The sequence below is a fragment of the Eriocheir sinensis genome, chromosome 2, assembly GCF_024679095.1.
Source record: "Eriocheir sinensis breed Jianghai 21 chromosome 2, ASM2467909v1, whole genome shotgun sequence".
Classification (NCBI taxonomy): domain Eukaryota; kingdom Metazoa; phylum Arthropoda; class Malacostraca; order Decapoda; family Varunidae; genus Eriocheir; species Eriocheir sinensis.
This window is the reverse complement of record NC_066510.1, coordinates 12,301,762-12,445,940: the sequence shown is the minus strand read 5'-3', so window position 1 is coordinate 12,445,940 and position 144,179 is coordinate 12,301,762. Positions and strand designations below refer to the sequence as shown.

The 144,179-nt window shown below is 42.9% G+C and overlaps 6 protein-coding genes and 1 long non-coding RNA gene across 8 annotated transcripts in view; 2 read left to right on the top strand and 5 right to left on the bottom strand.

Annotated features, from left to right (window-relative positions):
• The first annotated feature begins 26,090 nt into the window (after window positions 1-26,090).
• On the top strand, window positions 26,091-49,883 carry LOC126999387 (uncharacterized). 2 transcript variants are annotated; one of them, XR_007753320.1, is made up of 3 exons: window positions 26,091-27,026; window positions 27,227-28,607; window positions 49,746-49,883. XR_007753320.1 is itself a non-coding variant. In XM_050861939.1 (2 exons), exons 1-2 carry the CDS (start codon window positions 26,949-26,951, stop codon window positions 28,196-28,198), a joined length of 1,050 nt encoding a protein of 349 aa, XP_050717896.1. In that variant the 5' UTR covers window positions 26,091-26,948; the 3' UTR covers window positions 28,199-29,090. The 2 variants fall into 2 exon arrangements, 1 of the variants encoding a protein (XP_050717896.1); XM_050861939.1 differs by lacking the exon at window positions 49,746-49,883 and having other exon boundaries at window positions 27,227-29,090.
• Window positions 29,205-32,944, bottom strand: LOC126999397 (uncharacterized). Its single transcript, XM_050861972.1, has 3 exons — window positions 32,357-32,944; window positions 30,278-30,558; window positions 29,205-29,932 (listed from the first exon to the last, which is right to left on the bottom strand). Exons 1-3 carry the CDS (start codon window positions 32,505-32,507, stop codon window positions 29,783-29,785), a joined length of 582 nt encoding a protein of 193 aa, XP_050717929.1. The 5' UTR covers window positions 32,508-32,944; the 3' UTR covers window positions 29,205-29,782.
• LOC126999377 (uncharacterized) lies at window positions 49,781-53,521 on the bottom strand. Its single transcript, XM_050861928.1, has 3 exons — window positions 50,482-53,521; window positions 50,020-50,106; window positions 49,781-49,916 (listed from the first exon to the last, which is right to left on the bottom strand). Exon 1 carries the CDS (start codon window positions 51,839-51,841, stop codon window positions 50,576-50,578), a length of 1,266 nt encoding a protein of 421 aa, XP_050717885.1. The 5' UTR covers window positions 51,842-53,521; the 3' UTR covers window positions 49,781-49,916; window positions 50,020-50,106; window positions 50,482-50,575.
• Window positions 53,522-58,004: 4,483 nt separating this feature from the next.
• Window positions 58,005-85,884, top strand: LOC126999368 (dihydropyrimidine dehydrogenase [NADP(+)]-like). The gene is made up of 21 exons (XM_050861917.1): window positions 58,005-58,250; window positions 71,486-71,596; window positions 74,081-74,251; window positions 74,793-74,954; window positions 75,255-75,345; window positions 77,734-77,960; window positions 78,626-78,776; window positions 78,982-79,151; window positions 80,519-80,729; window positions 81,003-81,187; window positions 81,602-81,699; window positions 81,836-81,953; window positions 82,208-82,372; window positions 82,492-82,644; window positions 82,869-82,989; window positions 83,122-83,241; window positions 83,467-83,609; window positions 83,780-83,959; window positions 84,103-84,324; window positions 84,647-84,804; window positions 85,102-85,884. Exons 1-21 carry the CDS (start codon window positions 58,197-58,199, stop codon window positions 85,208-85,210), a joined length of 3,120 nt encoding a protein of 1,039 aa, XP_050717874.1. The 5' UTR covers window positions 58,005-58,196; the 3' UTR covers window positions 85,211-85,884.
• Window positions 84,967-95,254, bottom strand: LOC126999394 (N-alpha-acetyltransferase 40-like). The gene is made up of 7 exons (XM_050861956.1): window positions 95,031-95,254; window positions 93,425-93,544; window positions 93,064-93,209; window positions 92,669-92,830; window positions 86,406-86,564; window positions 85,890-86,059; window positions 84,967-85,206 (listed from the first exon to the last, which is right to left on the bottom strand). The coding sequence occupies exons 1-6, from the start codon at window positions 95,034-95,036 to the stop codon at window positions 85,951-85,953; spliced, it is 702 nt and encodes a 233-aa protein (XP_050717913.1). The 5' UTR covers window positions 95,037-95,254; the 3' UTR covers window positions 84,967-85,206; window positions 85,890-85,950.
• A 13,857-nt stretch (window positions 95,255-109,111) lies between these two features.
• On the bottom strand, window positions 109,112-126,318 carry LOC126999359 (keratin, type I cytoskeletal 9-like). Its single transcript, XM_050861904.1, has 3 exons — window positions 126,167-126,318; window positions 112,384-112,914; window positions 109,112-112,058 (listed from the first exon to the last, which is right to left on the bottom strand). The coding sequence occupies exons 2-3, from the start codon at window positions 112,907-112,909 to the stop codon at window positions 110,761-110,763; spliced, it is 1,824 nt and encodes a 607-aa protein (XP_050717861.1). The 5' UTR covers window positions 112,910-112,914; window positions 126,167-126,318; the 3' UTR covers window positions 109,112-110,760.
• Window positions 126,319-134,542: 8,224 nt separating this feature from the next.
• LOC126999365 (uncharacterized) overlaps window positions 134,543-144,179 on the bottom strand; it is a 20,977-nt gene continuing 11,340 nt past the window's right edge. The window contains exons 2-3 of the long non-coding RNA XR_007753311.1: window positions 143,524-143,665; window positions 134,543-134,924 (exon numbers count right to left, since the gene is read on the bottom strand). This is a non-coding gene — a long non-coding RNA (uncharacterized LOC126999365). The remainder of the gene's footprint in view (window positions 134,925-143,523; window positions 143,666-144,179) is intronic.

Sequence of the window (144,179 nt, the reverse complement as noted above, 5' to 3'; positions counted from 1 at the left end):
GATTGAGCACGCAGAAATGGATTTAAATTAGGAAAGTATAGATTTAGGAGGGAAATAGGCAGGCATTGGTTTAGTAATAGGGTGGTGGGGGAATGGAATAGACTCAGCAATCACATAGAAAGTGCAGGGACGACAGCTTGTTTTAAAAGTAGACTTGATAGCTACATGGACGAGGATGACAGGTGGTAGTGGGCCTCTGCCAGTCTCCCTATGTTCTTATCTCCATTCCTTTATCCCATTCATTGTCAAACTCTGGAACGGCCCTCTTTTCGCCAGTATTTCTTCTCCTCCTCCTCCTCCTCTTCCTTTTGTTCCTCTTATTCCTTAACCAGCATCTCCAATCGTTCATCCCATTGACTGTCAAACTCTGGAACGGCGTATTTTTCGCCTGTATTTCCTCTCCTCCTCCTTTTCCTTTTTTTTTCCCTTATTCCTTAACCAACATCTCCAGTCGTTCATCTCATTCAGTGGCAAACTTTTGAACTGCCTTTTTTTCGTCTGTACTTCCTCCTCCTGCTCCTCCTCCTTCCTACGACTTAAACGCTTTCAAGAGGAAAGTATCATGACAAATTTGGTTAAGCTTTTTATAACTTTTCCCATTTTCTTTATTTTGTGGGAGAGAAGCCGTTTTGCAGGCCAGTCTCCCTTTTTCCATTTTGTTGCACCCTTGCCTGTGGTGTCCTTTACTGCCAAGAAAAGAATATTTATGGATTTATGTAGTCATGTGTGTGTGTGTGTGTGTGTGTGTGTGTGTGTGTGACAGTATTATATGTTTACCGACGAAACACCGCCACCAGCACGGCAAAAGGTGAGGCAAAATCATCAAACTTTCCCAGCTTGTTTATTAAAAAAGAAAACTCGGTGCATTAAAACTTACGACCGCGATAACTCAACTCAGACAGCGTGTGTGTGTGTGTGTGTGCGTGCGTGCGTGGGGGGTGAGGGGGTGCCTAAGGGTTCTGTGCGTGCGTGTGTGGGAGGTGGGAGGGGTGCCTGGAGGCTCTGTGTCTGTGTGTGTGTGTGTGTGTGTGTGTACGTAGTTGTCTGTTTTGAGTGTTAAGAAAGGAAGAGATTATAGAAGAGAATAATGAAGGAGACACTAAAATATAATAGAAACAATAGAGAAAGAAAACGAGAAGTAAGAAGAATGCCAAACAAAGGTAGTAGAAAAGAAGGAAAAAGGAAGAAAATGAGTAGGTGGGAAAGAAGAGCCTGAGGAAGATAAAGAGAAAAAGGTAAAGAGAGAGGATAACAAGTAAAAGAAGAAAGGGACGAAGGATGAAAAAAGTAAGAGGAAAAATATAAAAACGGACAAAAAATACTAATAAAAGCCTGAAAACAAGAATTGAATTAAAAGCAGAAACCAGTATAAAGAAGAAGAAGACGAAGCAGAAGAAGAAGAAGAAGAAGCAGAAGAAAAAGACGAAGACGACGAAGAAGAAAAAGAAGAAAAAAAAAGAGGAACCAGAAACTTTAAACTTTCTATTAGTCTGTATCACGCGAGGCTAATCTTCAATCTTGAGCCGCTGCGAGCCAAACTAAGCCGCTGTTTTCAGGCCGAGCTAAAACCCTTCCTCGTTGTGTGTGTGTGTATGCGGGTGCGTGTGTGTGTGTCTGTGTGTGTCGCCACCGGAAAGAAGAAACGGATCTCTAGCGGCTTCGAACTCTTCTATTGCGGGAAGGAGCAGACTGGGGACACGGATGATAGGTGTGGGAAGGTTTCTCTTTCAGTGCAAGACAGAATAACGAAGAGAGGAAAGAGAAGGAGGAAATGGAGGAGGACGAGGAGGAAGACGAGTAACGAGGAGAGGAAAGAGAAGGAGGAAGTGGAGGATGACGAGGAGAAAGGAGTGGGACGAGGAGAAAGAAGAGAAGAGGAGGAGGACGAATAATGAAGAGAAGAAGGAGAAGGAGGAAGTAAAGGAGGACGAGGTGGACGAATAACGAAGAGAAGAAAGAGAAAGTGGTAGTGTAGGAAAATGAGAAGACAGAGAAGGAGGAAGTGAAGAGAAAGACGAAAAGGAGGAGGAGGAGGAGGAGAAGATGAAAGTGGGATGTTTAGATGACTCGATAAAACACAATCCCTCACCTCTACCACTTCCCTTGATTATAATGCTGTAGTTGTAGTCGTAGAAGTAGTGGTAGGAGTAGTAGTAGGATCAACAGCAGCAGGAGGAGGAGGAAGAGGAGGAGGAGGAGGAAGAGGAGGAGGAGGAAGACCAATGACATCTCTTCTATAGCTGTACCTTTTGGCCTGAATTTATGGGCCACTTTTTTTTCCCCTTCCACCCTTCCTCCTTTTTTCCCAGTCTCCATTGACGAAGAGAAAAAAATCGAAGGAAAAAACATATCAGGTGGAGGGCAAGAGTACAGACAGTCAGGTGGTCAGAGGCAGAGGAGAAGGAACACAGACACTCAAACAAACAAACACACAAACATGACTCAACTCGCTATCCTCCAAAAAACGTTCCCGTGGCTCGTGTGTCTTGGCAAACGTTCCTGCGGCGACAACGTTTGAAGCGGGGACATGGTCAGGTGTGCCTTCATAACAGCTGCACTTGTTTGTTTACCTTCCTTCAGCCTCTCCGTCCACCAGTGGCTTTGTAGACCCCTCTCGCAGTCCCCTCTTCCCCTCTTTTCGCATTGCATTCCTCTGGTTCCTCTCTCTCTCTCTCTCTCTCTCTCTCTCTCTCTCTCTCTCTCTCTCTCTCTCTCTCTCTCTCTCTCTCTCTCTCTCTCTCTCTCTCTCTCTCTCTCTCTCTCTCTCTCTCTCTCTCTCTCTCTCTCTCTCTCTCCTCCTCCTCTTCCTTTGTGCCACTTTGTTTTCGCGTCGTTCTCCTTCTCCCTACTTCTTTTTTTTTCGTTCCTCTTCCGACTGGACTTCTGTTTCCATTTTTTTTTTTTTGTTTTCTGTGTGGTTTTCTCTCTCTCTCTCTCTCTCTCTCTCTCTCTCTCTCTCTCTCTCTCTCTCTCTCTCTCTCTCTCTCTCTCTCTCTCTCTCTCTCTCTCTCTCTCTCTCTCTCTCTCTCTCTCTCTCTCTCTCTCTCTCTCTCTCTCTCTCTCTCTCTCTCTCTCTCTCTCTCTCTCTCTCTCTCTCTCTCTCTCTCTCTCTCTCTCTCTCTCTCTCTCTCTCTCTCTCTCTCTCTCTCTCTCTCTCTCTCTCTCTCTCTCTCTCTCTCTCTCTCTCTCTCTCTCTCTCTCTCTCTCTCTCTCTCTCATTCTTCTTCCTTTTCGTCATTCATGTTCACGTTGTTCCTTTTGTCTTCTCTCTCTTCTCTCCTCTCCTCTCCTCTCTTCTCTCTTCGTCTTACCCCCTTCTTTCCCTCAGTTCCCCTCCCCTTCTTATTATTTTCTTTCCTCTCTTTCTTACCTTCTGCGCACTTCTCCCTTCCCTTCCCCTTCTTCCTATTTCCTTTTCTTTTTCCTCCCCTCCTCTCTCCCTCCACCCCTCCTTCTGTGTTCTCAAGTTTCTCTATTCCCTCCCTCTTTCTCCCGTGCATCTCTCTTCCCCCTCCCTATTTTTCCTCAATAAATCTTAGGCAACTTTCTTCTTTTTTTTCCCCTCTCTCCCTTTACCAGTTCCCTTGCTTGTGCACTCTCTCCTCTCTCTCTCTCTCTCTCTCTCTCTCTCTCTCTCTCTCTCTCTCTCTCTCTCTCTCTCTCTCTCTCTCTCTCTCTCTCTCTCTCTCTCTCTCTCTCTCTCTCTCTCTCTCTCTCTCTCTCTCTCTCTCTCTCTCTCTCTCTCTCTCTCTCTCTCTCTCTCTCTCTCTCTCTCTCTCTCTCTCTCTCTCTCTCTCTCTCTCTCTCTCTCTTTTTCTCTCTCACTTTCCCTCTCCCTCCGTTTGATTCTCTTCCTTCCTCTCCATCCTTCCTTCTCTTCCTGCCTGCTTCCTTCCTTTCTATTAACTACTCTTCTCATCGCCTCGTTCCTTCTTTCCATTACCAATTTATACTACCTTTTTTTTCTTCTTCATTTCACTCGTCTTTCCTGTTCTTTTCCTCTTACTTCTCCTGCTCCTCTTTCTCTTTCTCCTCCTCCTCCTCCTCCTCCTCCTCCTCCTTCTCTTATTTATCTCACCTAATGCCTCTACCTTTGCACCTCCTCCTTTGTCCCTCTTCAACTGTACTTTCCTTCTCTCTCACCTCCTCCTCCTCCTCCTCCTCCTCCTCCTCCTCCTCGAGACTCGCTAATGGGAATTCCAGAACCACATTCTCCACTTTTCTTGCCACTTACTGTACACGAGTTTCCGAGAGAGAGAGAGAGAGAGAGAGAGAGAGACTCATTGACAGACAGACAGACAGATAGATAGACAGACAAACGGGGAATATTGTGAAAATTGATAAAAAGAAAAAATCATCCAGTCAAAAAAAAAAGTTTATAATGTGAATGTTTTCTTTGTTTGTTTGTTGTTTCCTCTTAACTTTTTTTTCACTTCTCTTAATTCTCCTCCTCCTCCTCCTTTTTCTCTTTTTTTTTCGTTTTCAAATTCATATCTCTTTTAGTTACTTTGGTTTTCTCTGTTAGTGTTTTCTGACATTTTTCGTGTTTTTTTCAGAATCTGCGTTTGATTTTTCCTTTTCTTTATAAATCCTGTCGGTTCCCGTTTCATGTTTTCATAGATAGTTTCATAACATTCCTTTTTCATCATCATTTTTTTACGTAGTTGCTCTGTTTCCCTTTAAATGAGTCTCTCTTAATATCTTTCTTAGTCTCATTTTATTGACACGCCTTATTACCTCCTTTCCTTTCTTCTCCAGTTTCCTCTTTACTGCCTTTACCTTTTCTACGGCTTAATTCCTTCATATCTTCCCTTCACTTAAAATTTCCTTCAGTAGTTTTCTTATTTTCCTAAACTGACTCCTTTTCCTTTATTTGCAGCTTAATTCCGCTTATTCCTCCCTTTAGTTTGGTTACCCCTCAGCGACTTTTTATCTCTCTATTCCTTTTTTATTTCAGTTTTCGTTTTTTGTTTTCTTCATTCCTCTTTTTATATCAGTTTCCCTTCTGTTTTTTTCTTTCTATTCCTTTCTTTATTTCAGTTTTCCTCTTGTTGTTTTCTTTCAATTCTTTTCCTTGTTTCAATTTACCTTTTTTTTGTATTTTTTTCCTTATTCCTCTCTCTGTTTCCCTTCAACGGTTTTCATTTTTTTATTTATTTATTTATTTAATTTCACCTTCTGTGGTTTCTTTTTTATTCCTTTCTTTATTTCACTTCCCTCTCAGTGGTTTTCTTTTTTATTCCTTTCTTTATTTCATTTCTCCTTCAGTGGTTTTCTTTTTTATTCCTTTCTTTATTTCATTTCCCCTTCAGTGGTTTTCTTTTTTATTCCTTTCTTTATTTCATTTCCCCTTCAGTGGTTTTCTTTTTTATTCCTTTCTTTATTTCATTTCCCCTTCAGTGGTTTTCTTTTTTTATTCCTTTCTTTATTTCATTTCTCCTTCAGTGGTTTTCTTTTTTATTCCTTTCTTTATTTCATTTCCCCTTCAGTGGTTTTCTTTTTTTATTCCTTTCTTTTCTTCATTTCCCCTTCAGTGGTTTTCTTTTTTATTCCTTTCTTTATTTCATTTCCCCTTCAGTGGTTTTCTTTTTTATTCCTTTCTTTATTTCATTTCCCCTTCAGTGGTTTTCTTTTTTATTCCTTTCTTTCTTTCATTTCCCCTTCAGTGGTTTTCTTTTTTATTCCTTTCCTTATTTCATTTCCCCTTCAGTGGTTTTCTTTTTTATTCCTTTCTTTATTTCACTTCCCTCTCAGTGGTTTTCTTTTTTTATTCCTTTCTTTTCTTCATTTCCCCTTCAGTGGTTTTCTTTTTTATTCCTTTCTTTCTTTCATTTCCCCTTCAGTGTTTTTCTTTTTTATTCCTTTCTTTATTTCACTTCCCTCTCAGTGGTTTTCTTTTTTTATTCCTTTCTTTTCTTCATTTCCCCCTCAGTGGTTTTCTTTATCTCGCTTTTCGCTGACCATGTTGCCTCTTGTCGCTGATTTCTTGCACCTGACCTGTTGCTGCCTCATGTTCCCTTCCCTCCCTCCCTTCCTCACGCCCTCCCTCCTTCCTTCCCTCTCTTCTTCCATCCCTCCCTCACGCCCTCCCTCTCTCCCTCCATCCCTCCTTCACGCCCTCCCCCCTTCCTTCCCTCTCTCCCTCCATCCCTCCCTCAGGCCCTCCCTCTCTCCCTCCATTCCTCCCTCACGCCTCCCCCCCCCCTCCCTTCTTTCCTCACGAGTCACCTAGCCCCTTTCCTCCCTTCCCTCACCTCCTCTCTCTCCCTTTCGTTCTCTTTCTTCCGTAGTCCTTTTCTGCCTCCATTCGAGCCTCTTTTCTCTCTCTCTCTCTCTCTCTCTCTCTCTCTCTCTCTCTCTCTCTCTCTCTCTCTCTCTCTCTCTCTCTCTCTCTCTCTCTCTCTCTCTCTCTCTCTCGCTCTCTCTCTCTCTCTCTCTCTCTCTCTCTCTCTCTCTCTCTCTCTCTCTCTCTCTCTCTCTCTCTCTCTCTCTCTCTCTCTCTCTCTCTCTCTCACACACACACACACACACAAGCACGCACACGCACGCTCACGGACGCACACGCACACAGGTATACATGAGATTCCAAGTATTAGCATTTATAGTTTGCATTGGAAGTCTGAGCTTGCATATACTTACAGTTTTGGAGGAAAAATAACTATAGCACAGAGAGAGAGAGAGAGAGAGATCGTGGCCTATATACAGAATAATGTTGCCACTTTTCTGCGCGAATTGCATGTCCACCTTGATTAGGAGTGTGACAGGTGTGTGTGTGTGTGTGTGTGTGTGTGTGTGTGTGTGTGTGTGTGTGTGTCGACCCGTGGAGAAAAGAAAGTGGTGAGATGGAAACGGAGAGAGAGAGAGAGAGAGAGAGAGAGAGAGAGAGAGAGAGAGACAGACAGACAGACAGACAGACAGACAGACACAAAACATTCACTCCATGTATCTTTTTTCTTTTCACCGGAAGGAAGGAAAAAAAAATGAGAAAGAATAAAAAAAACTTATATATGAACGGAAGCTTTTTTTTTTACTCGTGTTAAAAAGTGTAAAGAAAAAGAAGAGGAGGAGAAGGAGAAGAGGGCGGCGAGGCGTGATCCAGGAGTCCCTTTGAGCCCATCTTGGGATATACCAGAGTGGGCGAATTCAATTTCCTGTGTTATATAACTTTGATCTGAGCCGCAGACGAGACGCCCCCCTCTCCTCCCACTCCCCCTACCCCACCCCACCACCACTTCCCCCACCACCACCACCACCGCTACTACCCCTGCCGCTACCACTACCATTACCATCGTTTCCTCCAGTACTTGCCTCCGTCTACTTCCTGATTTACAACTTCTGCCTCTGTAACCACCACCGACACCACTGTTACTCCACACTTTCCCTACTTTCCTCCTCCTCCTCCTCCTCCTCCTCCTTCTCCTCCTGCTCCTCCTCCTCCCCCCTACCACCTCTATATATACTACCACTTCCTCCACCTACAATTACATATCTCTAGCTATACCAACTGTTTCCACTACCACCACGACTACTACTACTACTACTACTACTACTACTACTACTACTACTACTACTACTATCTCCATCACATCCCCCATCTCTACCTCCATCACCACTACCTTCATCACCAATAATACTGCATCCACCACTGTCAGTATCATCACCACCACCACCACCACCACCACCACCTTCATCACCCCCACCTCCACTTCTATCACCACCATACCCAATATATCTTTTTTTCCTCTTCACCACCACCACCACCACCACCACCACGAGAAATTTAATTCGTGACAAACTTCAAACGAAAATTAACTTTGTTGGCTTTCGTTAGGTTTTATTTTGAGCGAGCAGTGTTTTACATTCTAGTTTTATTACTTTCAACAAGGTGCTGTGCCATAAAGAAAAAAAATAATAGAGTTACATTCGCCCCGGAATCTGCTTTTTAGAATTGTCTAATTTTTTTCTTCTCCTCTTTTTCTCTTCTTCCTTTCTTCTCCTTTTTTCTCTTCTCTTTCTCTCTCTCTCTCTCTCTTTCTCTTCTCTTCTCTTCTCTCTCTCTTCTCTCTTTTTATCTCTTCTTCTCTCTCTCTCTCTCTCTCTCTCTCTCTCTCTCTCTCTCTCTCTCTCTCTCTCTCTCTCTCTCTCTCTCTCTCTCTCTCTCTCTCTCTCTCTCTCTCTCTCTCTCTCTCTCTCTCTCTCTCTCTCTCTCTCTCTCTCTCTCTCTCTCTCTCTCTCTCTCTCTCTCTCTCTCTCTCTCTCTCTCTCTCTCTCTCTCTCTCACTCAATATATATATATATATATATATATATATATATATATATATATATATATATATATATATATATATATATATATATATATATATATTTATTTATTTATCTATCCATCTTTCTATCTATCTATATCAATCTATCTATCTCTATCTAGCTATCTTCGATCTCGTTTATTTTTCCGCTCCCTTGAACCTCCCCAGCGAGTCCTTCCTTGCATGTGTTTCCATCCCAAAATATTTCGCCCATGCATCTGTTTAGTCTCCCTTTTACCGCGCTGGGACGTGGAAGAAGAGAAAACGGAACCGTATCTTTCAGCTTCACAAAAAAAAAGCCTTGGCTGGAAGACGAGACAGAGGGAAGGGGAGGGAGGAGGACTGGGGAGCTTGGGGAAGGGGGGAGGGAAGCGAAAGGTTATGATTGGCTTCGCAGGTTGAATGGAGGGCAGAAGGAAGAGGAGGAACAAAAAGTAACACAAAGGAAGAACAAACAACAGCAGACCTGATGGTCCTTACGGGGGGGGCTGTTTGCGACAAGCTACACTAACTATCTCATCAAAAGTGGAAGATGAGGGACAGCAAAGGCGAAGATCCCTCCCCCCAGCTAAAGGTGGCAGGAAAGGAAAAGGAAAAACTGCATGAAAATTATGTAGGAAAGAGGAAAGAACTACCATTACTACTACCACTAACCGGGCGATAAAAACGGACAAGGACACCAGTATTCGAAAGAACTTAACGTTATTACGACAATGAGTAAAATCTTAGTTGCTGGTTGGATTCAAAATACTTGTCTAATCTATTCTTGAAGGCCGTAACTGTTGTACTATCAACGATATCACAGGGTAGAGAATTCCAAACATTAACGACTCGATTAAAGAAGAAGTGTTTGGCTTCGTGCGACAAGAATCTTTTACCACTTATCTTCAAATTGTGATTTCTTCTTGTTCTATTTGATCGATCAATTGTAAAGTAATATTCCGCATTAATATTACTGTATCCTTTAAACATTTTAAACACATCTATTAGATCGCCTCGCATTCTTCGTTTTGATTGGCTGAATAAATTTAATTTTGTTCATAAGATATATTTCTCAGTCTAGAAATCATTTTTGTTATTCTCCGTTGAGCCCGTTCTAACTTTTCTACGTCTTTTCTGTAATTGGGAGACCAAAACTGTACACAGTACTCTAGATGGAGTCGAACCAACGAATTATACAGTTTTAATATTACTTTTTTCCGATTTATTATTAAAGACTCGTCCGATGAAGCCAACCAATTTGTTTGCGGTTTTAACTACCTCTGAACAATGCTGACTGGGCTTTAAATCGCTTGCTATAGTGATTCCAAGATCCTTTTCTTTACTTACTGCAGAAAGTTGTTTGCCTTTCATTACGTACTGAACGCGATTGTTATTGTTTCCGATGTGTAACACTTTACATTTGTCAACGTTAAATTTCATTTGTCATTGATTGGCCCAACGTGCAAGACGATCTAGATCTGATTGTAATGCTTCTTCGTCGAGTGTTGTAGTTACCTTACTAGCGATTTTTGTGTCATCCGCAATTTTTATATCATCGTTATCATTAACATAAATTAAGAAGAGCATGGGACCAAGCACTGATCCTTGAAGTACGCTGCTTCTGACATCGAGCCAGTTAGATGAAACACCGTTTAGAACTACTCTCTGTTTCCGCTCAGAGAGCCAGTCCACTAGCCAATTGTGAATGTTACCTGAGATACCGTGCGCCAAAAGTTTACTGAGCAATCGTTTGTGGGGGACCTTATCAAATGCCTTTTGAAATTCCAGATATATGATATCTACTGATCTGCTTTCATCGAACACCTCAAAAATATAATGAAAAAATCAAGTAAGTTAAACACGAACGTTTACTACGGAAACCATGTTGCGAATTATTTATTATATTATTTTCTGCGAAGAATTTCACTATATTTTCGCGAATGATAGTCTGACATCGATTGTTTATCAATGTCAGGCTAATTGGTCGATAGTTTCCTGGATGAGACTTGTTCCCCTTTTTGAAAATTGGTGTTACATTTGCTAGTTTCCAATCCGACGGAACTTTTCCAGCTGTTAAAGATTTATTGAATAAGATAGAGAGCAGTTTACAAATCTGATGTTTGATTTCTTTTAAAATTCTAAGGGTAATTTTGTCTGGACCAGGAGCTTTGCTTACTTTAATCTTTTCAATTGTGCGAAAATTGTCTCTTTCTAAGATGAGCACGCCTTTGATAATCTTTTCGGTCCTTCTAACCTCCGGCGGTTGAGGTGATAAACAATCTTCGTCGGTAAATACGAATGCGAAAAAGTTATTTAGGATTGTAGCTATTTCATTCTCATCGTTCGTGTGGTTATCATTATCATTAGCAAGCGGTCCGGTACTACAATTGGGTGACTTTATTATCTACATAGCTACAAAATTCTTTAGGATTGGATTTACTTGTCCCCGCTATACATTCTTCAAGATTTTTCTTGTTTCGTTTTATTAATTTCTTGGTTTCACGGTGCATTCTGTCCAAGTCTAGTTTGTCAGCCTCACTCTGGGTCGATATGTATCTATTGTATACGCGGTTTTTTTTTTAAGAGAGAGGCTATTTTTAATTTCGTTATTCCACCATTTGCGTTTCTTCTTAAAAGTTGACCGTCTGTTACGATAGGGTACGCATATGCTTATGGCACTGTTCAATATTGTGGTGAAGGCCTCCCACAATTTATTAATATTCGTTTCCATCGAAATTACAGTCCAGTCAGAATTATTTAAAATTGATCGGAGTCTTACGAAATTCGCTCTCTGATAATCTGGCACCTTTTCTTTACTAGCAATTACTTTACTTTCATTCATCTTGATGCTGAATGTGATTATTCGGTGATCGCTAGAACTAAAAACTGGACCAACATTTACTTCGTTAACTAGATCAGCTGTCGTTGAATAGATAAGGTCAGTAGGAGGTGGAGGAGGATGGGAAAGACAGGATGGGATGGAGGATGGGCGAAGGGAGGAGGAGGAAGAAGACAAGAGGAGGATGAATCAGTGAAGACGGAGAGGAGAGAGAAAGGAAAGAAAGGATAAAAATATGTCTGGAAGTGTGTGAGAAAAAGCATTGCCGCCCTCCTTCTTTCCTCCTCCTCTTTCTTTCTTTTCCTCCTCCTCCTCCTCCTCCTCTTTCTTTAATTAAAGGAAGCCCAGTCGGCATTGTTCAGAGGTATTTAAAACCGCAAACAGGTTGGCTTCATCGGACGAGTCTTTAATATTAAATCGGAAAAAGTAATGTTAAAACTATATAATTCGCTGGTTCGACCCCATCTAGAGTACTGTGTACAGTTTTGGTCTCCCTATTACAAAAAAAGACGTAGAAAAATTAGAACGGGTTCAACGGAGAATAACAAAAATGATTCCTAGATTGAGAAATATATCTTATGAACAAAGGCTTCAGGAAGTAAATTTACTCAGCCTATCAAAACGAAGAATGCGAGACAATCTAATAGAAGTGTTTAAAATGTTAAAAGGATTCAGTGATATTAAAGATTACTTTACAATTAATCGATCAAATAGAACAAGAAAAAATAACTATTTCAAGATAAGTGGTAAAAGATTCTTGTCGCACGAAGCCAAACACTTATTCTTCAATCGAGTCGTTAATGTTTGGAATTCTCAACCCTGTGATATCGTTGATAGTACAACAGTTACGGCCTTCAGGAATAGATTAGACAAGTATTTTGAATCCAACCAGCAACTAAGATATTACTCATTGTCGTAATAACGTTAAGTTCTTTCGAATACTGGTGTCTTTGTCCGTTTTTATCGCCCGGTTAGTGGTAGCAGTAATGGTAGTCCTTTCCTCTTTCCTATATAATTTACATGCAGTTTTTCCATGCTGCATGGTTCTTTTTCCTATCCTGCCAGCTTTGGTTGGAGGGATGGGGGGATGGGGAGTCGCCTTCACCTTTGCTGTTCTTCATCTTCCACCTTTGATTAGATAGTTAGTGTAGCTTGTCACAAACAGCCTCGTAAGGACCTGCAGGACTGCTGTTGTTTGTTCTTCATTTGTGTCTCTTTGTGTTCCTCCTCCTCCTTTCTTCCGGACTTTCCTCCATCCCTCCTTCCTTGAACCTTTCACAGCTTCCTTCCTTATCTCCTCTCTGCTTCCTTTCCCTTCCTCTTTTCCACCTAGACAGTTTTCATTATCATTCTCTCGTTCCATCCCTTCCTTCCTTCTTCTTTCCCTTCCTTCCTTTCTTCCCTCCTTCCTTCCTTCCCTCCCCCATTCTCTTTCCCTCGCCGACATCCACGCCCAATCTTCCTCCTCCTCCTCCTCCTCCTCCTCCTCCATCTTCCCCTCACGATTACTGGGCCTTCATGACTTATGCAGAGTCAATTTTCACCAGCTGCCGCCTTCTTCAGCATCGTCTTGCCCTTCCCTTCCCTTCCCTTCCTTTCCCCTCCCCTCCCCTCCCTGCCCTCGCCCATCCCTGCCAGGTCGTCCCCATCCCTGCTTGACTCTGCCATTCCCTGCCCTGCCCTTGCGTCTGGGAGAGGGAGAGAGAGGAAAGGAGGGAGGGAGGAAAAGCCTAGCAATAGTGTGCCAGCATATCACGACGCAAGATCTCGTCACTTGTGCAATATTTTATCTCCTTTAGGATGCTGTGACCTCAACTTTTCCTCTCGGTGACCTCCTCTCCCTCCTCCTCCTCCTATTGCTCCTTCTCCTATTACTACTACTTTTCTAATACTACTGTTACCGCCTACTCCTCCATTCGGCCGGGTCAAACAGTCACGATCTTGACTCCCGGCGCCTCCCGGCGTTGGACATAACGCTCTGCCAGACGTATGTTAAAACCATCGTAAGTTGGTCGCTTTGAATGCCGACCATTGCCGACGTCGAAACGACGTTGTTGAGACGTTGTTGAGATGGACATCCGACGGTCGTAGCTTATTGCCGACGGGTGACAGATGTCGGGGAGGGTGCCAATTGTTTTGAAATTTCCAAAACTGTCGGCGTGTGGCCCGACGTCGGGAGGCGCCGGGAGTCAAGGTCGTGACTGTGTGACCGCGGCCTACCTTCCTCCTCCATCTTTTTTCTCCCACTCTCGCCGCCCCCCATCCTAACAGCATGCCCCACTTCCCCTCTTCTGGTCCCATCAATTTTACTCCATTCATTCATTCATTCCACTTTCTTCTTCCTCCGTGTTCTCTTTTCATCCATTCCTACCCCTCCTCCTCTTCATTCATTCCTTTTTCAGTGTGTTCATCCTCCACTGCAGCCATTTATTCCTCCCTCATCCATTCATTTCTGCTTCCTTGTTCCTAACTCCGCATCCTCACTCCTTACTTCGCTCCTCTTTCTTTCCTTCCTACCCATCCTCCTCACCCATTCCTTTCTCACTGTGTTCACCCTTTACTACACCTCTTCCTCCCTTCCTCATCCATTCATTCAAGCTTCGGTGTTCCTAATTCCGCATCATCATCATCATCCTACCTTCTCTCCCCTTCCTCCCCTTCCTCCCTCCTTCATCCATTCCCGTCGGTAGGTTCCTTCCTATCCCCCGCATTCCTGCAGTCCCATTTCCGCTGCCTCACACTACTCATTCCCACAGGCGCTGTTTCCCATATGGCCCTTGAGTCGTGACACAGAGAGAGACCAACTTAAGAGAGAGAGAGAGAGAGAGAGAGAGAGAGAGAGAGAGAGAGAGAGAGAGAGAGAGAGTGAGCGGCGACCCTCCTTCATAGGTTAGCTTGTCAATATGTTTTCCGTAATAGCGTCTGGAGCGACATTCACGTGCATGCAGCGATTCATCGAAGCCGAGACGCCGCCACTAACGACCCAACTTGCGCCATTCGTCACCAGGCGACGTGATAGAGCGTGTGGCGGCGTTACTCACAGGGTTACTATTATTACTACTACCCTCACTCCCCCCCTGCTTCTTCCTCCTTCCCCTTCTCCTCCTCTTTCCCTTCTTCTCTCCTTCTTCCCCGTGCTACTGCTGGTTCTGCGTCTGGTTCTCCTGTTCCTCTTCCTTTTTCTTCCTTCTCCTGCTTCTGCTTCGTTTTGTTCATATTACATACGTTTTAATCCACAACGTTCTCCTGTTTCTTCTCCTCCTTTGTCGATCCGTTTGTTTACCGTTTACCGTTGATGAAGTTTCAGGCCCCGCTCCACTGCTAGTGCAGCGCTCAGCGAGGGACGTCAACAATTACGATGTTAGCCTCGATAATAATCCACGATGCACTTAATTCAAAACGTCGTAGTGAGTGAGTGAGTGAGTCTTGATTGCTTTCATGAATAGCCTACTGATGTCCTTTTAATAAACTTGGCATCATCATAGTCACTTGGCCGTGTTTAGGTTCGCACTAAATCATTTCCAACTCACTGAACATTTAATTAACACACAATATGTCTTTGAGTATAAACACTAATTAATAGCCATGATCGATTATGCTACTAATTCTCTCAATTTCAGTCTGAAGTACTACACAACACTGGTCATTCGCTGAGTGGTAGATTTCAAGTTTCTTGTACCTCAGACAACTTATGCATTTCTTCTCAGCCATGGCGCACGCCTTTGATTTATAATCGCCAGCGCATTTGAAACATTTTGGGGCTTTTCCATTGGTCTTGGCAGTACAGTTAGCTTCAAGATGGCCATATCTCTGACAATGGTAACATATAATTGCATGCTGTCTGTCTCTCACCGTCTATATTCCCCATTCTAATTTCAACTTGTCATGATTCTTGTAAATCAGCTCGCTCACAGTTGGGTCACACCTCAAAATGTAGTGCATCATACCGCCAGCTGCAGGCTTACTAAAAATCAGCTCAATCTTATTCTCAACACCCTGAATTGTGCGTAAGAACTCGTTGCGGTCCAAGATGGTCTCCTTTATTTTTTCCTTGGTCTCCTCTTTATGCACATTGCTTATCTTGCATGATCTTTGGTTACATCTTTCCAACACTCTTGGTAACAATTTGCTCAACAGACTCAAATTTTTGAGCAGCCTTATCCCTTGTGTTCTCATTATCAAAGTTCATGACAATATTACCTCCATTTGTGAATCTTGAATCAGTTATTTGAATGCCATTCAATGCCTGGGAGACTTCATCCTTCATATCTGTTGCCTTCTCTTCCTGGGTAGAAGCTTTCACGACTAGGAGATTCTCCTTGACTTTCCTGTCTCTCTTCGCCACCTCAGCCCAACTATGATTTGCTTTGTCTGCACGAACCGCGTCAGCAACTGATCCCAGCTCCTCTTGCACCTTCTCAGCCCTTGATTCAACCTCATCTCTAACCACAGATATTTCTATAGATAATTTTTGCTTGAATTCATCCAATTTCTCCACAATTTTGGTAGCCAGAGACGCTTTATGGAGGCATGGGGTGCAAATCCAATTAATTCTAGGTATATTATCCTGCTTAATTCCAGGCAAATAAGCACACTTCACATGACACCATTTAGGACACAAACAGCAATGCCAATGAAATCGTCACAAACGTAGCACAAATCCCTCACGCCCTTGGCCCGGACAGCCATGTCGACAAAGCACTTTCCGCGTGGAGCAAGACGCAACACATCCGATCACGACCACGACCACTCACTCACTCCTCACCATCGTCATCATTCTCATCTTCATCCTTCTTCTCCTCTTCTTCTTCATCTTCTTCCCGGTTCTAATTCATTAATGTTTATAGACACCACCACCAGCACACCATGTGACGGAGACGAACACCGAGGCCACGCGCAACTTTGGTCCACGCCCTTAACTTCACCTTTCCTAGCACCCAACCACCAACAACAACACACCATCACAAGTATACACGTTCACTACCACCACCACCACCACCGCCACAGCAACCATCACCAGTACCTCCTCCTCCCTTAACCTTTTTTCCCCTGCTCCTGTGTTCGCGTCCCACACTCTCTCTCTAGTCCTCAAATCCTTGGTCCAATTTCGCTTCCCAGACCACAATCCCTCTGGACCCGGGTTCACTTCCAGCTTTCCGCCTCCGGTTCCTCTCAAATATAAATCCGCGTAACTTTTGCCCAACTTCGACGACTGAATTTAGCGGTGAGGGTATTAGGCATAGCTGTGTGTGTGTGGGTGGGTGGGTGGGGGTGGGGTAAATTTTTCGGATTATTATCCGTCTCACAATTCATGAAGAGAAATTTTTTGGGGTAGTTTTCGATGCGCAATGAAATAATCTGCTAACTGGTTCTGTCGCAAATCATTAAATCACTAATAAAATGAGACTTTTCAAAGTCTGTTGTGCACCCGTCGCCGCCACAGCAAAATATATCGCAGAGAGGTTAAACTTGTTTACTGTTTCTGTATTTCACTCACTGCTCACAAAGATCACAAGTGAACAAACAAGAAAAAAACCAGGCAAGTTAATTTTTTTCCTGCTGTTTTTAGACCCTTCTTTTCTTGTATTAAATCAACTCTTTTATCACTCATTAATTACTCCATAAATGATCTCACCGTCTCGTATCCCTGGTAGCGTGATCCGGCTTAAGTTGTTATTGGAGACTGGTGTTCGGGGATAAACAAGGGAAAAAGAAAATATACATTTATTTAAAATTAAATGAAAGTAATTGCCTTACGCAATATTCTTTGCTCAGACGATCATAACACTGGCATATTCAGCAATGGATGCAACATATGACAAACGACATGTCTTAAACATAATACTACAATATGTGCTCAGTTGTTGCCAATAATAATAACACTCGTCGTTCCACAAGCAGTGGTTTGTATCTCTCTGCTTACATCACAATCATTATGTACTCTCTTCACAAAATCCTACTACACATTCCTATAGTATAATCTACTACAAGTCACGGAAGCACCAAATACCACCCCCAGTGGTTTTACCTTTGCTTTACATCGCAAACAAATAATCACAATCCTGTCCCACTCACAATCCTACTTCACATCTCCTACATTATAATCTCCAGGACAATACAGTCGGTTTCCCTTAGATTCTCGAATTTCTACTCACGATTAAGATCACAACAGCCATCCTCGGCTGAGTGAGTAGCAGGTCTGCTTGAGGCGAGAACCAAGCTCGGTCTACCTATACCACTGATTTCTAGGCCACATTTTTCTTTGCTTTAGGCGGACTTACATCCTTGACACGCCCTTAATTTTCTACATAACCAATGGCCAATACTTCCTGTCACACCCATCTGCTCGCTCATTATGTTGTATTGTTTTACTTCTCCTGCTATTCGTGAGTCAGTCTTAAGACACTCCCTCAGTGATTTTTCTGTTAAATTATTGGCTCATAACATGTCGCCACGACTGACGTCACGGGTCAGAGTCTTTTTCAATGGTTGTTCACACTTTCTGACCACGCCTACTGGGTATCTGTTTTCTGTATCTGAGTTTGGGTATCTGTTTTCCTTTACCCTCGTTGTTTCCCCTCTTTGGTACTTGAGATGTTTACACTGTTATATATGTCACTTTTTTTGTTAGTGTTTGTCCTGTCAGATGTTTACACAGTTGTATACCTGCCTTTCCTCTCTGGGTATCTGTTTTCCTTTACCCTCGTTGTTTCCCCTCTTTTGTACTTGAGATGTTTACACTTATATATATGTCACCCTTTTTGTTAGTGTTTGTCCTGTCAGATGTTTACACAGTTGTATATCACACTCCTCTGTTTCCTCGTCTTCTGGGTCCTGACACTGTGTATTCCCCCAGCGCGCATGCTTTGTTGGAGAGCAGAGCGACTTATTTCTGCGAGGAGATATTTCTCGCAAAAATATTTCTCGCAAAACATGGCCGCGCAGTGGGCCGCCGCCGCCATGGCATGCCCCATCCTCCGCTGCGTATTTCCGTCGCCCCACACTGCGTTTCGAATATACTTAATTACAGTGGTGGGCACGGTTCCGCTAATCCGTTAATCCCTAATTAGCGAAGCTAACTTTTCCGTTAGCTGATCAGCGTTTTCGCTAGCTTTGGAAACAGTTAGCGGATCAATTAGCTTCCGCTAAGTGTAGTTCTCCTCCACTAACTTGACTCCACTAAAAAATTCATACAGGTTTGTTCTTGTCCGTTGTGCACGGACACAACACCAGTTGAGCTACATGGCGCAATAATTCCAGGGCTTCCACTTTTGGGTAATTTACGCCTTATTAAATCACTAATAAAATGAGACTTTTCAAAGTCTGTTGTGCACCCGTCGCCGCCACAGCAAAATATATCGCAGAGAGGTTAAACTTGTTTACTGTTTCTGTATTTCACTCACTGCTCACAAAGATCACAAGTGAACAAACAAGAAAAAAACCAGGCAAGTTAATTTTTTTCCTGATGTGTATTCCCCCAGCAGGAGGACCGCCCGTAGTCGCCCCGACTACGGGCGGTCCTCCTGCGCGTATGGTACGTCCAATAGCTTTGAAATCTTAATATGTTGTTTGTTACTGTAAAGGTATGTTATTCTGTGAATTTCAACAAATGCGGGTGAAGTTTAGGAGAGACTCAAACAAAGCGTATTTTTCGTTTTTTTCTTTCACAGGCTTTATTTTTCAGTTAATCGGTTTGAAAAAAATACCATAGAAACTTTGTTTACCTATCTACATTTTGTTGGAAGTAACCTTTTGATTTTTTTGTTTTGTCTTCGAGGAAAAAATTACAATCTTTTTTCAATTATTATTTTCTCCTCTCTGTGTCCCGTTTTCTTTTGACATTATTGAAAATCTATTTCCAACAAAAAATTGCCCTTTAGTTGCAGTTTCAACTGATACTTAACAAAAGTCGATCAGACTTTTTACCGATTTGTGAAATTATTTTAAGTTTAAAAAACTAATTTTCGAGATATTGGCTCCTAAAGATTTTTTGTACATTTCATTCCTGTCTTGCCATTTGCATTTATTTGATTGGCATGAAATTTTCACATATCATTGTGTATATCTTGTTGACTTACTGGAGAATGATTAGGCATCTGGGCCCGTGGCACTCCCGCGTAGCGCGAGTGCCGCGGGAGTGCCTTGCTTCTATGCTACTGTCTTGCTTGTTTTCTGAGGTTTGGCCGCTCCATAAGCCCTCTTGATGTTGGTGACTCTTTTTCTGGTTGCTTTGAGCTTGTACATCATTTGTAAGGACGTTTTTTTGGCTGGAGGAGAGAAAAGTACGACATACTCTTCCCATCTGTGCCTCGCTTGGCACTGGCGCGGTGGCACCTCTCTTCCTCCCCTGCCTCTCGGCGCGAAGAAGAGAGGATGACAGATGACAAAATTTACGAAGAAATAAAATAATCTAATGCAATTTTTACGTATATACGAATGATATCGCATATGTTGACATGAGCGTCTTATGACGCGCATGTCCGACTATGACGCAAAAGCCCCCCCAGGGGGGAGGGGTTTTAATTTTACGAAAACAAACCTCACCACATGGTAATTTAGGGTTCCCCGGCCACGCTGAGCGAAAAACATGTATTCGTCCGATTTTAAATATATTCGTCAAAAATACCCCGTAGACGCCCCCCTTGAAATAGTCTAATTGGACAATTATTTGGGAAACTTTTTGATATTTTAGGGAATTTCATCTGCCATTTCCAACTCTTTGAACTCGGTATTTAATAACAAGAATTTGATATTTTCCACCTGACAAGAAATAAACTAAAATTGATAAACTTAGTGTCAGTTATGGAAAAAAAAGTTAAAAAATGCGTAAATTTCCGGTAAATCTTGGGTAAAATATACGGATTTAGGATGAACTGGAGGGTTCTTTCTCTCCTCTTCTTGTTGTTGCTTGTTGGGCTCTTTGTTCAGCTCAGCTGCGACGTTGTCACCGTGTAGTAACGTTCATTATTGTCGCCTTGTTTATCGTTATCGACGTTATGGAAGGTGACCAGAGTGAGGACGTTTTTGTTTTGCCTGAGGATGCAGATACTGTTAGGGAGCCGGCAGCAGCTGTGGGTGAGGCGGAGGACAATCAAGCTGACGGCCAGCAGGAGTCCCAGAAGTTCAAGAACCCGTCATTAAATCAAGAGATATGAGGAACGTCAATGTAATAAGCTTCCGATGCGTCATGTGCCAACCCAAGGAGACAATCTTTAACGGTCACTAGGTCTGTTTTTAAGGCTACTAGAACCAAAATACTAAACCGAAGCTAAATCCATAAAAAAGGTCAGCGGTTAGTGGTCAGCGTTGGCTTCCACTAATTTCTTTTTCAGTTTAGCGGTTTAGCGTAAGCGAAGCTAACTTTTTAGTTAGTGGATTACCATTTAGTGAAGCTAACTTTTCGGTTAGCGTTGCCCACCACTGAATTTAAACTACCCCAACCTAACTTGACGTAACCTAGCTAACGGGGAGGAGCCCTCCTCACCCCCCCCCCTAAAGAAGAGGCCCCTCCCCTCACCTCCCCTTGAGCCCCAGCCCCGAGGCGAAAAGCTATAGCCTATATATATATATATAATATATATATATATATATATATATATATATATATATATATATATATATATATATATATATATATATATATATATATATATATATATATATATATATATATATATATATATATATATATATATATATATATATATATATATATATATATATATATATATATATATATATATATATATATATATATATATATATATATATATATATATATATATATATATATATATATATATATATATATATATATATATATATATATATATATATATATATATATATATATATATATATATATATATATATATATATATATATATATATATATATATATATATATGTGAGGCTCAAAATGCATAAAATAATGACAGCTAACCGATGAGAAGTGTGAGAAGTACCGATGTGAGACAGGGAACAATCCGAAATAATACCAAATTTTGTTCATATTAATTGCTAATGGATTAAGAACACACCCACACAACTACATGTACACACGCACCCACACAACCGCACGCACACACCCACACACCGACAAACACACCCACATACCCCCATCCCTCCCACATTTTATCAGCTTGCATACGTATGTACAACCAATAACACAAATGTGACAAAATCATAGCGCAGAACCTCTAACCTAATTTTTTTCCAGCAGAATTCAAGGTTTATCATGTCGTTTAGCAGAGGCGGCGGTGGGGCGGCGGGGGAGGGGGAGGAGGGGGCAGAGGCGGCGGTGGGGCTGCGGGGGAGGGAAGGAGGGGGCAGAGGCGGCGGTGGGGGGGACAGGCGGAGGCGGCAGGTATGCAATTCACTTGATGTCTCTGTCGCTGCCGCCGGCGCCGCCGCTTCCGCCGCCCACTTCGCCGCTAGATGCCGTTGAGGTGTCGGTAATGGCGCGAGACCGGCAGTCATACCTCACCGTTATTATGACACACAGGTCGATTACCGGCATTGAAAATTACAGCAGCTTCGGCCACTAATGGACTGCCGCGCCGCGAAACGGGAGATGAAACTGAAACACGGATGGATGGAGGGAGGGAATGAGGGAGAGGCAGGGAAAGGAAGGAAAGAAAGGGTGAAACAAGAGAAGAATGGGAGAGAGGAAGTATGAGATGGATGGAGGGATGGAACGATGAGGGAGAAGCAGGGATGGGTAGATGGAGGGAAGGAGGAAAGAGAGGATGAATGAAAGGATAGAGGAAAGGGTGAAAGAGAAGGATGGGAGAGGAGGAAGAATGGAGAGGAAGGATGGGAAAAAGGGAAGGATCGGAAGGAGGGAGGGAGGGAATGAAAGGGTGAGAGAAGAGGATGGGAGAGAAGGAGAATGAAGAGGAAGGATATGAAAGAAGGAATGATGAAGAAAAGGAATGGAAGGATGGGATACAAGAAAAAATGGAGGGAAGAGAGGAAGGATGAATACAATTTGGACAAAAAAAAAGAATGACAAGAGTAGTAGTGGAGGGAAGGAATAATGTCAAAGAATGAAAATGGATGGATGAGAGAGAGAGAGAGAGAGAGAGAGAGAGAGAGAGAGAGAGAGAGAGAGAGAGAGAGAGAGAGAGAGAGAGAGAGAGAGAGAGAGAGAGAGAGAGAGAGAGAGAGAGAGAGAGAGAGAGAGAGAGAGAGAGAGAGAGAGAGAGAGAGAGAGAGAGAGAGAGAGAGAGAGAGAGAGAGAGAGAGAGAGAGAGAGAGAGAGAGAGAGAGAGAGAGAGAGAGAGAGAGAGAGAGAGAGAGAGAGAGAGAGAGAGAGAGAGAGAGAGAGAGAGAGAGAGAGAGAGAGAGAGAGAGAGAGAGAGAGAGAGAGAGAGAGAGAGAGAGAGAGAGAGAGAGAGAGAGAGAGAGAGAGAGAGAGAGAGAGAGAGAGAGAGAGAGAGAGAGAGAGAGAGAGAGAGAGAGAGAGAGACTACATGTTTCACTGCTGGATTGAGAGCGACTGATATTCAAAGCCGAAAGCAACAAAAAAAAAAAAAAAAAATCAATGAATAACTTGAAAAAAAATGTTGAGCTTATAAATAATATCGATAAGGCACACACACACACACACACACACACACACACACACACACACACACACACACACACACACACACACACACACACACACACACACACACACACACACACACACACACACACACACACACACACACACACATTAATTAATAATGAGCTCAATTCAATTAATATGTGGCTTAAACATAATAAGTTAAGGTTAAATATCACTAAAACAAAATACATTATCTTTCAAAACCGATCAGTCACTACTAACATGCCACCTATAACACTTGAAGGAAAAGTACTTGAACGAGTTTCTTATACTAAGTTTTTGGGCGTTTTCATAGATCAAAATATCAATTGGAAATACCAAATTAATTCTGTTGCAAATAAACTATCTAGGATATGTGGCATACTGTATCGAATAAGAAATAGCCTTACACAAGAAGCACTTATCAGTATTTATTATACACTTTGTTACCCGCATCTCATTTATTGTGTATCTGTGTGGGCGTGTACGTGGCCTTCCTTTCTTAAAAATCTTCAGGTTTCTCAAAATAAGATATTTAGGTGTATGTTTTATATGAACAAGTTTGATTCCACACATAACGTATTTTCCACACATAGATTTCTTAATTTTAAAAACATTCATTGTTATTTTCTACTATTATTTATTTATAAAAACCTCGCACTGATGCATGGAACTCATCCTTTTCAAGTTATTAATACATTGCATAATACGCGCAGGAACAATATAAACCTTATCTCTCCACAGTTCAGGACAGTTCTTTTCAGAAATAGTATTTTATGCTCAGGACCTCAAGTTTGGAATTCTTTGCCAGTAGAAATAAAAAATCTCCTTAATAGTAATAATTTCTCTCTATTTAAAAAGTCAGTAAAAACACACTTATTTGCAATCCAAAACAATCACGGTTAAAATTATAATTTATTCCTGAAACATGAACACAAATTTACATTATTAAATCTAATCAGTGAATTGCATAGTACTATTGTCCATATTATTTTTATTATTGTTATTATTATTATTATTATTATTATTGTTATTATTATTATTATTATTATTATTGTTATTATTATTATTGTTGATGCTGTTGTAGTTGTTATTGTAGTTAACATTTTAGATATAACTATTATAACTTCATCTGGTATTATAGTTAATGTTGTTATTTATTGTATATTTGTATTTAGCTTAATGGTTGGGAGCTATCTGCAACCTTTAGAAAGATAGTGCAATGAAATAAATATACAGTCTGTCGGGAAGCTTCGGCTTGACAGGCTAGATTCGTTGCCAGAATTATAATTATATTTATATGTATATATCAATGTGTGTATATTATGGCAATAAACATTACTTACTTACTTACTTACTTACACACACACACACACACACCACACACACACGGTTTGGTATTATTTCGGATTGTTCCTCGTCTCACAGCGCGCGGTACTTCTCACACTTCTCATCGGTTGACAACGGGAACAATCCAGATATTTACCCAATTTTTTTTCCTATTGACAAACCTAGAAAATCCATTCGTTTAGCCTTCCCACTCCATCTTTGTTACTCTACTCAAATCTTTCCTAACGTGTTATTTTCCTGCAATATCCCTTTCCGTCCATTCGTTTAGATTTCCCCTCCTCTCCTGTCCACCTCTTCCAACGCCCCTTGTCCCAACGTTTCTTCAGCCTTTGTCAAGCACGGTACAGCCTCGATAGAACGATTCATGGCGTAGTACCATGGTGTAATCTTTATGTTCGTTATACGTGATTGATTCGTTGACGCTCTGACAGGTGGGATCAAGAAGAGAAAGACCTACGAAGTGATACAAAGCAAAGAAGAAGAAAAAAAGATAACAAAAACGAGAAAAAAGAAAAAGAGGGTATAGGGATAGGTCAGACCTTTCTTTCGGCCACCTCTTTTGATTCTTTTTTATAGGAGCAGCGAGTAGCGGGCTTTTTTTATTATTGTGTCCTTTTTTTGTGTGCCCATGACCTGTCTAATTTGTTATAAAATTAATAAAAAATAAAAAAATAACCTTATAATGAGTGTTCAGTGCTCATGAAATACTGCAAAGGTGGAAAGTAAGGTAAAGTTGAGGACATAGGTCGGTACTTTTAGACGCTTCCCGCCTCTCACATCGACTATTCCCACAGACCGAAAGGGAGATTAATCGGGTTGTCGTGAGTGCTTTTTAGGTTCATGGTACAGAAGAAAGGTCAGAGACTACCACCAGGGTTATAAAACTACCCCTGGAAATGCCCAAAACGCCTACGAAAGCCTTGTCAAATGTGTGCTGCAGCGCCGATGTTTAAGAATAGGGTCCATAGACATATACCTGGAAGTAATCTCCTGCAGAAATTTAAGCCTTAGCGGAACTGATGAAGTGCTTGTTTACTTGCCATATATAAGCTGGAAAGCAGTTCGGGGCATAAATTTTGTCATATGTGTTTCTTTATGGTATATAAGCTAATGCAACAGTATATGTACCAACTGCATGTATTGTTTGATGTGAGCGGCAGTTTTGTAAATATATGTTTGTTTCTTCCTTCACACCTAGCCGTAGTTTGTTCTTTATTTTGACTTTTTCACTCTATTTGTATTTTTGAGTCGGGAAGGGCACCGGGTATATGTTCATTTGTGATTTTAATTTCATGTAATTCAACGTTTTGCTAGAAATGTATGGTATAGAGAGTAAAGAGTATATGTATGTGGGAGGGGAAGGGAAGGAAGAGGAGAGAGGAGGGGACGAGAGGAAAAGAAAAAATGCGAATAAAATGCGGAGGAGGAGCAAAAAGAAGAGATTGAGGACGAAGAATAAGAAAATGCGAATAATCTGGAGAGAGAGAGAGAGAGAGAGAGAGAGAGAGAGAGAGAGAGAGAGAGAGAGAGAGAGAGAGAGAGAGAGAGAGAGAGAGAGACCTTTTTTAACCTCCATTTGTATTTCTAGTTGGGGAAGGCACTGGGTATAATTATGATCACCTGTATTTTTACATTTATACAATTCATCTTTTTTATATAAAGAATTTACGGTATTATGTGACCCGTACTTAAACTGGTCTCCCCTTCAAGCTCTAGTTTTCTCTGAGACAACGGAAGTTTTATGGGTAGCTTAACTATTCTTGATGGTTGCTTTTGGGATATATTATTTTGTAGGATTTCAATTTCTGATGGGGTTTATCCTTACAAATGTCTCATGCATTACCCATTCACGTACATACGAAGCCTGTTTTCTACTTGAACGTTCGGGAAATACATTTAATCATATGTTGTTCAGATTACAATAAGGAAAAGGAAGGAAAATATTAAAATTCCCTGAAGGCACGCCACGCCATCACGCCAGACCAGCCAGGCAGACCACCACTTCTATGGCACGAGACGAGGAGAAAGGAGCAAAATAAGAAGAAAAAAACGTCTTATAGCCTCTATTGCAGGAACGTTTTACGACTATCAAATTATCAGAAAACGTAATTGTGATGTGTTTCCGTGGTGAAGGAAAATACTCAGAAAAATTGTGCGAACAAACAACTGGTGGAGAAGTAACTGAATCTTTGTGAAGTGAAAAATTAATGGCTACTACTACTTACTACTGGAGAGCTGTGAAGAATAAAAAAAAAGGGCAAGCGCATGAACGTGAAATAAGACTTTGTTAAGCAGTGATCCTTAACGAGAATACCTACCTTACCCGGGACCCAGATATAGACACATTTTACTCTTACGACCCTTAAAAAAGCTTCTAGACAGTGTACTAAGAGTTGTGTGTCCAAAAATCTTATCCTGCGTTATCGATTCGTATAGGAGTGACCTGGTGACGTCTCGCGGACACGTACGCCAACAGGCAGACCAAAGAAGACTTGGACGGAGCGTGTGAAGGAGGATCAGACCGCTATCGAGGTTGAGGAGGAGGAAGCACTTGATAGAGATAGCTCGAGGACGGTCATTGGACGTCTTACCTCATAATATAAATAAGGAAATTGACGAAAAACACATGATGATGATGATGACCTAATGATCGAGTAGTCCACTGTGATCCAGTACAGAGGCATGGCACGTACTTAGTAAAATATGTGAATAACTATTAAATGAACACCTCAGGGAAACAATGAAAGACTCCCTCGTGTCTGTATTTCGTAACTAACGCCTGATCTAGAGAAGGAAAAGACAGTGTTGCCAGTCCAGGAAGGAGCCTCGAGGGACTGTGTGTGTGTGTGTGTGTGTGTGTGTGTGTGTGTGTCCACCAATGTGTCGCCGCGCAAGGGTCCCGTGGGGTGTCCTGTTGGGCGGCCTCGCTGTTTTCCTGGTGACCAACTGCATAAAGGTGTGTGTGTGTGTGTGTGTGTGTAGACTTATTTATCAGGAGAGACAAAGAGACAAAAAGGCAGACTGACAGACAGGCAGACAGACAGACAGACATGAAGACAGATAAACAGACTCAAAATGAAAAAAATATAGTCCCCAAACCGTCTCCCAGCCTCTTCTTGTGTAACCTGAGGCTCTACAGGCTCTATTTGTTGGCAGGGGGCGTGGGAGGCGAGCGTGGACTCCGAAAGGCGGCTGGAGGGCGAGAAGGAGCTGTATGCGAGGCTTCTTGGACCTTTGTCTCCCGAGGACCCAAAACTCCTGCCGGTGCTGAGGGAGCGGTACCTCACGCCGCCCTCCTCCAAGCCATACAACCTGTCCACCGACCCTCTCTACCAAAAACTTAGGACCTACGGCAGCTGGGTCTTCATCCACCCGCAAATTAAAAAGCTTTTTGGCGATAGGCGCGGCGGCTTCTTCGTGGAGGCAGGGGCGCTGGACGGAGAGAGGCTGTCCAACACTCTGTGGCTGGAGCAGGAGTTAGGCTGGATTGGTCTCCTTATCGAACCCAACTCCGTGAACTACAAGAACCTTCTGACTAAACACCGTAAGGCATGGTCGTCACACACATGCCTCTCCTCGCAGCCGTACCCTAAGGAGGAGGTGTTTGTCTCGCTCTCCAAGAAAGTTCGTCAAGAGTCAAAAGTGATTCGAGAAGCGTACGACCTCCATGGCTCGTCGCATGTGCTTGGGGTCACCCTCGACTCAAGGCTGTACGACAACCAGCTCCGCGCATCCGACAAGTCGTACTCGGTGGTGCAGTGCTTCCCCCTCGTGTCGTACCTCCTCGCCCTCAATGTCTCCACCGTGGACCTGCTCTCCCTCGACGTGCAGGGCGTGGAGAAGGACGTGCTGAATAACTTCCCTTGGTCCCGCGTTGTCGTTCGAGTGATAGTGGTCGAAGTGGTTCACCGGGAGACCTATGATGAGGCCTTCGTCGAGTACATGAAGAGTAAGAACTTCACGCTCGTGTTCTTCAGGGGCGAGGACTATATCTTCGTGAGGAATGGTGACCCGTTACTGAAGAAGGTACAGGCGGTGACGCTCGTGATGAACCGGCCTGCTAAAGACCCCACCAGCCCCTCCTCCTCCTCGGAGCTGCCTCAAAGGGGGAACAAGAGCCACCGCTGAGGGACAGTAATCCACGTACCTTATTATTCCCTTGCCTTAAGTTACGGATACGCCGTGTCCCTGCAGACGTTGGCAACCAGGGAATGTCTCATCTCCCTTTTTTTTATTTATTTGCATCAGGCGTCCAACTAAACATCCTTCAGTCGTTGATCTCTCTGTTCCATCCATATACTTTTCTCATTGTCGTCTTCCAGCATCCAGCTTTCTTCTTCATGTCTGTACTGGAAGGTGTTTGCTACTTTTAATATACTTTTAATTCTGTCAAGTGTCCCCTTTCCCCTAGACATTCTCTCCTTGGCTTTCCCACTTAACCATTTTCTGTCATACAACTTCCTGACCCAAGCACTTGGGCTACATAGTTTATTCTTGGTATTGTTACAGAAGGGCACCTCTGCTTCGCTTCCTTCTGGTAATAGAACTCATACATCTTATCTCACCTCATCTTCCATATCTTGCTTCTCGCCTCCTTCATCTGACACATGTAATACTTGTCTTCAGCGCGTACGTAGGCTACATAGTTTATTCTTGGCACTGTTACATAGGGGCGCCTCTGCTTCGCTTCCTTTCGATAACAGAGCTCATACATTCACCTCCTTATGAAGATAATTATACGTTTGGTGCAAAGTGAGTGACGGTTGTGATTTCCCGGCGCACCAGCATCATTGTGAAGCAAAGTATAGCAGCCTGACGTCATTCCAGTGGTCGTTTCACCCTTTATCCTCAGCCTCACGTATGCACTTGGATGCTGTGTACGTGGATCAGACAGAGAGAGAGACGGAGAACGTTTGGAGAGGCTTATGTCTGTAGAGAACTGACAATAACTAGTGACGCTACCGGAAGAGAGAGAGAGAGAGAGAGAGAGAGAGAGAGAGAGAGAGAGAGAGAGAGAGAGAGAGAGAGAGAGAGAGAGAGAGAGAGAGAATCTTTGTTCTTCTTTGCTCTTTTTTTATCTTTGTTTTTTTCCCACATATTAAAGCATTAAAAGGCATGCCACAAAAACAGCCAATCGTTGTACTATCCTTTATTGCACATTTCTATATAATAATATCAATAATAATAATAATAATAATAATAATAATAATAATAATAATAATAATAATAATAATAATAATAATAATAATAATAATAAATGATGATATAACGTATATACAAATCTTTTCAACATTAATGAAAGACCTCAGGGTGAGATACAAATGTCAAGCAAGCACACACACACACACACACACACACACACACACACACACACACACACACACACAGTCAAGGTCGGGCAGCCGTAAGGAAATCTTGACAACAAATCAACCGTCTTTGGATCACTTTGAGTAAATAATCTTGAGCGAAGCCTCCAACGAGAAACAGGAAAGACGGAACTGGAGGAAAATCCGCCTACTCTTCTTCGTAAACTCCTCCATTCCTTGCTTCGTCTTTCTTCGTGCTCCATTTCCTCTCCCTTCTCTCATCTGCACCGTCTTCGGGTAATAGGAGACCATAACTTCCATTCCCGCGGTGACAGAGGCCAGACAGGAAGCAAATACTGAGCCGACTTATCTTATAACTGAACTTAAGGTGACTTGTAGGTTCAGTCTATTTCTGGATCACTTCTTTGTGCCCGAAGAGGATTTTCCATGCGGCCAGACAGAGCAGGGGGACGCAGAACCCTTTGGCGATGGTTGCGGCGGTGGCTAAGACTCCTGCTACTGCCTCTGCGTCCTGCTGGTGCTGTTCCTCAAGGTCCTGTGAAGGGGAAAAGGTGTTGATGACTTTGAGGGCTGACTGATGAAGCGTGTGATTGATCTCTTTGGTGACTAATTATAAGGTTATTTTGTTTACTTATTGTCTGGTTGAATGATGCAATAAACAGTACCACACGCAAATGCCATCCAAATATAGTTTCCTTTTCTTTCCGGAGGTTCAGTGGCATCGTGACTGGTTTGCTTAAGTAATGAAAATTTGCAACATAGTACTGAGAATTTAGATTTGTATTCCATTTGCGGGAGACATAGAGGGAAGAGAATGAAGAGTGAGGAAAGGCATAGAAAATTAAATATTGGTAGACGCAAAAAAAAAAAAAATACTTACCCTTGTGGCTCTGCTCTGAAAGATATCCGCAATCCGCCTCAGGTCCCGCCCCACCCGCGTCCATGTGAGACAGGTGTTCTCGGGCTCACCTGACGCGCCGCCCTGCATCTTGAGGGGGAAGAGCGCGTCCCAGCACACCTGAGGCAGATTCAAATACCATCGAGGGGCGGCGGGGGCGGAGGTGTGATCTGGCCAGGGCTCGTCGGTCGGGAAGAAGTGACCGCTGTGAGTCGGTGTGGCTGGCGGAGTGTTGCTGGTGATGACGTCAGGCAGGCTCATGTCTGTGGGTAGGAGAGGTTTATTGTTAGTAGAGATACAGTAGTAGTAGCAGTAGTAGTAATATTAGTAGTGGTAGTAGTAGTAGTAGTAGTAGTAGTAGTAGTAGTAGTAGCAGCAGCGGAAATGTTATCTGTGCTCTTAATCTTCAGTTATTTTCGATGTTTTTACTTGTTTTATATATATATATATATATATATATATATATATATATATATATATATATATATATATATATATATATATATATATAAATGGATTCCTTTAATTTCCTTTCGATTTCCTCTCGATGTTTGCGTACCTCTAATACGCTGATTTCCTTGTACTGCCACGCTTCTTACCTGTGTGTGCTCATAAACAACTGATCAGAATGACTGCAATGAATCTTTAAAAAATAACGTATAAGAAAGTTAAACGTTTCTTCCCAGTTTCCCAGAATGTTCCCCGTTTGCATGTTTTTTCTTGTTTTTTCTTCAAAGTCTCACGTTAAGAAAAATAATGAATCCCTACAGAGTTGAGCAACATCATGACACGACCGTAATGTAGGAGCCTAAGTGAGTTTCCTGTCTCCTTCACATTATTTTCCTGGAGCTCCACGGCTTAAAGGTTAGTATATATCTAATCAACATCCGTCCAAAAATAAAGAAAAGAAAAGCAAACAACGTAATGGTAAAATACGTTTCGTCCCTTTTCCTTTAGACTTTTCTCCAGCGTCTGAGATTTTTATTTTCCAAGGTCACAATTCTACACGGGAAGACAGGAAACCAAATCTTGACTCACACCTCCCCTCCTCTCCCCTCCCGACCCCCCCCCCCCCCCACACACACACACACACTTTACTACTTGGGGATGAGGGACGAATACTTGAATGGAAAGTGGCCTCAAGATTATTCTGTTTGCACAACTTTTCTTCGTTAACGAGTAATAGAGATTGGAAAGGCGTTAGAAGGAAGATATATATAAAAGAGAGAGAGAGAGAGAGAGAGAGAGAGAGAGAGAGAGAGAGAGAGAGAGAGAGAGAGAGAGAGAGAGAGTAAAGGACGTAAGGAAAGTTTTAGTTGCCCTGAAGTGGACTAGATATGGATGATGATGATGACGATAATGATGATTTTTTACAGCAGAGAAAACACAAAGCTCAAAGGCAAAAACGTAAAATAAAATAAAAAAAAGTTCGCAACTAAAAAGCCTTCTGTGATGATGATGAGGAGGAGGAGGATACACAGGTTAAAGTCAAGTTGGAGGAAGTTCAAAGCAGCTCAAAATTAAGTCGTCTGGTTGGTCAGGAAGGCGAGTAAGGGCCAATGCAGATCACCAGGTCAGGTTGAGTTTACTTCAGCCAAGCCAGGGTAGGACAGTTAGGTTAGTGTTACGCCAGGTCAGGGTGTGATGAGGCAACTTTGCCAACATTCTCTCTCTCTCTCTCTCTCTCTCTCTCTCTCTGACAGACTGACACACACACACACACACACACACACACACACACACACCGGGAAGGTAACCTGTTGCCGATGACTGAGTAATTCCGCGGCTAGAGCAAATAAAACAAACTCAAAACCTGGCTGTCCAACTCGACCTCGGACAGTAACCCGTCGCCGTTTTATCACTTCATTACGCATGCACTTTTTTTTAATTGTCATTTCTGGTTACGGGTCGACAGAACACTTCACCGAGGAGCCAGAAAAATTATATGAAAACCGAAGACAATATCTGTGTAGGAGACCGCTCAGGTATTCTATAACATTAACCAAAATGACAAACGCACACAGCTATAGACTCGAGCGATCAACAACAGGACTCACTCACCAGCAGGAGAAGATGGTGACGACGGCAGCTCCATGTCGAGGGCGTTGACTTGCTGTAGACGGCACATGGGGCACAAGTGACGGCCTGACCCAAGCTGAGCCTCGTCCAGGGTCAGCGGCACTGCACAGGCGTGAACCAGCGTGTTGATCATGACGTCAGGGTCACGCGTACGCACAAACACACACACACACAATTCAGACACGAACACACAGATAGTTTGTACGGAGGAGCAGGAATACACTCTCTTCAAGTCAGTCTGTACGTCCGGGCTGGAACGCTGTCTCTATGCGTCTATTCCATACAGTGTCCGATGGGTAACTGACGTTACTGACCGACCGACCGAGTGAGGAAAAGTTGACGGACGCCCGCGAGACCTTGCCCTTGCGTCTGGCGGGCTGCCGGTTTGTGCCTTTTGATCGTTCTTAAAGGTTATGCTTCCGATCTCCCACACGGGCAGCTGAGGGGATTCCAGTGTTACCGAGAAGGCCGGGCATATGTCGGTGCGGTAACGGCGTTAACACTCGACTCCGTAGCGCGGTGTGAAGTGTTCGCTTATACAGTACGTGGTAACCTTTGAGGCACGTGGCGGGGAGCTTACGTATCTGTGTGGGCGGAGGGTTGTGTACGTGTGTGTGTGTGGGTGTGGGTGGGTGGGGGGCGGGGGGGGGGCAAAGCAGAAACGATGGGGAGTGAACCTGTAAGCATGACACACACACACACACACACACACACACACACAGCAACAAGTAAACAAACACAGAGACGCATATTAAAAGAAAAAGAGTAAACAATCAGATGCACATATATAAACACACACAAAGTAGCTGAAGAACACACACACACACACACACACACACACACACACACACACACACACACACACACACACGGGGTAAACAGAAGAGGGGGGGAAGGGCTCAGGTCATGACGTGAAAATAACGGGATTTACTTCACTGTTTCGATTTTGTAAACTGTAAACAGCACTGACCTGCCCTGCCCTACCCCTGCCCTACCCCACCTGACCCCCCCCCCTGTCTACCCTGCCAAGCTCTGCCCTACCCAAGCCTCATAACACGTCGAGTCAAGGGACATCGAACCCTTTGCCTTGACCCTGTGACGTGAAATGTTCGTGTTTTACAGTAGTAATTATGTCATTGATAATATTATTTTCCTTAACTGATGAATCGTGTTTAGTCGTTGATTGTTGGTTTCACTCAGGAGAAGGAAAATTTAGATCTAACTCTGATGATAATGATGACGCAATACTGTGTGTGTGTGTGTGTGTGTGTGTGTGTGTGTGTGTGTGTGTAAAGTATGGTCTTAGTGTTTTGCAGGAAGAGTATTTGTTTGCATACAAGTGACCTCGTTAAGCCTTTGACAGTGGCGCTCCTCAATGACAAAGGAGGAGGAGGAGGAGGAAGAGGTGGCTGCAGGTGCGCGTGTGACTAATGTTTACGAGACAGGAAAAGCAGGGAGTGTAAAGAGGAAGGGAGAGGGGGGAGAGCTGTAGGGAGAGTAAAGGAGAACCGTAGGAGGGTGCAGGGAGTGCAGGGCGGAAAGGATGTAAATAGGAGCAGGAGCACGGTTGAGACTTGGAAAATACATCGAGTGCACGTGATACTTCCTGTTGTGTGAAGAAAGAGAAGAGAAAGATCTGGAGGAGGAGGAAGTTAAAAGAGAGGAAATAGAAACGAAAAAGCGGAAGAGGAAGATGAGTCGTGGCAAGGAGAAAGTGGTCAGTAGTAGTTACCTCACTCCTTACGGTACTTTTCCTTTCATCATGTTGCTGAACCTAGTGGGACCGTACAGTTATGACCTACATGATCATCTCTTTCATCGCGTCATCTCATCTCTCCTCATCGTCCTTATCTTGTTTCTCCCCCAGGAATTTCTTCATTGGACACATTTTTAACACTTGTCTTCGGCTCCTTTCACACCTCTACTTGCTATTTCCCTTTATGTTCCTGTTAATCCTGCTTTGTTCCTTGTTTCACCTTCCCAAACGTTCCCAAATCTGTTGCTGATGGCCTCACATTTTGACACCTCACCTGCGCTCTGCTCCGGCCTGGTCATCACCAACTTCCTCCTCCTCCTCCTGACCGTGACTCACCACCGCCCCAGGGAGTAAAGGACAGCTACTCAGGTCCTAATAACCTAATAACACAAATGGAACAGAGAGATTGAAGATAAATTGAAAAAAGCAACTGAAGAAAATGGGGGAATGATCATGAAAAAAAAGCGAAAATGAAAAGAAAACTTGTATCAAATCTGATTGACACTAAACCTTCAGTAAGCCGACCCATGGAGAAAAGGGATAAACGCAGGATGGAGAATAGGATGAGGAAGGAAGATGTATGGGAAAGAAAGAGGAGGAGGAGAATATAAAAAGATATGAATTACAAGGTTGTTCATATGGAGAGGGAAGAGAAAAGAAAAAAAAAAGAGGTAAAGGAGGAGGGAGTGGAGAAATTAAGGGAGATGGGAGTAAGCGAAGACGACAGAAGGATGTTAGAAAGAGTTAGGGGGAAAGTGAAGTGAGAGTGTTGAATCATTGTAACGGGTGAGTCATTGTTTTGATTATTATTTTTTCTTTTATTTTGTGGACACACTTATAATCCATGACCTTTGCTGCTCCCTCCGTGTATTAGCCGTGACCCGAGGCGGCCCCAAACACCCATATTAATGTGTTTGGGCCGCGGCGGACACACGGACAGAAGACAGGTGTGTGTGCTGACCTGCGCCAACCTGTCTCGCTGTTCCCACGACTCCCACCGTCAGTTTCAGGCTCATGGTCAACCTCGCCACCTGCCTACACCCCCCGCCGATCACCCCCGCCACCATCACCCTTGCCGCCTCCTCTTCCCCCTCCTAATCCTCCTCCTCGCCCCCCTCCCTACTCTTACACTTGTTCGTCTGTCTGTCTCCCTGCCTGATTCTGCTTGCATCTTTTCCTACGAGTGTGTTTATCGCCTTTTTTTTTTCCTTTCGTATACAACTCATTCACCACCACCACCACCACCACTGTCTACCTCCTAGCCGTACTGTTACTTCCTCATACTGGTCTGGTTCCTGTCATCTGCTGAACATGCCAAATCACCCATCTTTTAACTCTCCACCTCCTTCATCTTCATCATCCATCCACCTGCTTACTCACCTGACTACCTTTAATTGCCCTACCTATACCTTTACCCACCTACTTACCTACCTATCTATGTGCCTATACAGTATATTACCCTCCTACCTTCCTGTAGTCTTTTGTTTTATATATTTTTACCGCCTTCACTATCTCGAGCTCTTGATCTCAACCCTATTTTCCACACCTTATCCTCCTCCTTTTTCACCACTTAGATACATCCACCTATCCACCCACACATTACTTATAGCTATGCCTTATTTATACCTTAAACTCATTCCTATTCCACTTATTTGATCATCCATTTCTATACTTCCAGCGCCCTCGATTTCGTTTCCCAGTACAGGTTCCAAAGATGTCCGCTTGGAATGAAAGGAAAATAAAGGAAACTTGCGTCTGAAATGAAGTGCTTTGTTTGATGAAAAGACTGTGATTTATTTTTCTCCAGTTGACGAGAGCGAAAGGGAAAGAAAGAGTACTTGGAGGAGAGAGTCTGAGCCTGAGCTGTTTACGTGCAAGTGGTGGAGCAGGTGTGTGTGTGTGTGTGTGTGTGTGTAAGAGAGAGAGAGAGAGAGAGAGAGAGAGAGAGAGAGAGTCGTCCGGTGTACAAGCACGCACAAGTTATCTTTCACCCAAATTGTTATCGTGTTTCTTGCACTGTTTTTTTAATGTTTTTGTTGGAGATTTATGTTCCATTTCCTGTTTGTGTTACAGTCTTCTTCTTCTTCCTTTCCTTCTTATTCTTATTCTTATTTTTTTTTTAATATTCTTATTCTTATTCCTCTTATTATTATTATTATTATTATTATTATTATTATTATTATTATTATTATTATTATTATTATTATTATTATTATTATTATTATTATTATTATTATTATTATTATTATTATTATTATTCCTCTCCTTCTTCTTGCTTGGGGAACGAGACCAGGCAAGGAATTTACGAGTTAACAAGAAAAAAATACCTACAATCCTACACGATTCAAACGCGTGGCGGACTGAAACTGGACGTGTGTGTGTGTGTGTGAGTGTGTGCTCAGCCAAGCGTGTCGGCGAAGCTCCCGATAATAACACTTTAGCTTTGACCCCTAATGACATTGGGCCCACCTTCCTCTTTTTCCTTTCTCGCGGCTGACCGCAGATCAAGTGTTCCCGAGAAGTGAGGTCACCTGTGGAAGGAGGAGGAGAAGGAGAAGGAGAAAGAGGAGGAGGAGGAGTAGAAGGTGATGGTGGTGGTGAAGGAGGAGGAACTGGTGGGAGAAGAAGGAAGGTAATGTAGATAGTTCCAGTAGTAAAAAGAAGTTAAGAGAAGATAAACGGTAGGCGTGAGAGATGCTGGAAGAGAGGGAAGGAAAGTAGATAAAGGTTCGGGGGGAGAAAAAGATGAGAGAAAGAAGGAAGAGAAGAGAAGGTAAAGGAAAAGGTCTCGTGAAATGGAGGGTAAGGGAAGGAAAGCAGTATTACGTAGTGTGAGGGTTGAAATAAAAGAAAGGTAATGAGGGAGGGAGATAGGAAAAAAGTGAAATGAAGGAGAGACGAAACGCGTGAAGTTGATAATGTCGTTGTTGGTGTTTGTGGTAGCGGTAGTGGTGTGGGAAGAGAAAAATTAGTTAGGAAATGAAGAAAGACAGAAAAAGAGATATCCTGTGTGTGTGGTCGACGGGATGCAAGGCTGTTTATACGAAAGAGACGAATAGATAGATAGATAGATAGATAAAGAGAGAGAGAGAGAGAGAGAGAGAGAGAGAGAGAGAGAGAGAGAGAGAGAGAGAGAGAGAGAGAGAGAGAGAGAGAGAGACACACACACACACACACACACACCACTCTTTCCCTCCCTCCCTCCCTCCTCCTCCTCCTCCTCCTCCTCCTCCTCCTCCTCCTTTTCCTACCAAACACATCACCCCTCCCTCCTCTTCTCCCCCCTTTTCACTCTCCCCTCTCCCGTCTGTCTTGTTTACCTGCGTGAGCTTATCTCCATCTCTCCCCCTCCTCCCCCCCCCTTCTCCCCCTCTTCCCTCTCTGTCTCTCCACAAAGCACGAGCAGGGAGGTATAGGGAGATAGTGAGAGATAGGTAGAGATTCATAGGTGATGGAGAGGCATACAGTAGCCCATTGATGTGGAGAGAGAGAGAGAGAGAGAGAGAGAGAGAGAGAGAGAGAGAGAGAGAGAGAGAGAGAGAGAGAGAGAGAGAGAGAGAGAGAGAGAGAGAGAGAGATGTTTGTGAATTGATGTCATTGTTTGAAGGCAGGTGGACCTATGGGAGGGAGAGAAAGAGATAGAAGAGGAGGAGGAGGAGGAGGAGGAGGAAGAAAAAGACTGTGGCAAATTGTGATGAATGAGGAAAGAAAGAAATCACAAAGAATGAAACCATGTAAAGGAAAACATGTTATGGATATTAAGGGAGAGAGAGAGAGAGAGAGAGAGAGAGAGAGAGAGAGAGAGAGAGAGAGAGAGAGAGAGAGAGAGAGAGAGAGAGAGAGAATAATCATATTTCAACATTAATTGCCTTTTTCCACCATATGTTTGTAAACTGTTGAGCCGCATCGCTTTACCGCATCTGTCAGAGAGAGAGAGAGAGAGAGAGAGCAGCTGATCAAACATTGTGTATACTCTGTGATTTATCGTCCATATTACATGTTCATCTCACTCACTCACTCACTCACTCTTTCTGTTCACCTCTCTCACTTTTGCCTAATATGCTAATGAAAAATGAAGTGGATATGTAAGGTCCTATTTCTTAAACATTTGGGCGCCCAAGCACACATATTCGCCAAGACTTTCGTAGGAGTTTGGGGCATTTCCAGGGGGGGAGTTTTATGACCCTGTTGATAAGTTGACCTTGCTTCTGTACCATGAATTTAAAATACCACCCTTAGGAACCCAACTGATCTTTTTGGCCTTTGGAAATAGGTGATGTGAGAGACGGAAGAGTCTAAAAATACCAACCCTAGTTTTCTCTTCTTCTTTTCTTCCTCATCCTCATCTTCGTCCTTATCATTACCTAATTTGGGTATCCATAATTTTTGTTAAGTCACTCCTTCCTTTCCGTCTTTTCCTACTCGATTGTTTTAGGTTCTCACACTGGAATTATCAATCTTTTTTATCTGCTTCCTGTCGGGTACGAATGCACACTCTCTCTCTCTCTCTCTCTCTCTCTCTCTCTCTCTCTCTCTCTCTCTCTCTCTCTCTCTCTCTCTCTCTCTCTCTCTCTCTCTCTCTCTCTCTCTCTCTCTCTCTCTCTCTCTCTCATCTATCTACGGCTACATTCACTTATGCAGACTCATCTCGTAACAACCGCAATTAACATATAATTAAATAATGAAATTTGGCCTTAAAATAAATGAAAAATAAAATTTCAGTGAAACGGATACCTTATCTCCCAATTATACTTTGGTTAAAAAAGTCAACGAACGTTTTTTTTATACTCATTCGCATCTTGCATCTTTTCCTACGTACTGAAATCTTGGAAGTTTGACGTCTTGACATTTACAGGAAGGAAGCGGGAGAGAGAGAGAGAGAGAGAGAGAGAGAGAGAGAGAGAGAGAGAGAGAGAGAGAGAGAGAGAGAGAGAGAGAGAGAGATTAATTTGATGTACTGTCCCTTCATGTAGTACATTTCAGAAGTAAACCTTACAACAAAATACAGCTCAAGTATAATAAGCCCTTGCCCATCCAGCTATTGCTCTCTGATGGACTATATGATCTTTACTTTGTGCAGTCGTAACTTAATAAGCAATCTAATTTACAGTGTTAATTTTCCTTTCGTAGGCCATTCACATATACACAAATATATAACTATATACATGTCCATCGGCGACAAGGGGTCAGCTAGTCAGCGACGCTCCGCGCTCAACACACACACACACACACACACACACACACACACACACACGAATTTATACTTAGATATTGCGTAATCTTCACGGAGAAATGATTTTAGATTTTTGATGATCTGAATTGTCTTTGAGGCTTTAGTGACGGGAATTAAGGCTGCGAGTTAAGCAGACCCTCAAGCCTATTTGCTGTTTGATGGTAAGGAGCATTACTCACTGCCTGCCTCTGTGAAGGACAGCATTGCACGCGGCATTTTCAAAGTTTAATAATTTCAGACCATGATGTTTTACCTCGTCATCGTCATCATCATGTAGAAGACATTCATCATCGCATTTCTAAATTGAATTCATGTAATCTGGTATATTTCTAACTACATTATATTATAATATAATATAATATTATACAATATTATAATTTCACGGTCACACACACGATACACACTGAAACGCGTTCGTTACTAACATCACCAGTGAATGCGTCACCGTGGTATAGTTGCCAGATACCGCCACCAGGCTGAACATTCTGAAAACCGTGACACTACTCTCTATCGTCGACTGTACATACATATCTAGCCTTACACAACAAATACGCATATATATACTGTACATACACTGACATATATACACATATACACATATGTAATGTATTCAGTGAAACTACTTTAATTATCAAGTAAAAATAAATAAATAATGATAACAATAATCATAATAATAATAATAATAATAATAATAATAATAATAATAATAATAATAATAATAATAATAATAATAATAATAAACATATAGTAAAAGTAATAAAGACATAGTAAACATAGTAATAATAGTAATAGTAATTGATAACTACAATAACATCAACAGTAAATAACAATAATAATGATAATACTACTAATAATGAACATAGCATTAAGTTACAGTAATAATAATTGATGACAACAATGGTAACATTAACAGTAAATATCAATAACAATGATAATAGCAATAATAATTGTTGATAATTCCATTAGCGGTATTTTAAAAAATCGTCAGAAAGAAATTGAAATAGCCAATAGAAGCATTTTTTTAAACACATACGTACGGACACAAACTACTGCTAAGGAACGAAGAAAAATAAATAAATATATGAATAAACAATAATCTATATTACTCAGCATCTTACTTTCCGAATGATATTTCCTTTAATTTTAGTATAAATGAATTAGGAGGATTATTTTTTTATCTCTTCGGGGAGTTGGTTCCATAATTTAGATCCACTAATGATAACACCTTGCTGAGAGTGGGATGCTCTACACAATGAAATTTTAAGTCCATTCACGCGTCGTATCTGAATGTTGTGAGTGGTGTATTGAAAACTTGTGTCTGTTTGATATATTTTTTAGTGATTTATATACAAATATAAGAGTTTGATTTAAGATAACGTCACACATTTTCAGAAGATTCATTCCATGGAAAATATAATTTGTATGATCATACCTGTTACTGTGTGAGATAAGTTTTTTTTTTTTGTGAGAAACAGTTTATCGATATAGGTTTTATATGCCCCACCCCAGATTGCAGAACAATTTAAGATGTTTGGATAAACTAAGGATAAATAAATTTGTCTTAAGGAATATGTGTCACAACAATTTCGAATCTTATTTAATACCCAAACTATTTTAGGAATTTTACCAACTACATCTTCGATCTGTGACTTCCATATTAATTGGTTACTTTTCAACTAATTGATTCCATGAATTAGCTCGTTACTCATTACATTTTCCATGTGTGTTAAATCCCTTCTCTGCATGAAAATGTTAGTATCATCAGCAAATAAAAGGAAATTAAGTTTATCAGTACAAAGAGGTAAATCATTGATGAGTAACAAAAATAATATGGGACCTAAAATTGACCCTTGAGGTACTCCACAACCAAGGGCGGATCCAGCCTTGAGTTTTGGGGGGGGGCAACTGTTCATCGACGACGGACTGTACACATGGAATTAAGTCACATCGGATTGCATTGTGCTTTTCAGGCCGAAGAGGCCTTCCTTCTCAGCGCTTAATTCCGATTCGCTTGTGCATTGAGGCCATAGAATTGGATTTTGTTTTATGTAGTAGAGCGATGCAGTATCAACTATCGAGTTCTACATGATATGTATATGATTGAGGGAGGCTGACAGTATCTGTAACGAATTTCTTTAAACATACTCTCAGAGCGTGGCCCCCCTGGATCCGCCTATGTCCACAACTAACGCTTTTGCACGGAGATACAATGTTATTAAAGACAGTGTATTGCTTTCGATAACTTAGGTAACTCTCAAACCATTTATGGGCTGAACCCCTAATACCATATACAAATTTTTTTTTTTCAGCATTATTGAGTGGTTAATTGTGTCGAATGCTTTAGAGACTTAAACAAATCGCAGAAAACAGTCAGTTGATACAATTTATCATCTAAGGCCTTATAAATATTTTGGCAAAGATGGTGTACCGCCAATTCTGTTGAATAATTCGGTCGAAACACATACTAATAGTCTGACAAGAGACAGTTTTGCAACAGGTTATTCATTAATCTACTATAATAGCTACACTTTTTTCAACTATTTTACTTATACTGAGGAGGATAGAAACTGGACTGTAATTAGAGAACAAAGAACTGCCACCTTTCTTGTAAACTGGAACTACTCTTGCTATCTGTGGGTGGTTTGGGAAGCCTCCTTCTGTAAATGACTTGTTTATGATATATTCAAGAAAAGGAGAAATTTCATCTTTACATGCTTTAATTATTATAATATTGATATCATCATGACCTGGGGCGGTTTTCTTCAGGTTAGCAAATACATTATTTATTTCATGGCGGTCTGTTGGTCGGAGATAAAAGGACAACAGTACTGGGTGGGGTAAACATTCCTCAAATGATCTTGAATTACCCTCAATTCCCTGGGCCAGGCTACCGGCAACCTTACAAAAGTATCTGTTCAACTCTAGCGCTTTCAAGGCTATTTGTTATGGTTTCATTTTTTAGATTGACGAAGTCTGCTTGGGTCTACTCTTTTTTTTCCCATTAAGTCATTGATGATCAAGTCTTTTTTTTAACATTTCCTGCATTTTCCTTTAATTTTGATTTGTGATAATTTTCTTTTGCCGATCTTATTATGAATGTTAGTGTATTCCTATACTTCTTAAATGTTTTTGGATAGGTACAACTTCTGCAATCTGTTACGTTCCTTGACTGAGTTCAGAGAGAGAGAGAGAGAGAGAGAGAGAGAGTGTTGGTGTTCTAGGAAAGACGTACAAGTAGTAAGGAAAAAATACACAGCGGAGAATATTATAACACAGGAAACCGTTTAAAACATCCTGAGAGAGAAACTCACAAAAGGGAAAGGATACAATGGAGGAAAAAATAACTTCTATACTTCCTGTTAAGTAGCTACAGGAAGGAAACATAATTATGAAGACAAGAGAATAAAAATTTGAACACACCAATCCAGAAACGAGAGAAATAAAGGAATAAAGGAAAGAAGGAAGCTGACCACTACACACACACACACACACACACACACACACACACACACACACACACAGTAGTAGTAGTAGTAGTAGTAGTTCAAAGTGTTCCCCTTACCCCCACCACCGCCACCACCCATCCCTTCCCTTCTCAAATTTGCAAAGTAATCAAGCCATTATAAATTCGAGGAGGGAGAGTTCATCGCGCGCACCCCGACGAACAAAAGGGGATCGTAACCACTTGTCGTGTCGAGAATCTAATCCGACGTGAGTAATGATTAGTGGGTTAAGTGAACAATGCCTTCCCTGTCCCTCAAACCGAAGCGATCACTCCCTCCCTTCCTCCTTCCCTCCCTCTTTCCCTCCTCCCTCTTCTTTCCCTTCAATCTCTGCCTCACGCCCTCACCTACTCTCTCCCTTTCTCCCTCTCCCCCTTGCCCCTTTTCTTTCCCCTCAAGCTCTGCCTCACGCTCTCACCAACTCCCTCTCCCTTTCTCCCTTTCTCCATTGTCACTTTTTTTTTATTTCTATGTCTCACGCTATACCTGGTGCTCTTACTCCCACTCACTCCCTTTTCCTTTCTCCCTCTCTCCCAGCCTCTCTTCTCTCCCTTTTGTCTGTCTCACTCTTCCCTGTGCTCTCTCTCTCTCTCTCTCTCTCTCTCTCTCTCTCTCTCTCTCTCTCTCTCTCTCTCTCCCCTCCTCTTTTCTTTCTATCTCTTTGTATCTCTTCTCTCAATGTATCTTTTCCATGTCTCAAATCCGAAACGCATAATCTCTTTTTTTGTGTTTCCCTCTCTTTCCCCTTTTTTTCTATCTCTCCGTCTCTCCCATATTCCTTTTCTTTCTCTTCTATCTCTCGTCATACTCTCCTCCATGTCTCTCAAACCCAGTAGTACGAATGCAGCCTCTTTTCTTTCTTCTCTCTCTGTTTTAATCTCTCTTCCCGCTTCCTCAGACCTATAGTTCTCCCTCCTCCTTTCACTCTCACTCTCTCCCTATACTCTCACTTTCACCCCAACAGCTTCCTCTCGCTTTCCCTCTCTTTCGTCCTTTACCTGTAGCAACACCTGCCTCTCACTCCTGAGCCTCCACTCCCTCTCTCTCTCCCTCTCTTTGTCTCCCTGTGCACCTCCTCTTCCCTTCCTGTCTCCCTGTATGTGTTCCCTCTCTCTCTCTCTTTCCCCCCTCGCCGCTAAACCACCACTACCACCACCTGTTACTCACCCTCCCTTACGTACCTACCCTCCAGCACCCCCTACCTCTCCTCTTCCTCTTTTGCTTCTATATTACACACCACGGACGTATTTCTTCCCCCCGACGTCCTTAGTTTATCTTTTTTTTTCAGTTTTAACGTTTCCACACCTAACCCCACCAGCATGGAGACGTCATAAGGTGGAAAGAACAGAAATGGCAAACTACATGACGAGATGACGGAATTGATTGAGTCTCTCCTGGCTTTCCTCCGCTCCGGTCCATTTTCTTTGTTCGCCGCGAGGCCTCCTCCCTTTAATATCTGCCATATGTTTCAATATTTCGAGCTGCCCTGTAATCCCTGGGTGTCGGGGGGGAGGGGGAGGGATTTAAATGGAGATCCAGCCCACCTTGGAGGATTAATTGAGTGATGAGCCGTGTGGGTGAGTGATAATAAAAGGGGACGTTTAAATTCAGGGAGAAAATTGCCCTCACCACTCCCTTCAGATTCATTGTGACGGCTGGTGCATGGGCTGGTGGGAGAGAGCAGGGAGGGAGAGAGAGAGGTGAGGGAGGGAAGGAGGTGGGAGAGGGACAGCGAGAGTTTTAGGAGGGGGGACTATTTTAATCAAACGTCAGTAATTTTAAAGTCAAGTTTCCCGCCACCCCCCTTTTGTGTGTGTGTGTGTGTGTGTGTGTGTGTGTGTGTGTGTTCCAAACTGTCTATGTGTTTATCTGTCTGTCTGTTTCTGCCTTATCTCGATGCTTCCCACGACCCAGTGTTTTCTTTGTTTTCTTGAGTACTTATCTCTTTAACTATATCTGTCCGTCATGTCGTCAGTATTTCCTCCTGCCTACGACTTAAACACTATCAAGAGGAGAGTATCAAGACACCTCTCCACCCGAAACTGACCTCTCTCCTGACCTCTCTTTCTTTTTTTTCTCCTTTTGTCGGAGCAGCGTATGGCTATTTGTGGTTTTTTTTTTTTGCCTCCCTTGCTGTAAAAAAAAATAATAATAATAATAATAATCCCTATGTCTAACTATCCGTATCTTTCTATTTGTGTGTTAAAACTCAGACATGGAAGAAATACCGTGTGCTGTTTAAAAAATGAGAGGAGTTCAATGGATAGTCACCTTAGATTTCGATGTTTCCCAGTATTCCAGCAACCTTTCATTGTAGTAATATGGTGTATACGAGTTCGGTGCAGTGACGCTCTTTGCCTCTGTGCTCAAATCCGTCTCTCTGTCTTTGAGTCTGTTATGGATGCGAATTATTGACTCACGGAAACTTGGACGACTATAATATCCTTGTTTTTTTTTAAAGATTTCAAAAATCTATATCGACAAGGCCCGCATTCTTAGACGCTTTCGATTCTCACAACAAATATCTGCAAAGACTAGTTGGGTTCTCATGGCTGTGTTTCACGTTCATGGTGCAGAAACCTTGTCACATTATCAAGAGGCTCGTAAAACTAGCCACGGAAATACACCACACAGCCTCTACGAAAGCCTTAGCAAATGTGTATGTGTAACCCCGGCAATGATAGAGAATTGGGGGAATGGAGCATAAACTGGCCAATTCCTTTCCCTAATATCTATTATATTGACCCAGATACACCTATGAATGTTTTGTGGTCATCGGGCATTGCTCAGACCTTTGTACCTCTTGGTTTTCTTCGCATATGATGATAATATTAATAGTAATAATAATAATAATAATAATAATAATAATAATAATAATAATAATAATAATAAGAAGAAGAAGAAGAAGAAGAAGAAGAAGAAGAAGAAGAAGAAGAAGACGAAGAAGAAAAGAACGTAAGACCTGCAAGAGGCCGGTAGGCCTGTACAAGGCAGCTCCTGTGAACCTAAGCTCCTGTGAATCTAACCCCACCTAATATCACTGTCCATAAATTTATCTAATCTATTTTTAAATGTGACAATTGTATTGGCACTCGCCACATGACTGCTCAGCCTGTTCCACTCATCTACCACTCTGTTAGTAAACCAATTTTTGCCGATGTCCGTGTTGAATCTGAATTTATCTGTTTTAACCCATTACTACGTGTCCTACCCGGTTCTCTTACCATCAGAACCTTATGAATATCCCCCTTATTAAAGCCCTTCATCCATTTATAAACCTCTATCAAGTCACCTCACACCCTCGCCTTTCTTGAGAATGCAAGTTTATTTGTTTTAGTCTTTCCTCTTATGGCAAGTTTCTTAACCCCTGAATCATCTTAGTCATTCTTCTCTGTACCGATTCTAACCATTTAATATCCATCCTATAGTATAGTATAGGAGGAGGAAGAACAAGAAGAAAAACAAGAACAAGAATAAGAACAAGAAGAAGACAGGCAAGAAGAACAAGACCAAGAACAAGAAAAAGAACAAAAGGAAAAATCTACATCTGCATACGAGCATAATCATATGACCCACTAAATATTGAAACTACTAAGAAACTTTGGTCTTTGTCTTCATCATTATCACTTTTCTTTTCACACAAGGCGCAGTATTTTGTGCAGCACTACGTATTTTCCTTCACAATATTGTTGCCATGATAGTTCTTGTCTCTTCGTTAGTCTGCAGCAGTAAGGAACACCCCGCGGAGTATTCAGTGGACGAGGCATGATCCATCTGTATTATTATTTTCTTCCAATCGATTATACAAGAGTAGGAAGTCAATATTCGTCCCAATCATCATTATGTGTTTGGCCTGTCAGAGGTATCGCATTATGCATCTCTCTTGCTAAACGAAAATCGATCAAGAATTAGACGAACTCAATTTTATTTTTATTTTTTTACAACAATGGAGACAGCTCAAGGGCACAAAAAAAGAGAAAACAATAATAAAAAAAAGCCCGCTACTCGCTGCTCCCAAAAAAAGAATCAAAAGAGGTGGCCGAAAGAAAGGTCAATTTCGAGAGGAGAGGTGTCCTGATACCCTCCTTTTGAAAGAGTTCAAGTCGTAGGCAGGAGGAAATACAGATGAAGGAAGATTGTTCCAGAGTTTACCAGCGTGAGGGATGAAAGAGTGAAGATGCTGGTTAACTCTGGCATAAGGAGTTTGGACAGTATAGGGATGAACATGAGTAGAAAGTCGTGTGCAGCGGGGCCACGGGAGGGGGGGGGGGGGGAGGCATGCAGTTAGCAAGTTCAGAAGAGCAGTCAGCGTGGAAATATCGATAGAAGATAGAAAGAGAGGCAACATCGCGGCGGAATTTAAGAGGTAGAATACTATCAGTGGGAGGAGGAGAGCTGATGAGACGAAGAGCTTTAGACTCCACTCTTTCCAGAAGAGCTGTGTGAGTGGAGCCTCCCCACACGTGAGATGCATACTCCATACGAGGGCGGACAAGGCCCCTGTATAATATGGATAGCAACTGCGCTGGGGAGAAGAACTGGCGGAGACGATACAGAACGTCCAACCTCGAGGAAGCTGATATAGCGAGAGAGGAGATATGAAGTTTCCAGTTGAGATTTTGAGTTAAGGATAGACCGAGGATGTTTAGTGTTGAAGACGGTGACAGCTGAGTGTTGTCGAAGAATAGGGGATAGGTGTTTGGAAGATTGTGTCGAGTTGATAGGTGGAGAAATTGAGTTTTTGAGGCATTGAAGGACACAAGGTTCCTTCTGCCCCAATCGGAAATGATAGCAAGGTCTGAGGTTAAGCGTTCTGCAGCCTCCAGTCTGGAGTCGTGTACTTCCTGTTGAGAGGGTCTTCTATTGAAAGAAGTTGAATAATGCAGAATGGGGTCGTCGGCGTATGAGTGGACAGGACAGTTTGTTATAGAAAGAAGATCATTGATGAATAACAGGAAGAGAGTGGGTGATAGGACAGACCCCTGTGGAACGCCACTGTTGATAGGTTTAGGGGAAGAGCAGTGACCGTCTACCACCGCAGAGATAGAACGGCCGGAAAGGAAACTGGAGATAAAGGAACAGAGAGGGATAGAATCCGAAAGAGAGCAGTTTAGAAAGCAAAGACTGGTGCCAGACTCTATCGAAGGCTTTCGATATATCTAGCGCAACAGAAAAAGTTTCACCGAAACGGCTAAGAGAGGATGACCAAGAGTCAGTTAAGAGAGCAAGAAGATCACCAGTAGAACGCCCTTTGCGGAATCCATACTGGCGATCAGATAGAAGGTTAGAAGTGGAAAGGTGCTTTTGAATCTTCCGGTTAAGGATTGATTCAATTGCTTTAGATAGACAGGAAAGTAAAGCTATAGGGCGGTAGTTTGAGGGATTGGAACGGTCACCCTTCTTAGGCAAAGGCTGTACAAAGGCATACTTCCAGCAGGAAGGAAAGATAGATGTTGATAGGCAGAGACGAAAGAGTTTGACCAGGCAGGGTGTCAGCACAGAAGCACAGTTTTTAAGGACAATAGGAGGCACTCCATCAGGTCCATAAGCCTTCTGAGAGTTGAGGCCAGAGAGGGCATAGAAAACATCATTTGGAAGAATCTTAATAACAGGCATAAAGGAGTCAGAGGGGGGATGAGTAGGAGGAATATGCCCAGAATCGTCCAGGGTGTTCTTACAGAAAGTTTGAGGGAAGAGTTCAGTTTTAGAGACAGATGAGACGGCAGTGCTGCCGTCAGGGTTAAGGAGAGGAGGGAAAGAGGAAGAAGTGAAATTGGAGGAGATATTTTTGGCTAGATGCCAGAAGTCACGGGAGGAATTAGAAGAAGCAAGGTGTTGACATTTTCTATTAATGAAAGAAGTTTTGGTAAGTCGGAGAATAGATTTGGCACGATTCCGGGCTGAAATGTAAAGATCAAAGTTAGCGGGAGTTCGAAGGCTCTGGAAACCTTTGTGAGCTGCCTCTCTATCTTTAATAGCACGAGAACAAGCATGATTAAACCAAGGCTTTTTAGCATGAGGAGTAGAGAAAGTACGTGGAATGTATGCCTCCATTCCAGAGACAATCACCTCTGTGATGCGCTGAGCACACACAGAGGGGTCTCTCTCCTGGAAGCAATAATCATTCCACGGGAAATCGGAAAAGTACATCCTCAGGTCGTCCCACCGAGCTGAAGCAAAATGCCAGAAGCATCGCCTCTTCGGTGGGTCCAGAGGACGTACATGAATAGTAGTCATAGAAAATAAAAACATGGTGGGTCATTCTCGCTGTTGATGTCCACGGCAGATCTACGCACGAACACACTTCAAAAGCAACTCTACATCTCTCGGACTCAACAAAAAGCGATCAGGAATAAGACAAACTCTGTACATAAATAATAGACATAGAAAAAAAGTATGGTGTTTTTTTTCTCGTTGTTGATGTTCACGGCAGACCTACACACGAACACAACTATATACTATACATAAGCTACTAAGTGTTAAACCTATGAAGAAAAAAGTAACCCGTAATAAATGAACAAGAACACTTCTCTTAATTAAAACCTAAACATTTATAATACACATCCATATCGTTATGCTTTGCATGAGTAATGAGGGCTTAGACATTTAGTATCTTCTCTGCCGCTTAAGTTTTGAAATATCGCGTAGATCAATGTTTCTTTTTCCAAACTGATACACATGAAAGTAACTAGAACACCATTGACGTAGATCAGATACAAGTAGAATGTTCTCTCCTTATGTCTCAGTAAATATCTTGAGCTCAGGAAATAAGTTAACACCTCTATCCATCTATTTGTTTATCTGCTTATCTATCTATCTATCTATCAATCTATCTATCTATCTATCTACCTACCTATCTATTTATCTATCTTCTTTCAGTGGCTTCCTGGATCACTCAAGAGAACCACTAGTGTCTGCGGCCTCAGTTAAATTGAAGGTCGTGCCGTTGGTGGCGTCGGGGTCAGGGAGGGCAGTTTTGCGGCGACACCCTGACTCAGAGACGTAGAACTGGAGGAGAATAACCAGGTACGTGGCGATGAAACTCAGTATCTGAAAGACGAGGGCAAAAAGGAGTAAGTATGGTCATTAATTAATTATCATCTCTCAGTATCTTCAATAACACACACACACACACACACACACACACACACACCGGAATGAGACAATTCTTGGCCAGCATGAAGTAGTCGGACACGTTGAATCCAGGGTCGTTACTCATCAGCTCCAGGAATCGACCCAGCTAGAGGAGGAGGAGGTAAAAGAACATGAATGAGAACAAGTAACGAATAACAATGGATAGAAAAGGACGTGAAAGGAAGGAAGAAGTAGAAGATAAGAAAAGAAAGAAGGAAAGGAAGGAAAGATGGAAGGAAAACGGGTTATCATTAAAATACCTCTAGTAATTCCGTTTAATCAAGACTATATAACATTCTTATATCATTTTTCATCAAAACCTGAAAAAACAAGCTGACCAACAAACTATGCTGCGTCAACTCGAAGTAGAAATCTTCAACAATCACAAAATGGAGTTGAATCACACTGATAGTACTCTTCCACTCCTCCATTCCAAACTTCTCCTCCTCCTCCTCCTCCTCCTCCTCCTCTTCCTCCTTACCTTTTCTTGGAGGAAGTTGCTGCAGAACACCTTCAGGCAACACACGATGCTTTTCAGCTTTCTCTTCTGCCAATAAAACAACGATAGTCACACTTTAGTACGACGATATGATGTGCCCTACTACTACTGCTACCACTTCTACACACACACACACACACACACACACACACTGAGAGGCCCTTCCCGTCTCCCCGTGGTCGTGTCTGCCACTCGCCACGCCTCGCCATGACCACCGTACCTGTTTCGCGACGGTTTCAGAAGCCAGACACATGAGGACGATGGATGCGACTTCCTGCAGCGCCTCCATGGATATGAAGAAGCTCCTATTCTTCGGGTTCATGACCACGAGGAAGAAGAGGAACACGAGGTTGGTGATGGATCGCGTCATCACCAGCAGCACCGGGATCGAGTAGTAGTTGTTGAGCAGCCGCTGGAGGTGCTGCAACTTGTACACCACGTGGATGCTGGTCTCCGCGACGTGCATGATGGGGCTCTCCAGGCTGGGCTGCGGGAAAGAGGAAGGCACCTTCTTTGCCTTGTTCATGGAAGGGCTCAATTGTGGAGGCTGGCCCTCAGATAGCTGGACCGCTTCCTGCTCGGTGACCACCATTTCCCTGATGTTCTTGGTCGGGATGAGGTCAAGGGCGTGGCGCTGGAAGCTGCAGTAAACATCGTTATACCACACGGCCATCATGAGGGTGATGTAGTGCAGCAGCAGCAGCACGGGCAACACGGACATGCTCATCACGATCCTTATAATGAACGAGAAGGCGACATCCACCTTGGAGTACAAGGTGTCATCCGACCGGTAGTTCTGCGCCACTATAACGAAGGCGGATAGCAAGGACGCCTTTACGATGACGGCGCTGGCCATCTGCATCCAACTCCGGTCCATGGTGCGCGGCACGCCGAAGGGCTTGCCAAACCCGTACATGACGCACACCAGCCTGGCCAAGAGGCCCTCCTTCACCCTCAGGTAGCAGACCAAACCGATGGCCACCATGAACTCCACCAGATTCTTCAGGAGCACCGCTGTGGCTTCCGTGGACTTGAGCAGTTCAAACTTTGGCAGTACAAAGAATACTACGTAAACAATGAAGGTGGCGCAGACGATAATGGCATTGACGGAGGACCAAGCTACCAGGACGGGTCTGCGGATCAGTAGAAAGGGAGCCTTGCGACCCTTTGCCTCTACGCCCCACGGCTCGGTCTTCTGGTCAAACACGGATTCGGCGTGGCGCCACCTATAAGGCAGCCCGCCGTTAATCCTGATGAGCCACAGACACAGGATGACGGATTTGTGCCCAAGGCGATTGAAGAATTTATGTAAGTTCCAGCATCTGTTGTACTCAACATCCATCCTTTCTCTGTGTTTGAAATAAGGAAGGTGAGATTACGAGACTCGGTTTATCGGGTTGGAGTCAAAATGAAGGGGTGATGTTGTTACCAGCCTCGACGTACCCCTTCCACTGAGGCCCTGTATGGTGTCCTGCGCCGCCTGTTGCTCTATTGATTATCGAGCCAAGAGAAACGCGTCACCAGAGGCGTGCACAGGCTTGTCTGTTGGTGGTGAGAAATGTTTCTGATGTTTACAAATGAGATTGGTCCTTTGACAGGGACACCAACAGGAGGGGTGGGTGAGCGCGTTACATGCTGTGTGTTTGCGTGCGTGCGAGCTGACGAATGCTTTTTATCCCTATATTTGTCCCCAGTCACCAGGTACGATTACTGTCATTTGATTAAAAACTCACATCCATCAGCAGGCAGTATGTAATAGTCTCAGCGCTGCGGGGAAGCATTGTCATGAGCTAACTTTCTCACGTAACAACACAAGTACATGGGAAGGAAACGAATTAGATTAAAGTGAATAGTTTATGAAGTATTGAAGCACGAGTTGCAGGCCGCTGACTCTCTCCTGCGAAATACCGAAATCTGCATGAAAGACGACCTCGTATTATTTGTTCAAGTAATATTGTAAAGCCTATGTATAGACATTTTCCACCTCCTTTATATCTCCTATGCGTCTTGCTCCAGTCTGTCTAGAACTACGCCCTGGCTCTGTTGACACTTAATTATCGTCGTTTCATTCACCTGCCGCTAAAACATAATGATCAAGTTTTGTTATTACCCAGCACTTTGACCTGAAGCCAAACTTGATGCTAATTCAAATTCTCTGTGGGGTAGCACGCGTTCACTCTACTACCTCTCGTTTTCCTCGTCATATGCTTATCGTCGTGTTATTCATCTGCCACCAAAACGTAATAATCAATTTATTATTACGTACGTAGATGCTAATTTTTTTTTTTTTTTTTTTTTTTGTGGGGTGACACTCGTTGACTTTACTACCTGTTGTTCTCGTGGTGAATGAAGTAAAGTGTTCTCAGTCGAAGTGAAGTAACATCACGCGATAAACTCATTCAACATCAAATGAGGCAACAACAGAGTGTGTGAGGGCAACTTCCAACTGAGTGGCGAACGACCGGAGCACTCTTGCTGCTCGTTCGCCATGAAGCCGTTCAACTACCGAGGCGCAGCGAACAACCTGCTACACTCCTGCTGCTCGTTTGCCTATAGCCGTTCGAAGCCTCGGTCGACCGAACCATCGAGGCTTTTCAACCCGCTGTGGGAGGCAACTTGGTGGGCGGCCAGCGTCTTCATCTTCAGACAGCAGCTGAGCCCCGCTCTGAACACTTGATTCGGCTCCAGTCAGCTCTGCTCTCATTCGGGTTTATTCCGAACCGTAGGCTTGTTCTGGGTGCCTCACTTCGCTTCTCTCCACGCCCGAGACTCCCGTTACTGCCGTGACCCTGACGCCCCTTCTCCTCCTGCGCCTCCCTCGTCTACCACGTCTACACCACTTCAAGGACGAGGCTGTGTTGCCTCATCACTGCCACTCTGAGGATGGGACGCCAAAAGAGGAAGAAACCGTGCAAAGGATCATTGCCGAGTCCGGCGTCCTGAAGCCTTCGTGTTGGAGACTAAAGTGTTTTTGAGGCTATTGTGGGTTTCTTTACTTTATTTAAAGTAAATCGGTCTCTTAATCATTTATCTTGTTTGTTATCCCCTTCCGATTGCAGCACCCAACTCTGAAACCTTGACAAAGTGGGTGAGTGGCCGCGGCCTTGTCTCCTCCTCTCTCGGGCTTATAGAGACAGCTTATATAAATCTGCATCGGCAAAAACTTGAGGGTGGAGAAATGTGTAGAGAGGAAAGATAGTGGACGGGTCATGGGTGCGATAAAGTACTGCTGTCACTTTTATCAGCAGCCCTCAGCTTTATCAAGAGTGCCGTAAGAAGAGTGTGTGGGGAAGGTTGAGGGGGGGGGGGGGGGGCGGTGTATGGATGGATATGAATACGAAAACATGACAAAAAAAAATGTCGAGTGGGGGAGGTAAGAGTGGATAAATCCATTACATCTTTATTGACGATGCCAGCACTAGTCAAGGTGTGAACGCGCATGGAAAAGGAAAACTAATGGCGGAGGAACGATGGATGTGGAGAGGTTATGGCGGAGAGAGCATGGTGAGTGTGGAGAGATTGGGTGGAGGAACGAAGAGATGGAAAGAGAATAGGCCTTTTCGGGGTGGTCAATAAATGGGTACCTGGGGAAGGTAAACTGTGGTAACCCGGATGTCACACTGGTCCTGTGTCCCGGGGTAATGGGCTCCCTCCCACCACAGGCTCAAGGGCCAATGTGACTGAGATGAGCACCGAGGCCACGCGCTGCTACAGCGTATGCCCCCAACTTTATCTTTACTATGGATGTGAAGAGCTAGGTAGGAAAGGACGCAGAAATGGTATAGTGATGTGGTGAGGTAAGAGTGGAATTGGTGCGGAGAAATTAAGGTGGAGAAGTGATGGATGAATAGACGAAGGAGTAGAAGAATAACAACGACGAAGAAAAAAAAAAAAGGAGTCGTGAGTGATTATGTGTAGACAGCAGAGGTGGGCGAGTGCGGTAGTGCGGTATTACCGCATCACAAAAAAAGTACCGCACTACCGCTCTAACGCAAAATTTCTGAAAATACCGCACTAACGCGGACCGCACTAAAAAATCCTGCGGTACTTTTTGCGGTAAACTGAAAACTACCGAAGACGACATTTACAGCGCGGCATGCTCACTTTTTTTTTTCTTACAGTAAATCGGACTCAATCAGTCAATCGGTATCAGTCATCAGAATCAGTGATTCAATCACTCTGACATTTCAGTTATTGTCTTCTTTAACCCGCGCGGTGCCGGCCATTTCAACCCCGGACCCGTCCGTGGTGCCGGCCGATATTTCATTGTACTATTTTAAGCATGTTTCCTTTGTTTGGATAGCCAGGATAGGCACTGAAGTATTTTTTATTTTGACTACCGCAGTACCGCACACCGCGTACCGCACTGGGAAAGAAAAAAATGGGACCGCACTACCGCAACCGCACTACTCCGGAAAAAGTACCGCACTACGGCAACCGCACTACTGATTTTTCAGTACCGCGCCCACCTCTGGTAGATAGTAGTGGAGCAATGGTCGATGCGGAGAGATAGGGGTGGATGCAGGGTGAATGTGGAGAATTAAATATATACGGTGGATGATCTGAGACTATGATGTAATGGCGAAGGAGCATTGGATGAAAAGTGGATGCAGATACATTGCAACATTCCTGACACCGAAGTGTTGCAACGCAATGAACCCAACGTCCTTCTGTAACGGCTACACGTAAAGATCAAGGACACACACACACACACACACACACACACACACACAGACGTTCACAATACTTCACCACCGAAAGTTAAAAATATCTTCCTTTATCTAGCGGGGCCGGCAGCCAGCGACTAGCGGGGCCGGGGATCAACGACTAGCGGGCCCGGGGATCAACGACTAGCGGGGCCGGGGATCTACGACTAGCGGGGCCGGGGATCAGCGATTAGAGGGGGCGGGGGATCAACGACTATCGGGGCCGGGGATCAACGACTATCGGGGCCGGGGATCAACGACTAGCGGGGCCGGGGATCAACGACTAGCGGGGCCGGGGATCAACGACTAGCGGGGCCGGGGATCAACGACTAGCGGGGCCGGGGATCAACGACTATCGGGGCCGGGGATCAACGACTATCGGGGCCGGGGATCAACGACTAGCGGGGCCGGGGATCAACGACTAGCGGGGCCGGGGATCAACGACTAGCGGGGCCGGGGATCAACGATTAGCGGGGCCGGGGATCAACGACTAGCGGGGCCGGAGATCAACGACTAGCGGGGCCGGGGATCAACGACTAGCGGTGCCGAGGATCAACGACTAGCGGGGCCGGGGATCAACGACTAGCGGGGCCGGGGATCAACGACTAGCGGGCCGGGGATCAACGACTAGCGGTGCCGAGGATCAACGACTAGCAGGGCCGGGGATCAACGACTAGCGGTGCCGAGGATCAACGACTAGCGGGGCCGGAGATCAACGGCTAGCGGGGCCGGGGATCAACGACTAGCGGGGACGAGGATCAACGACTAGCGGGGCCGGAGATCAACGACTAGCGGGGACGAGGATCAACGACTAGCGGTGCCGAGGATCAACGACTAGCAGGGCCGGGGATCAACGACTAGCGGTGCCGAGGATCAACGACTAGCGGGGCCGGAGATCAACGACTAGCGGGGCCGGGGATCAACGACTAGCGGGGACGAGGATCAACGACTAGCGGGGCCGGGGATCAACGACTAACGGTGCCGAGGATCAACGACTAGCGGGGCCAGGGATCAACGACTAGCGGGACCGGGGATCAACGACTATAGTCTGTTCGGAGCATGAAGGCGGTTCAAGGTGTGGCAGATTCCAGAATTCCCATGAGTGCAGCGCTGCCAGTTCGACCGCCAATTATCAGCTTAGCACTTTCTCCCGGCCTACCCACCCACAACCCACCTGTTTATCTCCCTCTCTCTCCCTCTCGACCCGGGGGAGGGACCTAGGGGGACACACCGACCACCACCACCACCACCACTACCAACACAACAATGTGGCAACATGGGAAAAAATCGCTGCCACATGTCATAGAATTTATACAAATCCTTGTTATAATCCTAAACATCGACACTCATTGTACTATGTAGCTTCCTTTACGATATACAGAATATATAAAATATCGCTTTCAAATAGCACATGGATGGGAAATAAGAGACGCATGTACGAAGGCTGATTTGGCAGCATGGGTAGAGGTAAACGACGATACCAGCTCCACCCTGAACCGCCTTCTTGCTCTGAACAGACTATAGTGGGGCCGGGGATCAACGACTAGCGGGGCCGGGGGATCAACGACTAGCGGGGCCGGGGGATCAACGACTAGTGGGGCCGGGGATCAACGACTACAAAATCCATTCACATTAAAAAAAAAAAAACTTCTGTTTATCAGTACGGACGAAAGACGTGTGTGTGTGTGTGTGTGTGTGTGTGTGTGTGTGTGTGTAGGTTTTGCTTTACTTTCCTCTTCTTCATCATTCTAATGTCATAACCCTCAGTTGCGTATTCTCTTTTTCTCCTTATTTATTTTATTTTCCTCTTCTTCATTGTAGATTTTCTTCTGTGTCTTTTTTTGTGTTTTCGTTTTCCTCATAACCCGTCTGAGCACACCTCCTCCTCCATCTCCTCCGCCTCCTCTCTTTATATCCTTAGGCCTTCGGAGCGTAATAAGGGAACCAGGAAACCCATTACCGTTCATTCTCTACTTGGACACATTCACTCCTAAAACATAACACACCTGGTCCACGCGCCCAGGTATGCTTGTTGATTGACTTGGTGCACACATACACACATTTCCGGAGGTGTGTTACTGATAACCAGCCTTACACCTCCCCACACCTCATTAGACTGCTGCGAGAGTTGGGAGAATCATTATAATATGCAGCATTTGTTCTATTATTTTGTTAGGATTTGTGTTTTAACTGTAGTAGTAGTAGTAGTAGTAGTAGTAGTAGTAGTAGTAGTAGTAGTTGTATGGTTTAGTAGTAGTAGTAGTAGTAGTAGTAGTAGTAGTAGTAGTAGTAGTAGTTGTATGGTGTAGTAATAGTGGTAGCAGTAGTAGTAGATGTTCTATTTTTTGGGGGGGGTTTATGCAGAAAGGTGTAAATGTCAACGAGTGCGACGGAAAAGCGCTCTCTCTCTCTCTCTCTCTCTCTCTCTCTCTCTCTCTCTCTCTCTCTCGTAAATCTGCGGTGTGCGTGTAGCGGGGTGTATCTCCCGTCAGTCTCGCAGCAGACCCGCCAGACCTATTGACAATAGCCCTAGCAATGAGTTGTGGTTCTCTGCTGAAGGTTACTAGAGCTGAGGTTGCCATGCAGGCCGGGATCACTGAAGTTTCGAAGTTACGGAGCAAATGCATCCAACCTTCTTTTATCCTTGAAGGACCCAACACAGAACCTTGAGGAACACCGGATAGTTCATAGTCTGAATTTGATCTTATTGCTAGAGCCGTAACCATGAGTGAGGGGTTGACTAGTAAGAGGAAAGAGGTTTATGGCAACTGCTCCATTCCCTACTACCTCCTTTCCCACCCGTGAATCCTGATACAGCGCTGGGCGGAGAATGTGGTCGGAGAAGTGAATGTGTCGGGCACGAGCGTAGCGGACGAGTCCATCGGGAGGGTGTGGTTCCCCCGTCTTACCTTTCATCGCCAAACACATACACGCAGCAGCGCGCGGCTTACCCTGTGAACCGAGGAGTGATTTAACCCTTCACGCGGCATCATGGCTCCTGGACACCCTGGAGGAGACCTGACCAGGGATGCGCCGGACATAGAGGCGAGTATACTAATGGGTCATCGCTTATAGAGGGATCGATTAAATATCGCTCCCTATTACGTGCCCCCTTTCGTTCGGTGAGGTGTGGTCCTAGAGTCTAGACCATGGGTTCCCAACCTGGGGTACATGTACCCCCAGTGGTACATTTGCACTTTTTAGGGGGCACATTGGGTCCGAGAGAATAACTACTACCGTACAATACATGGTGTTGTAATCTACATTCAAATTGCACTATGTCGTGTTTTTTTTTTCAATTTCCTCATTTTAAGAAGCAAAACTGTTATTTAAATTATATCATCAGTCTACACATACAGAGAGAGAGAGAGAGAGAGAGAGAGAGAGAGAGAGAGAGAGAGAGAGAGAGAGAGAGGCTATATAATTGATTAATTAACTGAAACTTTTATTCACATCTGGTATTCACATCTGTGGGGAGGAGTTTACGTGTGTGTGTGTGTGTGAGAGAGAGAGAGAGAGAGAGAGAGAGAGAGAGAGAGAGAGAGAGAGAGAGAGAGAGAGAGAGAGAGAGAGAGAGAGCAATAAACCGCAGATACTTATACAAACAGGCATAAGACAAGCAGAGACGGACAAACAAACACGTAGACACAAACAAATTTAGGCAGACAGGCAAACAAACAGACAGCCAGTAAGTAGTGTTCAGTAGTCTTATGTTTTCATGTTGCTCGGGGCACCTTAAAACCTCGTGCAATTGTCTTCAATTACACCACAAAAGGGAGAGAGAGAGAGAGAGAGAGAGAGAGAGAGAGAGAGAGAGAGAGAGAGGATAGTACAAGTACAGTTTTTATTAGTTTAACTTGTAAATTTGCTGCCTGAATGGATCAAGGTTAACGAAGGTAATGTTCCCTCAACAATAGGAGAGAGAGAGAGAGAGAGAGAGAGAGAGAGAGAGAGAGCAGTGTCATATGTACCATCTTATCGCAGCTTCTGATGATAAGATTTCCACGTCTTCACACACCCATGAGCGGGGTACAAAGAGCTATGTTGTGGTGTGGCAAGAGGAGGAGAAAAAAATTAGGGCATCAAGATTAACGCTAACAGTGTACCGCGGGACCCTACTTTTTCCTGCCCCGGGACTGCCGTTGCTGGGCCGGTATCCTCAAACGCCTCCACCTCTCACATTAACTATTTCCAAAGGTTGAACAGGAGATAAATCCGGTTCTGATATGTGTTTTTCACGTTCATAATAAAAAAGAAGGGTCAAATTACCACTAGGGTCATAAAACTACCCCTGGAAAGTCCCATAACTCCTTTACGAAGAGCCTAGGGCCTTGTCGAATATGTGTGCTTCGGCGCCGAAATATTTAAGAATATAAAAAGGAGTCTGTGCCTGGGCCATGATACACAGTGGGATGTTTTTAGGCACTTATTATTAGGGTTTGTTATTCCATGTGTTATTACTATTGGCTTTTATCATTACTTTTTTTTTTTTTTTTACATCTCTGCCTATAGCGCCGGTAGGCTTTATTCAGGGGCCGGATGGTAGGCCCTAGAGTCCCTTGATAGAGAGAGTCCCGACAACCTAAGATTTGGACGCCATTATTGGCCCTGTTTTCTTTTGTATTTCTGTTTCACAGCCATACGGGTCGTCCAATGAAACTGAGTACACTTGTGTCAGACCTGCACACCTTCCTCTAACAGCCAGCAGGGAGCCAGCAGCCAACGAGCTCTGGGAAAGTAAATAAGAGACAGTTTGTGTCTACATCAACAGGTATCGCCAACCCGCCATTACGCCCTTATACTTTACCATAATTTGGTCACCAGCCGTTGTAATGTGCCGTAAGAAGGTGACAGGAGATTATTATTAGCCCTACGATCAGCCACTGTCTCAGTATAGGCACTCAGTAACCCACGCAGCCTGTGATATATGAGTGTTACGGCGGGCTGCTGACGACCTTGAGAGGCGGCAGCGCTACGATGGTACTGAGAGACTTCACACAAGTCTGGGTGCTTCTCTTTGAGTGTTGCTGCTGTGATGGATGGATTTAACATTACTTATCGCTGTAAAACATTATCGGCAGCAATTTGGGAAGTCTTTCTATTACCTACATATCCCTTCATCGCCTGACCCTTGCCTGCAGGGAGGGACGCTGCCTCCTACGAACGAGTCACGGCCACGTCCCTCCACCCCACCCGTGTAAATAGACGCCGTGCATCGCAACAAACCCGTAACCGTGATCCCGCAAGTACCACCACCTCTATTACTAAGCCTCTAGATAACTTAAAAATCCTTAGTTTCAATGCGCGTAGCCTAAAAAACAAATTTGATGAACTGAGATGTCTTGCTTTAACAGAAAATTTTGACATAATTGCTATAACCGAAACATTTATCGACACCACAAATATTGATTTAAGTTCCGAATACAACATAGATGGCTACAGACTCTTCAACAAAGATCGTGTAAACCGTAGAGGCGGTGGCGTCGCCCTTTATGTCAAAAGCTATTTGCAACCCACTGACAAAACACCGGGAAACAGTAACGTTGAACATTTGTGCGTGCGAGTAAACATTGCAAAAGTCAACTTAAATATATCTGTCACCTACAGACCTCCCGGGCAATCACTCGATGACGACCTTGAAATGTACAGCGTCTTAAGGCAGTCACTTAATAACAGCGACTCACTGATATTAGGAGACTTTAACCTCCCCCATATCGACTGGGCGACACTGTCAGGTACAGAAGGCGAGTCACATAGAATGATCGAATTCCTAGAAGAAAATTATCTAAGCCAAATGGTTTCTGAGCCAACTCGACAAAATAATATACTCGACCTTGTTATAACGACCCAAGATAACCTGATCAGTAGTGTCACGGTAGGAGAACACCGCGGTTCTTGCGATCATAAATTAGTGCGCGTCGACATTAAAGCTCAATCATCAGTGACTGAAAATAAAGTAAAGGTGCCCAATTTCAAAAGAGCTAACTTCGTAGAAATCCGACAAAAACTAACAGAAATACAACTATCAGATGACGGCAACGTAGAGGAAGCCTGGCTAAGCCTTAAAAATCACTTACTCACTCAGCAGAACACATTCGTCCCCTTGTGCGAGAAGCGAATTAACACTAATAAAAGCCCACCGTGGTTTAATAGCGAAATTAAACAATCAGTCAATGAGAGAAAATTGTTTTACAGGTTAAAGAAAGAACAAAGCACGCCCGAAAACATTAGACTTTATAATGATGCCAGGCGACGAGTAAAAAGACTAGTAGGTCAGGCAAAGCGTAGATACGAAGAAATTATTGCAGCCAACTGTAAAAATAATCCGAAATCTTTCTTCAGTTACATAAACAACAGAAAGGCGATCAAAAGTGGTATTGGACCTTTAACAAACAGCGACGGTGCACTAGTGACTGACAGCCAACACATTGCAAACCTCTTAAACAATTACTTTTCCTCGGTGTTTAATACTAACAGTCTTCCTCTCGCTACCACCAACACCAGTACTATTGTAAATCTCGAGCATGCATTGCCTAATTTTGAAATAACAACCGATGAAGTCCTTAAAGCTCTCCATTCACTTAAAACAAATAAAAGTCCTGGACCTGACAAAGTATATCCAACTCTGCTGAAAGAAACAAAGAGCGAAATACTCTCCTCCCTCACAACCGTATTCAATATGTCCTTGCGACAAGGCATCGTCCTTCAGATTGGAAAAAGGCTAACGTGACACCGATTTTCAAGAAAGGAGACAAAAAGTACCAGGTAATTACAGGCCCATTAGTCTAACTTCGGTTGTAGGTAAGCTACTTGAGGGCATAATTAGAGACAAAATTGTGAATTACCTTGAAAGCCACTCATTGATTGGGGACTCACAACATGGCTTCCGAAACAAAAGATCCGGCCTATCAAACCTATTAACCTTTTATAACGACCTCTTCACTGTTTATGACGTAACCAAATCACTGGACGTAGTCTATCTTGATTTCAAGAAAGCGTTTGATAAAGTCCCGCATCATAAATTACTTTACAAATTAAAGCAAATAGGTATTGACGGTCAAGTAAACCAATGGATCGCGAATTGGTTGAGCAACAGACAACAAAGAGTAGTGATTGACGGATTTAACTCAGAGTGGGCGCCTGTCACTAGTGGCGTCCCTCAGGGCTCGGTCCTTGGCCCAGTGCTCTTCATTATTTACATCAACGACGTGGATGTTGGACTCAATAACCGCATTAGTAAATTTGCAGACGACACAAAGATTGGCAACTCGGTTCTCACTGACGAAGACAGGCAAAGCCTCCAAGAGGATTTGCACAAAATTTCAGCTTGGTCGGATAGATGGGAGATGCCCTTTAACGTAGACAAGTGCCAGGTCCTTCAAGTTGGAACGAGGAATAAGAAGTTCGAATACGAAATGCGCGGCGTTAAACTCAAAAGCGTTCAATGCGTCAAAGACTTGGAGGTCAAAATCGCGTCAAACCTCAAATTCTCACAGCAATGCATCGATGCAGCAAATAAAGCGAACAGAATGTTGGGCTTCATTAAAAGAAACTTTGTATTCAAGAATAAAGATGTAATACTCGCTCTACAACAGTTTAGTCAGACCCCACTTGGAATATGCGGTACAGTTTTGGTCTCCCCACCATGCAAAGGATATTGCTAAATTAGAAGGTGTTCAGCGTCGGGCAACGAAAATGATCCCTTCCTTGCGCAACAAATCCTACGAAGAAAGGCTTTCTACCCTTAACATGTTCTCTCTTGAGAAACGTCGCCTCCGAGGAAAACTGATCGAATGTTTTAAAATACTTAATGGTTTCACGAATGTAGACAGATCAACATTGTTTATGATCGATGACACTTTGCGCACGAGGAACAATGGCGTAAAACTCAGATGTAGACAAGTAAATTCAGACTGCACCAAATTTTTCTTCACCAACGTTGTAGTGCGAGAATGGAATAAGCTTCCACCGTCAGTGGTCCAGTGCAACACGATTGACTCCTTCAAAAATAAGCTCGACCGTCACTTCCTTCAACTTAATATCAATTAGAGTAGAAATGCAACGTTTTGGAGTCTTCTGATTAATGTAAAATCACTTAGGTTTAAGGACAGACCACCAAGTCTGGACCATGGGGTCTGTGTGGTCTGATTTTCTATGTAAATCTATGTAAATCTATGTAAATCCTGAACGTCATGAGCCTTGATATACTTGTCATGGGCCACGTGGCTGACACACTACCCAAACTCCATCAAGGCAAAGGCACTTTGCTTCCTTTCCATTACCTGCTTGCAGTAAACTTTAGCATATGGAGAGAAAATTAGTGTAAACTAATTATCTGGGGGTGGAGGTGGCCTTGATTCCATTACTCGCCGTGCTGCTCTCTTTATTGTGTTAACACACACACACACACACACACACACACACACACACTATTGCTGCAATAAGGAGTATGCATCTCACGTGTGGGGGGGCTCCACTCACACAGCTCTTCTGGACAGTCTTCTACCTCTTAAATTCCGTCGCGATGTTGCCTCTCTATCTTCTATCGATATTTTCACGCTGACTGCTCTTCTGAACTTGCTAGCTGCGTGCTTCCCCCCCTCCTGCGGCCTCGCCTCACACGACTTTCTGATCAAGCTCATCCCTATACTGTCCAAAATCTTATGCAAGAATTAACCAGCATCTTCACTTTTTCATCCCTCACGCTGATAAACTCTGGAACGATCTTCCCTCATCTGTATTTCCTTCTGCCTACGACTTGAACTTTCAAGAGGAGGGTATCGGGACACCTCTCCTCCCGAAATTGATTTCTCTTTTTGGACACTCTACTCTATTTAGGAGCAGTAAGTAGCGGGCTTTTTTTTTCATTATTGTTTTATTTTTTTATACGCCCCTGCACTGTCTCCTCTGCTGTAAAAATAAAAAAAAATAAAAATAAAAAGTTCTGTGCGATTCCAAGGTATTGTGAAGATAATTCATTAATGATTATAATTCAATAACATTTAATTTAATTTAAATACTTATTGTTGATTAAAAAAAATAATACAGTAAAATACTAAGGCCATGTAAACGTGTTTAATTTTGCTTCAGGGTCAAAATAGCTAGGTTTAGAGAATACTGTAGGGAAATGCACATGTCTTCAACATATTATAATGACATTGGTACCCATGAAAATGAAGACTGTGCAACCTTATATATTAGGCTATTAGATAAAGAAGCACTTATAACCCAACCTAGAGGAGTTTCTAGCTGAAGAGCCTTCACATGAGCAAATAGTAACCTAACCTATCACCGCTGAAATAGTAATATTTCCCCGCACTTTAAAATCTCATAAACGAGTAATAATAATGGAAACGGTTACCAGAGTGATGATTAGCAAATACAATATAAACAAATAATGTGATGACTTTTAAAGTGAGTTGGGTGTGATTCTAGAGTTTTACCAAGACAGGTATGGCTCACCAAAAGCTAGCTTCTGTTCATTAAACTCTTGTAACACGTCCAGTCTATTAGACTGTGGCCTTGAGTGTGAAATATCTATTGCGAGTCTGTAATAATAGCTAGAACCTTGTGGGAGAGATCACATCCGATAATTTTGGTCATAAGGGCCACTGCTTCCCTCATCAGCTTCGATGGCTGGACCTGAGGTGAACGATTGTTTCAGTCCTTGTAGCTGTGCCTCTCTCACAATGATTTCCGATTTTCCATAAACAGTGCAAAGTGAGGGCGGTTATGACAGCAAGACACACAATGGCAGTGTGTGTGTCGATGCCTTAACCGATGGTTTCCTCCCAAAACGACTGACTATTAGCACACCTCTGTTATTTTTTTATTTTTTTTATTACGTCTTGGCCTGTTGCGCCGGTAGGCTTCTTCCCGGTGGATCCTGATGGTCGGTCCAAGGCTTCTTCCCGGTGGGTCCTGATGGTCGGCCCAGCCCGTTCTGGTGCAGGCGAGTGTTTATAGTGGCGCCATCTTGCATTGGCTCATGCTGCCCTCCCGGAGCTCATCTTTAATCCTAGAATCTAGAGTCCGGGCTGATAGGTGGTCTTCTGCTGGACAGCATGTGGGTCGTTTTAAGCCACTCGGCGGCAGCTGAAAAATCCCAGCTTGGTGGCACCGGTCGGGGATTGAACTCGCGTCCTCCAGAACGCGGGGCCGTCTTGCTATCTGTTCAGCGGCCTTGCAGTTAAATTATACACTTTGTATCCCCTCTGTGACATGTTGCTACAGCCGAAGGCTAGGCAGCAAGGCATTGTTACATTAAAAAGCAGCCGAATCCGCTTCCAAAATAGGTAAAATTATGTTTTTATTACCTCAGTTCAAAGTCGGCGAGGTGCTCGAAGGGCCTAAAATGGCGTCCAGCAGCCTTAAGGCCTGTCCGGCGTCCGAAAAGTGGGCGGAGCTAGAGGCCTTAAAGCAGTGTGTGTGGGTGTAATTTGTGCGGCGCGGCCTCACGACACGGCCGGATGGCCTTCTGTTTATATTTGAAATACCGTCCGGCGCGGCCCGCCGCCTCACAGTGTGTGTCACCTTGCGGCGCGGCCTTGAGGCGGGAATTATCTCAGAGCGACGCTGACAGCAGTGGTGTACACATTATCTACGCCCCACGATGTCTGACGTCTGGATAAATAAAGATTTTGGATCTGTTTTATTGATCTGTACAAGGGCCATCCATGTTTGGGGAACATAAAACATATGGGGGGATTCTGGAGCTGCCCTGTGTAGGCCACCCGGCCTCTTGCAGTTTCCCTATGTTCTTATGTTCTTATGTAAATTGTTTTGTTGTCGTCGCTGGGGCGGTGGGGCTCAGAGTGACGGTCGCCGCCCGGTATTCCGTGAAGCTGCCTCATAGTGTGTATGCTCCATCCGGCCGACGATGCTCCGCCCACTTTCGGCCGCCGGACAGGCCGCATCGTATAGTGTGTGTCCGCCTTTATGTATACACAGGGCCGCCTATGTTAGGACTCTCTCTATAAAGGGACTCTTGTCGCCCCAAGCCCGTCATGGCGCAGGCAATTTCTACAGTGGCGCCAGTTATACTATTATTTTTATTATTATCATTATTATTATTATTATTATTATTATTATTATTATTATTATTATTATTATTATTATTATTATTATTATTATTATTATTATTATTATTATTATTATTATTATTATTATTATTATTATTATTATTATTATTATTATTATTATTATTATTATTATTATTATTATTATTATTATTATTATTATTATTATTATTATTATTATTATTATTATTATTATTATTAATATTATTATTACTATTACTATTACTATTATTATTACTATTACTATTACTATTAGTAGTAGTAGTAGTAGTAGTAGTAATATTATTATTATTATTATTATTATTATTATTATTATTATTATTATTATTATTATTATTATTATTATTATTATTATTATTATTATTATTATTATTATTATTATTATTACTATTACTATTACCACTACTATTATTATTATTATTATTATTATTATTATTATTACTATTATTATTATTATTATTATTATTATTATTATTATTATTATTATTATTATTATTATTATTATTATTATTATTATTATTATTATTATTATTATTATTATTATTATTATTATTATTATTATTATTATTATTATTATTATTATTATTATTATTATTATTATTATTATTATTATTATTATTATTATTATTATTATTATTATTATTATTATTATTATTATTATTATTATTATTTTTAACGTTGTTGTTTTCAGTGTAGGAGATTATCAGGTTACCGCCGAGCCAGACATAGAGAGAGAGAGAGATTAGATTAGCTCTCTACACACAACAATTCAAACATACACCCCCCCTAACACGCCGAGGGTATACAAATAAGGTGCCCGATAAACAATAACTACACCAGAACAACTAACGAACCTACACCATACAACTGTACACTCCTACTGTTTTTCTATTCCCCACCTGTACCTCACCACTAACCCACTTCCTCTTCGTACTATACCCTTGATTAAGAGAGAGAGAGAGAGAGAGAGTGAGGATGACGACAACCACAACGACGAGGACGAGGGAGGGAGGGGTTACCAAGACGCATGAGACTGAACTGGAATAAGACTCCCGATGTAGCATTACAGAGGAAGGTTGTGGAGAGTAGAGCTAAGGGTTGAGCTAAACGGAGTTGACAATGGAGGACAGGATGCTGAGGGGAGAGATTAAGGGCGCAGACGACATTGCCTTGATAGCTTGACGAGCCACACAGCTGGGGACCATATTCTCAAACGCCTCACCGCTTACACACTCAGATCTGACAGTGTTTTCGTAGGAGTTTGGGGCATTTACAGAGGTACTTTTATGACCCTGGCGGTAGTTTAACCCCCCCTCTGTACCATAAACCTGAAAAAAGCCCTCATGAAAACCCAATTGATCTCCTTTTCGGCCTTTGGAAGTAGTTGACGTGAGAGGCAGAAGCGTCTGAGAATACCGCCCCTGGGTCTCTTCGCAGTCCAACACAGTGGCTTCGTAATCGCCAACAACAAACTATTCAATCTCATACAGTCAATAGTTTATAAAATTATGTAAAAGAGATGGTTTGATGTTATTGTTGGTTTTAAAGTTTGTATTAATGGTATTGATATCAACGTTAGAGCGATGAGGACGCGTCAAAAGTTGAAATAAAAGATAAGTTGACTGGTAAAACTGTGAAGTGATTGCCAGTGGGATATCATTATTTTTTACACGGCTTACATATCTTTATTCTCTTCCTCCTACTCCTACTCCTCCTACTCCTACTACTACTACCACTACTACTACCACTACTACTACTACTACTACTATATTGCTGATACCATCTTCCCCCTCTTGTTATACTCTTCTTTTTCCTCCTCCTTTACCTTTTCCAATCTTTTATCCTCCTACCCATTATCGTTTTTCCTTATCTTATCGCTTCCTCTTGATCCTCCACTTCCTCCCCAGTCTTCTTCTCATCCTACTTTTACTTCTGATTTTCCGGCTCATTTGCCAACCCCTTTCAATTTCCCTCATCTCTGTTCTCCCTCCACCTCCTCTTCTCACACTGCCGCCTCCTACACACACACACACACACACACACACACACACACACACACACACACACACACACACACACACGCCAAGGACTCGCTGTTATATATAAACATGCAACATAATTATTTTCTCGTCATCGTGCAAGTTACAACGTCTATCTCTTTACTACATTGAGATTTACATAGATTTACATAGAAAATCAGACCACACAGACCCCATGGTCCAGACTTGGTGGTCTGTCCTTAAACCTAAGTGATTTTACATTAATCAGAAGACTCCAAAACGTTGCACTTCTACTCTAGTTGATAATTATTAAGTTGAAGGAAGTGACGGTCGAGCTTATTTTTGAAGGAGTCAATCGTGTTACACTGGACCACTGATGGTGGAAGCTTATTCCATTCTCGCACTACAACGTTGGTGAAGAAAAATTTTGTGCAGTCTGAATTTACTTGTCTACATCTGAGTTTTACGCCATTGTTCCTCGTGCGCAGACTGTCATCGATCATAAACAATGTTGATCTGTCTACATTCGTGAAACCATTAAGTATTTTAAAACATTCGATCAATTTTCCTCGGAGGCGATGTTTCTCAAGAGAGAACATGTTAAGGGTAGAAAGCCTTTCTTCGTAGGATTTGTTGCGCAAGGAAGGGATCATTTTCGTTGCCCGACGCTGAACACCTTCTAATTTAGCAATATCCTTTGCATGGTGGGGCACCAAAACTGTACCGCTCATTCCAAGTGGGGTCTGACTAAACTGTTGTAGAGGGGGAGTATTACATCTTTATTCTTGAATACAAAGTTTCTTTTAATGAAGCCCAACATTCTGTTCGCTTTATTTGCTGCATCGATGCATTGCTGTGAGAATTTGAGGTTTGACGCGATTTTGACCCCCAAGTCTTTGACGCATTGAACGCTTTTGAGTTTAACGCCGCGCATTTCGTATTCGAACTTCTTATTCCTCGTTCCAACTTGAAGGACCTGGCACTTGTCTACGTTAAAGGGCATCTCCCATCTTTCCGACCAAGCTGAAATTTTGTGCAAATCCTCTTGGAGGCTTTGCCTGTCTTCGTCAGTGAGAACCGAGTTACCAATCTTTGTGTCGTCTGCAAATTTACTAATGCGGTTATTGAGTCCAACATCCACGTCGTTGATGTAAATAATGAAGAGCACTGGGCCAAGAACCGAGCCCTGAGGGACGCCACTAGTGACAGGCGCCCACTCTGAGTTAAATCCGTCAATCACTACTCTTTGTTGTCTGTTGCTCAACCAATTCGCGATCCATTGGTTTACTTGACCGTCAATACCTATTTGCTTTAATTTGTAAAGTAATTTATGATGCGGGACTTTATCAAACGCTTTCTGGAAATCAAGATAGACTACGTCCAGTGATTTGGTTACGTCATAAACAGTGAAGAGGTCGTTATCAAAGGTTAATAGGTTTGATAGGCAGGATCTTTTGTTTCGGAAGCCATGTTGTGAGTCCCCAATCAATGAGTAGCTTTCAAGGTAACTCACAATTTTGTCTCTAATTATGCCCTCAAGTAGCTTACCTACAACCGAAGTTAGACTAATGGGCCTGTAATTACCTGGTACTTTTTTGTCTCCTTTCTTGAAAATCGGTGTCACGTTAGCCTTTTTCCAATCTGAGGGGACGATGCCTTGTCGCAAGGACATATTGAATACAGTTGTGAGGGAGGAGAGTATTTCGCTCTTCGTTTCTTTCAGCAGAGTTGGATATACTTTGTCAGGTCCAGGACTTTTATTTGTTTTAAGTGAATGGAGAGCTTTAAGGACTTCATCGGTTGTTATTTCAAAATTAGGCAATGCATGCTCGAGATTTACAATAGTACTGGTGTTGGTGGTAGCGAGAGGAAGACTGTTTAATAGTATTAAACACCGAGGAAAAGTAGTTGTTTAAGAGGTTTGCAATGTGTTGGCTGTCAGTCACTAGTGCACCGTCGCTGTTTGTTAAAGGTCCAATACCACTTTTGATCGCCTTTCTGTTGTTTATGTAACTGAAGAAAGATTTCGGGTTATTTTTACAGTTGGCTGCAATATTTTCTTCATATCTACGCTTTGCCTGACCTACTAGTCTTTTTACTCGTCGCCTGGCATCATTATAAAGTCTAATGCTCTCGGGTGTGCTTTGCTCTTTCTTTAACCTGTAAAACAATTTTCTCTCATTGACTGATTGTTTAATTTCGCTATTAAACCACGGTGGGCTTTTATTAGTGTTAATTCGCTTCTCGCACAAGGGGACGAATGTGTTCTGCTGAGTGAGTAAGTGATTTTTAAGGCTTAGCCAGGCTTCCTCTACGTTGCCGTCATCTGATAGTTGTATTTCTGTTAGTTTTTGTCGGATTTCTACGAAGTTAGCTCTTTTGAAATTGGGCACCTTTACTTTATTTTCAGTCACTGATGATTGAGCTTTAATGTCGACGCGCACTAATTTATGATCGCAAGAACCGAGTACAGTACAGTACAGAGAGAGAGAGGGTAAGGGGAATACTACTTTTTATCATGATCTTATTTGTTTAATGACTTAGTTAATAACGTGTGTGTGTGTGTGTGTGTGTGTATGTGTGTGTGTGTGTGTGTGTGTGTGTGTGTGTGTGTGTGTGTGTGTGACGCTCCATGCACCAACACAAATTAAGGTTTGAATTTAATTGAAATATTTATTGTTGTAAAATATAAGAAAGGGGAATGGCTGAAGGTGAGTCCTTTCCCTCTATTAAGTTTGCTGAATCATGAGCGTGCGCATGTCTGTGTAAAGAAATTCCTGTTTGTTGATGTCTTCTACTTTATGCTGTTTGGGTGTTAGCTGAGCGATGTTTATAAACCCCAACAAAGTTCTTTCAGGTGCCGGCGGGCGGGGCGGAGCGGGATGGGATGGGCTGGGCTTGGCTGGGCAGGATTGGCCAAGGCAGGGACGGGACGAGACCGGGCGCGTGATTATTTCGTATCCTGAGTCTCTATATTAGGAAATCCTGTAGAGAGAGAGAGAGAGAGAGAGAGAATATAGCAGTAGTAGTAGTAGTAGTACTTTCAATGCTTGCCTGTAACTCGTATCATTTTTATGCTAGTTTCCCTCCACGTGAATGAATTAATGTATTAAATCGAGGTGACTTCATTTGCGTTTATATATATTTTTTTTCTCCTGATGCGCTTTCATGAACCTCAGTTATACCTTTATCTTTACAACAGAATGTGCTGGCGCTGAACCCTCGTACACCTCTTCATGCCACGGTGCAGCCCTCCGCCGTGACCAAGGCCAGCAAGATGCACTGGAAGAGGAACAAACCCAAGAACTGCGCCGTAAGTTGAGTCGTCCTTCAGTTAATGTCTTGCACTGCCATCGTCTTCTTACGTGTCCTACTGTAGCTATATTTTTCCTACCTACCTTTTTCTTTCCGCCCATCCTCCTTGTTCTTCCCGTGCTCAGTATCTTACTACAAATCCACAACTTCCCCCGGTCGCCTCTGCCTTCACAAATTAGCATTTATGTTTTGATTATTATCTTTGTTCAAAGTAATAATTATTCATTCATGCAGACTCTGGATTTAGTCATTGTTCTATTTGCGATACTTATAAGTCCATTCGACGCTCAGTTCTATAACCTGCAATTGTTATGCAAGAGGTTACTGTGAACTGGGATCGAACTCCCAACTTTTGGTCGAGAGCCGAGCATCGTATTAACAGGCACTACCCGTCTTTTTCCATGGAAGGTCAGTCTCTCGTGGACTGGCACGGTGTCAGCCCTGAAAGCTCTGTTGTACACGCGGCGCAGTGACCGGCCACACAGGTCAGTGTAGGTGAGCTGCACCTGCACAAACAACCTGCCGTCCCCGGTTTGCCTGAGACGAAGCGCGGTCTTTAGCTCTTCGGCGTCCAGTGTCACCTCCAAGGACACGGGGGTGTAGTCAGTAAGCATCGCGATCTTAAACTGAGTGTGTTTATCTCTGACGACCTGACTCACCCCAAAGCCAGACACGCGTGCCACGCGCACCCCTGGCGAGAGGATGACCCGCACGGTGCCCGACACGCCCCAAGGCACCAGGTCGCGGTTCTGTAAGAACTTGGCCAGACTTTTGCGAGTAGGCAGCCAGCGGAACCTTCCCCCGCCATCTTGAATCTGCCTCAGCAAGGCAGGATTCAAGTCAGGTACCAACGAGGCCATGTCCACCGGTGCCAGGCTCACGTACTCCAGAGGCACCCGCCGTGCAGCACGTGACAGTGCCACGAGGGTCATGTGGGCTGGGGGAGCGCTAGACTCCCGCACAAACACAATTTTCCCCTTTCTGTCGCCGAGGTCTTGTGACAATAAATCCACAACACTGTTTAACTCCATGGGCCTACAGATATCTTGAACAACAAGCTTCTGCGACAGACGGTCCTTGCGATACTCTGTGATTCTGCCTTCCGATGGGGTCAGAACGTCGATGTCCACAGGCGGCTTGTGGTTCTTCACCCATAGGCGGATCAGGGAGCAGCATTCCCACGCTGCCGGGCTGTCCACGACGAAGACCAGTCTGGCTGTCGGCGCCCCCTCAGCCGCCAGCCATGCCCCGTCTGGCTGTACCATCTCGGCCCGGCTCGGGTACACGCTCACTTCTTCTTCAGGAAGCTTGAACACGGCCGAGCACATGTTGCACACAGCAATCCGCTCTTTGCCGCCTGTCACACAAAACAAATTAGCAATGGTGTTGCATTCCGGCCTTGGACAGCTGACGACGCCCCCTGGCCTGGGCAGCGGACAGCCTCTCGTCTCTCCAGCAGCGGGGCAGAAGAGGGCACAAAATCCTCCCTTTTTAGGGCAGTATGAAAACAAGGGTGACTTATGGTTCAAGTAGCCCGGGAAGGACTGCACAAATCTAAAGGCTTCTTTTGGATATGACCTGCTCTCGGCAACTTTATCTTGTTTCTTATAGGCTCTGCAGAACCACAGACTCCGAATGAATGCCAAAATATTGCATATGATGGCATAAATGTCATAGTAATTTAGGGTCTCCGCGGCACCAAGTAAGGAAAGTGCATCTCCCATTATCCATATCAAAAACGACTTCATATTGAAACTCGTGATGCATCTGTATTCAAAGAAACGGTGAAAGAATGAATTCCGACTGCAATCTCTGCACCAGAAACAATGCGAGGCGTCGGGGGGTCGCAGCGCAGCGCAATCGGCACACCACGGCCAGCGCAACGATGCCTCTAGCTCCTTCTCGATGACTGTTGACTTCTGCTCCCTAATGTCAGGGGAGATTAATATGTACAGGGCCATGAGACCGGCCACACACAGCAGGAAGAGGAATCCCGTCACTGGCGAAGCTACCTCCTCCACTTCGTGCACGTAGCCCAGCTCCAGCTGCACCCATAAGGTGATGGCGCGTTGCCCCGTCACCATCACCATGAAGCAGATCATCCCGAGGCGCACGAGGAGCGGAAGCAGCGCCATCATATCGCTCCTCCAGGTGCTCCTCCTCCTCTGTCCCACCTGGCTCAGCACGAACACTTGCTCCTGCCCCGGGCTCTCCATATTGGTGCGGGCAATCCTTCGCCGTGATGTCTGGATGTTTCTGCCATTATTTTTTTTAAATGTTGGTAATAATCTCTCTCTCTCTCTCTCTCTCTCTCTCTCTCTCTCTCTCTCTCTCTCTCTCTCTCTCTCTCTCTCTCTCTCTCTCTCTCTCTCTCTCTCTCTCTCTCTCACACGTTTTTCTTGATCAGTGAACAATTTCTGTATTTCCCTATATGTATGTAGCCAGTATTATCGAATCCTTCTTTCTGTGTTACCCTCCGAAGACTCACTGCTCGCTGGAGAACAACTTTGATGACATCAAGCACACGACCTTGAGCGAGCGCGGCGCCCTGAAGGAGGCCGCGCGATGCCTCAAGTGTGCCGACGCGCCCTGCCAAAAGTCCTGCCCCACCCAGTTAGACATCAAGCAGTTCATCTCCTGCATCTCCAACAAGGTCAGACTCCCTTCAGTGACTGCCAGTGTTTTGACCAAGGGTTCGTGAGTGACTCCTTGGTTTTTACACTATTCTGATAGTTTTTCGACACTTCGACATTATTAACACTATTTTGCCCGCATTTTAACACTTTGACACTGACATTTCGACAATTGACAGTATTTTGACACTGACACTTCGACACTTTTAATAGTATTCTGACACTTCAACACTTCACACTATTTTGACAGCGACACTTTTGACTATCTTGACAGTATTTTGACACCGACACTTTTGACTATCTTGACAGTATTTTGACAATGACACTTCGACAGTATTTTGACAGTATTTTGATACTTCGACAGTATTTGATTTTGACCCTTCCACGTTTTTTTTTCCAGGATGATTATGTTGTTGATTAGGGCTGTAATCGAAGGAAGGAGAATGATAACCAACCAGTTTATTTCCTGTATCACCAGTAAGGTCAATTAAACTCCCTTCAGTAATTGTCCTTGTGTTGACCAAAGATTCTAGCGTGTAACTCCTGCCTCTTGTCCTTCAGAACTACTACGGCGCAGCGAAGATGATTTTCTCCGACAACCCTTTAGGACTGAGCTGCGGAATGGTGTGCCCCGTGAGTGACCTGTGTGTGGGCGGCTGCAACCTCTACGCCAGCGAGGAAGGACCCATCAACATAGGCGGTCTTCAGCAGTTTGCGACAGACGTACGTAATCAAGACTCTATCTCTTTCGCTCTCTTTAATTCACACTTGTGTTCCTTTGGCTGATTCGTACCACTTGTGTTTCATTCATACTAATTTTGGTAGTGCTAGGTTACTATTCAGGGGGACCATATTTTTTTTTCAATGGGGTAGTTTACTTATGATCAAGTTTAGGTTTTATTACTGGTTTAGGGCTCAATGGTTCATAACAGGAGTCGGCAAAAACAAAGGATCACACCAAGTCCAAAAATGATCTTCCTTTGTTTGGAATCGAATAAATATCCATTGATTTTTCTCTTACAGATCTTCCGGCAGATGAATATACCTCAGGTTTTGCCTCCCGAAGTGCCAGAAAACCTTCCCGAAAGTTTCAAGGCCAAGATTGCCCTTGTCGGTAAGCTCCTCCTGCTGGGATATCATACTTTCCGCTAATTACTACAATACTTATTCTAAATCAATACCTACTCTAACTTTTGGTGTGTGTATGTGTGTGTGTGTGTGTGTGTGTGTGTGTGTGTGTAAGATTTTTTTATGTGTTGTTTTTGGTAGAATCACACTAATCCATTGAAATTATGTAAGAACGTAGGGGAGGGCAGTGATGATTCGGACACGGCCCAGACATCACATTTATTGTAAAACGTATGGGACAGAGTGCTGCGAGATTTTGTGTGAATACCCGACTGACGTCACTTAGGGAGTGAAGAGGCATGCCCCCAATCCCTCTTGAAGTAGCTTGTGGCACGGTGATGAAACATGCCCAAGGAACTCACCCAACTGCGCATGACGTCACCACGCCTGGGAGAACACTGTGATGTCGAAGAGCTTTCAGAGCTCTTCGATGCAAATCCGATTTTGTTTTTTTGCATCTTGTATGTATTATTTTCAGGGATTATCGTAAGCTCTCACTTCAAGAATATAGCAAGTAGCGAACTGTACCTCATTGAGGTGACACAGCGATGTACGGCGAAGGTATTGTCGTAGCTATAACACGATCACCCAACTCTCGGGGTAGAAGTGGAGTGTGACCACCCATTTTTTTTTTTTATAGAGTCGTGATGATTCGGACAGTTGATTTTTTCATGATTTTCATTAATTTTATAGGGGGGCTCCCGTGGTTCCGTGGTAGAGTCTCTGCCTTGCTCTTCGGCGGGGTGCTAAGGCGTGGGTTCGAGACCTATCAGTTACCATGGGGGTGGTAAGGTGGGCTCTTTCCAACACCCTCAGCCCCGTTGTTGGGCCTCCTCCTTGAAAAGAATTGGGTATCTCTCTACCAGCCGCCTGGGGGGTTGCGCGGCATGCACCGCCTTCCTCCATTGGGGTATATCCCCAACGAAATACCCCCCCCCAAAAAAAATAATAATAATTTTATATGCTTGTGAGAAGAGAAGGAAGCCATAAGTCCAAAATACTTGAGATATTTCATATATTTTTTTTTCCTATAAATATTGAGAGGATACTTTTGTGCTTATACAAATGATTGGTAATAGATATACTCTTGTTTATTAGCCAATCAAACTGAAGTTATATAAATATTATGCCGAGCAATAGAAGTGGCTGAACAGATAGCAAGACGGTCCCGCGTTCAGGAGGACGCGAGTTCAATCCCCGACCCGTGCCACCAAGCTGGGATTTTTCAGCCGCCGCCGAGTGGCTCAAAACTACCCACATGCTGTCCAGAAAACCACCTATCAACCCAAACTCTAGATTCTAGGATTAAGGGGAGCGTCTGCCATGTTCTAAGATATTATCAGAGGATCACCATTTTCTCACAGGTGATGTGTACCTTGAGTAGGAACATCATGTACAGTTTTGGTGAAGATTTGTTGAAAAAAAAAATTTATGAATTTTTTCAAAATTTCAAAATTGAAAAAAAGCATATTTAGAGTTTAGATAGCTCAAAAATAAAAACACCACTGGAACGGGCATACAAAATAAGTGTATTCCTAGAGATTACTTTTCCATTTTCTTTTTTTTTTTTTTGTTTTTTTTTTGTGTGTCTTCAAAGTTTAAACTTAGAAAATTTATATAAAAATTTTGATGATGTTTATCCAGATTCTGATCACTAGCATTTATAGCTATTTTTTTCTCTTTCCAACGCTATCTTTATGTTTGTGCTAGGTCCATAAATAACTTAGAAATATCAAATAAATGCGCGTGTGACCCTGTTTTGAGAAAACGAAGGAAAACTAAATTTATCGATCGCCCATCGATTCTGCTCTCCGATGACAATGTATTGGTAATGAATGTCAATGTAACTCTAACCCTGTGTAAAAAAATATCCTCTATTGCAAAAATTACGGACATAAAAGCACTGATTCATGTATGCATATTTTGGCGCGTAAAGCGCTCTGTATGGCAACACTACCAGATATTAAAGGGCCAGACCGCGCGAGGATTTAAATTTTAAAAACTAACCTCGCCACGTGACACCCCATTGTATCCCTGGTATGATGAGCCCATAAAGTTAATTTCGAGAGAGAGAGAGAGAGAGAGAGAGAGAGAGAGAGAGAGAGAGAGAGAGAGAGAGAGAGAGAGAGAGAGAGAGAGAGAGAGAGAGAGAGAGAGAGAGAGAGAGAGAGAGAGAGAGAGAGAGAGAGAGAGAGAGAGAGAGAGAGAGAGAGAGAGAGACTGAGACTTCATGAATAGTACATACACCAGCAGCAGACTTTAATCTTCATAGCACAAAGAAATAGATCAGTACAACCATAAGCATATTCAGCAAATCAACAAGCGTGCTTAAAACTGGACTGAGTCATGCTATATAATCACTGGTGTGCCGTAGGTTGTGGTCCCGCTTCCATCTCCTGTGCCACCTTCCTGGGGCGCCTCGGGTACCGCACCATCCATGTCTATGAGAAGAACGAGTTCGTGGGTGGCCTCAGCTCCTCGGAGATCCCACAGTACCGGCTGCCTTATCAGGTGGTCAAATTTGAGGTGGACCAGATGAAGGATCTAGGCGTGGAGGTGTACCTTGGGCGGAAGTTATCCATGTCCGACCTCACCATCAAGGTAAGATAGTGCTCAATAGATTTAGGTACCTTTTCTTTATATTCCAAGTCAAGTGTACGTATTTATAGTATTGACAGTGTGTGGAGAGAGTGTATGTGTAGATGTTTGATCTGGTCCATTTTGTTCTTTTGTTCTCTAACTGTTGCTGTGGCCCTGAATTTTGTACAGTATTGAAAAATTACATTTTGCTACTTAGATTTTTTTCTTTTTTTTCTCTACATCTCCGCCTGTAGCGCCGGTAGGCTTTCTTCAGGGGCCTGGTGGTTGGCCCAAGCCCGTCATGGCACAGGCAATTTTTATATTGGCGCCAGTTATGCTTTGCTCATGCTGCCCCCTGGAACTCATTCTTGATTCACTTGGATGGTTTCATCTTGAGTTCGGGTTGATGAGTGGTCTTCTGGACAGCATGTGGGTAGTCTTAGGCCACTCGGCGGTGACTGATCCCAGGTGATAGTGTGGGGATTCGAACCAATGTTGTCCATGGCGCGGTGAATGCCTGGCCCGCACGCTAACCACTCAGCCACCGCCTACCCCTATTGATGAAATGGGATCTGGTTTTGCAGTAAGGAGGAAAGCATCTAGATTGGGTGGGAGAAAATTACATTACTTCAGATGATAAAGTCTATCATTTTTTTTTTTTTTTTTTTTTTTTTTGTAATTTCCAGGGGTTGCAGAAAGAGGGTTATGAAGCCATCTTTGTTGGCATTGGTCTGCCTCAGCCTAAGAAAATTGGTATCTTTGCTGACCTTGACCCCAGCAAGGGCTTCTACACCAGCAAGGACTTCCTACCTCAGGTCACAGCTCTCAGCAAGACAGGTCAGCTTCCTCAGTGTTCTCATACTAAACACTTTTGTTCCTTCAATACTATATTTCTGTGAGTTTATTTGTTATGCATCAGTTAAGCTATATTATGTCCCAATAGTGACTCTTATTGGAGCCATATCTGAGAATATATCTTTGATACTATTTTTTTTCTTCATAATCTGAAAAAATGTTGATGCCCTTATGTATCCTCCCAAAGGTATGTGTCAGTGCAAGGCTCAGCTGCCAGCGGTAAAGGGAGTGGTGCTGGTGCTCGGAGCAGGAGACACTGCCTTTGACTGTGCCACATCTGCACTGCGCTGCGGCGCCAAGCGTGTCTTTGTTGTCTTCAGGAAAGGATTCACCAATATTCGGGCAGTTCCTGAGGAGGTGTGGATTCATGCATATGATTAATGCATATATCTATCTATCTCTTTGAATCTGTAAATCTGTTTCTGTCCATCTATATCCTTATTTTCTCTGTCCATCGATCTATCTACCCATCTAATGGCAGCATTTAAAAGGGGGAAGTTTATGGGGATGAAACCCTCCCCAAATTTTACTTAGTTTAAGGTGGATTTGGGCACAATTTGTAAGCTGACTGTAATACCTTAGCATTCATTGTTCAGAGTACATGTGCTGAAATAAGTGACCGAGTCTCACAGAATCACTTTCTATATATGTAGTTCCCTGATTCTACAGCTTGCACAGATGATTTCTGCGCCATAGTCCATACATTGAGATATGCCACGCAGCTTCATATTTGCCTCCCATACCATCATTAGAAAGCAAGAGGCATTAATCGTCTGTCTGGTAGTGACGTACATCTTTTTTTCCACTCACTGGTGTGTGGGAGAGGGTCTCTGTCTCTCCCCTCCCTCCTGTGGGGGTTGACAGTTTATATGGCCTTGAACAATTTAGCCTGAAATTTTACCTACATCCTTGTGTTTATGCTCATTTTTGCTGGATTACATAAAGGATGGAAAACATACAGGAGGCAAAACAATAGCAGCAATCACTGATCTTTACATTGCTGGGCAAAATGAAGCCTCCTCTTTCTTTGGAGTTCATTTATTATTGGCTTCTTCTTCGTGCAATAACACCTGCAGCCAAAGTCACGTTGCAAAGTTTCTTCACTGTACACAGCAACACATCACCAAGAAGAGTGTGGGTTCATTCTTTCAATTTCCTGGTTCTAAGGCAAGGAGTGACGTCAAGCTATCGTCTCAAGACGTTCCTGCTTTGCTAAAAAAATAAATTGGGTTTTCTTGGGTTGTTTCCTAAGGAGCGTGACCGTCCCTTCTCTGCCAGACTTAAATCAGTCGAACAAGTTTCGCACTGTTCTAAGCTTCAGTCTTTTAAGCTTGTAAATTTCCTTATTACTGTGCCCAGCAATGTAAAGGTCAGAGATTCCTGGCATTGTTTTGCCACCTGTATGTTTTCCATACATTATGGAATCCAGCAAAAAAGGGCAGAAACACAAGGATGTAAGTGAAATATCAGGCTAAATTGTTCAAGGCCATACAAACTGTCAACTCCCACAGGAGGGAGGGAGCCCCTCTTTCCCTCACACTAGTGAGTGGAGAAAAGGATGTACGTCACTGTTAGACACACGATTAATGCCTCTTGCATGTTAATGATAGTGTGGGAGACAAATATGAAGTTGCACGGCATATTTCGATGCATGGAGTCTGGCGCAGAAATCATCCATGCATGCTGTAATATAAAGAACTGTCACCTATATGCATTCCTTCCAGATGGACCTTGCCCGTGAGGAGATGTGTGAGTTCTTGCCATTCCTCTCGCCCCGCAAAGTGATGGTCAAGAACGGCCGAGTGACAGGCATGGAGTTTGTCAGGACAGAGCAGACTGAAGACGGGACATGGATAGAGGATGAAGATCAGACTGTGCGCCTCAAGTGTGACTACATTATATCGGCCTTTGGCTCAGGACTCTCGGATAAGGATGGTGAGTCTTTCTCTTGAACTAAATGACTAGCCAGCAAAATGTTGTTGTACATAACAAAGAATGAAGATGTTTAACTCTTGCTCTAGAAAAATGGACAGCATGGGGATGAGTTTCAGTAGAAAGTCTTGTCTCTTATAAATGTTTTTCTTATTCAGTGAAATTTTGTCATTTTAACTCAAAGCATTGTCTTACTTCTAACTGTTTTCACTACAATGTTTTTGTTTTCCATGTATTCATATAATACTATCACAAGGTTGATCTTACCCTTGACAGTTCAGGATGCCCTTGCTCCTGTCAAGCTGAATCGCTGGGGCTTGCCTGAGGTTGACCCTGCCACCATGACCACTGACGTCCCGGGTGTGTTCTGTGGGGGAGACGTGGCTGGTGTTGCCGAGACCACAGTGGAGAGTGTCAACGATGGCAAGACAGCCGCCTGGAACATCCACAAATACCTACAGGTGATGCTTCTTGCTCTTCTGTTGGTGATGAAATCTTTCCCTGGATCATTTGTGTAGGCACAGAACAAAAAGAAGAAAGGAGATGTTACTGTTTTCTTTTACTGTCACTTTTGAGGCATCCTTTCTTCATGTTCGCTTTAGTAGCAAGACAAGTCATAAAGAAGAGTGAAAATTTTCTATAGTTTTATTTTTCATTTTCATATTATTTCACATTAGTTTATTATTATTTATACTATGTCAGTCTTTGCATTGAATATTGTAGCAAGTATTAGGGTTATTACCAAGGGATAAGGGGTTATATATTTGTATAGATTTTCCAACTGCCATAGAAATTGCTAAGTATCAGACAAGAACAATGGGGTGACAGGTGGGAGGAGGTGCTGTTCATACTTCTTTTCTGATTGCCATACTCAGTCTCTCCATGGAATGTTTGTGCCAGAGACACCTCGCCTGCCCAAGTTCTACACACCCATTGATGAGGTGGACCTCTCTATTGAAATATGCGGCATCAAGTAAGAGACCACTTGCTGCAGTTCTGAAGCACACTTCTTATATTCCCTGAACTGCTTTCATCCCTTGACTCTTCCTTTCACTAATTTTAGCCCTACTGCATTTTTATAACATTTAATCCGGCACCATGATCCTCAGGTTCCCGAATCCCTTCGGCCTTGCCTCCGCCCCACCCACCACCTCTGGCCCTATGATGCGGCGTGCTTTCGAGGCTGGCTGGGGCTTCTGTGTCACCAAGACCTTTGTTCTTGATAAGGTATGAAGGTGCTTGTGTCTGCCTTATACAGTAGTGTTACACTTATATATGTTACTTTGTGTAGTTCAGTGGTCATAGTATTACATCAGGAGTATATCACAGGCAAACGATTTGACCACTGCATGTTACAGACTCCTTCAATGGCTTGGGTATGATGAGATCTAACACAAGGCATCTTTTCTTTGCTGCCTTTGCAATCCATGATCATTCATCAGTCATTTGGGTCAGTGTATTATTAATCGTTTACTTTCCAGGACATAGTGACGAATGTATCTCCACGTATAGTTCGAGGGACCACCTCAGGCCACTTGTATGGCCCAGGCCAGGGCTCCTTCCTCAATATTGAGCTTATCTCAGAAAAAACTTGTGCCTATTGGCTCCAGACTATCACTGAACTCAAGCGGGACTTCCCTGATAAGGTGTGTTATTTTTATTTGTATCTGTGTTTCAAAGAATGTTAGGTAGACACTACAAATAGTTTACCAGAAATATGTCAGCCTTAGTCTTCAAAGTTTTCTCTAACTTGCCTCCTGGCCAGGTGCTCATTGGCAGCATCATGTGCAGCTACAATGAGGAGGACTGGATGGAGCTCGCCAGGCGTGCTGAGGCTGCTGGCTCGGATGCCCTTGAACTGAACTTGTCTTGCCCGCATGGGATGGGAGAACGTGGCATGGGCCTTGCGTGTGGCCAGGTGAGTCATCAGCTTGTCTGGGTACACAAAGGAAATACTTGTACTAGTCTTATGTTCTTCATACTTCAGTAACTTTACTGATGTAGCTTGAATCATACTCAATTTTTTATTTATAGTTTTTTTGGTATTGCACTTTAATTCTCCTTTTTCTGTTTGTATACTGCATGTCAATTACCATGGATTTTAATTATATAAGATGTTCAATACTCTGTCTTCTATGGTAGGATGCTGAGTTGGTGCGGAACATTTGCCGCTGGGTGAGAGCTGCAACCAAGATTCCTTTCTTTGCTAAGCTCACTCCTAATGTCACAAACATCGTCACTATTGCCAAGGCAGCACAGGAAGGTCAGTACTGCTACTCCTGAACCATCAAAAAATACTGGAACACATTGCATAAGATTGGTATCCATAACATCAGAAACAGAGAGGGATAAGGGAGACAGGTATCATGAGTCTCACCACAATTTCTCCGGGAAGGTGGCGCTGATGGCGTGACGGCCACCAACACGGTGTCTGGACTGATGGGGCTGAGGCCGGATGGTTCAGCTTGGCCGTGCATCGGCAAGGAGAAGAAGACAACCTATGGAGGGGTTTCAGGTGCTTACAGAATCTTTATTTTAAGACAAACTGAAGGTCTTAAAGAAATTATTTGGCAATATATTTGGGTCATTACTGAGATAGAGGAGTTACTGCTGATTGTTCTTTGCACCCTAAAAGTAACAAAGTCAAATTGCAATCTGAAGAGAATATTCAAGATTTTGTCTTCATGATAATCCTCAGCACATGTACAGTTTAATGTTAGACACAAAAAATGGCTTCCAGGTAATGCTATTCGGCCCATTGCCCTGCGTGCTGTGACTGCCATTGGCCGAGCTTTGCCAGACTTCCCCATCCTGGCCACAGGCGGGATAGACTCGGCTGATGCCGGCCTTCAGTTTCTCATGGGTGGTGCCTCGGCCCTTCAGGTAATGTGGATCCATACATAGTGAGGGGCTGTAAAATTTTGGCAATTAGTTGTACAAAAAACTCAAAAATGTATGATCAAGTGAAGTCATAGATATATAATCTGATTTAGAAACTCATTAATTAAGCCACCACCTTTCTGTAACTCCTATGTTTCCTACAACATCCTTAGGTCTGCAGCTCTGTGCAGAACCAAGACTTTACTGTGATTGAGGATTACTTGCTGGGGCTCAAGGCTCTCATCTATCTCAACACCCTCAAGTCAAAGAAAGATTGGATGGGTCAGTCTCCACCAACACCAAAACACCAGATTGGCAAGCCTATAGTACAGCTTGCTGATGTAGTGGGCAAGGTAAATATCCATCTCTGGTCATGCTCACCTATGTAGAATTTCTCAAAATGACACACTGAACCTTGTAAATCATTCCCTTTATCCCACTTTCCCTCTCCACATGTATAAGGTGCCATCATGTCTTGTCCATTTTTGTATTTCAGAGCTTGCCCAACTTTGGGCCATACAAAGAGGAAAGAGAAAAGAGAATAGCAAGCCTGAAGGCCAGTCGTGGCTTATCGCAGAAAGACGTTGAACCCCGCTTCATTGATCACCCAGAGGACAAGATCCCAAGTATAAGGGATGTAGTGGGGCAAGCACTGCCCATGGTGGGGGCCTATGGAGACCTGGACAACAGACAGCAGAAGGTGGCACTCATTGATGAGGTAAGGATAAAAGCTAGTAATGGATTGTTACCAGTGATGAAGTAAAGAAGTCTGCTTCAGACTACAAAACAAAGGAGTCTAGTAAATATGCAATTGTCCCTTGTTGTTACAAACTCCAATCAATCAGTATAATCTAATCCAATTAAGCTGCTTTGAGCTCTTTGAAATCCTGGTTTGCAGGAAAGGTATACTTCTTGAGTTTGGACACAACTAAAGAGCAAATACTAAAAGATCTGTGTACATGACCATTGTAAGTAACAGTAAAAAAAAGATGTTAAAGGCAGAACCACACTGTGCTTATCTCTGTGCATGTCTTTTGCAGGATATGTGCATCAACTGTGGAAAATGTTACATGACCTGCAATGACTCAGGTTACCAGGCCATCATTTTTGACCCTAAGACCCACTTGACCAAGGTCACAGATGACTGCACAGGCTGCACCCTGTGTGTTTCTGTGTGCCCCATCATTGACTGCATCCAGTAAGTTCCTCTTATATATAGCTGTAGCTAATTGTATGCAGGAAATTATCATAATATATTTTTTTTCTAAAAATCATCTAATCCTAAAGATAAAGCATTAATATTTTCTAGATTTAACAAACTACTGAGGTTTAATTTTTATTTATTGAAATGAAAAACATGTTTAAATAATAGTGTATTTTATATATTTCCTTATCTAACATCAGAAGAACAAAACCTCATTCACATCTTTCTTCTCCATGACTTGAAGAGATGTAAAGTCAGTCTTGCATAAACAAAGTGTTGTTTTCTATCCAGGATGGTGGATCGTCAGACGCCCTACGTGCCGCGGCGAGGAATCCCTCTAGACATTGGCGTGGTGCCTCGCATCCCAGCCGTGGCACCCTCAGACATGCAGGCAGCCTGAGGGCAGAGCCAACCACTGTCTCAATTGTCTTGTCTGTGAAGTCTAATTAGGCAGAAATGTTAACCACAGCCACAAGGTACTTGAAGTGACCATACCTTTAGCTCTCAGCTGTAAAGATGAGAGTTATAGAACAATATGAAGTTACATTTTGTTGGTAATATAGTAGCAGCTAGTAGTAGTAGAGTAGTAGTAGCAGTAGTTGTAAATATCCCTTTTGAAAATCCTAATTGATCAATTAGTTCTACACATAATTACTGTATCCAGTACACATAGAACTTGGTAAAGTAGGTTCAGGTATACTTGAACACTGTATGTAGAATTTTTTTAAAAATGATTGTTGTTTGCAGGTTTATCTAGTTTTTATCACTGGAAAAGTTGTATTCTTGTAAAGCTCTGCATAAACAGTAGTACTGGTAAAAATATGAACATATTCTTCAATGCTTTGCTTAGCCTCAGAGCCATGAGGAGACAGTGTAGAGCACCTCTGTAAGCAATGGAAATCCCAGGGTTCACAATCACACCAAAGGATATTTTCAATGCAATGCCTACCCATAGAAAGGATTAGTGTTTTCATTGCTGGTTACTGAGGAAAGCCAAGAATGCTATAAATTACTTGAAATGATATTGAAAACATAAACATATGTGAAGCATAACATTAAAAAAAAATACTGTGATTGACCTTTAATGCCAGACAGTCCCGGGACACAGGTGAAGTTTTGATGGTCTATTACAGCTCTTCTTTATAGAGAAATCTTTGGTGTTGGCTTCATCTTGTTCAGCTTACTCAGGATGCAATAATCAAAACTTTCCTCATAAGAATCCTCTGGAGAAGTTTCATCAATGTCATACCTGAAAGAATTTATATTTATATTATCATACATGTGTTATCATGGAATGCTCTGAATACTTGAATTGTCATATGCATAGCTGGACATAAAGAAAATCACCATGTAATGCATGCCAATCCATAAAAGAAAATCAAAATTTAATGCATGCCAATCCATAATAAAAAAAAAATTTCTATTACATCATGAGTTTCCTGGTGTATCCATATTATGAAAGGAAATTTAATATAACAAGAACTATGTTGCCTATTATAAAGGAAAACATTGTTATAGTTTGAGCCCAGGAACTTATAATTATGAGTTGGTTCTGCTCATCACACCACCACCAAGCCATCATGATGTTTGCCTACCTGCATTTCTTGAAAAAGTTCATGCCATCTGGGTTGTGCTTGAAAACGGTCAGCACCACCTTTTGCATCTGGTTTGAAAAAGCCATCAGCTCTAACACCTGCATCATGAATCGTCCAAGACCCTTCCTCCGGCACGACTCCTCTAGCTGCAGCTCATAGCTGAAAATAGTAATTAAATGTAAGAGAGTGAGATAGACCTGTTTAAGTAGCCGTTATAGGTCAGTCTTCCCCGCCATCGTTCTTCTTCCAAAAATTTTGCTATTGTTCCTGAAAGTTGTGGTATATTAGTAGGTTTTAGACATGTATAGTTTATTTTTATTATTTATCTTCTATCACATAAATTTACATTATCATTATCATCTTTGATGCCTGCTCCTAGGAGCTCCCACCAGGGGATGGCCACGACAGAAGTTTCCATCTCTCTCCATCCAGACACTCCCTCCTTGCCTGCTCAAAGTTTCTCAAGGATCTTTCACCCCTCTCCCTGACATACTCCTGTACCCTATCTCTCCTTTCATCGGAGGTCATCCTCTAACATTCCCTCCCTTTATCTCACTCATATACACCCTCTTGGTCATCTTACTTTCCTCCATTCGCTCCATGTGGCCAAACCACTTTAGAGTCTGTCACTTCATTTCTTCCACCACTCCACACTTCTTCCCATCACCCACGTGACACATTCCAAAACGCTCATACACACTTTCATTACTCATTCCATCCATTCTACTCACACCACAAGCACTCCTTAAATAACTCATTTCCACTGCCTGCACTCAAGACCTCTGACTTTCATTTCAGGCCCATGTTTCATTTGCATGTGAGGGTTGGTACTATTACTGTATTTCTCAAATCCCTCTTTAACTCCATGCACACACTTCTGCCATTCATGATACGTCCCACCTTTCTTCCTTGCAATGCCCTTTCTTTCGTCTCTCCTTCTATACCACCATGCTTACACATAACTGATCCAAGGTACTTAAAATCACTAACTTCTTCCATTTCTTCACCATTCAAAATTATTTTGCATTCTTTTTTACATTCAATTCCCATTCTATATGGGCATACAAAATCCACAACCTCACTTCTACTCCACTTACAAACCATCACTTTACTTTTGTTGACATTTACTTTCAGCTTTCTCCTTTTACATACACTATCAAAAACAGACCAGATTTTGTAAGTCACTTTCATTTTCTGCAATGAGCACTGTGTCATCAGCAAATAAGATTGAATTCAGCACCCACTTCCTTCCCTCAGCATACATTTTTACTCCAGCTTCCCCAAATTTGCCCTTCATTTCTCTCATAACACCATCCATATAAATATTGAACAACCATGGTGACATGACACATCCCTGCCTCAAGCCCACCTTTATCTCAAAATGTTCACTTATTTCTCGACTAATTTTGACACATGCAGATGCATCCTCATAGAAACTTTATTTTTATTGCATTAAGCAGCATAAATCTATAAATGAGAGTAAATCCTTGATAGCCAAATTAAGTAACCAAAGGGACCTCTGGGTTGGATAATCTAGGAAGTCAGATAGATGATACTGGTGCAAGGAGTCTAGAAGTTAAAGAGATGATGCTGCCAGCAAAACATTGGACTTAACAGGGGGCACCACCATGACACAAGCATTGGCTTCAAAGCATGACACGCCATTTCACCACTCTTTCACCCTGGACCTCCTGTTGCCCCATATAAAGACTATTTTTTGCTGCGTTTATGGCAAGAAAAGATTACAACAATTGGGGATTTGCCTGAAATATTTCCTTCGAAATGTAAGATGTTAAGGAAGTGCAAAGTTTAAAAAATAGACGACTGCTGGTTGGCAGGTTACTGTCCTTTTGTAATTATTACCATCTTACTGATCTGTATGATCTGTATGTTAGTAATTGGTAATCAATTTTTTTTTTTTTTTTTTTTAAACAAAGGCAGCTCAAGGGCACAAAAAAAGAAAACAACAATAAAAAAAGCCCGCTACTTACTGCTCCCAAAAAAGAATTAAATGAGGTGGCCAAAAGAAAGATCAATTTCAGGAGGAGAGGTGTCTGATACCCTCCTCCTGAAAGAGTTCAAGTCGTAGGCAGGAGAAAATACAGATGAAGGAAGATTGTTCCAGAGTTTACCAGGGTGAGGGATGAAAGAATGAAGATGCTGGTTAACTCTTGCATAAGGGGTTTGGACAGTGTAGGGATGAGCATGAGTAGAAAGTCGTGTGCAGCGGGGCCGCGGGAAGGGGGGAGGCATGCAGTTAGCAAGTTCAGAAGAGCAGTCAGTGTGGAAATATCGATAGAAGATAGAAAGAGAGGCAACATCACGGCGGAATTTAAGAGGTAGAAGGCTATCAGTAGGAGGAGGAGAGCTGATGAGACGAAGAGCCTTAGACTCCACTCTGCCCAGAAGAGCTGTGTGAGTGGAGCCCCCCCACACGTGAGATGCATACTCCATACGAGGGCAGACAAGGCCCCTGTATATGGATAGCAACTGCGCGGGGGAGAAGAACTGGCGGAGACGATACAGAACGTCCAACCTCGAGGAAGCTGATTTAGCAAGAGAGGAGATATGAAGTTTCCAGTTGAGATTTTGAGTTAAGGATAGACCGAGGATGTTTAGTCTTGAAGAAGGTGACAGCTGAGTGTTGTCAAAGAATAGGGGATAGGTGTTTGGAAGATTGTGTCGAGTTGATAGGTGGAGAAATTGAGTTTTTGAGGCATTGAAGGACACAAGGTTCCTTCTGCCCCAATCAGAAATGATAGCAAGGTCTGAGGTTAAGCGTTCTGCAGCCTCCAGTCTGGAGTCGTGTACTTCCTGTTGAGAGGGTCTCCTATTGAAAGAAGTTGAATAATGCAGAGTGGAGTCATCGGCATATGAGTGGACAGGACAGTTTGTTATAGAAAGAAGATCATTGATGAATAACAGGAAGAGAGTGGGTGATAGGACAGAGTCCTGTGGAATGCCACTGTTGATAGGTTTAGGGGAAGAGCAGTGACCGTCTACCACCGCAGAGATAGAACGGCCGGAAAGGAAACTGGAGATAAAGGAACAGAGAGGGATAGAATCCAAAAGAGAGCAGTTTAGAAAGCAAAGACTGGTGCCAGACTCTATCGAAGGCTTTCGATATGTCTAGCGCAACAGAAAAAGTTGCACCGAAAAAGGTAAGAGAGGATGACCAAGAGTCAGTTAAGAGAGCAAGAAGATCGCCAGTAGAACGCCCTTTGCGGAATCCATACTGGCGATCAGATAGAAGGTTAGAAGTGGAAAGGTGCTTTTGAATCTTCCGGTTAAGGATTGATTCAAAAGCTTTAGATAGACAGGAAAGTAAAGCTATAGGTCGGTAGTTTGAGGGATTGGAACGGTCACCCTTCTTAGGCAAAGGCTGTACAAAGGCATACTTCCAGCAGGAAGGAAAGATAGATGTTGATAGGCAGAGACGAAAGAGTTTGACCAGGCAGGGTGTCAGCACAGAAGCACAGTTTTTAAGGACAATAGGAGGCACTCCATCAGGTCCATAAGCCCTCTGAGAGTTGAGGCCAGAGAGGGCATAGAAAACATCATTTGGAAGAATCTTAATAACAGGCATAAAGGAGTCAGAGGGGGGATGAGTAAGAGGAATATGCCCAGAATCGTCCAGGGTGGAGTTCTTACAGAAAGTTTGAGGGAGGAGTTCAGCTTTAGAGACAGATGAGACGGCAGTGCTGCCATCAGGGTTAAGGAGAGGAGGGAAAGAGGAAGAAGTGAAATTGGAGGAGATATTTTTGGCTAGATGCCAGAAGTCATGGGAAGAATTAGAAGAAGCAAGGTGTTGACATTTTCTATTAATAAAAGAAGTCTTGGCAAGTAATTATTCTGAAACTTTGGATTTAGTTTCCATGGAATACTTCCTTAACGCCTTAGAGACACCCGTCCCGCCTGCGGCCAAACAGTGGTTTAATGTTGCAGGACGCTCGTCCCGCCTGCGGACGGCACATTTTCTTTGAATTTCGCTCGCTTTCTCAGCGTCCTTGATCGCTTCCCTAGATAAACACTCTCTGGCAACCCCCACGCAGTAGACAAACAAACATACGCCTAGCCACACAGTTACACACCCGTACATGATGGATGGTGGAAGCGAGACCCAACCCTCTCCCCAGACGTTCACTTCCACCGGTGCTCGTCCACGTCATGCTATAGTTTAGTTGTTTATTTTTTGTAGTATTTCACTGTTCTGCTGATGCATGAAATTATATGGGGAATTTTTACATAAATCAATCCACAGTATTTTTTACATCAGGTGCACACAAAAGCATTAGTATTAGTAATTATTTTTTTTCATACAAATCACATGGCAACCAATGTACTTTATAAATATATGTTGGTGTGGGTGAGTCACGTGGCAGGCCGGGAAACAAGGAGTGGCTGAGGGGCGGGCAGTCTGGAATTTTCCAGTTACCCTTCTCCCTGTTATGCGCTTCGCCCCCCTCCCTTCCCTTCATCCCCACCACCACACCTGATATGATCTGTGTCTTCTGTAAACTTCCTCTCCTGTCGTCTGCCTTGTGACAAAGGAAGCCGAGTGCGTGTACACGTGACCGCCAGAAATTCGCTCCAACCTCCGACTTCTAGACCTCCTGTAGGTGTTTTTTTCTTTTTTCTTCAAATTACTATGCATGTCTGTGTTTGGCTTGCTCATATCTACAACTTTTGATCTTTTTTTTTTTCTTTTTTTTTGTCAGACGAAAAAAGTAATTCTTTTCGGTTTTCCTTGATTTCTAGGCGAAGTATGGAAATAATTGAAATTCTGAATATACCATCAGAAAGCACTTGAAAAACTCTAAAACTTTTGTCAAATGAATTTTTTTGAAATACGCACATGAAAATCGGCGTTTTTTTGCGTTCTGGCCAACATAGGTTATTATTTTTTGCGTCCCTAAGGGGTTAAGTTGCTATTGGGCTTGGGTTATCAATCCTTCTAAGACCAGGCCATTGCTCTAGACAAAATAATCTTTATGACTTGATGACTGACTGGAGTTGCCAGAACTTGTCTAGTTACTTCTTAAAGGCTGTAACTGACAGCATATTCAAATCTCCTCTGACATATTATTCTAGGTACTCACAACCACCATGCATCTCCATCAGGCAAAGAAAGGAGAAGGACAATCAAGATCCTCTGCCATTGGGGTATATTCATCCTTACCAGATGTCACCAGCAGCAAATAGGCTACTGTGCCCCCAACACTTGAACTATTCTTTCAGTCATTGTAAATTCCGTGTGTTTCTCTGGGACTTTGTAACAATTACACCTCAATACAAAAAGTGACACTGTTGTTAATAAAAATGTAGCTAATCATTCAGTTTTATTTATTTGTAAACGAGAAAATAAATGCCGTGCGGAAGCCTATCCTCATCAAAAATCGTTCTTGAATGAAAGCCCTGCAAAATCAAGCAGAAATGGGCTCTTTAAATAACTCTATTTACATTATAATATTTGCTGAGTACTTGCTGTGGGTGTACCAGTCTCACCTTCGGCGAAATTTATCAAAAACATTAGGGCGTCAGGCATCTCGGCAGAAATTGTAGCCTCCATTGTTTTATGTCTGTGTGCGACATTGGCTTCTGTCCAATACTGTTTCCCTCCACCCACAACTTCTGGCCTTAAACGCCATCACCTTCGACCTGCCCACACTCCAGGTAGCGGCAGGCGTCCACCCAAGGTCTCGGTTCATCTCACACAGCAGTCAGTTGAGGGCGGTGTAAATATGCTGGGAGCAGAAGCCGCTCACCTCACTGAGACACAAACACCTGGCCTTCTTAGTGTTGTGAGGGAGGGGGTTGTTGAGATGCCTGACCCCCTAATGTTTATGATAAATTTTGCTGAAGGCAACATTGATACACCTCGGCAAGTACTCAGCAAAAATTGTAATGTAAATAGAATTTTTTAAAGAGCCTAATTCTGCTCGATTTCGCAGGGCTTTCATGCAAGAACAATTTTCATGAGGATAGTACGGCATTTATTTTCTCGTTTACAAACACATAAAACAACGAGAATGATCAGCTACATTTTTATTAACAACAGTGTCAATTATTGTATTGAGGTGCAATTGTTACAAAGTCCCAGAGAAACAGGAAATTTACAATGACTGAAAGAACATTTCAAGCTTTTTTAGTGACAACAGCTGGCTTGCTACTCTGAATATACCCCATTGATTTAAAAAAATGTTACTTGAATTAAATTTTATTTTGAGTTAAATACCGGGAAAAGAGAAAAACACGGCCCTTACCAGTACAGCACCTCATCTCCATAATCCATGTCAAAACGGAAGTGAGAGAAAGCCAGAGGTTTGTTTGTAACCTTGTCCAGCGCCACTAAGTACCAGGCAGCATCCTCTGTCATCTCCTCAACCTTCTCACTTTCATGCCAACCTTGATTGCTCTTCACATACCTGAACAAAGGAAAGGAACGCAACAAAAATATCAGTGTATGGAAAGAAAGGACTTGTGATCATAAAGGTTTATGGCACATGAATTGAGCATGAACAAATGAGCACTACATACTCTTCAATGACCCTCCTTACATAGGCCTTATCCCCAGTTTCTCAAAGCTTTGGAAACTGAATATTTCTTCTGGTTTGTTGAATGAATATTAACTAACACAGTTTATGCATGCAACACTTACATTGGCTGCATGTTTTTCTTACAAAGGTCAATGGCCCATTGCAGTATCTCAGGGTCCAGTTCCTTCACCCTGTGGCATATCAGTTGACAGTTCAGCTCATTACGGTCGAAGTTGACAAAGGTCGGAAACTTGGCGAGTGGATCTGTCTAAAAATATATACCCGTTTTATGTATATATATATATATATATATATATATATATATATATATATATATATATATATATATATATATATATATATATATATATATATATATTACTAGAATCTCAGGCTGCAAACTCTCCAAATGTAGTGATAATGGGCAGGTTATTATATGATCTATTTATGAGCTGTTGGCCCCTGGGATGAGCTAATACTTACCACTGCATTGGCCTGGTTTACTAGTAGCTGTGCGGCTGCCTGCTTTGCTCTTTCGGCCTTCTGAGCTTCTCGCCTCTGTTTGGACTTGTTCTTTGACTTCAGCTTCTTCTGCTCTCGGTCCTGCAGAGAAAAACATGAGCGTATCACAAATGACAAATCAATGCCATGAGTGGGTAAGCTAATGATGCATGCTGTTTCCAGGAGTTTTAGTTGCTAATCATTACTCTGAAAACCATATATAATATATATATATATATATATATATATATATATATATATATATATATATATATATATATATATATATATATATATATATATATATTGCAAATTACTTTTTTCTGTTATTTGAACAACTATTTAGGCAGCAATAGTTTAGAATTTTAAAGCTGATAGGTTGGTACTCTAGCAGTGATGGGTTATATACTACCCTAAGTAGGAATAGGTTACTCTTGCTGTACAGGTGACCCGCTGGAGAGTCAGGCCTCAATATCGGCACAACCCATTAGGTTAGTGTGGGGTTCTGTTAGTTTGAGAAAATGCAGCATAGCAAAACACAGATTTGATAGAAGCAAATCAAGAACCTGAATCGGGTGTAATTCCAGAGTTTTACCACTTTCATGGAAAAAATATCTGATTAGTCTCGCTGCATGAAAAATCAGATTCCTATAATTGATTCCCTCTTTACGGGCTCAGCCAGTCACCATTTTGGGTTTAAGTCACAGGATATATAATTCTTGATCTTGATAATAATGCGCAGGGCACCTATAAGGTGCATAACACGCATATTTGTGTTGGATGCTGGAGGGAGAGGGGAGCCGAGTGTGCAGGGGAGGGAAGTGAATCAAGTGTAATTGTTAGTGTTGATGTTGTGATGACATTTGAATTTAGCCTGTGTTTCTGGATGGTATTTTCAGATGCCTTTGCCTCTCATATCAATATCCAAATGCCAGAAAGATCATTTGGATCATGATGAGTGTTTTATAGGTTTGTGGCACAGAAGAATGATCAAAGTACCTCCAGGGCTATAAAACTACCCCTGAAATAGCTCAAAACTTCTACAAAAGCCTTGTCAAATATGTGAGCTTGCAATGGAAGCCAAAATGGTTAAGAATATGGCCTTCTGTTGCATCCCTTTATTACCTTTCATCCACACCTCAGGCTGCCTGAGCTCAGAAAAAAATTCGTGTTTTTCTATCACTATTCCAGTGATGACCCGTCCCCAACACATGGAGACATGCATCAGAGGCACACTTTCTGCCAATGCAAGGTAATAAAAGGGCAATATAACAGTTAAATAAGGCATGGTATATAGTAAAAACTCACCCCAGGTTGAATTGAAGCGCCCTCTCGTCACAGACCCCGTCTATTTTCCCCATCTATTGTTACTACTCGGCCTATCTTAACCCCAAAATCTGAGCCACAGTTTAGAGAATCACTTTAGGTTAATGCCAGTCTATACAAAGAGCACAGGTGGCCAAAAGCAAAGATAAAACTAGACTATTACGGCTACCTCTACTCATGCCAAGAGTCTAATGCTGTGTTCTTCAATTGAAGCTTAAAACTGTACTTGTGGGGCTTAAAACTTTACTCAGCGCCTACGTACATTCATGGTGAGTGCTGGGAATGGTGGTTTTCCTCTTTGCTCTACTGACGACCCTCCGAAGGTGGCGAAGTAGCCCTCACGCGTCCCTGGTGAAGGAAATTGCGCGGGAAATAGAATGGTTTGTTTGTGTGTCTGTCTTCCTCTTCTTCTTCTTCTTCCTCTTCTTCTTCTACTGCTTCTACTTCATTCTCTTCTACCGAGGGATCTTGCGCGGGAAATAGAATGGTTTGTTTGTTTGTCTGTCTCCTTCTTCTTCTTCTTCTTCCTCTTCTTTTACTGCTTCTACTATTCTCTTCTACCGAGATAAATTGAATGGTTTGTTTGTTTGTCTGTCTCCTTCTTCTTCTTCTTCCTCTTCTTTTAACTGCTTCTACTATTCTCTTCTTCTAATGAGAGAAATTGCGCGGGAAATTGAATAGTTTGTTTGTTTGTCTGTCTCCTTCTTCTTCTTCCTCTTCTTTTATTGCTTCTACTATTCTCTTCTTTTACCGAGAAAATGCGCGGGAAATTGAATGGCTTGCTTGTCTTCCTTTTCCTCTTATTTTTCAGCAGGACGCAATTTAAGTGCTCCCCAGGACATTAATTGACATTGTATGATTGTGCTGAAAAATGGCAGACAGAGTTCACTGTAGGAAAGTGTAGTACTATATTCTAAGTGCAGGCAGGCAGGAATAATTATTTACATAATATAGACAGGAATAATCCTTTACATAATTATTAAATGACAGGTCTAGGTCAATGCATCAATGCTAATCGGGCAAACAGGGTAGGCAACCGGGTTTTATTTCTAGGAGCGATATATATATATAGTGGGAATTTAACCCGATGACACCATGCACACCGGCCTGATCGAGGTGTGTGATATCGGTTTTGGCTGAACTGGGCACACATACACTGGGCACACGTATGGCGTCACGGTTATGTATAAAAGCTGAAGCTAAAAGCCTAGGGCCTGAAGCAGTCAAAAAAGCAGGGACGCTCACACACCGCAAGGGGGTTGGTGGGGCAGTGGCGTGGGTGTGCCCCCCACTCCACCCCCCCCTTCCACTCCACTTTAGTGCTGTGCCCCCCCCCCCATAAACATATAAAAATTAAAAACATACTGATATAAATAAATAATAAAATAACTACGTACTCTACTACGTACCTATCGACTCCTTGAGCCGACAGCGTGGCTTGGCCTTTGGCTTGTTTACATATAATCTAGCGATAGCGATGATGGCGATGAATCTGCTGTCTATCTATACTTTATCTATTAATTATATATATATATATATATATATATATATATATATATATATATATATATATATATATATATATATATATATATATATATATATATATAGGCTTTAACAAGGGGAATATTCATAAGGTTTTGTTGGTAAAAGAACAGGGTAGGACACGTAGTAATGGGTTTAAACTGGATAAATTCAGATTCAACAGGGACATAGGCAAAATTTGGTTTACTAACAGAGTGGTAGATGAGTGGAATAGGCTTAAGCCTATTCCACTCATCTACTCGATCACTCACCACATGACTGCTAATTAGCTTCTGGAGAAAGGTCTTTTCTGCACTGAAACGTATTAAGAATTACCTGCGATCCACTCTGAAAGATGAAAAGCTCAATAATTTGGCAGTAATGCATATAGAATTGTCTGTGTTCTGGAAATTAAATTTGAACAATGTTCTGGATGAGTTTGTTGAAAGATTAACGAGAAAAACGTTTAAGTAGCTATACATACATTTGTAGGCCCATATGTGTAACTTTACAGTTCAGTACAGGTATTTTGGTATTGTTTTGCTTCACGCTGATTAAAGGTTATCTGATAAGATAATATCATTTTCTTTGTTACTTCATTGATTCCTTCATTTGTAATTCAGTTTAATAAACTGTACGAAAAGAGAGCGTGAAACGGGGAGGGAGATGTCGAGGGGCCCAAAGAAGCTCGAAGCCTAGGGGCCCTGCCATGGCTTAATATGGCATTGGGCCACGGCCGCCGCGCGGCGGGCTTCTGCCGGTGTTGTAAGAATGGGGTATATTCAGAGTTGCCAGCCAACTGGTGTCGCCAAAAAGCTTTAAAAATGTTCTTTCAGTTATCGTAATTTTCCTCCAAGATCTCGACAACCCCTGTTGGAAGGTCAGGTGTTTATGTCTCAGAGAGGTCAGCGGGTTCCGCTTCCTGTAGATATTGTACCCTCAACTGAGTTGTTGTGTGAGATGAACCAAAACCTTGGGTGGATGCCTGCCGCTACCAGGAGTGTGGGCAGGTCAAAGGCGATGACTTTTAAGGCCAGGAGTTGAGTGCGGGGTGAAACAATAATGGCGAAAGACAATGTCGTAAACGGACATCAGACAATGGAGGCTGCGCTTTCTGTCGAGATGCCTGACTCCCTAATGTTTCAGATAAATTTCGCCGAAGGCAATTAACACTGATACACGTACCGCGTCACCCCAAGCAGGTACTCAGCAAATATTGTAATTTAAAAAAAAATATAAAAAAATCGAAAAGACCTTCCTTCCTTTTCTTTTTACTTTGAACGGGGGAACGGGGGGGCGGCCTGGCCTGTTTGTGTGGTGAGGGGGGGCGCCGCGCCGCGGCGGCGGGGCGGGGGAGTCTGTCGTCGCCGCCCTTCCGTCGTCGCCCGGGGCAGGGGGGGAACGAGGGCGGGCCGACGAGGAGGGCTGGGTGCTCGAGCAGCCCGCCTGTGTGAGCGAGCAATGGCTGCCGCTGCCGCCGCCACGCCACGGGTAACAGCCGGCGAGTAGCGACGGAGAGCAGAGCGCGGCGGGCAGGCGAGGGCAGCAGCCCTGCGCGGTGCACAGCGACAGCACGCCGCCGACCACGACCGGAGCGCCCTCGGGCCCTGGGGACGGCCCCTCCCGACCAGGCGCCACGCCGAGCCCCAGGCCCGGACCAGAGGAGCGCCCGCCCGCCCAGCTGCATGTTCCACCGTCGAAAAGACCTTCTTCTCTAGGCTTTACCCCAAAGGGGAACGGGCTCCTGTCACCGTGGACGGGGCTCGTCCCTGGCCCGCCGCGGGCGTGCGGCGGGTGGGGAGCCGGTCGCCGCCGCGGCAGCCACGGGGGGGCGCCGCGGGAGCGACGGCGGGCTGGCGCTCCGAGTGGGTTAGCCCCGCAGCGGCGCTCTCTGGCTCGAGCGTTGTGGACGCCTCCAGCCGCCGCCGCGCCGCCACGGCGGACGCGGCCGCCGCCGCCACAGCCACGGCTTCACGGCGGCGAGCGCGCAGGCTCACCTAGCAGGCTGGGCGCGCAGACAGCCGACCGATCGACACGATCGTGGGCCCCAGCGAGGATGACCCCGACCGCGCCCACGCCCCAGGCGAGGACCCCAAGCGCGGCAACCCGCCCGTGCTGGCCGCACCCCGTCTGATTTCCCCTTTCCTCGCCCGAGGGTCCCCTGCGGGGACTTTTTCGAGACCTTTCGGTTCGTCGTCGTCGCAGGGGGGAACCCGTCGTGGCGGCGTGGACGGCCTGTCGTAGAGGGAAAGCCGCCGCGGCCACCGGGGTCGGGGGGAGGGAAAACGGGCCCTCCTCCGGAGCTCTAACGGAGCTGGCGGCGGCGGAGGAGGAGGCTGGCCGAGCTCTGCCTCCTGTCCGCGCGCCCGCCAGTGGGCGAGCAATGCAGGCTCCGGCGGAGTCCGCGCCGCCCTCCGGCAGGCAGACAGCAGGCGGCGAGCGCGGAGCACAGGCGCTTCTGGGCAGCGTAGCCTTGCACTCGAGCGCAGCAACCAGCGGGACAAGCACCCGACCGACCGCGTCGAAAAGACCATTTCTGCATGATTTTATGTAAGTCTGTGGCTTCGACACTGCCAGACGCGCGAAGCCTCGATCTAGGTGTTGTAAGAATTAGCTCGTTGACGCAAAATAGCTCGCAGAGAGGGGTTCAACTTGCTCATTTCTTCTATTTTCGCTCTCCGTTATCATTCACTTGTCCTGTTCTGTCTCCAGTACATGACACAAGCATCAGAGAAACATTTTTAATCAAGAAAATGCTTTATAACAAACGAACATGGCAGATTTTTTGAAAGAATTACCCTACGTACGTTGGTGTTCATTCAGTTCTTGCTTGTTTGGTCTGGTGTGTTAAATAATTGTTTTCTTGCGGGCAATATTAACCATCACAAAGACCACAAGTGGGCAAAACTAGAGCAAAATCAGGCAAATGAATATGTTTTCCTGCTGTGTAGTAAAGCCAGGACTTCAGTTCAGTTCAGTAGTAGCTAGGCGTATGATAAGCCTTGGCATCGGCTCCCAACTGCGTAGTGGACATGGCAGAGCAACTTATTTCTGCAAGGAGGTATATTTCTCTGAACACCGCGGGCTTGATCCACGTAAAGTTCCTGTGTCTGGTGGTTTGATATCCACTAATTTTCAAATGTAAGTAAGGTATTGTTCAAGGGTGTTTATAAGTAAACTATAATGAACCTGTCTTTATCACATATGCCAGGGAGATACAGGTCAGTGCTTAACATGATACGTTTGTATGGAGTTGTCTCCCTTAATTACCTATCCATAATGGGAGCATGCACTGCTGCTGCGCGTGGCCTTAGTGGGCAAAACCCCTTTACTCCGGGACACTGGGCAAGTGTGACATTCGGGTTGCTACCAGTTTTCTTTCCTCAAGTACCGAAACTCCCTTGAAGGTTAATTAGGTATTACTCTAGAATTGCACCCACCATATTTGTTGACAATTTTTTCTCATTATTCACTTCTGAGATTTGAGCAACTAATTGAATGGCGATAGGTTACTATTTTTGCGACAGGCAACATTCCTCTGTGAACAGTACGTGGATAGCCTGCCTAGCTACGAGCCGAGTATGCAGGGAGGGGAGGCCCTGTTCGCAGCTGAGCCCAACTTTGCATCCGAGGTCTCTGATTGGCCCCTGAGCCAGCGCGTCTGTGATTGGTCCGCTACCCCCCTACCGCCTTCTTCCCGTACCCCCCACCACGTCACACATAAAGTCATAAACAAACCCTATCAAGCATGGCGTGCCTGTGAAGCCCTCACAGCCTACAGGACCACAGGGCTCAGTCATCCACCTCACCTGTGCCTTTCTCAAGAAGACAGGGCAGCTGACGCACCTGTGAAGCCCTCACAGGACCACGCCAGGGCTCAGTCATCCACCTCACCTGTGCCTTTCTCAAGAAGACAGGGCAGCTGACGCACCTGTGAAGCCCTCACAGGACCACAGGGCTCAGTCATCCACCTCACCTGTACCAGGGCAGCTGATGTGCCTGTGAAGCCCTCACAGGACCACACCAGGGCTCAGTCGTCCGCCTCACCTGCGCCTTCTTCAAAAAGACGGGGAAGCTGACGTGCCTGTGAAGCCCTCACCGGACAACACCAGGGCACAGTCATCCATCTCACCTGCGCCTTGATTCCCCAAGAAGATGAAGCTGTTCAGCCCAGAGACCACTGCTGATCTAAGTGGTATGCTGGCACTACCAGAGGGAATTCCTGGGCCCTCCAGCAATGTACCAGAAGGTGAGGCAGCCTCGACAAGACCGTCTGCCTGCTATTCGGATGGCACCGAGGAAGCAGCAGAAGGCAGAGCCAGACAGTGGCAGGATCTGCAAGTGAGGCTTACACCACCCTCACACAATGCTCAGATGATGGCATTGATGCTGCGAAATGCTGAGGCAGTTGAAGGCATCCTAAATTTCATGAGAGAAAAGGAACAGACTCTGAAAGATTTTAGAGAAAGACAGCTGCAGAACCAACAAGCATTGCTCAGAGAAACGTGTCGTTATAACCACATCATGGAGGGCAAGAAGTTGTCAAAGAGGCGGCGAGAAAGTGATAGTGAATAAAGTCTTAATGGTTTAACAAATTTGTTTTTACATACCTTTCATATATTTTTCATTCATGTACTAGTATCTATTCAATTCTGGTTAAAAGATGAAGGAGACCAACAGTGAATGATACAATTATGTTATTTATAATGTACTCGGTACTACTCACATACCAGTAAAAAAAATACACTTTCTTTGAACACTGGCTCCTTGCTAGCATGAAAGGCAGGAATAAAAGGAAATATTAATTATAAACTATCAACTTATCCACTAAAAGTATGTATAATATAAAAGTCACCATATACCATTCCCTCATATGTCAGCTATTTACTACTTTTAAATTAATTTAATTAAGGTAACTGCATAGGAACGGGTCAACACGTAGAAGGAATGGTTCAGTTTTTATGACCCAATAGTACAAAGTTGAAACTATCATAAAAAGGCTTCAGCCATAGAATGTAATTACTCCGAGAAGCATCAAAACCAGTCAACATGTCTCAGGTGTCTGCTAATGACTGACATGAGTTTCTCCTCCACTCTTTCTCTCCCTTCACTCGCCCAATGTAGAAGAGAATAAGTATAAGTATTAGGCCAAAAAGTTGTTACCCAAGTTGTGGAATGAGCAAAGGCTAGTGATCCTCTCCTGTGTGTGGAATTAAGACAGCATGGAGCATAAAGCTCTGTTTTGCAGCAGCATTTGGATTGACAGAGGAGTCAACTTGTATAGGGTCTGATGGAGATGCATTAAGTGAGTCCATGGTGTTTACTTCTTGAAGGAAATCGGGAAATTTTAAAGCTGCATTGTGTAGGATGTAGCGTGCAACAATGATAGGTGTAGCCTTTTCAAGGTTGACCTGACCCCAGTAGCATTCCTCGATCATCAGTAGTACTGTCAATGCCAGTATTGTCAAGGTTTTCTTAGAAGGAGTAAAAAGTTGTATGGTCTGAGTGCAAGCACATATTTTTATGAGTGATGACGATCCATTGTTCAGAAATGCTTGGGATGCAACATTGAGTTTGTAGATACCTGTCAAGTACTTAAACTGCAGCTGGCACACAGACAGCTTTTAGAAAGACTATTGCCTCCAAAATCAAAGCATCATTCAAGGAAAAACTAGCAGTATATCAAGTGTTAAGAGTTCTCATAGATGAAACAAAGGAGGATGAATTTCACAAAAAAAATGTAAAGGCTTTCTCAGCTACATGTCAGATGCTGGCTTTGACACATTTAATTCATGATTGTTTTATAGAAAATTATCTGTGTGAGAACAGGATTCAGTTGTGGCCACAATGCTTTTGCAGTGGTGCAGCTCTCATCACAAATAACCACCGAGAGAGTATGCATAAACTTTTGAAATATGTGTATTTAAATGGTAAAAAGGAAAAAAGCTTAGATTACACATTGTTAGCTTAAACAGAATGGTGAAGGAAAAACTTTTCAAGAGAATGGTTGACTTGAAGAACCAAACTGGAGAACATTTCAGTGACAGAAAAGGTATGCATCTAGAAGTCACTCCAGATGATCATGGTCTTTTTTCTATGTGCTCTGACACCTTAAATAACAAACAGTATTCATACCTGTCAAGTCTTACGTTTTTTGCGTAAGTCTTACGTAATTTCGGTGATTTTCAAGTCTTGCGGCGTAAGTTGAAAATCTTATGTTTTTTCTCCGCTTGCGATGTATTTTTTTTTTTTTTTTTAATGTTTGCTTTAAACAATTTGAAATATATCGTACGCGCCATATTTAAATTCATGTGAGCGGGCTGAGTAACGGTTACTGTTACGGTTAGTGTGTGTGTGTGTCTGTGTGTGTGGGTGTTGGGGGGGGGGGGGGGGTACCTCGTGCACCCTGCTTGAGTCCGTCGGAAACATACCTGTCAAGTCTTACATTTTTTATACACAAACTTATGGTCTCTAACGCAAAATCTTATGGCAAGACACCACAGTAGCTTGACAGGTATGAGTATTAGGTAGAGGCGCATAATCTCACTTGTGTTATGTGTAGAGATTGATGTCCATATTGCCATGTGTGATGACAATACTGGAGGTAGGAAGAATGTAAGTAAGCATATTCATGCAGTTGTAGAATTTTTGAGAAACAAATCCCAACCAACTGAACCTAAACCTCCAAGAGAAGAAATTGAAAGAATCCATGAGATTGTAAGTACTGAGAATATCAGTGAATCACAAATAACAGAATATAAGCAGAAATTGATTAACAGAATGTTTCAACTTGGCCCTAAGCTTCAAAAAGTAAAAGATCTCCAAGTTTTTAACAATGTGGACAGCCAGTTATCTAAAATATATGGTATATTGGATGCTGGCAAAAGATGTAGGTACAAATAACAATAAGTTGTACGTGGACATTTCTACTCTTTTGGAGCCAGGCATTAAAAAGTGTGTTAAACAAGACCGGTTATATTCTACAAAAAAGAGAAAGCATGAAGACCAAGGTACAAGTTTGTAAAAGCCTAACTTAAGAGCAAGCCTGGAGATTGTGAAAAGTCTGGCAAATTCTCAGACTAGTATAAATATTCCAGTATTGTCACAGGGTGGGGTTGACTTTGAGCATATATAGTTACTGCATATGAAGGAGTAAGATTGGGTTGAGTGAGTTGTGACTGATAATAACAAAAAAAAAAAAATGTTAACTGTTTGAAATATTAATGTTTTAGTGCAAGAAGAATTAGCCTTTATGGGGAGTCTCCACCACTTTTTTAATTATTGCTTATGATCCTGATTATATTCATGTGAAATGTATAAAACAAGGCAGGTAGACTAGCCTTAGGAGCCAATAAGTATGTGGAAGTGGAAGCAATCATGAGGGAGGCCTCCTTCAGGGAGAGGATATAGCCAAGGCAGGGTTAAGGTACAGAGTCAGAATACAGAGAATGGATGAAAGACTTCATCAAAGTGGAAATGTGGGCAAGAGAACTGGGAATGTTTGAGAGAGGTGTTCTGAGGGATCGAGGTGTGCAACAGATAAACAGGCGTGTGAAAGAGCGAAAGAGGAAAGGAAGAATGTAAAAGAAGAATGACACGGAGAAGGGCCAGCCAAGGTATGCTATAGTTTCTATGATGGTAGCTATGGAGGGACTGCTGTGTAGAGCTTGGACCATCAAGTCCTTAGAGGTGAACAGTAGGGTGTACAGATGGAAAAATGGTGGAAACAAGCTGTGCGTTATGTGTGAGAGAGGAATGGATGAAACTGTGGAACACTTGCTGCTGGAATGTGTGCGGTAGGACCAGGCGGTATTAAGAATAGTGGTGGAAGAAATAGGAGTGGAGGAATGGAGTGAGATGATAGAAAGTAGTACTGACAGGCAAATAGGACTGAGTGAGGGAAGGGTGTGGCTGAGAAATAAAATGAGAATGTGAAATAATTCTTAGGGACTGCCTGGAGGATGCGAATGAGAGGCAGAGGTTTTTTGGGGGGGGCTATATGTGTGCGACGCTGAATGAGGTGAAAAAGTGAAGCCACACAGTCTCCCCTTTTTTTTCTTCTCAGCAGAATCGCACGGGAGAACGCCGATCCAGCCCAGTTCAGTTCAATAGTAGGCGTGGGATAAGCCTTGGCATCGGCTCCCACTAGGCTGTTTCTTTAGTTGTGCTGCAGTTCCTGTGTTTTTCTGTGTCTTGTTTTCCAGATTGTTTTAATATATTCTTTTCTTTCTTGTATATCTTTGATTCTTTGTTCACCAAAAAGTAGTGATTCTGCAATTATTTTTTTTGTGTTATCAGAAGTTAGTTGTAAGTTAAATTTTCTTCTTATATCTTCATATCCTGTACATACTAAAAGAAAATGTTCTAATGTTTCCCTGTCACGGTCATCATATGGACATCGCTCACTCTTTCATTTCTCCAGTTTAAACTTAGCGTGTTGGTTCTTGCTCTCATCATTAATCTTGATTCTTCAGTGTTGTCTATCCAGCTTTCTTCTTCTATATTACTCTTGCATTTTCTGTATATACTTAGTGTAGATTTCTGTTCTGCTTCCCTTCTCCACCTTGATGTATCCCATTCTTTAATTTTTGTTATAATACTTTCCTTCTTTACATCTTTTATTTCTCTAAGTGTCAAGTTCATGTTTTGCATATATACTTTCAGGTTCTTTATCCATGTAGTCTTTCCCTTCTCATATTCCTTCATGAAGATCTCTTTCATCAGTTCATTTCTATTCTCTTTTAGTATGTGTTTAGTAAACATGATTTTTATTTTTGCATCTCGGGCTACTGTTGATGTTGCTCCTACTTCTGATCTCAAGACGCAGCTTGCTGTATATGTCGGGACCTGTAAAATGCATCTGTAAACTTTGTTTTCTATCAGAGCAGGGCACTTCCGTACCTCTGTCCGCACCTCCGCTCCTCCGGACCTGCGGACCTTTAAACGAGGTGCGGAGGTCCGAAGTGCGGAAAGTTTTTCAAAAGTGCGGAAGTAACAGGTGCGGAACGGCAGTATTTTAAGTCCGTACCTCCGCACCTGAGGTTTTCAAGGATAAAAAAAATGAAAACGACAAACAGTCCGCACTCTGCAGTAATACTTCCGGTCGTTTACGCGGTCTGTGCTGCAGGGCATGTTTTCCCGCCACTTGAGTGACGTCACTCATTCAGATTTACGGCCCGGTTCAAAATATACCGTTTGTCGTCCGTCTTAAAGGAAGTGCTGAGGTATGATAATTATGATGAGTGTAAAAGTAGTTACTTTACTTCAGGTGGTGGAGATTCTATGCGTTAAAATGACAATAATGATAACAAAAATAATGGTAATAATAATAATAATAATGATAATAATAATAATGCTGCTGCAGTATTGCCTTGTATTTCTTTTTTTTAAGGTACGGACTAGATTTTTCAGGCGCGCTTTAATAGTTTTGGGTACGGTACCGGAGGTGCGGAGGTGCGGTACCGGAACGAGTGAAAAAATTTTAGGCGCGGAAGTACAGGTACGGACTATATGTGTTTCGAGGTGCGGAGGAGCGGTACCGGACTACCCGATATCCAGTAACGCGCCCAGCTCTGTTTTCTATGCACTGGAGTTTGTCAAATTTTTTTCGTGTAGTCAAGTATTTCTGCTCCATATAATATGGTAGCCAATCCGACGCCTTTCCAGTATCCTTTTCCAACTAACAACCTGTTACAACTCCTTTCCGTGATGCTATATGCCATGTTTGCTAGTTGATTGGCTTTGTTCATTTTCTCTTTCTTATGGTCCTTGAAGCAGTTCTTCTTGTTTTCTATTGTTATTCCAAGATACTTTATTTTATTACATATACTAATGCCTGCAATTGTTTCTGGTTGTTCTTGTTGATTATATATTAATATATTACTTTTTTCTTTGTTTATTTGGAGCCCACATTGCATAGCTATGTTCTGTATGAGGTTGACGCTGTACTTTGCTTCATCTATTGTTCTTGACAGCAGTAGTCCATCGTCAGCATAATATAAAATAGGAATCTTGAACTTATCATTTTTTAATCCAATCTGTTCGTCTTCTAGTTTCTGTATGATTTCGTATGTTATTAGCAGAAAAAGGATTGTGGAACCATTACATCCTTGTCGTACTCCATTTGTTATGTTGATTGTTGACTGTTTTTCATTGTTCAAATGTAAATGTACCTACTCGGTCATTGTGATATATATTTGTGCTATGATATTTATCAGCCTTGAGTCTATTATGTTGTTCATAAGTGTCCTTATTAAATTTCCTCTGTCAATTGAATCAAAAGCTTCCTTGAAGTCCAATGATGTTACTATTAGAGTGTTTTTGTTCTTAATTGTATGTTTCAGAGATACAGTACTTTAATATGTATAAGTTGTCTGTGACTCTTCTTTCCTCAGTGAAGCCTGCCTGCAGATCACTCCCTAGTCCAACTTCTCTAATATGATTTTCAATCTTTTGCCTCACAATGCCCATATAATAGTCGGTACCGTCTTGATCTTGATCCTGATCTTGATGTCACAGGTGGCTTGGGATTTCTCCCCAGCCAGGCCTTTGTATCGGCAGCTCCTGCGAAAAGAAAACAAAACATGCGGAAAGTCTATGTTCTTCTCGGGGCAAGATATCATTCCCTACATCTTGCACGCCACATGCTCTCCAAGAACTCTTTCACTGCCTCAATCACTCGTCCACTCGTCTCTCCACTGAGCCCCAGCAGCAGCACCATCCACTCCCTTCCAGTCCTCCCATTCACTCCACGTCCCATCTTACTCAGAAACACATGCATCATCTTCGTTCTCTCCCTGTCATACTTCTTACATTCCAGCACTACATGCTGCACAGTCTCGTCCACACCCCTGTCACACATCTGGCACACTTTGCTGCGGGACTCAGACGTACCATCTATAGTTCCTTGCATTTACATCCAGACACTGCGCTCTAGCGAGGAAAAGATCCCCTCCCAGGCTTCCCTCATACCACACCTCACACTTTGGGGCCTCTTTCTCCCTGTACCAGTCGAGAGTTTCCTTTCTTTCCACCTCATTCTTCCACTTGCTCAATCCCTCATCTTTAACTGCTATATCCGGGGGCTCCCGTGGTCCCGTGATAGCGTACTCGGCCTTGCGCTTCGGCAGGGTGCCTGCTGGTGTGTATGGGTTCGAGACCTATCAGTTACCATGGGAGTGGAAAAGTGGGCTCTTTCCGACACCCTCAGCCCCGTTGTTGGGCCTCCTCCTTGTCAGAATTGGGTATCTCTCTACCAGCCGCCTGGGGGGGTTGCGCGGCATGCTCCGCCTTCCTCCATTGGGGTATATCCCCAACGAAATACCAAAAAAAAAAAAAAAAAGCCATATCTATCACATTCTTCCACTTTCTTATATCCCACTCAAACCCCTCTCCATTTCTGTTTGTTATTCTCCATTCAAACACATTCTGCCTATCTTAAACTATCTACTTAGCATGACATTCCTGTCTATCATTCGCCCACATTTATTTGCCCATTTGCCATCTCTTATGTTCCACAAGTATACTTTTCTTGCTAATCTTGCATCCTCCATTTGTTCCAGTCTCACTTTATATCTCAAGGTTGCCTTTACGTACTAGTCTTTCCCTAAAAGTGCTCCATCCCATGTCACCCCTAAGAGCCTCTACTGCTGCAAACCTTAATTGGTGCATTCAGTGCCATTCTTGCTACCTTATTCTGCCCCACTTCCAATTTTTCTGTATCACTGTCTTTCCATGTCATCACATCCATTCCACACATAATGCTCGGGACAGCCATGTACACTCTTCCAAACCTCACGGATGACATCATATTTGCTCGGTCTCATCCTCGCTGCACTCCCTAGACGGCCTATCCACTGGTTTGTCATACTTATCTTTACATTCTTGGCCCTGTCGCATCCATTTACCTCCATCCACACCCCTAGATACTTGTATTTTTCCGTCTGTTCCAACTCATCCCCTGCAGTGGACCACTGGGCGACTCTGGACTTCAAGTTCAAGTTCAAGAGGGGGTTAAAGCGCCGGACCAATCACAGAAGCGCTGGCTCACGGGCCAATCAGAGACCTCAGATGCAAAGTTGGGCTCAGCTGCGAGCAGGGCCTCACATGCAGGGGAGGGAAGTGAATCTCATGTTGGTGTGTTATGGTGACAAGTGAGTGTGTATTTGTTTTCTGAATGAGTCTATTGTACCGCAGTCTACAATCTGTTGAGGGAGGCTGTTCCAGTCACGTATGGTGCGTGGAAAGTATGAGTGCTTGTATGCGTCAGTGTTTGTGTGATATGTTTGGTATTTATGGATGTGTGTGTTACGAGTACGTTGACTGTTTGCGTTGCGTAAATATGAATGTGGATCAATGTCAATGTGAGTTGGTGATCTTGTACATAAATGTAAGTCTGTGCTTGTCTGCGTATGTGAAGAGGTTCCATGTTTATCTTTTGTTTGATCCGTGTTGTGATTTCAGGCGTTCGAGTGTAATTGTAATGAACCTAGCCGCCTTGGTGTTGATTTGTTGTAGCCTATCAATGTTTCTGTGTGTGTGTGTGTGTGTGTGTGTAAGGATCCCACACCGAGGAGCAGTATTCCAGTGTTGGTCTCACAAGTGGGTCATACGCTATGTGTTTAATGTCAGGTGTGCAATTATGTAGATTCCTCCTCAGGCGGCAGGCCAATGTAAAGGAGATGAGCACTCCAGCCACAGGCAGCTGTAGCATATGCACCCAGCTTTACTTTTACCTATGATTTTATCATCAATATCAAGAGTGGCAATAGGATATACTATCCATGCAGTAGTGGCAGAAGCAACTGAAGAGACGAGCCCTGGATTTGTGGTTTTATTTACATAGATACATAGATATTCAGACCACACTGATCCTATGGTTCAGACAATGGGGTTTGTCCTTAAACCTAAATTAAATCATATTGAATTTAATGCCACCAAGACTTTGCATTTTGACTTTAGTGAATATCAAGTTGATGGAAGCAGTGATCGAGCTTGATTTTAAATGAATGATCATACTTTACTGTGTAGTGCGGTGACTAGGCCTCATAAGGGAGCCTCCCATAACCCACTTGATGAGTGGGGTACCTCTTTGGCCGACTCGGTAAGGATTGGCTCTCCCGTCACGCTGGTCGCGGGTTCATTCCCAGGCAGCTGGCGAATACCCTCTCCTTGTCTTGATTAATTTCTCGTGTGTTTCGATACACGCAGAGGACGTGTGGGGCCAAGAGAATAGTAGAAAAGAGAAAATCAAATCTCGGGGCATTTCAACGGGACCACTGAGGGTGAGTTTATTCCATTCTCTTGCTACAATGTTGGTGAAGAAAAATTTGATGGAGTCTGAATTTATTTGTTTACACATGTGAATGAGGGTGTCCTTCATAGATGGTTCATGTTTTTCCAATCTTTCTGTGTACAGGATTTGACAGACTGGGGACCTTCTTGGTTGCTGTTATTTTTATCATATTTGTATATATTTTTTTTCATGTGGGGACCATACCATTGCTGCATATTCCACCCTGGGGTGTATCAGAGCTTCTGTTGATTTCTTCATCACCTCATTGTCCTTGTATTTAAATACCACTTTTATGATTTAAGTTTATAATTCTTTCCCACAATCTTTTTAATGTGCTTCTCAGGTGACTACTTATCCTCTTACAAACACTCCTCGTTCTTTTTCCTATTTTCCTTTAGTGATTTGTTAATTTCCCATTGAATAGCTTGAATAGCCTTTTAGTATACTTGTACCTTTTTACAACTTCGTTGTGTAATTTTATTATTTCTGTAAGGAATGAGATTGTTACCCTGGCAGTGAGGGCACTGGTCACATGCACTAAGCATTTTGGCTACTTACATCAGTGTTCTTTCCTGGCTATCTACATACATAAAAAGCCTGAGAAAATTTCAGTTTACCATAAATCGTTTAACATAGCACAGTAACATTCAGGACTACCACTGTCCAACCAATTTATAATTTCACATACACCATATAAAGTTGAGACAGCAAATATGGCATTGAAAAAGGGCAGCATGTATTATAAGTAAAAGACTTTAAACAATACCTATATTCATGCTACCTGACAGCTGCTGTCATTAACAAAATAGTGTTAGTAATAGGTAATTTAACAAGCAGAGAATGGGCAGCAGCTATGTAATATAAAGAATAAAAAAGAGCAATATCTATGTGCACTCAACCTAAAAAATACTGTCATTGAGAAACAGTTTTATTAAAAGGTAATTTAACAATCCGAATATAGTTAGGATACACTCTACTACAGGATATGAGATTTGCTCATTTCATCCCACAAAACACAAGTATGCAGTAGTACAGATTTGAAGTCACCTGTAAAATTTGAACAGGAGAAACAAAACCTTAAAGATTATATCTGTAGAGTATAGAAAGAGCAACTGTTAAGGTCAATTACTTCACAGGGATACTACTTTAAAAAATGCTTACAACACAATTGCATTCAGTGGATATCCTCCTCCACAATGAGGGAAAGTTTACGGGGCATTAAGTGGGAGGAAAGAAAGTGGTCCATGGGGAAGGAGGCAGCTCTTTTGGGAGAGGGAGGAGTCTTAGCTCTGCAACTTCCTTCCCCACTTCCTCTTGAATTAGTCTTATCCCCTTTTCCCTTTCTTCCTCCCCAAGTATCACTGACATTTACTTTTCCTCTTTCTTCTCTTTCTTTTTCATCCACTATTTTTCCACCTTTTCCCCTTTTTGACCCACTTGTTCCTTTTCCTCTCACTTTTCCTCTTTCTTCTCTCCCTCCTTCTCTTCCCTCCCCCCATCCTCCACCTGCATCTCCTACTTCTTTCCATTCCTCACCTTTAGCTCCTGTCCTTCCTCCTCCACTCATACTCTCTCCTCTTATCTTTTCCTCTTTCTTCCCCCCTCTTACAGCCCCTACCAACTTCCCCACTGACAAGAGTACCCCATCATCTCCTCCTTCTCTCCTATTTGCCCCTCCTCCTGATACTTCACCATGCAGTATCTCATACAATTCTTCTATCCCTTCTATTCTTCCTCCTCCTCCTCTGATGCCTTCTGCTTCTTCTCTTCCCATAATTCCATATACTCTTAACCCTGCTAAGCCCCCATATCCTTCTCCTTGTGGCCTTTCTCTTCCTATAATACCATACAGTCCTTCTATACCTCCTATGTATCCTCCCCTTTCTTCTCCTCTTTTGAGTCCTGTGTCTTCTCTTCCTACCCTTTCAGACTGCAAAATGTAAGTTGCTCCCTCTAAAATGTATTCCACCTCTTCCTCCTCTTTGTCGTTGTCCTTCCTCTTTCTATCCACTTCTTCCTCTTCTTCCTCCTCCTTCTCTTGTATCCTGTAAGTTCCTACTTCCAAGACACCATTTTTGGATGCCTCCTGAAGGATATAAGTCCCCCTCCTTGGTGGTTTCATCCTTTTTGGATTCCCATCTCCTCTTTCTACCTCCTTGTTTTCCTTACTCTCTACATCCTTAAACTCAGAGGTGGAGAAGTCATCCATATCGTTCTCTTTGTCCTCCTCTTCCTTCTCATCTTCAATAAGAACGAAGCGACGCAGACCAGGGCTCCCATCAAGGTATCCAATCCCTTTAGTTGTCACCTCATCCTGATCCTGTTCGTCATGGGTACACAGGGATGACCAGGCCTCCAGTAGTACTTTTCCCCTAGTTGTCCTGGTCATGCAGTACAAGGTCATCAGTCCCACCAGCCAGGCCAAGGTCATGCACACCACCACTATGAACTGCCATGATGCTAGCCACTTGCCTGTTTTGGTGAGAGTGGTGGTGGTGGTGGTGGCCAAGGTGAAAAAATATTTAGTTGTAGGTGAGAAGGATATGCAGCTGGAGAAAAGAGAGAAAGAAGGGATTTCATAACCCCCATCTCCTCTCTCTATCTCTATCTTTATCTCTCATGATAATCTACAATTACCAGTATCTCTCAAAAGAAAAGATTGTAGTTCCTTGAAAAAGTCTGTTATAATAGGTAACCAGGTAGGCATTAACTTGTTTCATCTATTTTAAAAGTCAGTCAATGAAAGATTGAAAGTAAATACGAAATCAGGAATAGAGTGACAAAATTTTATACTCACACGCTGGAGAGGAGCAGGAAGATGATGGTAACAAAGGGGAAGGAGGATGATTAAGAGAAGAAGAAATAAGTGGATAAATCATAGAAGTAGCAGCAGCAGTGGCAGTAGTAGTAGTAATAGTAGTAGTAGAAGGTGGAGTAGTGATATTAGAGGTGATTCTTCTATTGTTGACATTCCATTTTATGCCCACTTTCCTTCCTCTTGTAGGTAAGGTGGGCTGGTATGGGTGTGGGCTCAAGGGAGAATGGACCCTCTTCACGTCCAGGTCATCTCCGTCTCTATTCTTCTGCTTATGGTAATACAGTGTCAAAGGTGAGAAAACTTCCACTGTTTGTCTTCCATCGTGATCCACTCCTCTCATTCCTCTGCTAGTGGTTTCTTCTTCCCTTGTTATTATTTGATCATCTTGCTTTCCTCTCGTGTTGATTTCATGGATGAAGGAAAGTGGAAGGGCATAGCAAAGGCATATGGAGAAAAGGAGGGAAGAAAGGAGGAACCATACAGCCACTTGAGTTCTGCTGGTCATCTTTCCTGAAATGTGAGGGTGTTTGAGAGAGAGAGAGAGAGAGAGAGAGAGAGAGAGAGAGAGAGAGAGAGAGAGATTTACATAGATTTACATAGAAAATCAGACCACACAGACCCCATGGTCCAGACTAGGTGGCCTGTCCACCTAAGTGATTCTACATTAATCAGATGGCTCCAAAACACTGCATTTCTACTCTAGTTAATATTAAGTTCAAGGAAGTGATGGTTGAGCTTGTTTTTAAAGGAGTCACTTGTGTTACACTGGACCACTGAAGGTGGAACCTTATTCCATTCTCGCACTACAACGTTGGTGAAGAAAAATTTGGTGCAGTCTGAACTTACTTGTCTACGTTTAAGTTTTATGCCATTGTTCCTCGTTCGCAAAGTGTCAACGATCACAAACAATTTTGATCTGTTTCCATTTGTGATACCATGAAGTATTTTAAAACACTCGATCAGTTTTCCTCGGAGGCGATGTTTCTCAAGAGAGAACATGTTAAGGGTGGAAAGCCTTTCTTCGTAGGATTTGTTGTGCAAGGAAGGGATCATTTTTGTTGCCCGACGCTGAACACCTTCTAATTTAGCAATGTCCTTTGCATGGTGGGGAGACCAAAACTGTACCGCATATTCCAAGTGGGATCTAACTAAACTATTGTAGAGCGGAAGTATTACATCTTTATTCTTGAATAAAAAGTTTCTTTTAATGAAGCCCAACATTCTGTTCGCTTTATTTGGTGCATCGATGCATTGCTGTGAGAATTTGAGGTTTGACGTGATTTTGACCCCCAGGTCCTTAACGCATTGAATGCATGTGAGTTTAACGCAGCGCATTTCATAATCGAACTTCTTATTTCTTGTTCCAACTTGAAGGACCTGGCACTTGTCTACATTAAAGGGCATCTCCCATCTATCTGACCAAGCTGAAATTTTGTGCAAATCCTCTTGGAGGCTATATGCCTGTCTTTGTCAGTGAGAAATGAGTCATCAATCTTTGTGTCGTCTGCAAATTTACTAATGCGATTACTGAGTCCAACATCCACATCGTTGATGTAAATAATGAAGAGCACTGGGCCGAGAACTGAGCCCTGAGGGACGCCACTAGTGACCGGTGCCCACTCTGAGTTAAATCCGTCAATCACCACTCTTTGTTGTCTGTTGCTCAACTAATTTGCGATCCATTGGTGTACTTGACCATCAATACCTGTTTGCTTTAATTTATAAAGTAATTTATGATGTGGGACTTTATCAAACGCTTTCTGGAAATCAAGATAGACTATGTCTAATGATTTGGTTACGTCATAAACTGAGAAGAGGTCGTTATAAAAGGTCAATAGGTTTGATAGGCAGGATCTTTTGTTACGGAAGAGAGAGAGAGAGAGAGCGAGTACACAGATTTACATAGATGCAAAGACCACACAGACCCTATATATGGTCCAAAATACTTGATCTGTTTTTAAATCTAAAAAAATTCAATTACCTAATGGTCAAAATATTGCATATTTGCTTTAGCAAATATATAGATGAAGGAAATGACAGTTGTTTGCTAAATTATTCCATTCCATTCTTCTACAATGTTGGTAAAGAAAAATTTGGTGCCGTCTGAGTATATATGTTTACACTGAAGTTTTGTGTCAATATTTCTTGTTTGAGATGTGTCATCGATCATAAACAATTTTGATTTGTCCACATTTGTAAAGCCATTACATTACATTTTGAAACATCTGATCAGTTTCCCATGGAGGTGACATTTCTCAAGAGAGAACATGTGGAGAGATGAGAGCCTTTTATAGTGAAGTTTGTCACACAAAAAAACACCAGACCTAATTTTTGTCCCAACTTGGAGAGTTTGAAACATATCTAAATAATCGACATCTTCCAGCTAGCATGCAGACCAACTAAAATTCTAAATAAATGTTCATGGAGGCTTTGCCTGTTTTGATTTGTAATAAAATTACAGTAAAACCCTGGTATTCAACATCCACAGGGATTCAGAGGTACTGAAGAAATGAAAATTCATGATACTTGGGGTATTCACATTCTGAATGTTCCCCATGTAATTTCATTCGACCAAACATGTTCACACAGGTACAATGCACTCAAGAGATGCCTCTCCTGCCTACAATTAAGTGTGTATATACTTAATGGAGCACTGAGGGGCTTCGGTACAATTAGACCACCACCTAACTATCCACATACAATGGAAGCCTGTGTGTTAACTAAGGAAGCAACTGGGACAGCATACTCCACCTCTAAATCAGCTGATTTGCTTATGCCCCCCCCTTCTCTCTCTCTCTCTCTCTCTCTCTCTCTCTCTCTCTCTCTCTCTCTCTCTCTCTCTCTCTCTCTCTCTCTCTCTCTCTCTCTCTCTCTCTCTCTCTCTCTCTCTCTCTCTCTCACCTTGGTTTAATTGCAAAATTAAACACTCAGTCAAGGACAGAAAATTGTCTTACAGGTTAAAGAAAGAACAAAGCACGCCCGAAAACATTAGACTTTATCTTGATGCCAGGTGACGAGTAAAAAGATTAGTATGTCAGGCAAAGCGTAGGTATGAAGAAAATATTGCAGCCAACTGTAAAAATAATCCGAAATCCTTCTTCAGTTACTTAAACAACAGAAAGGTGATCAGAAGTGGAATTGGACCTTTAACAAACGACGGTGCACTAGTGACTGACAGCCAACACATTGCAAACCTCTTAAACAGTTACTTTTCCTCGGTGTTTAATACTGTCTTCCTCCCACTACCACCAGCACCAGTACTAATGTAAATCTCGAGCATGCATTGCCTAATTTTGAAATAACAACCGATGAAGTCCTTAAAGCTCTCCAATCACTTAAAACAAATAAAAGTCCCAGACCCAAAAAGTATATCCTATACTGCTTAAAGAAACGAAGAGCGAAATACTCTCCTCCCTCACAACCGTATTCAATATGTCTTTGCGACAAGGCATCGTCCCTTCGGATTGGAAAAAGGCTTACGTGACACCGATTTTTAAGAAAGGAGACAAAAAAATACCAGGTAATTACAGACCCATTAGTCTAACTTCAGTTGTAGGTAAGCTACTTGAGAGCATAATTAGAGACAAAATTGTGAGTTACCTTGAAAGCCACTCATTAATTGGGGATTCACAACATTGCCTCCGTAACAAAAGATCCTGCCTATCAAACCTATTGACCTTTTATAACGACCTCTTCTCAGTTTATGACGTAACCAAATCATTGGACATAGTCTATCTTGATTTCCAGAAAGTGTTTGATAAAGTCCCACATCATAAATTACTTTATAAATTAAAGCAAATAGGTATTGACGGTCAAGTAAACCAATGGATCGCGAATTGGTTGAGCAACAGACAACAAAGAGTGGTGATTGACGGATTTAACTCAGATTGGGCACCGGTCACTAGTGGCATCCCTCAGGGCATGGTTCTTGGCCCAGTGCTCTTCATTATTTACATGAACGATGTGGATGTTGGACTCAATAATCGCATTAGTAAATTTGCAGACGACACAAAGATTGGTAACTCGGTTCTCACTGACGAAGACAGGTAAGGCCTCCAAGAGGATTTGCACAAAATTTCAGCTTGGTCTGATAGATGGGAGATGCCCTTTAACGTAGACAAGTGCCAGGTCCTTCAAGTTGGGACAAGAAATAAGAAGTTCGCTTACGAAATGCGCGGCGTTAAACTCACAAGCGTTCAGTGCGTTAAGGACCTGGGGGTCAAAATCGCGTCAAACCTCAAATTCTCACATCAATGTATCGATGCAGCAAATAAAGCGAACAGAATGTTGGGCTTCATTAAAAGAAACTTTTTATTCAAGAATAAAGATGTAATACTTCCGCTCTACAATAGTTTAGTTAGACCCCACTTGGAATATGCAGTACAGTTTTGGTCTCTCCACCATGCAAAGGACATTGCTGAATTAGAAGGTGTTCAGCGTCGGGCAACAAAAATGATCCCTTCCTTGCGCAACAAATCCTATGAAGAAAGGCTTTCCACCATTAACATGTTTTCTCTCGAGAAACGCTGCCTCCGAGGAAAACTGATCGAATGTTTTAAAATACTTAATGGTTTCACGAATGTAGACAGAACAAAATTGTTTATGATTGATGACACTTTGCGAACGAGGAACAATGGCATAAAACTCAAATGTAGACAAGTAAATTCAGACTGCACCAAATTTTTCTTAACCAACGTTGTAGTGCGAGAATGGAATAAGCTCCCACCTTCAGTGGTCCAGTGTAACACGATTGACTCCTTTAAAAACAAGCTCGACTGACACTTCATTGAAGTTAATATTAACTAGAGTAGAAATGCAACGTTTTAGAGCCATCTGATTAATGTAGAATCACTTAGGTTTAAGGACAGACCACCTAGTCTGAACCATGGGGTCTGTGTGGTCTGATTTTCTTTGTAAATCTCTCTCTCTCTCTCTCTCTCTCTCTCTCTCTCTCTCTCAACAGGCCCAGAATGATTTTACTGAACCCTGACACAACAAAATTCATTGTGTCAGGGTTCAGTAAAGGCATTCTGGACCCTTTGTGGTATTATAGACAATGTGGTGATGTTTTCTGGTACTACTGTTAGGAAGCTGCAAAGTCCTCTATATTATTACATGTTGAGCTTGCTTATGCCGTGAGGAGTACCACAAGAAAGAGAGAGAGGAAGGGGGACGAGGCATAATCAAATCAACTGGTTAAGGGCCAGAATTTGTTGAGGAAGGTCTGCTTTACAGTAGGAAAGGATTTTAGATTGTTCTCTAGATTCATGAGGATAAGGATGTGGTGCTGCTAGCGCTGTGGCAGAAAACAAAAGTATACAGCAGTGCACCACAGGTATTTCAAACTTTATGGCAGTTGGATTTTCCTAATTGTATTTATTTTCTTGGATTTATTTTAATTGTGGCCAGCCAAGTGTTTGCTGGATAGTCGGGATTTCCGGATACCCAGGGGCCGGGTCATCAGGGTCTTACTGTATTGAACCCTCTGTTTATGTCATTTGACATAAGTTGTGAACAGTACTGGACCAAGAACTGATCCCTGAGGGACCCCACTTGTGGCAGCTCCCGTAGACACTACCCTTTGCGTCCTGTTGCTCAGCCAGTTTGATATCCATTCATGTACTTTACCTTCAAAATGGTTGACAGGAAGGGGTTGTGGGATGTTCTAAGGATATATGGTGTGGGAGGGTGTTTGCTGGAGGGAATCTGATCCTTCTATTAGGATGCGAGTGCCTCATGTACGCATGAAGGGTGAGTTGAGTAAGAGTTTTGGTGTTGGTGTGGGTGTGAGACAGGGGTGTCTGATGTCACCATGACTTTTTAATGTTTACATAAATGGTTGTATGAGAGAAATGAAAGCCAGAGTAGGGGAGGTTGGTCCAAGGCTGAAAGTGAGAGGTACAGAGGAGTCATTGGTTGCGGGCCTGTTTGCAGATGATAGTGTTGTTGGCAGAGAATGAGGGGAAGCTGCAGAGGATAGTGGATGAGTTTGACAGGATGTGTAAGAGGAGAAAACTGAGCGTGAATGCTGGAAAGAGTAAGGTTATGGTATTTGAGAGGGCGAGGGTACAGGTCATTGATTTTGCAAAGCCACACAGAGTTAGAGCAGAGGGTACAACAAAGTGTAGGATAAGGTTAGGGGAGGAGAGAATGGAGGAGGTGACTGAGTTGAAATATTTAGGGACTGTTTTATGTAAGCATGGCAGTATGTAAGATGAGGTGAGGGAAAGAGCAGTGAAGGGCAGACAGGTGGTGGGTGCCTTGGAGAGAGTTATGAAAGGAAGAAATGTGAACATGGAGGTAAAGAGGGGAATGAGGAATAGTATTATCCTGCCAACTCTGTCATATGCGTCAGAGACGTGTACAGCAATCGAGAATACATGCAGTGGAAATGAGTTATATAAGAGGTGCATGTGGTGTGTCAGGATGGGGTGGAGAAAGTAATGAAAGCGTGTATGAGCGGTTTGGTATGGGTGTGACAGCGAAAGGAGTGGAGTGTGGAGTGGTGGAGTGGGTGAAGCGTGGTGCACTGAGGTGGTTTGGCCACATGATGAGAATGGGGGAGAATGAATTCGTGAAGAGAGTATATGAGGGAAGGATTGAGGGAGGGGATGTTAGGGGAAGACCACCTGTGAAGTGGATCAATAGGGTGAGTGAGTATTGGAGCGAGAGAGTTGGAAGTAGTGGGATTGAATGTGCTGAGAGGGAGTGCCAGAACAGGGAGAGATGGAGACACTTCTGCCATGGCCACCTCCTGGAGGGAAGTTCCCGCGAGGGAGCAAGGCGTCAGAGATATAGATAGATAGATACTTTACCTTTAATTTCTAGTTATTTGATTTTGTAATGTAATTCATTGTGTGGGACTTCATTAAATTTTGTCATTTAATGCCTTTTGAAAATCCAGATAAACAGCATCCAGTGATTTGGTTACGTTGTGAACTAAAGATAGGTTGTTTTTATAAATGGTCACGCGTTAGACAAACAGGATTTCTTAGTTTGGAACCTGTGTTGTGAATCCATAATTAGTGAGTGAATTCCATTGTAATATATTTTTTGTCTCTGATCTCTCGAGTAGCTTACCTACTACATATTGAGGTTTGACTGATGGGCCTGTAATTACCCAGTATTATTCTCTTTTTTTTTTTTTTAATTCAGTGTAACATTAGCTATTTTTCAGTCAGAAAGGACCATGACTTTTTGCAAAGATATATTAAATAAGGATGTGAGAGAATTGAGGCTGTTTTTTTTGTTTATTTAAGTACTATAGGAGAGAGAGAGAGAGAGAGAGAGAGAGAGAGAGAGAGAGAGAGAGAGAGAGAGAGAGAGAGAGAGAGAGAGAGAGAGATTTATGTAGATATTCAGACCACACAGACCCTAGCTATGGTCCAGATTAGGTAGTAGGGATCGACAGATCCGTGACCACTTTCCTGGAACCTCAGGGTTGTCTTCTTGGGTCAATTTAGAAAAAATATAGACCCCATGTCTTTTGAGTTAGGTGGGGGAACACTCTGAAAAAATGCATTTTTTAAAATTCACACAAAAAACACCTCCGAGACCCTAGCATGCCTATGTCTTTGGATCTACATATGCTAGAGAGACAAATAAAATGTCATTTCCCACTATTTCTGACATGGGAATGATGATTGAAATCATTGCAAATTGATTTGAGACATATTTATCATGATAATTTGGCATGGCAACCTCTCAGGATCATAGCGAAGGCTTGTGTTGGCCATATACTTAAAACTTTGGAAATATATGGGTAAAATGAACAAGTAGGGTGTCTTTTCCCACTAACTTTGACATGAGAATTACATTGGAATGCATATTTAAGTAATTTGAGGTACCCTGGTACCTCTAATATAACATGGCCCCCTGTATCTATGTGAACCGATTTACAATAATATAGATAGGAATCAGTCGAAGAAGGCTCTCACACTTATATTCACATGAACATACATATAGAGTGGGAGCCAGGGGGGGCAACCTAGCTGGAAAGGTAACAAATTCTAACCCTCATAGCAATGGTCCTTGTGTCTACCCATGCATGAAAATTGAAGTCTGCTGGGCCTGCAGTGGTGGACAAGGTCATGAGGTCATGTCAAAATTGTAGCCCCATAGCATTTATTAAGACCCTGACTTTGGTCCTGATCTGAACATCACGGTAGGGATGACAGGATGGTCGCAAATGACTCCAATGGACAAGACAAACAACTTATATTCCAACAACATTTGGCTAATTTCAACGGTTAATTTGGTCTGTAAAAATGGTCATAGCTATCTAATTGCCATAAAAAGATGCCATTTGCACTATATTTCTGAACTATGACCATTTTTACAGACCAAACCGTTAAAGTTAGCCAAATGTTGTCAGAATGTAAGTTGTTTGTCTTGTCCAATGGAGTCATTAGCGACCATCCTGCCATCTCTACTGTGATGTTCAGATCAGGACCAAAGTCAGGGTCTTAATAAATGATGGGGCTACACCTTTGACATGACCTCATGACCTTGTCCACCACTGCAGGCCCGGCAGACTTCAATTTTCATGCATGGGCAGACACAAGGACCATTGCTATGTGGGTTAGAATTTGTTACCTTTCCAGCTAAGTTGACCCCCCTGGCTCCCGGTCTAATACTTAGATATCATCATCAGAGCTGTCAGATGGTTCACTCTCAGAGTCAGAGTCATCACTGCGTTCGTTTGGATTGTCTTGTGTAGCTGGCGCAAGTAGCTGCAGCGATGGAGGCGTCGGTGGCATAGTGTAGTGTACAGGCAAGCACAGTTCCATTTTCAATATGCCATCCATGTCCAATGGGTGATGGGTGATCTCTGAGATCATAGTGGATTTGTATATATGCTAGATAGTCGACTCTCAGCAGATGTTGGTTCAGAGTGTCATTGTCAGGTGCAAGGTCTTCTTTTGTGCCCTCCACTTCACTGTTTGCGCTTCACCCAAGCTAGAACTCTTGGTATCACCATACACATATTTGAGGACAAACTTTTTGAGATTAGAGATGGTTTCCTGAATGGCTGGGAGATGTTTACCACAGTCTGATAGTAACTGTTGGGCTTCTTGAGATTGTTTTACCTTTTCATATACTGTTTTCTTCCCGATGCCATAGAAACCGGAGGTGTGGTCTCCACCAGTCAGAACATGCATCGGAATTATGCACTGACTGATGATTTCTGAACACAAACCTTGGGCATTAATAAGCTCTTTTTTCCTTCGTATGAGTGAGAATCCCTCCTCCTGGTGAGCAACACATGCGGCTTGGACATAATTGTCCGTGTCCTCATTGTCCAACACAACCGGAGCAATGTAGCCCTTTGACCGCAGAATCTTGTATGCAGTGAACATAGCGGTATTAGCCTCTGCACGAGTAATTCTGAAATCAGTCACTGCTTTTCCTGACTTCATATCAATTGCTGTTCCATCGACAACACAGTACAAGATTTTAGTATCGGTTGACTGAGCTGCTTCACCAAAGGCCTTTTGTAGGAAAACCTGAAGACGAACTTTATTTGCTGGCTTGCTCATCAAGTCATTAAAGTCTCTGTTTGATGGGAATTTGTATGTTGCCTTGATGTATACATTGTTATCATGCTGTTCTTGGCAAAGCTGCCTTTCACTGTCCTTGATCGTGTACTCACTGTCATAACGATCATTTATGCAGATGATCCTTTCAGCTGCCTTGTGTCTCTCTTTAATAATATTTACAACTTTGAGCAAAAAGTTGCTCCAAGTGTATGGAGAACCATCTGATTTTTCTCAGTCTTCCTTAGATGGCAGACTAATGCGCCAGATGAACCCCATGTCAATTATCAATGTGTAAGTCTGTGGTTCTGGTTTGGCTGCAAAGATGAGCTTCTGTTGCAACTTGCTCTTTTGCATCTTGCGCATTGTCCCATTGGCATTGTACATGGAGAGACATTAAGTTGTCACACGGTGTTTCATAATTTGCTCTAATTTCAGGCCTCCACTGTTATCAACTAGTTCTAGAACTGAGCTCAATGCCCTTGCTTCCATCTCCTCACTCATCCATCCATCCGGAGTGCCAGTCAAGTGACGTCGGCGACCATGGATCTCCATCTCCCCCTGTCGTCAGCCAGTCTGATCAGGTCAACGGTCCCTCGTCCACCACCAAGGTGTTGCAGAATCGTGTCCATAAATTTGAGTCGTTGTTTCCCTCTCGCTCGTCTCCCCTCTATTCTTCCCAATAGACAGTGCTTCTCAAAGTTGTCTCCCCTGAGGATGTGTCCCACAAATCCCAGCTGCCTCCTCCTCACATTCCCCAATAGACATCTCTCTGTACCGGCCCTTCTCAAAACTTCCTCATTTGTAACTCTCGCCGTCCATGGGATTCTCATCATTCTTCGCAGGAACTACATCTCTACTGCCTCCAGTCTTTTTGCCATATTTTTCTTAAGTGTCCATGCTTCACATCCATAAGTCAATGTTGACCATACATAGCATTTTAACATTCTCAATCTTAGTTTCATATTCATAGATACATTTGTCAGAATTTTCTTCATTTTAGCAAAATTTAGGCAATGGTAATTCTAGTTTTTATATCCTTTTCACAGTCAACTTTTTCAGATATAATGCTTCCTAGATATTTAAATTCTCTCACTTGATGGATACCTCTCCCTTGAATTTGAATATTAACAACCAGTCTCTCTTGTCTTTTAGTTATTCCCATGACCTCTGTCTTGTTGATGTTTATCCTCAATCATTTTCTTTCACATGATTCCACAAGCCTGTCAACCAATCTTTGTAATTTCTCCTCAGAGTCTGCTATTAACACGGTGTCATCTGCATACTGCAGGTTGTTCACATTCCTTCCTCCTATTCTAATACCCTCCTCATTTTCCAGTTCTTCAATACATTTTTGTCCATATAATAATACTCATACCTTTGATATTTAGCTTTGGGTCAGTTGTTCTCTCTTGGTTTGAGAAGTTCTTTCTAGTACTCTTTTGTTGTCTCTCATAGAGGGACTTCTCTTTTGAGTAAACTCTTTCATTCAGGAACTTCTTTACCTTGTCCACACCATTTTCTTTGGCAGACATGAAGTCTTTGACCAGGTTGATTGATGCTGGTGAGCCAGACTGAAGTGAGAGCAGCAACTGGTCATTTTCCTCAAAAGGATCACAGGCAAATTTAGTCAGGCATGCATTAATGTCTTGAACAGCTTGCTTATTAATTTTCATGTTTCGTTTTGTTGAGTCTGCATGTTTCTGCTTTGCACGTTGGTGAAGAGCAGCCCTCATTCGATTTACATTGTTTACATTCTGAACATCCACAAGAAGCTGCTTCTCATTCTGCAGGATATATTTACATAGATTTACATAGAAAATCAGACCACACAGACCCCATGGTCCAGACTAGGTGGTCTGTCCTTAAACCTAAGTGATTTTACATTAATCAGAAGGCTCCAAAACGTTGCATTTCAACTATAGTTGATATTAAGCTGAAGGAAATGACGGTAGAGCTTGTTTTTGAAGGAGTCAGACGTGTTACATTGGACCACTGACGGTGGGAACTTATTCCATTCTCGCACTACAACGTTGGTGAAGAAAAATTTGGTACAGTCTGAATTTACTTGTCTACATTTGAGTTTTACGCCATTGTTCCTCGTACAGAAAGTGTCATCGATCATAAACAATGTTGATCTGTCTACATTCGTGAAACCATTAAGTATTTTAAAACATTCGATCAGTTTTCCTCGGAGGTGACGTTTCTCAAGAGAAAACATGTTAAGGGTGGAAAACCTTTCTTCATAAGATTTGTTGCCCAAGGAAGGGATCATTTTTGTTGCCCGACGCTGAACACCTTCTAATTTAGCAATGTCCTTTGCATGGTGGGGAGACCAAAACTGTACTGCATATTCCAAGTGGGGTCTGACTAAACTATTGTATAGTGGAAGTATTACATCTTTATTCTTGAATAAAAGGTTTCTTTTAATGAAGGCCAACATTCTGTTCGCTTTATTTGCTGCATCGATGCATTGCTGTGAGAATTTGAGGTTTGATGCGATTTTGACCCCCAAGTCCTTAACGCATTGAACGCTTTTGAGTTTAACGCCGCGCATTTCGTAATCGAACTTCTTATTCCTTGTTCCAACTTGAAGGACCTGGCACTTGTCTATGTTAAAGGGCATCTCCCATCTATCCGACCAAGCTGAAATTTTGTGCTAATCCTCTTGGAGGTTTTGCCTGTCTTCATCAGTGTGAACCGAGTTACCAATCTTTGTGTCGTCTGCAAATTTACTAATGCGATTATTGAGTCCAACATCCATGTCGTTGATGTAAATAATGAAGAGCACTGGGCTAAGAACCGAGCCCTGAGGGACGCCACCACTCTTTGTTGTCTGTTGCTTAGCCAATTCGTGATCCATTGGTGTACTTGACTGTCAGTACCTATTTGCTTTAATTTGTAAAATAATTTATGATGGACTTTATCAAACGCTGGCTGTCTATCCTGCAGAATGAGAAGCAGCTTCTTGTGTATGTTCAGAATGTAAACAATGTAAATCAAATAAGAGCTGCTCTTCACCAACATGCAAAGCAGAGAAGGAGAAAGCAGAAACATGCTGACTCAACAAAACGAAACATGAAAATTAATGCCGAGCCTTCGCTATGATCCTGAAAGGTTGCCATGCCAAATTATCATGATAAATGTCTCAAATCAATTTGCAATGGTTTCAATCATCATTCCCATGTCAGAAATAGTGGGAAATGACACTTCATTTGTCTCTCTAGCATATGTAGATCCAAAGATATAGGCATGCTAGGGTCTCGGAGGTGTTTTTTTGTGTAAGTTTTTAAAAACGCGTTTTTTCAGAGTGTTCCCCCACCTAACTCAAAAGACATGGGGTCTATTTTTTTTCTAAATTGACCCAAGAAGACAACCCAATTGAGTTTTGGAGGTTCTAGGAAAGTGGTCACAGATCTGTCGATTGTTACCCTACTAAGGTGGTCTGCCCTTGAACCTAATTAAGTGAAATCATATTAAATTAAATGCCACAAAGACTTTGCATTTTGACTGTAATGAATATCAAGTTGAAGGAAGTGGTGGTCAAGCTTGTTTTTAAATGAATTAATCATACTGCACTGGACCACTGAAGGTAGGAGTTTATTCCTCATGCTACAATGTTGGTGAAGAAAAGTTTGGTACAGTTTGAATATATTTGTTTACATTAAAGTTTTGTGCCATTATTTCTTGTTCTGAACATGTCACCAATCAAAAACAATTTGGATTTGTCCACAATTGTAAAACCATTGAGTATTTTTCAACATATAATCAGTTTTCCTTGGAGGTGATGTTTTCAAGAGAGAATAACAGCTTAATGGATGAGAGGCATAAGGTTTGTTGCACATGGAAGAAATCATTTTTGTTGCTCTACCTTGCACACCTAATTTAGCAATGTCCTTTGCATGGTGGGGAAACCACAACTGTACTGCATATTCCAAATGGGGGCTGACTATATTATTGTACAGTGGAAGTATTACATCTTTATTATTGAAAGGGAAGTTTCTCTTAATGAAGCCCAGTATTCTGTTTGCTTTGTTTGCTGCAGCAATGCATTGCTGTGAGAATTTGAGGTTTGACGTGATATTGACACCCAGGTCCTTGACACACTGAACGCTTTTGAGTGTCACGCCACGCACTTTAATCAAGGAAGATTCACATCCAGTTATCACAGTATTACTACATTCCCAAATTCATGATTACAAGTGTAGCAGAATCTGCATAAATACCTTAAAACACAGGCAAATTCCAGGTGAGGTCTGCAATAAGACACACATGAGTGGCTCCTTGTGAGTGTACTGGTATGTGTGGGGAGGGAGAGCATCTGAGTGTGTGTGTGTGTGTGTGTGTGTGTGTGAGGGGACAGACGGCTTGTCTTATCAATCTTCCTCTCTTGTATCATTATCTCTCTCTCTCTCTTCTTTTATCTCTAATCAGCAATTAGGGCTTTCTAGTTCACTTTGAAGTCAATGTTTGTAAGATTACATGATAACTTTGTCATATTTTTTTCTTCTTCTCTTTCTTCTTCTTGTTATTATTAATATTATCTACTTATTACTATATCATTATTATTACTGTATTATTATTATTATTATTATTATTATTATTATTATTATTATTATTATTATTATTATTATTATTATTATTATTATTATTATTATTATTACGGCAGTATTAATTATTCATATTATACTGATTATCATTGTAATATTAATTCATCATACCAGTAATTATTTTTCGCTTGATTATCATTTGTTGTTGTGGTTATTGTACTTTTTTTGTATATATTTTTTATTATTCCTCCTCTTCCTTTTCTTCCTCTTCTTTCTCTGTCTCCTCCTCCTCTTCATCCTCTCTCTCTCTCTCTCTCTCTCTCTCTCTCTCTCTCTCTCTCTCTCTCTCTCTCTCTCTCTCTCTCTCTCTCTCTCTCTCTCTCTCTCTCTCTCTCTCTCTCTCTCTCTCTCTCTCTCTCTCTCTCTCTCTCTCTCTCTCTCTCTCTCTCTCTCTCTGTATATATATATATATATATATATATATATATATATATATATATATATATATATATACACACACACACACACACACACAGTGGTGGGCACTGCTAACTGAAAAGTTTGGTAATCCAGTATCTAAAAAGTTAGCTTCGCTTACACTAAACTACTAAACTGGTAAATAAATTAGTGGAAGTTAACGCTAACAGCTAACCACTAACTTTTTATATGGATTTAGCTTCAGTTTAGTATTTTAGCTCTAAACCCTTAAAATCAGACCTAGTGACCTGAAATTTCAATATATTGTAGCTTAGACATGGAGCTTTCCAGTAAGGTATAGCATGCCAGAATCAGAAGAGAAGAGAAAAGAAGCCATCACTTTATCCTAAATCTGTATAATTTACCCAAGATTTCCCGCCAATTTACGCATTTTTTACTTTTTTCCATAACTGACACTTTTATTTTTGTTATTTTAAGTTTATTCTTGTCAGTTGGAAAATATTGAATTCTTGTTATTAAATCCCGAGTTCAGAGTTGGAAATGGAGGGTGCTTTACCCAAAAATACCAAATATTTTCCCTAATAATTGCCCAATTACCCTACCTTAAGGTGTAACTTACCCAAAAGTGAAACCTTCCCATCTCTGTGGAATTTTCTATTTGTGATGCGTCATGTCAGCATTCAATTTTTCGGATTTTGGAGGTTTCCAGATCTTGGAATTTCAGATAAAAGATTCTCAACCTGTATTTGTATTTCCTCTTCCATAATATCAGGTAAAATTAAATAGGTTTATCCTGCACCACTCAACACTTTATACAGAAAATGTCATATTGATTATTTATTATATATAACCATTATATAAAGGGCCTAAAACATACACTGCACTGCCTGATCACAAAACTAAATACGTTATTTTGATATTTGAAATGTTTCCAAACAGGTAAAGTCATCCAACATTAAAATCTTTTATATTCACCCAACTGTAATGTAACAGAATACATAACTTGTATTTTCCTTTTCCTCTTAACTCAAATGCAGATGGTACATATAATAAAATAGTTCACATTTTTGGAGTTAAGTAGTTTGCTACCCAAAACTATGTAAAATATGTTCCAGAGTTTACCAGTGAAAGGGATGAAGGAATATAGATTATATTATGGCTAACTTTTGCATTAAGAATTTGGACAGCATAGGGATAAGCATTTCATTTTTATTCACTCTGCTGCACCTCACTTCTGTATTACAATACTAATCTGTACATCCCCTACCCTTGTATCCACATCATCCATCAATATAACCCTCTTCCCTTTGTCAAAACTCATCAGACAAATAATTATTCAACTCTTGCCAAAACTTTTGTAAATTATGTTCACCTTCCTCTTTTGTCAACAGAATCTTGCCTGGGACCTTGCAAGGATTACTGCATTGTCAACATAATCAAGGTCATTTACCCTGGAATTGCCAACCAATGATCCACAACTCTGCTTAGTACAAAATTCATACAAGTGTTGAAAAGTAATGGGGCAAGGATACAGTCCTGCCTCACTCCTGCATTCCCTGGAAAGAAGCTGGACACTTCCTCACCACACCTCACAGTACTCTCAGTCCCAGAATACAGGCCAGTCAGTAGACCAATGATCCTTGCAGGATTCCCATTGAGTCGCAGGAGATCCCAGAGTGCCTCATGATGCACTGAGTCAAACACCTTCTTGAGATTGAGGTAGACTGCAAACTTCCAGTTGAAACTCGCATTAGCGCTCCACCAGTACATGAAGTGCTAGGATACAGTCAGTTGTCAACCAGTGGTAAACCCAATTGCCATATTGCAGTCAAGACTGCATGCAACCTGCGGCTCATGGCGTCACCTCCAGCTTTGAGCAGCTCCACACTCATGTTACAGATATAGGTGCCTTTCTGCCTCTTACCTGTGGCACAGCCTCTGTGACCTTGTCAAGAGAGGAACATCAACAGCTCTCTCCTGAATTTTGCAAAATCCAGAAGGTTGAGAATTGCGGGTTCCTGGTACCAGAGACCAGAGCTGCACCGTTGGACTTGGTACAGCGATGCCAGAGGGGTAGCTAAGGAGATCAACCACATTCTCGTAAGTACTCGTTAGAGGATCCTTCAGAACTGCAGGGCTTACCAGAGTGCGGAGTTTTTTGCAACTGACCACAGGCTTGTTGTTGCAACACTCAAGCATCATGTCAGGTCAAGAAAAATCTCGAGATGCAACACTACTGTGTTCCATCTCGAGAGGCTGGAGGACCTGGGATGTGCTCAGGAGTATGCAGTGACAGTCTCAAATCGGTTTGAAGTGTTCGGCACCCTGGAGGACCCTGTAGAACTGTGGGGTACCTTCAAACATGAGACTCTGCAAGCTGCCAAGGAGTGCATTGGAGAGCGCCCAAGATCTAGGAGTGGCTTTGCCTCGGTGGAGACACTGGAGAATATTGAGGAGAGTCGCGCTGCCAGACTTGCTGGGAACCGGGACCAATACAGGGCTCTGTCACGTAGGACTAGAGCTCTCCTGAGGAGAGACAAGAAGAGGTATGTCAGGGGTCTCGCCAAGGAGGTCGAGGGCCATTTAACCCTTTCATGGCTAAACGCTCGCAGCGAGCATTAGGGGTATTTGCTGGTGGTGCTAAACGCTCGCTGCGAGCTCCAGCCGCACTCAAATCTCCCGCGTATGAGTGTTCCAACAATATTTCTCACAACACAGGATTGCCAATTGAGTGGGTTCTCCACTAAATTTGGTGGAAAATCATGTCAGCCCAGCGCGGAAAATCTATGGACGAGCAACTGGTGGATGTTGTCCAATACAGCAGCATTTTTGCATAGCTTCACTTATCACATGACTGATATTTTGACCAAATAGTTGTGAATTTTGCAGTTGGCAATACTGCCCTGCCAGCACCCCATCATCAAGAGATCTACAGTAGTTGCCTTACGGCTGACCGTCGTGCACGTATAAATGTACGTCTTCACAGGCAACACCCCCTGAACGTGCCTGTACTCACGCAGGAGAGGCTTACATTACCGAATCGGATAGGTCTTGGCCTCCTCTTTCCAATGGTGTTTTTGTTTATTAGCTGTGATGAATAGTTTTTGAGATACAGAGGTTAAAAGAGAGAGCACTAGCGTCACTTGCTGGTGGTGCTAAAAGCTCGCTGCGAGCGCCAGTCGCACTCAGAACAAAAAACACCCCCTGAACGTGCCTGTACATTTGCAGGAGAAGCTTACATAACCAAATCATATAGATCTTGGCCTCCTCTTTCCAATGATGTTTACGTGATGTTTTTGTGATGAATAGTTTTTGAAATATAGCGGTTAAAAGAGATCCCCTTCCCCCGCTGGGGTGCCTGAGCGCGCCTGAGGGGATAGTCTCGTTGTGAGCGCTTAGCAATGAAAGGGTTAGATGAGAATTACCTCTGACCTGCCTACCGAGCCCTGAAGAAATGTTGGACATGGATGGGCAGAGGGCTCGTTGGGCTGAGTACTTTGAGCAGCTGTACATGGCGGAGCCTCCATGTGGGCAGCTTTCAGTTGCTGGGTTGCAGGTGGCAGATGCTGATCCACCCATTGATGAAAGCCCACCCTCTCTGGGCGCGGTCAGAGAGGCTGTGGCCAAGATGAGGGGTGGGAAGGCACCTGGCGCCTGTAACACCAGTGCAGAGCTGCTCAAAGCTGAAGGTGAGGCCATGATCCGGGGGTTGCATGTGGTATTGACTGCCGTATGGCAGTCCGGTACCATTCCTCCTGAGTGGAAGAGGGGGTTGGTCGTCCCTATCTGGAAAGGGAAAGGGGACCGCCAGGACTGCAACAACTACCGTGGTATTACACTGCTCAGTGTGCCAGGCAAGGTGCTTGCCCACCTATTGCTGATGGGAATTTGCAGCCAGCTGCTGAAGCTGCAGAGACCTGAACAGTCTGGGTTCACGCCTGGTAAGTCAACAACTGACCGTATCCTAGTGCTTCGCGTACTGGTGGAGCGCCGACGTGAGTTTTGACAGGGGATGCTTGCAGCCTATGTTGGAGCGCCGACGTGAGTTTTGACAGGGGATGCTTGCAGCCTATGTTGGTCTCAAGAAGGCGTTTGACGCAGTGCATTGTGAGGCACTCTGGGATCTTCTGCGACTCCGTGGGATTCCTGCGAGGACTATTGGTTTGCTGACTGGCCTGTATTATCGGACAGAGAGTGCTGTGAAGTGTGTGTGTGTGTGTTTACCTAGTTGTATTTGCCTAGTTGTGAAATACAGGAAAAGAGCCGTACTAGGCTCGTGCTGTCATGTCTCTGTAACGCTTATTACGTATCCAGTTTGGCTTTAAATTCATGAATCGTTTTTGCACACAGTCTCCTCGTCAAGTCCGTTCCATGTTGTTATGCTTCTGTATGGAAAACTGTATTTCTTGATGTCTCTCCTACAGTCGCTCTTCAATTTCTTACCATTGCCTCTTGTCACACTTCTGTCATGTACCACTAGGTCTTCCCTGTCCAATTTCTCCAATCCCTCTTGTATCCTGTACAATGCTATTAGGTCCCCTCTCTCTCTTTTTCTCTCCAGTGTTGTTAGTCCCAATTTCTCCAGTCTTTCTTCATAAGTACGTTCTCTTTTTCTTGTTTTTTTCACGATTCTACTCAGAGAGTAGTTCCCTGATATTTGCCTACTGCTCTTACCAAAATCCATCACGCTACACTTCTCTGTATTGAATGTCATTTCACATTTGCATGACCATTCGCTTATTCTATCTTGGCTCTCTGTGTGTGTGTGTGTGTGTGTGTGTGTGTGTGTGTAATTCGATCACCTCTTGGTCTGCTGCGGGTCTCTCTCGAGACAGCCAGCCGGTCCCCTACGGAAGAGCACAGAGCTCATAGTACCGATCTATGAGTAGGACTGAAACCACTCACACACAACACACCACGACAATGAGGTCACAACTCCTTGCCTTATGCTGCGTAACTACTCACTGCTAGGTGAACACGGGCTACATGTGAAAGAAGATAAACCCAACTTATCTTCCCCCGGCCGGGGAATCGAACCCTGGTCCTTCTGGTTGTGAGGCAAATGCTCTATCCACTGAGCTACCAGGCTGTGTGTGTGTGTGTGTGTGTGTGTGTGTGTGTGTGTGTGTGTGTGTGTGTGTGTGTGTGTGTGTGTGTGTGTATTTACCTAGTTATGAAATTCAGGAAAAGAGCCGTACTAGGCTCGTGCTGTCCTGTCTCCATAACGTTTATTATCCAGTTTGGGTTTAAATTCATGAATTGTTTTTGCACACACAGTTTCCTTGTCAAGTCCGCTCCATGTTGTTATGCTTCTGTATGGAAAACTGTATTTCTTGATGTCTCCTACAGTTGCTCTTCTTCAATTTCTTACCATTGCCTCTTGTCACACTTCTGTCACGTACCACAAAGTCTTCCCTGTCCAATTTCTCCAATCCCTCTTGTATCCTGTACAATGCTGTTAGGTCCCCTCTCTCTTTTCTGCTCTCCAGTGTTGTTAGTCCCAGTTTCTCCAGTCTTTCTTCATAAGTACGTCCTCTCGGAGTTTCCGGTAATTTAGTAGCTGCTCTTTGTATTCTTTCCAACTTTCTAATTTCTTTCTTCAATCTAGGTGACCACACTATTGCTGCATATTCCAGTCTTGGACGTATCATCGATGTTATTAGTTTCTTCACCATTTCTTCATCTAAATATATAAATCTAAATGTGTGTATGTGTGTGTGTGTGTGTGTGTGTGTGTGTGTGTGTGTGTGTCAAGGAGACACCCAGGTAACTCATGACTGGGGCAAGTTGATCGATCCTACCAGGAATGACGAAGTGGGAAGGGTAACTGCATGAGGGCTTCTACCCCCGATGGCTCCTCCGAGCAAACCCTCATGCAGTTACCCTTCCCATTTCAAGTCACTCCTGGCAGGATCGATAAACTTGCCCCAGTCATGAGTTACCTGGGTGTCTCCTTGGTCTCCTCCACTCAGGGTTGTTTTTTCTAGAAACTACCCTGTGAGTAGGACTGACATCCGGGAGGCATGCCACATGCCCATATAGCCGGAGTTGGTGTTCACAAATCAAGCTAGTAACAGGTCTCTATTCAGGTTCATGAAGTAGTCTCTAGTTTGACATTGTCATTTCAGTGATAGCCAATGACCCTGCAAAGGCACTTGATACCAAAGGCTTTGACATGCCTCTCCAGGTTACTATACAGTGTCCATGTCTCACAGCCACACAGTAAGACATGGAGAACAAGTGATATACTTATGCTGAGCGAGTCCGTTACACCATGGGCCAGGCCAGTCTATTAAGTGACTTCCAGGCAAGATTCGCTGTTATTATGCACTGTGCTACCAAGGTCATTTGTCAGTTTATACAAAATTAAAGATTTTATACAGAAAGAATTCAACAAAAAACACCATTAAAACAATGTAAAGCAGTACCTGGCCAACCATTTAGTTCCATCACATGTAAATGTCTATCAAGGGTGACCATATGAAAATAACTGAAAAGGAATATAACAAAACCACCTCTTGGATGGGTTGGACTTGGCTACCACAGGGAATGCTTATGATAGTCTAACTTAACCAAAAATTTAATGCATGAGCTTTGCCCAGTATAGCAGCCCTTGGACAAATGTTTGACCTCACTGGTTATAACACTGCCACTTAGGTGCAGCAGTGTGCAGTACTGTCAAATATGAAGTCTAGTCTCAATTGCTATGGCGATTCATGTTAATTGATTCTGAGCTCATACTTAACTCCATAAGTTTCATTTTATGTGTATTCAGAATGACTGATATAATACACCATGTTTTCATTAGATGATCAGTATGTTGCAGAGATTCAAAGAAAAAAATTCTATATACATCTGTTTGTCCTTTTACACAGAAAAAACAACTCTGGAGACAGCCTCAGTTAGCTCCACCGGGGACAACTGACTGTTTGTGTGCCACACACATGCAGGAACCTATATTCCAAAGGCTGTCATGCAGGTAGACAGAGGCCTGTGCTTCTACAGTGCTGCTCTGTGTGTCACCATTTCCATTTAAAAGCAGTTACATATAAAACAATGATAAGTAGCTTTCTGGCCTGCTCTGTGGTGTTTTGCTTTTTGTGCCTGCATGTCAAGGTGCACTGTGCAAAGGAACAGTGGCTCACTCCACCAAGATTTGGTCATAGATTTTTGTACTTTTATTTACAGTGGGACAACGTACATCTTTCTGGATATCCAAATCCATAACCAGGTTGTGGTAGAGTAAGCCACTGTTCTTACACTTGCTGTGTTTGCTAACCAGTCACAGCTCATCACCAGAATGGGTTATTGTTGATATTTACTGTTCAGAACATAATAAATGTATATATACATCAGCTTTCTGTTATTCCCCTACTAATCTGTTCATAATCTACATATTCTTAATATTACTACTTCCCTACCACAGCAATCAGTAAGGTTGACCCTGGATTAACTTTATTATGAGGTCACAGCAGCATCCAGTTTCAAATGGGGTCCAGCTAAGGCAGACTGGGGAGGAGGACATGTTAAAAGGACAGCAAGTTAGTCTATCTACTATGAATAAGAAAATGCCGTGTCTGATTTATTACCATCCTGACATAACACCTCCCACAGGACTTGGACTCCTGGTGCCCCAAGACCTGGAGGATGTACCATTGCCAAGAAGGAAACATCCACTTATATGCTCTTTAGATGGCCTCACCTGCCTTTTCTTCAAACAGCATACCCCTCATGCCCTGCTGTCCACCTTAGCAAAGCCTCAGGATACCCCATTAATGATGGTGTTATCTCTGGACAACAGCCCCCTACAAACACATCACCACCAGCATAACCACCTCACCGTGGGCTGCAGCTGGACAGCAAATACCAAAACTCTACCATTTTCCTTTCCCCCATGTGTCTCCATGACAGTGGAGATATTTTGGGGGATCTGCTTGGGGTTCAGAGGAGAGTGGAGGGACCAAAACCACCTGGCAGCCCTTCCATCACTGCACACCTGGAAACAAAAATAAAATCAACACATTGTCACGCAAGGTGGTGCCGCTATAAACATTTGCCTGCGCCATAATGGACTGGGGCTGACCATCAGGCCCCACCAAGAGAGCCTACCAGTGCTATAAGCAAAATGCAAAAAAAGAAAAAAAATATATTCAGAGGCTTTGTAAACTGTTTCCCTTTCTTCTGGAGTATCAGGTGGAAGAATCATATGATGCAGGTGAGAGAAAACAAAAAAAACAAAAACAAGGATCAAGGCATTTCAAGTCAAGGTAAGGAGGTAAAGCTGCAATACTTAACCTAGCTTCCTTGTCAGCACTGCAAACAACATACAGAAAAAAGGAGCTATATTAAAAAAAAGGCTACAGAGGTAGTGGTGCAAAATATAATGAGGTTCAACAGTAATTTTTGGTTGTACTTGGTTGCCGTAACTGCAATACTAGAAGGTTTGGTCTGGCTTTAGTTACTGTTATGCAGGTGTTTTCCATTTTTTTCCACATCCTGCCTTTCCTGTCTTCATAGCTAGTGGTGCTAATAGTTCACACTTAAGCTGCTCATATATACACTTCACTCCATTTTAGCATGCACTATTCTGGGGCACTCCACTGCCACTTCCAATTTTAGCTTTTACCCTAAACCTTTAATGGGTCAGTCCAGTGCATCCACAGGACTCCACTGTAAATGATCCCTAGCATGATTTTCTCAGTCAGACATTCAGGTAGGATAAAGCTTCTTTCCCTGTCTCCCTCCATCCCTTCTGTGGTCTTTCTGCAGGTTTTGTTCCCTTCACACACCCCTTTCACCATTGATAAAAATGCAATGCTTGAGGTTTGTAAAATTTCCTGAGTTTTGCAGTGAAATAAGGGAGAAATACTGCTTAAGCTGCACCAACTGAATCGACAATTGTAAAAAGATCACAAAAGTATGGAGTGAAATTAATGAGGGAAAAAAGTGAACAACATTGCACACCCACAGCCACACCGACTAACTAATAACTTAATTAATGAACAACTGAACAACCAATAGCAGCTCACTACCTCAAGATGTCAGAGGAGCTTTTAAAGAGTGGGAGGATGAATGAAGGAAATTTATACTTAGTGCCTTGAACACTGGTGATATATCAGATTTAGAGATGTCAAAGACTCGCTGATTAGGGCAATAAAGACGGGGAAATCAGCAGCCCGGGGAGGGGATGGAATTACTTATAACATGTTGAACTGCCCTGCCAGCATCAGTGCCAGCTGCACTTGTACAATTTGAGTTTTCAAGAAAGTTCCCTAGGAAATGGAAGAAAGCAGTTATCATTCCTATCCATCTGTCTTTATCTCTAATGCCCTGTTCCTTCATGGGAACTTCCCTCGAGGGTGGCTACAACAGAAGTGTCAAAAGCTTATCATATTCTGGCAATCCCTCTCAGCACACTAGTCCCTTGTCTATCAACTCCCTCTCAAGAGACTTCTCGTTCCCTCTATCGATTCATTTCACTGGTGGTCTCCTGCTCCCTTCATCAGTCCTGCCTTCTTTATACTTTCTTTACAAAGTCATCCTCATTCACTCACATCACATGTCTAAACTGTCCTAGAGAACCATGCTTCACCCATTCAACCACTCCACAATCCACACCTTTTGCTGTTACACCCTTGCTAAATTTCTTGTATGCATTCATTGCTTTCTTTATCCCACTCTGACATACCACATAACCTCTTGAATAGCTCACTTCCACTGTGTGAATTCGTGATTGCTGTGCTATTATATTCTACATCCACATTCTACACTGTCATGCTCTCTGTTCTAGTTTAGTATGGTTTTGCAACTTGATAATCAGCTTTCCTGTTCTCTCAAATATCATAAACTTACTCTTGCCAAGAATTACTTTCAACTTTTTCCTCTTACACACCTTGTCAATTTCATTTACAGTCCTCTGCAGCATCCTTTCACTTTCTGCAAACAACACCACTGCCACCAAAGACAACTGCTCTGTATTTTTCACATTTAGCCTTGGACCTACCTCCCATTTTCAGGCGTTTATTTTTCTCATACAACCATCCATATAAACGTTAAACAACCAAAGTGACATCACACACCTGTGTCTCACACACACACACACACACACACACACCAACACCAAAACTCTCACCCAAGTTCCCATTTATGTGTGCTGCAAGGAAACGGCTTCCTGCACCAAATATTTTGAAAGTATCCCCAAAGCCCTTCTTGTTAACCATGTCATAGGCTTTTCCCAGTTTATTGAAATCAGCAAATGGCTTTCTATCCTTTTCACGGGAATTTTCGACTATAATTTTCTCATATATACCATAAAATCTCATTTTTAATAAAAAAAGTTGTAAATTGTCTATACTTATATATTTTATTTCCCTCATCCTCTCATTTAAAAGCCTTCCATATACCTTTCCTGGCACTCTAAGAAAGTATATTCCCCTAAAACTATTACAACAATTTCTTCTTGTCCTCCTATATTAACACAATGATGGCCCCCGCTGTCAGGCTAGATAAGTATACATGTATATCTACAACATCCACTCCACAATTGCATTTCTGCAGTTATGCCATTAGTGTCAGGGGCTTTTCCTACTTTTTGCTTCTTTATTCCCTTCCCCACTCCACCCCTCGATCTGCTTTTTCTTCCTGTGGATAAGTTAAGTCCTTCATTAATCTTCAATCCTATACTGGTAAATTCTGCTCTCCCTCACACTCTCAGTCATTACAGATTTAAAATGCTGTTGCCATCCCTCGTTTGCCTCATTCCTTTTCAAAAGGACCTTATTGCTTCCCTTTATCCTGCAAGTACGTATTACTTTCTTTCCCCATTATTCATATAACTCCTTTTCAAAAGAGGCTTTTATTTTTCATATATTTTGCTGATATCTTCCTACCAAAATCCTCATTTACTATTTCTACTTTTCTCCTCAACTGCCTCTTTAATTTCGTCTGTCCACCATACATTCCTTTACTTTAGTCTTCCACACCCTATAACCAATTGCTTCCTCCATTACCTTAACCACTGAACTCTTAAATATCTCAAACACCTTACCTACTGCATAGTATTTTACTTTACTTTTCTTCTTCCTAGTTATTCTTCTGCCTTTCTTCTATACAGCAGCAAGTAGAGGAAATAAACATATTAGTAGTGACACGTGGGATTATGAGACTGAGGGCAGGGAACAAACTGGCAAAGTACGTGCATGCCAGCATTACAGATAATAGAACCTTCAGGAAACACATTAAGTGGGGTTATATAGAAGGGCTACTGGAAGGTTCGAATACAAACAAAAAAATTTCATGCCTAGGTAAAGAAAACCTTTGGAGGAGGAGGAGGAGGGTGTCCTTGTTAAAATCCTTTTTTTGGAGAAGAATCATGATATGAATGGTGCTGAATTAAAATCAATGGTTGAAAACAACATACTGATTGCATGACAGTCTAATATATTGTGACAGAGCCATCATGGAGAATGGCAGGTCAGGATGTGGGGTCTTTAGGTACTTGAATGCAAATTCCATGCAACAGATGGAGTATATAGCTTCCAGATAGATGGATAATTTCTCTTCAGCTTTAACAGAATAGTGTGCAATGTCGCATTGGTTAAGGTAAAGCAGTAATAGGGGTGTGAATGAAAATTATTTTAGAAACTGCTGAAGTGCAACAGAATCCCTAACAAGCAGGCACCAAATGTGTTTAGATAATACTAGTCATAAAGTGCGAAGTAAATTCAAAGTGTTTCGAGTGTGTTGTGTTTCCGGTGTTTTTGCGTGTGATTTGGCTGTTTCCGAGTGTTCTACGTGGGTTTCAGAGTGTTTCGAGTGTGTTGTTGTGTTTCCGGTGTTTTTGCGAGTGACTTGGGGGTGTTGAATCGTGCTTATGCTTGAGTTTCTGACTGTTTCTCGTGTATTTCGAGTGTGTTGATGTGATCCCGAGTGTTTTCACGTGTGATTTGGGTGTGTCGGGTGTTCTTGCGCGAGTTTCTCGTGTGTTTCTCGAGTGTTTTCTGCGTTGTGCTTGCCGACACCTCACCCGACCTCTGAATTCCTCTGAGGATTCAATCTGCTCCACCTCACTACACCCTCTTTAAATCCCTAGAGGATTAACCCTTCCTACCCCACTTTCCCTCACCTCACCTAAGCCCCCCCACTCTCGCTCACCTCACCTCATTTCTGCTCCTCCTCACTACAAATCCCCTAGAGGATTAGCCCTTCCTACCCCTCCCTCACCTCCACATATTTCTAAGCCTCCCCCCTCGCTCACCTCACCTCTTTCCTAACCCTCCTTGATCTCACACACCTCACTCACCTCCTCTCTTTCCCCCTCTTCACTCACCTCACATCCCTTCCTACTCCTCCTCTCTCTCACTTTACCTCCTTTCCTAAACCCCCTCTCACTCACCTCACCTCCTTTCCTAATCCCCTTCACTCTGTGTTTTTATCTCTTTCATTTCAGGCAATCATTAATCACTTTCAGCTAAGATGGCGCATAAGAAGTGCAGTACTTGTAACGGTAGCTTCCCGGCTCACTTTTTTACAGGGCGTTATGTTGTCTGTCGACTGTGTCTCACCAGGCAGCATCTCGAGACAAGACTGCAGGAGCAAGAAGAGAAGATGGAAGCAGGTCAAAATAAAATAATAGAGCTTTCTCGCACTGTTGCCTCCTTGCAGGAATTCATCCAGGCTAACGTTGCCGTGGTGCCAAACCCTTCTCCCACCGCCCCCTTGCCCTCAGCGGTACCGTCGACACCAGCGGACAACACCACGCAGCTGGAGGGTGGTAGTGGCACCGCCTATGATGGCTTCACCGTCGTGAAAGGAGGAGCCAAACCAGCCAGACAAGCAATTTATCCTGTTCATTGCTTCAACAGGTTTGCCATTCTGGAGGAGGAGGACGAGCAGGAGAGTACCTTCCTGGTGGGTGACTCCATGATTCGCCAGCAGGTCGTTGAGTTCTGCGGCAGAGTTCCTCGTCGAAGACGGAACTATTGCTATCCTGGTGCTGGGATCGACGATATAACTGCTGCTCTTGAGGAGATCTCCTCCCAGGCTACTAATGATTCACTGTTTGTTATTCACACAGGTACGAATGACGTCACCACGACCCGGTCTGAGGAACTCCTGGACAAGTACCGTAGGCTCATCCAGCAGTATAAGTCTAAATCCCCTAACATTTTGATTTCAGGAGTTCTACCACGGACGTGGGCGGAGAGCGACTTCTTCAGTAAGGCCTTCAGCCTAAACAACCGCCTACAGACTCTTTGCAGAGAGCTGGACGTGGAGTTCTTTAACGCCTGGGACAATTTCTACGGACAAAGTGAGCTCTTCCATAGGAACGGAATACACCTGTCTCCCATCGGGACAGCCAGATTCGGAAGGCTCCTCAACGACGCAGTACGTGACACCCGATCAAAAAACGACCCTCAGCCACGTCCCTCCACCCCGCCCGTGTAAATAGACGCCATGCATCGCAACAAACCCGTAACCGTGATCCCGCAAGTACCACGTACCACCTCTATTACCAAGCCTCTAGATAACTTAAAAATCCTTAGTTTCAATGCGCGTAGCCTAAGAAACAAATTGCTCCAACAGAAAATTTTGACATAATTGCTATAACCGAAACATTTATCGACACCACAAATATTGATTTAAGTTCCGAATACAACATAGATGGCTACAGACTCTTCAACAAAGATCGTGTAAACCGTAGAGGCGTAGGTGTCGCCCTTTTTTGTTAAAAGCTATTTGCAACCCACTGACAAAACACCAAGAGACAGTAACGTTGAACATTTGTGCTTGCGAGTAAACATTGCAAAAGTCAATTTAAATATGTCACCTACAGGCCTCCCGGACAATCACTCGATGACGACCTTGAAATGTACAGCGTTTTAAGGCAGTCACTTAATAACAACGACTCACTGATATTAGTAGACTTTAACCTACCCCATATCGACTGGGCGACACAGTCAGGTACAGAAGGCGAGTCACATTGAATGATCGAATTTTTAGAAGAAAATTATCTAAGCCAAATGGTTTCTGAACCAACTCGACAAAATAACATACTCGACCTTGTTATAACGACCCAAGATAACCTAGTCAGTAATGTCACGGTAGGAGAACACCTCGGTTCTTGCGATCATAAAAAAGTGTGCGTCGACATTAGAGCTCAAACATCAGTGACTGAAAATAAAGTAAAGGTGCCCAATTTCAAAAGAGCTAACGTCGTAGAAATCCGACAAAACTAACAGAAATACATCTATCAGATGACGGCAATGTAGAGGAAGCCTGGCTAAGCTTTAAAAATCACTTACTCACTCAGCAGAACACATTCGTCCCCTTGTGCGAGAAGCGAATTAACACTAATAAAAGCCCACCTTGATTTAATAGGGAAATTAAGCACTCAGTCAAGGAGAGAAAATTGTTTTACAGGCGACGAGTAAAAAGATTGGTATGTCAGGCAAAGCGTAGATATGAAAAAAATATTGCAGCCAACTGTAAAAATAATCCGAAATCTTTCTTCAGTTACAAAAACAACAGAAAGGCGATCAAAAGTGGAATTGGACCTTTAACAAACAGCGACGGTGCACTAGTGACTGACAGCCAACACATTGCAAACCTCTTAAACAATTACTTTTCCTCGGTGTTTAATACAAACAGTCTTCCTCCCGCTACCACCATCACCAGTACTAATGTAAATATCGAGCATGCATTGCCTAATTTTGAAATAACAACCGATGAAGTCCTTAAAGCTCTCCATTCACTTAAAACAAATAAAAGTCCCGGACCCGATAAAGTATATCCTATACTGCTTAAAGAAACAAAGAGCAAAATACCCTCCTCCCTCACAACCGTATTCAATATGTCCTTGCGACAAGGCATCGTCCCTTCGGATTGGAAAAAGGCTAACGTGACACCGATTTTTAAGAAAGGAGACAAAAAGAAAAAAAAAACCAGGTAACTACCGATCCATTAGTCTAATTTCAATTGTAGGTAAGCTACTTGAGAGCATAATTAGAGACAAAATTGTGAGTTACATCGAAAGCCACTCAATAATTGGGGATTCACAACATGGCTTCCGTAACAAAAGATCCTGCCTATCAAACCTATTAACCTTTTATAACGACCTCTTCTCAGTTAATGACGTAACCAAATCATTGGACGTAGCCTATCTTGATTTCCAGAAAGTGTTTGATAAAGTCCTACATCATAAATTACTTTATAAATTAAAGCAAATATGTATTGACGGTCAAGTAAACCAATGGATCGCGAATTGGTTGAGCAACAGACAACAAAGAGTGGTGATTGACGGATTTAACTCAGAGTGGGGGCCGGTCACTAGTGGCGTCCCTCAGGGCTCGGTTCTTGGCCCAGTTCTCTTCATTATTTACATCAACGACGTGGATGTTGGACTCAATAATCGCATTAGTAAATTTGCAGACGACACAAAGATTGGTAACTCGGTTCTTACTGACGAAGACAGGCAAAGCCTCCAAGAGGATTTGCACAAAATTTCAGCTTGGTCGGATAGATGGGAGGTGCCCTTTATCGTAGACAAGTGCCAGGTCCTTCAAGTTGGAACAAGAAATAACAAGTTCGATTACGAAATGCGCGGCGTTAAACTCACAAGCGTTCAATGCGTTAAGGACATGGGGGTCAAAATCGCGTCAAACCTCAAATTCTCACATCAATGCATCGATGCAGCAAATAAAGCGAACAGAATGTTAGGCTTCATTAAAAGAAACTTTTTTTATTCAAGAATAAAGATGTAATACCTTTGCTCTACAATAGTTTAGTCAGACCCCACTTGGAATATGCGGTACATTTTTGGTCTCCCCACCATGCAAAGGACATTGCTAAATTAGAAGGTGTTCAGCATCGGGCAACAAAAATGATCCCTTCCTTGCGCAACAAATCCTACGAAGAAAGGCTTTCCACTCCTAACATGTTCTCTCTTGAGAAACGTCGCCTCCGAGGAAAACTGAACGAATGTTTTAAAATACTTAATGGTTTCACGAATGTAGACAGAACAAAGTTGTTTATGATCGATGACACTTTGCGAACGAGGAACAATGGCATAGAACTCAAATGTAGACAAGTAAATTCGGACTCCACCAAATTTTTCTTCACCAACGTTGTAGTGCGAGAATGGAATAAGCTCCCACCGTCAGTGGTCCAGTGTAACACGATTGGCTCCTTTAAAAACAAGCTCGACCGTCACTTCCTTGAACTTAATATTAATTGGAGTAGAAAAGCAACGTTTTGGAGTCATCTGATTAGTGTAGATTCACTTAGGTTTAAGGACAGACCACCTAGTCTGGACCTTGGGGTCTGTGTGGTCTGATTTTCTATGTAAATCTATGAAAACCTCTTATTAAAAACCTAATTTCTTTTCTGGGTTTTCGTGAGTGCTGCGCTACATTCCACGTCTATACTAAGCGTTATGACAGGAGTTAGGAGGACATGTATTATATTCCACTACCACTTGCTTGTCATACTAACCTCTTGTAAACTAATCACTTGTGTATCAAAGTATTGTTAAATCTATGACTTACTGCTCTGGGTATTGACAAAATAATAATTATGATTGTTACCACCGCCCTTACTGATCAGTGACTCCACGTATGTAGGGGACAGGAGTGCTCCGAGTCAGTTTTCACAGGTCTCATGTGGACTGGAACAGGTGAGTGAGGACCTGCAGGAGTGTTGTGATGTCACCAAAGGATGCAGTCAGTGCCTCACACACACCTGAAAGAAAGTAGGTACCATTTACTGCCACGCCTGGCCGGAGTGTGAGGTGAATGTGCTACTTACTGTGATTGGATCGTGCGGCGCCACCGGCAACAAATCGTAAAAGCGTGAGCAACACCACCTCCTTCATGTCAAGACTTTAAAAATTAGGAAAAATATGTTTCAATGCTTATAGTATAAAAAGATTGAAGAATTGAAATGCATTTTTACAATATAGAACTTTGATGTATTTCCTGTACTTCTGCGTAGCGGTGGAGACCGTGGAGTCAGCCTTTATGTCGTTATTTGTCCAATTGATGGAACACATGTAGGTTATATAAATATACTACGTGTATAAGCGTGTATGTAGTTCTGACAAAATCACTACAAGCGTCACCTACAGATCCCCGGGACAGTCGCACAATGTAGTTTTGTGATAAAACAATTAGAAAAAAATCGTTGATTTTGGATTTTTTAATCCTTCTCCCTTATGCTTATATTTAAAGTCATTTTGTACTTTTTTTATATATGT

Bases quoted from the DNA above. Each gene is read 5' to 3' on its own strand.
- LOC126999387 (XM_050861939.1), top strand. From the start codon at position 26,949: ATGTGTCGCCGCGCAAGGGTCCCGTGGGGTGTCCTGTTGGGCGGCCTC. The intron at 27,027-27,226 runs GTGTGTGTGTGT...ATTTGTTGGCAG, and splicing joins TGGTGACCAACTGCATAAAG to GGGGCGTGGGAGGCGAGCGT.
- LOC126999397 (XM_050861972.1), bottom strand. From the start codon at position 32,507: ATGATCAACACGCTGGTTCACGCCTGTGCAGTGCCGCTGACCCTGGAC. The intron at 30,559-32,356 runs GTGAGTGAGTCC...TCCTACCCACAG, and splicing joins GTCACCATCTTCTCCTGCTG to ACATGAGCCTGCCTGACGTC. The intron at 29,933-30,277 runs GTAAGTATTTTT...TCCCCTTCACAG, and splicing joins TTCAGAGCAGAGCCACAAGG to GACCTTGAGGAACAGCACCA.
- LOC126999377 (XM_050861928.1), bottom strand. From the start codon at position 51,841: ATGGATGTTGAGTACAACAGATGCTGGAACTTACATAAATTCTTCAAT.
- LOC126999368 (XM_050861917.1), top strand. From the start codon at position 58,197: ATGGCTCCTGGACACCCTGGAGGAGACCTGACCAGGGATGCGCCGGAC. The intron at 83,610-83,779 runs GTAATGTGGATC...CAACATCCTTAG, and splicing joins GTGGTGCCTCGGCCCTTCAG to GTCTGCAGCTCTGTGCAGAA. The intron at 83,960-84,102 runs GTAAATATCCAT...TTTGTATTTCAG, and splicing joins TTGCTGATGTAGTGGGCAAG to AGCTTGCCCAACTTTGGGCC.
- LOC126999394 (XM_050861956.1), bottom strand. The intron at 86,565-92,668 runs GTAAGGGCCGTG...TACTATTTTCAG, and splicing joins GGAGATGAGGTGCTGTACTG to CTATGAGCTGCAGCTAGAGG. The intron at 86,060-86,405 runs GTAGGCAAACAT...AAATTCTTTCAG, and splicing joins AACTTTTTCAAGAAATGCAG to GTATGACATTGATGAAACTT.
- LOC126999359 (XM_050861904.1), bottom strand. From the start codon at position 112,909: ATGACCAGCAGAACTCAAGTGGCTGTATGGTTCCTCCTTTCTTCCCTC. The intron at 112,059-112,383 runs GTGAGTATAAAA...TCACCAAAACAG, and splicing joins TTCCTGCTCCTCTCCAGCGT to GCAAGTGGCTAGCATCATGG.